Raw genomic sequence first — 121,896 nt, 5'->3', positions numbered from 1 at the left:
GTTTCTGTACAATACTTCCTGTTTCTGTATAATACTTCCTGTTTCCGTATAATATTTCCTGTTCCTGTATGGAACTTCCTGTTTCTGTAAAAAAATTCCTGTTTCTGTATGGAACTTCCTGTTTCTGTAAAAAAAAATCCTGTTTCTCTACAATACTTCCTGTTCCTGTACAATACTTCCTGTTTCTGTATAATACTTCCTGTTTCCATATAATACTTCCTGTTTCTGTACAGTACTTCCTGTTTCTGTATAATCCTTCTTGCTGTGTCTACTGTGACATTACTGACACCCAGAGACCAGTGTAGAAGACTAGATTCATCTTCTGGATGCCGTAGGACATTTTTATGCTTCATTCAGGCAAGAAAGACTTAGATGAACGCATGTAGGCTGCATGGAAGCACAGAGCAGCATGATGCATGAATGGAGGTCTTCAAGAAGGACCATGGCGGCGTGAGGATGTGAGATCTGGAGCATGGAGTGGCGAGGGAGGACTTCACATGAGCCAGGTAAACCTTCTGACGCTTTTGACATGTCGTCCCACACTTGAACATTCACATCTTTGTTGGCCACCCGAACCCCACCACCCCCCCTTCGCGATACACCCCTCCCTCTCCTTGACCTTCTCTTTTCATTAGTCAGAGCGTGTCCCGCCTCTGAGCATGCTGATAGTGCACGGCTCCAAGGCTGCATTTATCAAGATGATAGAGCACAGCCCGCCATCTCAAGGCTAGCGGAGGCCGTGCCTGACAAGTGACAACCACTCACACAAACAGACCGGCCCCCTCCCCACTGGGTACCCTGCTCGGTCATGTGACCCTTTATGAGGAGCTGGAGGAAGGTGGGCAGGGGAACATATGGTCTACACATGAAGACCCAGAGATAGCGTCCATCCAAGGGTCTGCTGTTACACATCCTGTCCATCAATGAATACCTTTCATGACATGAACGTTCCTCCTCTCTTTGTACCAACAACAAACCTTGCAAAAATGGCAATTGGGTAGTAGCAATGTAAAGGTGAACATAGGGGTGTTATGTCATGCTCAGAGGGCTCTAAGAATGTTAAAAAGTGTATTAAGAAGGCGGTAAAAAGGCTTTCTGTGTGCTATATGTCTTATCATGTGTGCTATATTGGGTAATAGCGGTGTAAAGGTGACCATAGGGGTGTTATGTCATGTCTAGAGGGCTCTAGCAATGTGAAAAAGTGTATTAAGAAGGCGGTAAACAGGCTGTCTGTGTGCTATATGTCTTATTATGTGTACTATATTGGGTAATAGCGGTGTAAAGGTGACCATAGGGGTGTTATGTCATGTCTAGAGGGCTCTAACAATGTTAAAAAGTGTATTAAGAAGGCGGTAAACAGGCTTTTTGTGTGCTACATGTCTTATTATGTGTACTATCTTGGATAATAGCGGTGTAAAGGTGACCATAGGGGTGTTATGTCATGTCTAGAGGGCTCTAACAATGTTAAAAAGTGTATTAAGAAGGCAGTAAACTGGCTTTCTGTGAGCTATATGTCTTATTATGTGTACTATATTGGGTAATAGCGGTGTAAAGGTGAACATAGGGGTGTTATATCAAGAATGTTAAAAAGTGTATTTAGAAGGAAGTAAACGGGTTTTCTATGCTCTGCTATGAACATATTCCATTTTTAAATTGGAATCTTCCGTTGTTGACATCCACATATCCTGGTGAGTGAATTAAAATGTCGTCCTCCGTGACCAAATAGTTTTGCTCCCAATTTTGTGTGCCACCACAGTCCTAATTACATTTGACAAGAGGGGTAACATGAACGTTCCTGTGCCCACATTACAGTTGACATATTCCTTCTATCTTGAAGGTTATTACAGCAGGTGTTGAGAACTTCCAGCTCAGTGTTAATTTGGGAATCATCAAAGTGACAGCGTGGAGCACCGGGATCCTTTTGGGCTCATTAGCATAGTCTGCTCAATCTATTGGCAAGGCTCCGCATGAGCGGGAACGCTGCTGCTTCTGCCTCGCCGTCAGATAGGAGTAATGATCAGGATGGGCGGGGAGGGGAAGGGGGGTTACAAAATGTTTCTCAGTCATTTGGGTCGGAGCACAGAACAACAAATATGTAGAAAAATGAGGAATGTGCACCCTGGAGAGTTGTTTCTCTCTCCAGCACGTATCCCGCGTGTCAGGAGATCCAACAAGCACTAAGCCGACGTGAAACGTTGGAGGTGAAAGGTCACACGCGGTCTCATTAACAATTCCCTTTCCCGCCCCTCAGAGGATGGATGAGGAGGAGAAGCGTCCAACTTGCTCTGCTGTTTTTCAAATCAGGCAGTGCAATTAAGCTAGCTCCACCAGCAGCTAAAGCAAGCCAACGCAAGAGGATGCTTAATTTACGTCTAAATCTGACACCTTGACGCCTCATTGCATTCATGACGCAGGTAAGATGGGAGCAAGAGGAGCAGAGCGGAACCTCGCTTGGCCGACGCCACACTTTGGCTCCGTTTCACGTCTACTTGAAAGCTGTGTTAGCGTAGCATAGCTTGGTGCAATGAAACGTGTTGCTTTCCAATGCATGGATGGAATGGTCCCCATTGGCACCGAGACATTTCTATCCTACTTTCTTATGTACTTCTTGGGGGGCACAAAAATGATCCATAAAGCTAATAATGTTACAAATACACCACAGTCTCTAAATGTCAACAAATAACATCTTTTTAGAGTTTTACATCTGCTGTGCTCTTATTTTGCTAAACTCATTTCCTGTTCTACACAGTCTTCATCTTCTTCTGAGGCCAACTGGCCTCAGCTGCTCCTTGTCAGGAGCTGTCAGTGGGGGCCAGTGGGGTCAGTGGGGGCCTGATTTGCAGTGCATGCCCATAATAATAATAATAATAGTATTTTTCACCTTATTATTTCTCTTTGTTGTTTTTGCAGGCGTGATGAAAAGAAGTCAGGAAATAACCACGGAATACAGCTAACCATGTAAGTAGAACCCTGAAGGGATTCCTGATGCTACCCGAGGTTCTCCAGGTTCTACCGTACCTCATAGAAAAGTTGTGTGACTCTCATCAGTAAACATGGAATAGATTGTTTGTTTTTTCCCCACTAGAAGAATATTAGCAGTTAGCACGAGCAGAGTTTATGAGGCGTTTGCGTGCATGAGCGATGTGGGGATGCCCCCCCCATTACTCCATCCATTTATGGATGCATCAGCCATGTTTCACATTTAGTGCTTTTGGAATGCTTTGTTAATTGTGCACCGTGATGATCTATTCCCTTTCTTTGTTTTCTTCCACGCAGATTAGTGCTCAGTCACCGGCATCAAATGGAAATGAGAAGAGCCGTAAGTAAAAGTTTGATTGCCTTTCCCCTTCTTCTACTGTACCGAGCTGCCATATTCTTTATTATACATGAAAGCCCCGAGGATTGTTTTTTCCTGCTCCGCTTCAGAAGCAGGGAGGAATCAGCAGAGCTTTGCAGAATGACTCAACTCTGCTCTGGTCTTATTTTATTGATATTATTTTATAAGCCGGCCTCTCCTCAACACAAATATGGATTATATAAATAAAACACTTGCACTGTATCGGAGCACTGCATCCTGGGCGATATCGCTGCTGTGGTATACAAGAGTTTAATGTACAAGATCAAAGAGGCTTTTCTCTTATCTATTTTCAGCACAAAACATTTCACGTTGCTTTGTAGTGGCAAATGACGCCTTGTTCTCGTGGTTAAATGAAACGCAGCTAAAGATACGTCTATGCTGACATTTCCGTCTACGTTTGCCAGCAGTCATGACTGACGACAATAAACACAAAACTTCTTCATTCCCACTCGCACTTCCTTTGGAGGAAACATCACGTTGATTCCAGAGCACGCAGTGTTGCGGTAAAGTCCAATCTGCTGTTTTAGCGCTCTCTCTATCTGTGTTTTTTAGCTTTGTACAAGCTATCCTCATCGAGGGGAGGGCAGGAAAGGACAGGAGCAACCACCTGGTGATTGACCTTTGACTTCCGCATGAAGGCAGCAACTTTGGTTAGCATCAGGAAATTTAGGCTGTTCACAGGCTCACTCTGTTCATACCTTTGCTCTGTGGAACAAACATGCCAAGGGACTGAAACCAAGAGTTTCCTCCTGGTGGTCTTCCCTGAGGCCCCCAGGAGGACCTTTGGCACCGCTGGACACCAAAACTCAAAAAATTATTTTATGTTTTATTTTTATGTTTATGTTTTACTGAATAGTTTTGATAATTAGATGATTAGAATAAGGCTGCACGGCGGTCTAGTGGTTAGTGTGCAGACCTCACATCTAGGAGGCCCGAGTCAATTCCACCCTCGGCCATCTCTGTGTGGAGTTTGCATGTTCTCCCCGTGCATGCGTGGGTTTTCTCCGGGTACTCCGGTTTCCTCCCACATTCCAAAAACATGCTAGGTTAATTGGCGACTCCAAATTGTCCATAGGTATGAATGTGAGTGTGAATGGTTGTTTGTCTATATGTGCCCTGTAATTGGCTGGCCACTAGTCCAGGGTGTACCCCGCCTCTCGCCCCAAGACAGCTGGGATAGGCTCCAGCACCCCCCACGACCCTCGTTAAGGTGGTAGAAAATGAATGAATGAATGATTGATTAAAATAATAAAACATACTTAAGAGTGTGTAAGAGAGAACAAAAATAGGCGTCTTTTTGCCGTGCATGATTTCCAAACCCTCAGTGAAGGAGAAAGCGGTGAAGTTCGGGAATGTGCAATGGGAATCTCCATCGCTGGAGGCCGATGCAGGATGCATGCAGGTTTTGGGCCAATCATTGTGATTGCATGGCGAGCCTTTGCAGGCCCTGCGACTGTGATATGGTCGCCGGGTGCAACGCTACTACAGGCTGTAATTTGCAGCTCGTGTGGGAAGAGACCATTGATAGCATTTGGCACGCCAGCGCCTGGAGTCCATCTGAATCTCGCAGTTGCCGCTGTGAGTCAGTAGTGGGTGTGTTTGTTAGCTGAGCGTGTGATAATCAGTGGGTCCTTGGCTCCTCCATCAGCATCATTAGATGTTTTTACATCATCCTGCCATATGAAATCACCTTAATGCTTGTAAAGGTTTGCTGCCGCAGCGTGCCTCATTAGCTCGGGACATTGGTCATTTCATTTCAAGGCTCTGATTTTCATGAACTCCTCTCCGCCGCCCCCCCCGAGCCATTAGCAGAATGGAAGCTGGCCCGCCGCCGTCCCTCTACGTGTTTGTCGGATGTTGGGTCAGCCAGGCCGCAGGGAGCCACGCATCCCGGCTCCGTCGTACGGGAGCGGGAGGAGAGAGAGAGGTGAGGCGGTCAACGTGAAAGGGAACAAAGTCCTTCAACGACGGGGGGTAAATGACATTTGACTTCATCTAAAGCTTGGGGGGCAAAGGGGTGAACAAGTTGGAGTTCCAGTCACCTTGGCTTACGGTAGAATATCTTCTGATATCTTGTGGAGTGGTCTACTTTTAAAATAGCATCTGCTTGCACGTACTATTTCAGTAGCTTCAATGACTTCTCTCTGGTGCCTTTATTCCTATTCTTATCCTCACTCTGCTCTAATTTGCTTTTATTTTGCTACGATTCTGCTCTGCATGTCACTGTGACAAAAGACACAAGAGAACATGGAATGATGCTGGACCACGGCAGGCCTGCTGTACATCCACCAATGCTTCCATCCTGTTTGGAGATGAGACACAACAGGAATTCATTAATGAGGGATCAGTTACCCTATTGATCCTATCGATCAACACTGATCCTATTGCTCCACATTGGTCCTATTGATCCACATTGATCCAAATTGATCCACAGCCATTTGGCTCTTCGGCTCCTCCCATTTCTTCATGTCCTTAGTCATGCATGGAAGCAGCCACTATCTTTGGTCAAAGATGACAAAGAAATGTATATATTCTCATATATAAGATATTATATATGGTGGTATATAAGACATCATATAGGGTCATATATAAGATATCATATAGGGTCATATATAAGATCTTATATATGGTCAAACCCGGAGCGAAGGAGAAAGCTGTGTAGTTCGGGACTGTGCAATGGGAATGTCCATCGCTGGGGGCCAATGCGGGAAATAGGGTCATATATAAGATAAGGTCATATCTAAGATATCATATTGGGTCATATATAGGGTCATATATAAGATCTCACATATGGTCATATATAAGATATCATATAGGGTCACATATAAGATCTTATATATGGTCATATATAAGAGCTTATATATGGTCACATATAAGATCATATAGGGTCATATATAAGATATCATATAGGGTCACATATAAGATCTTATATACGGTCATATATAAGATATCATATAGGGTCACATATAAGATCTTATATATGGTCATATATAAAATCGTATATACAGAGGGTGTGTTCCAACTATGGTGGAATCATACTCCTCAGCCCCCCTGGTAAGGTCTATTCAGGGGTTCTGAAGAGGAGGATCAGTCGGATAGTTGGATCTCGGATTCAGGAGGAGCAGTGGGGTTTTCGTCCTGGTCGTGGAACTGTGGATCAGCTCTACACTCTCGCTGCACGGGAGTTTGCCCAACCAGTCTACATGTGTTTTGTGTACTTGGCGAAGGCATTCGATTGTGTTCCTTTGGGAATTCTGTGGGGAGAACTTCAGGACTAAGGGGTATCAGACCAGCTAATTTGTGCTGGTCATTCCCTGTTTGACTGGTGTTAGAGTTTGGTACGCATTGGCAGCAATAAATCGTACCCGTTCCCAATGAGGGTCGGACTCCGCCAGGGCCGCCCTTTGTCATCCATTCTGTTCATGAATTTTATGGACAGAATATCTCGGCCCAGCCAGGGTGTTGAGGGGTTCCCGTTTAGTGGCTGTCGGATTGGGTCTGCTTTTTGCAGATGATCCTGATGGTCCTGCTGGCTTCATCAAGCCGATACCTTCAACTCTCACTGGATCGGTACGTAGCAGAGTGTGAAGCACCCCGAATGAGAATTAGCACCTCCAAGTCAGAATCCATGCTTCCTGTCCAGAAGAGGGTCGAGTGCCATCTTTGGGTCGGGGCCAAGATCCTGCCCCAAGTGGGACGCGAGATCCACAGGCGAATTGGTGTGGCGTCTGCAGTGATGAAGTCCGTTGTGGTGAAGACAGACCTAAGCCAAAAGGCAAAGCTTTCAATTTACCGGAGGATCTACATTCCTACCCTTACCTATGGTCATGAGCTTTGGGCGCTGACAGAAAGGTCAAGATGGCGGGTACAAGCAGCCGAAAAGAGCTTTCTCCGTAGGGCGGCTGGGCTCTCCCTTAGAGATAAGGTGAGAAGTGCTGTCATCCGGGAGGGACTTGGACTAGAAACGCTACTCCTCTGCATTGAGAGAAGCCAGATGAGGTGGCTTGGACATCTCCCTGGGGGCGGGGTTTCAGGGCAGGTCCAACCGGTAGCAGACCTCGGGGGTGACCCAGGACACGTTGGCGAGACTATGTCTCCCAACTGGCCTGGGAATGCCTCGGATGAAGTGGCCGGGGAAAGGGAAGGCGGGGTTCAGGTTCTTCAGGTTCTCCTCTCATTGGTGTGGAAGTTTTTGGCTTTGCCTTCCCAGCCACCCAATGACATCAGCTACATACAACGCATATGTGTGTATGTATGTGGAATATTTAAGTTAGAGCATCCAACCTGTTTACCACCTAAATATGCTTCTTAAACACACTAGAGCCCTCTGGTAATGAAATAACACCCCTATAGTCATCTTTACACACCTACTAATTAGCCAATATAGTAGCAGACTCATGTGTTAGCATTTGGAGAGTTCCTTGTTGTTCCTGTTTTACTTGAAGTTTCTGTGTAGTACTTCCTGTGGTGGCTGTTGTCTCATTCCAGAGACCATCATAGAATAGCGCATATCATCACAATACCTGTACATGTGTTTGAGTATTGTAGTAGTTTTATGCTTGGAAATACTTCGGAATGATGCCGGCAGGGATACAGTTTGGACCGCCACGTGAAGTCACGAGTGAATGAGTGGGTGGAAGTGGTCTTATTTGCATGATGGGAAGTACGGTCTGTCTACCCAGACCCTGTAAATAACCAGAAGGTGGTGCAACCACGCCAAAGCAAAAAGAGCAGCGGTCCTCAAGTCACACCGACACCGCCCAGCCAGTGATGCCTTCACGGCCACACCGCCAATGTATCTTCCAGATGGAGCTGATGTCACCTGACCGCTGATATGACTTGATGTGACGAGGATGCAATGTGCTCAGCAGGAGCGTTGCTTCTGGGGGGGCAGTGAAGCTGATGATGGCTGAAGCTAATTGCTCTCACGGGATGGATGATGCCATCCTGGAGGTAATATTGATCTCCCCAGAGGAGCCTTTGTCGTTTAACCAGGCTCAGCAAGGAGGTCAGAGGTCAAGAACCCTCAGTGTTTTTTTTTCTACCTTTATGAGGCACAGTCATGGAAAACACGATAGAGGAAACATGACAGCTCTCATGAAGGCACGACATGCTTCGTGGAAAAGGTGAAAGATCATCTGATCATGTCCGGACTCATCATTAAGCCCAGGAATGTCTTCTTAGCGTTTACGTTGTGCAGTCAGATGAGTTCCACCTGCAGCAGCAATCACCACATGTGTTCATTGTTGGCTGCTGCATCATTTGACAAAATATATATAAAATATATATAACTTCAACCATCCTACTCCTCTAACAACACAGCATGGCCAGCAGACATGGTTGACTGGCAACCCGTCCTCATGTTCCCACCCCCATGCCCTTTCATGAGTCTTTTCCATGCCAGGAAAAGTATTGGAACATGTGACTGACAAGCGACCAGAGGTGAGTCTGGGAACGAAACTATGTATGCTTCTCTCCCTCCGGATGACTAGAAAAGTAGCTACATTTGTAGTATCGCCCATGTTCGCCACTAGTATGAAAAGAATACTTTTGACTGCCTGCGATTCCATTTTGGAAGTTGGAGTGGCGGCTGTTCCGCCTTCTGACGCTAGGAGCTGTCCGCGGTGCTGAAGGCTGGGCTGCCTCTCCTTCCAATGTGCTGCCAGCTCGCGCACACACAATCCGCTTACCGAGCGTCCAAATTCAGCGAGCACCTCCGCGTTTCACTTGATCGTTGTCGACTGTCATCACACGGCCAATTCAACACGGAAGTCACGCAGCAACGCGTCCGGGATTCAACTTGGCTGTTTTTGTTTTTCTTCTTCCAGCCAATCGTGTCGACTTGCTTTTATTCCCCTCGTTCCGCCGCCGCTCTCCTCCGACACAAGGACGTTATTGTGCAGCTCGGCGACCTCCACTTTGGAAGAGATGAAGTGCGGGAGACGAGATCGCGCGTTGAAGAACATGCTGTCGCTTTGGCTTCTCGCAGCGGCCGCGGCCACGATCCACGGCCGAGGTAAGAACTTGCGTGCACTTTGTGCTACGGTTGTTTGTCCGTGTGTCAAACTAAACAAAGCCCGGCCATTGGCGGAAGGTGACCGAGGTCTACAAGTGTGACAGTGCTCATTAACTGACCAGAGTACGCATGATGGGCAGGGATGGATTCTTTTAAAGGTTGCAATCAGCCAGTAATTGAAGAAAGACATGAGGGACTCGCCATGGATTCAACACAGACGTTAGTAAGCAGACTAATGAAGCCGAACCCTCTTGTAACTTCTGTTCTTGTCCAATCCTGTCATCACATCATCACAATGACTCTTAGGGTGTCAGCAAGTTTCATCTTGCAGGGCAATGACAGATTGGTCTTTACTTTTGTACCGGTGGCTGAAATGTCTCCGATACTCTGTTCCACCCCGTCCGTCCAAACCCACCAAGAAAGCCAGCCTTCTTAGCTGGCCAGCAATCAATCCCACGTTGCTATGTGATCAGTTCGGAGGTTGCCCACCCCACCCCCAACTTATTTGGCTGCTGAGGTCTGTGTGACAGACGGTGTTGGGTAATAAGACTCTAATCCTCAGGAATTGCTGAAGATTATTGACCAAGCTGTTTGACACAGTTGAGTGCTTGTGGGAAGTGGCGGTGGATTCGTGCACAGTAGCCTTGTCCTAATTATTTGGGTATCTGCATCCGGCCTCTCTTCATGCCTACAAGCACCTCTCCCTCACAGCCAACCTCAACTTGGGTTTTGCTGTTTAGATTTGCTGTCGGACTGATGCTTCACCTGGCAATCGACTTGAACACACGTTGGAAAAACATAGCGAATGTTAAATACATGTTGGAGAAATATACCGAATGTTAAATACACGTTGGAAAAATATACTGAATGTTAAATATACATTAGAGAAATATACCGAATGTTAAATATACGTTAGAAAAATATACCGAATGTTAAATATACATTAGAGAAATACATATACCGAATGTTAAATACACGTTTGAAAAATATACTGAATGTTAAATACACGATAGAAAAACATACCAAATGTTAAAAAAACGTTAGAAAAACATAGCAAATGTTAAATACACGTTAGAAAACTATACCAAATGTTAAATACATGTTAGAATAAAATACCAAATGTTACATACACGTTAGAAAAACATAGCAAATGTTAAATACACGTTAGAAAAATATACCAAATGTTAAATACATGTTAGAATAACATACCAAATATTAAACGCACGTTAGAAAAACATAGCAAATGTTAAATTTACGTTAGAAAAATATACCAAATGTTAAATACATGTTAGAATAACATACCAAATATTAAACGCACGTTAGAAAAACATAGCAAATGTTAAATACACGTTAGAAAAACATAGCAAATGTTAAATACACGTTAGAAAAATATACCAAATGTTAAATTCACGTTAGAAAAACATAGCAAATGTTAAATTCACGTTAGAAAAATATACCAAATGTTAAATACACGTTAGAAAAACATAGCAAATGTTAAATACACGTTAGAGAAACATAGCAAATGTTAAATTCACGTTAGAAAAATATACCAAATGTTAAATACACGTTAGAGAAACATAGCAAATGTTAAATTCACGTTAGAAAAATATACCAAATGTTAACTACACGTTAGAGAAACATAGCAAATGTTAAATACACGTTAGAAAAATATACCAAATGTTAAATTCATGTTAGAAAAACATAGCAAATGTTAAATACACGCTAGAAAAATATACCAAATGTTAAATACATGTTATGTATTTATGTATATATGGTTATAGAAATGTAGAAAATATAGGAAAAAGATAGGAAGGCTAACTCCAACTGGTAGAAGTCGGCTGTGAAATGATGACCATGTCTAAATGAAGTGATCCTGATGAATGACCAATTGGAACTATTGGAACTACTAATTTGGAGTAAGCCAATATTTAATGAAGAGAAAGATAACAACAGGATGAAGCGGCCATTGAAACCAAGGTCAAAGATGCCACACAGGTCTGGAAAAAACATTTAAGAGCAGCAGCAACACCTGAATGGTGGCTGCCACCATCGTTGGCTTCAAAGATCACATGGTTTGGCTGGAGTCTATTTTCTGCACAGGTAAATACTGATAAGAACACGTGCTTCCTCTTCTTCTTTGTTTTGCTGCTTATTGAGAACACACACACACGATAATGATGCCGTGATGATTTTCGGAGCGTCCATGAATGCACCTGGACAATGAGGAAGTGTTGAGAGAGCTTTTACGAGTTGGACACATCATGCTTTGGATTTGGCTTCACTCACCGGGTTTGTGCTCGGAGCCGATGAGGTCAACAAAGGAGGCCGACCGTACACGTGCCGTATGCGTGCATACACTGGATGTTGTTGGAGGCTGGCCATGCTAGCCTTTAGCGGAGAGGCGTGTGGCTGCGTTAGCGATGCTAAATGATTGAAGTCAATAGTTAGCACTCATGTTATGACCACAATGAAGATTCATGTGTTGTGCTGCTGTACCTAATATTGTGGGCAGTCTACCGAGGCTTTCATGTCCTTGTTTTGATTGTATAGCGACTGTCAGTCGGTGTTGAAAATGGCTGTTAGAAAATAAGTGATTACCAAAAAAATGTAAGGAGCAGGAAATGAATTCATATTGTGTTTCATTGGGCCTATCTCAGCCCATCTGAAATGAGGTGCAATTCTCGTGCAGCGCCTGCCACAATGTGTTACAGTATCAACAAAACATCCGCTGATTGAATATCAGGTGGGGGGAGTGTGCCGCGTTGCTGCAGCACGCTTTCTACTAAGCAGTGGTTTGTGTTATTGCCCTCAGCGGCCATTTGATGGGATTGAACGCTTTGATTGAGTGACATGAAGATGCAGGAAGAATGGGGTGTTTTCAGCCCAAGAACACACCTGCACCATGCCTTCGCTGCTCAAAACTCCAGGGAGAAGGAAGAAAAGCAGCCACAAACTATTTTTAGAGCAAAAATACGATTTTACAGCTTCCATTAGTGAATTTGCTGCTTAGCCAGCAAACGCACACGTCTTAGCCCATCCTTCAAGGTCGGCCCTTTTTTAATTTTTAATCCTGCAGGTTGTGGTGCTTTCTCAAGGTAAAGCTGCACAGGAAGGAATCTTGCCAGCTCCTGCTAGCTTGCAAACAGGCCGAGCGGGCAGCCATGGATGGGAATGTGCTCGCCATGTTTGGGGCTCATTTAGTCGCTCATCCATCTTTGGCATCCCATCTCCGAGTTGGTGAGCTTGGTGATTCCTTGGCTTGCACCGGTCGTCCCTGGGATTCACTGCTGGAAAATGGCGTGACCAATCCAGGGCGTACCCCCCCTCTAGCCCCAAGTCAGCTGGGATAGGCTCCAGGACCCCACCACCCTGGTAAAGATGGATGGATGGATAATGGATGATGGATGGATTTATGGATGGACAGGTGGATGGATGGATGGTAAAAGGATGGTTGGATGGTTGGATGGATGGCAGATGGTGAATGGATGGATGAATGGATTTATGGATGGATGGTAAATGGAAGGTTGGATGATGGCAGATGGTGGATGGATGATGGATGGATGGATGGATGGATGGATGGATGGATGGATGGATGGATGATGGATGGATGGATGGATGGTAAATGGATGGTTGGATGGATGGCAGATGGTGGATGGATGGATGATGGATGGATTTATGGATGGATGGATGATGGATGGATGGATGGATGGTAAATGGATGGTTGGATGGATGGCAGATGGTGGATGGATGGATGATGGATGGATTTATGGATGGATTTCTGAATGGATGGATGGATGATGGGTGGATGATGGATGGATTTATGGATGGATTTAGGATGGATGGATTATGGATGGATGGATGGATGATGGATGGATGTTGGGATGTTTTTTAGAGCACCATAAACATGACATAACAGCCCTATAGTCAGCTTTACACTCCCCTTCGCCAACATACTGGAGTAGACATCCATCGTTTCCTGTGTCGTTTTATTGTCCCCAGGGAGGCAGGACTTCCTCCAAACTTGTCACTTTTCTCTGCGTTTGCTAATCTGATTTAAAAACTGACCTCATCTTTACATACCCCCCCCCCCCCCCCCAGTGATTGTTGTGCTTGAGATTTGCCCAGATGACTTAATGAGTTTCCTAAGCGAGGCGTGATTACATGCGATGCAGAGCTCATTAATAATTGCTTTGAAAGTTCTTTTGCACAGCGTGACATCTGCCTGCCAGCCGATGGATGGATGGATGCTGAATGCTGTTTGGATTCCAAGCAGGATTCCAAGTGGAGCGTTGGTGCTGGTCTGATGACATGTTGGATGCGCGTGGAAGTCAAGCACATCACTCATGTGATTACCTTTTATGACTCATTCTCCGCCTGGAAAAACAAAACATTAGAGCCATTAAAGCCATTGCGTCTCGTTAAATCTTGATGGACGTTTAATACAGCTTCCATCCGCCGCGTGGCTTGAGTTTCCGTCGGCCTCCGCGAATTGTACGCAGTTTAACGACATTCAGCCGAGCCTATTATCTTTATGCCGACGCATTATCTCTTGCAGTGAACAATGATCATCAGTGCGCTGGGACTCGGAGAGAAAGCCATGCTTTATGTATCCTAAAGCTCATTAAATGACTTATGAGCCCCCCGCAGTTGACGGAGCTGCCATCGCATCCCACTCCAGGTCTGAAAAATGTGTCCAGGACGGGCGGCTTGTAATTCACCCACTAATGGTAGGTTCTGTCTTTGTTGTCCAAGGCCAGAAGCCATTTCCTCGCAGTGGATGAAGCATTAGTAGATTGCACAGCTTATTCATGGCTTGGCCGTGCTCCAATTAAAGCCCAGGTAGAAAACCACGGCAGAAGAATTCTCACTTAGGTTGCTGACGGTGGGAAAGGCATGGACGGCGACGGCGTTGTACGCTTGCACTGACGTCCATTTGAACACTCAATTCTCTCGTCGTCACATTTGATTCATTCACACTCAATGTTTGGGTTTCAATTCAACAGATGTTTTATTTTTTTACATCACAAAATGTCATTGGCTGAATTCAGCTGATGATGTCAGAACAAAAACACAAAACATGAACTAGGGTTCACTGACTCCAGACCCGACCGTGATAAGCAGGGCTCCTCATTTATGTAGCTCACAATTGCCTTAGTTGGAGCACAGAAAACCGTCTTAGTTAGAGAACAGAAAACCTTCTAGATTGCACCTATGATTAGAGCCCTCTACACGTGAAATAACACCCCTATGTCACCTTTACACTCTTCTTCCCAGACATAAGACATGAATAGGACTCCTGCTGGTGGGCGTTGCGGTGCTGGTGGCAGCGGTAGCCCACATTGGGATTACCGGGCCTGTCGTGAGATCATTGGAAGTTGCCATAAAAGCCCGTTGTTCCGCCCATCCATTCTGGCGCTCAGTGGCAGAGGTACGTCACTAGCCATCTCGACATTTCAGCTGTCAATGTATTGGCACCCCTCCGCGAGTCACAGTCTCACCGAGGCCACCCTAGTGAAACACTGCTGGTGCTTGTGTGTCTCAGCATCAATGTGACACTACTGACACCTAGTGAGCGTTGTGCAATGCTACATATCGTATCATCACAGGATCTTCAACGTGTCTTTTTATTTCTTTTATTTCATGCTTAATTGCTCCTTGAGTCCATCCGTTGTCAAGCTGCTGCTTCTCATGTGGGCCCAAAATATGGCAAATAAGGCACATTTGCCTCAATGTGTTTTGTAAAACTAACATAAACAGCAATGATTTATTCCGTAGTATATTGTTGAACATCCGTCATAGACTGGACACCAAAAGGGGCGGGATTACCATATGAGATTCTTGAAATGCCTGAATTGATTTTTCAACACCGTATTTTAATTAGCTGCATTTTGCTTACAAATATGAAATATTCCTTCAAAGGCTGAATGTTAAATGGGTTCACAGAATTCAAATGTTCCATAAATGGTGTAAAACAGTTAGCTAAAAAAACCAAACAACTGGCAACTTTCATAGCAGATGGATGGAGCACAGATGCTCGCACCAAGACCACATGAGGTGTCCTGGCTGGTCCAGCATTGCAAAACACTGAATAAGGTCATTTGGGGTTACCATGGCAACGACGGAGGCGCCATTCTCCTTAAAGGGAAAGCTCCAATATGTAGTGTTACCTTTGACCAGTGGCCTGAGACTTTGGAGGCCCGTATGTGCTCAAGCTAGCTGCTAGCCGGATAGTAGCTAGCCGCTGTGCTAACGTAGTTACGCTGTTCCTAAGAATAATAATAATAACAATGTGCTTCATATGCAGGGGGAGCTAGTACAGCAGGGGTGGGCAAACTGCGGCCCGGGGGCCACATGCGGCCCACCAAGCGTTTGAATCCGGCCCGCCAGTTGCTTTCTAAGTATTTCAACTTTTAACATACAAACTGGCAACATGACTTGCAAGTCTTATTTAGTAAAAAAAAACAACAAAACTGTCAAATTAAATGACGTAGTTAGATGTGGTGTGATGTTTAAAGTGCTCCTGAAAAAAAGGGACATGAAAACATACAGCTGATAGTATATAACACTTACAGATAAAATTAGACAAAAAAAAATTCAAGGAAAATTATAAGTATAAATAGTGTGTGTGTTAAATATATATATATATATATATATGTTCTGGCCCCCCCGGACAATTTTGTTTCCTCAATGCGGCCCACAAGTGAAAGTATTTGCCCACCCCTGTAGTACAGGATATTCCACCCTCTACCTCCCTGAGTGGAACTGGGAATATTGTCCTTGTAGTCCTGGTAGTCCTGGTAGTCCTGGTAGTCCTGGTAGTCCTGTTTGTCCTGGTAGTTCTGGTAGTCTTGGTAGTCCTGGTAGTCCTGGTAGTCCTGTTTGTCCTGGTAGTTCTGGTAGTCCTGGTAGTCCTGGTAGTGCTGGTAGTCCTGTCTGTTCTCTATTGCTGAGATGTGTTTGGCTGCAGCCAAGGACCGACAGAACCTTTTAATACAAGACAGGAAACCTTTGCAAAAAAATAATTTTTTTTCAAAAGGTGCAGTTCTTACTTGTGGGGAGCATGATTTTTCGGCAGACGGTGACGATCTGGCAAAGTCATACAATGAGATGAACCCACCCACTGCATTGAGGAGCTTCTCCTGTTGAAGCGTCTTCATGTTCATCTGGTGCGGGAGGTAGGACAATGAGACGGCACGGTTCCTGCTGGGGGCAGCATGGGGAGGCGTGGGGATGCGGGGGGAGGCGGGGGGAACCAGGCAACACCTGTTGTGGGATGGCTGCTGATTAACTTCATCAAGGGCTATTCAGCATCTGTGTGCTGTCATAATTAGTTCAACTTTCTCGAGGCCTGTCACTGGTAAATGAGAGTCATTACGCCAGGATGCCCCCCCCCCCACCCTCCTTCCCTCAACCCCACTCTGTGCCCGTCTCTTTCACCGCCTCCGAGGTGGCGCTCCCAGCCTGGCTGAATGCGACTCATTTTCAACTCTTCATGTGCAAATGCCTCGCTCTCGCTCTCGCTCCCCCACAATCTTCCATGCATCCTAATTTCAGTCCTCCACACACGCCTCTCTCCACAAAAGCTTTATTTCTCCTCTCCCCATCCTCTTCCATCTTGGGGACCAGAGGAGCCTTCCACAGCATCGCCCATACATCAGCTGCATCCTCCAGAATAGCCCACAGATCCCCATAGACCACTCTGTGCTGATTTGGGGGAGAGGGGTTTGGGGGGGGGCATTCCTATGAAACCAGGAGGTTCAATCCTCCTTCATGCCACCCAGTCACTGTGTCCTTGGGCAAGTCACTGCACCCAGCTTCCCTCCAGTTCTGCCCACACTGGGTGTGGAATTTTGGCAGCCATGATGGTACCAATCCATCATCAATACCATGGATTGGTAAAGATAGAAAGGAAAGGAAAGCCTGGTGCTGTGAATGACTGACGGTCCCATGATCAGCTGGGCTTCTTGTACCTCCTTTTGGGGCATTTTGAGCCGTGCATGAATGCCATAGCAGGAACAAATGTGGATTTGAACAATGGAAGGCAGGGTAGAGAAAAGAAACTGGCCTTTCCCCAAAGTATTTGCCTTCCTGTTTGGATAATCAGTCTGACAGATTGGATGGACTTGAATCGGGATGCAGATAATTATATGAGAGGTTTGACTCGCCACAATCATCTCCCAAGCTATTGCACCAAATACAAAGTGTTGGGATTGGAAGCAGGCCATGGGAGCTGCTTCCTTGATGAAATCTGTGGCCCACAACAAAGGAGGCGTGGTGGTGCAGCTCCTCCTGCAGGGAAGTTAATGGACCCCGGAGCTGGGCTTCCACCGGGTGCACACCTTCCTCATGGTCCCAACTTGTACATGAAGATATCTTTGTCAGGGTGGCACGTGGCCGGCTGTCTTCCCACCTGCTTCGCCTTTCGCCTGGCACCCGATCAATGGTGGCGATAGGTGCCCCCCCCCCCCGGGCCAGGCTGCTATCCGCACCTTTCACGCTCAGCCCGCCTCTGAACACACCTCTGTAATCGGGACCGGCGTGCTTTTGTGGCCGCGATGGGCCGGCACTCTGAAAGGATTAGGCTTGGGGACGGCTCCTGCACTCGTCCCCTCTCGTCCATGCCAGATTCCATCTAGAAAGCATTTCATCTGTGCTGCATGTAGGGTGGCTCAGCGCGGTGTGAAAGCAGCAGGTAATAGGCTGTGTAATGTGTTTGGAGGAGTAGTTTTAGTATTCACAGTTAGTCCTGACCTCTGGCGGGTGGCGCCACCCCCGCAGTAATTTCCTCTGAAAAGATGTAATTGAATTCATGGGGATGAGTAAACATATTAGAAGTAGTAAAGAAAGATAACAATGTTGTGGATGGGTCAAGGAAGGCGATGGTGGTGCAGAGCGTAATTGAAAATAGTTAAGACAAACAGGAGGAAAAGCTGAAGGAACTTTTACTTTTTTCCCTTTTGCTCATTCTGTCAGCTGACATCTGCTAGATTCCATTTACTCTCATCTTTGACTTTGGCCCAAGTCGCCTTGCTGCAGGAACCCTGTGAGCCCCCAAAGCAAAAGGAGAACAGCATCCCTCCTTTCATTGGCGTGTGAATCACCAAGTAGGATTCATTAGTAATAGGAATACTTGTGTAGTTATGACTTGGAAAACCTGTTTATGAGTTTAACATGTTTTTTAACATCATTAGAGCCCGGCAGACATGAAATAACACCCCTATAGTCACCTTTACACTCCTATCAGCCAATGTAGTAGACATAATAAGAGAAAATGATACATATAAAACCTGTTTTTCATCTTCTGAATATGTTTTCTGAATATGTTTTTTAACATCATTAGAGCCCTCTAGACATGAAATAACACCCCTATGGTCACTTTTACACTCCCATTAGTCAATGTAGTAGACATAATAAGAGAAAATAAGACATAAAACCTGTTTAGAATCTTCGGAATATTTTTTAACATCATTAGAGCCCTCCAGACATAACATAACACCCCTATAGTCACCTTTACACTCCTATTAGCCAATGTAGTAGACATAATAAGACAAAATAAGACATATATCACCTGATTATAATCTTCTGAATGTTTGTTAACATCATTAGAGTCCTCCAGACATGGAATAACACCCCTATAGTCACCTTTGCACTTCTATCAGCCAATGTAGTAGACATAATAAGAGAAAATAAGACATGTAAAACCTGTTTATAATCTTCTGAATATTTTTTAACATCATTAGAGCCCTCCAGGCATGAACTAACACCCCTATAGTCACCTTTACACTCCTATCAGCCAATGTAGTAGAATAACAAGAGAAAATAAGACATATTAAACCTGTTTATAATCTTCTGAATATGTTTTTTAACATCATTAGAGTCATCCAGACATGAAATAACACCCCTATAGTCACTTTTACACTCCTATTAGCCAATGTAGGACACATAATAAGAGACAATAAGATATATAAAACCTGTTTTTAATCTTCTGAATATGTTTTTTAACATTATTAGAGTCATCCAGACATGAAATAACACCCCTATAGTCACCTTTACACTCCTATTAGCCAATGTAGGACACATAATAAGAGGCAATAAGATATATATAAAACCTGTTTCTAATCTTCTGAATATGTTTTTTAACATCATTAGAGTCCTCCAGACATGAAATAACACCCCTATAGTCACCTATACACTCCTATCAGCCAATATAGGGGGTGTAATAAGAGACAATAAGACCTGTTTATCTTCTAAAAAACTTTAAACGATGATTGTTCGCTATGCCACCAAATGTAAAATGTTACATTTCCTTTGTCTGATGTCACCCTGCAGGAAGTGTCTACCTATGCTAGCACGAAGAGGGGGACATGATCATTTGTCACTGTGTGCTGTCCATCTGTAAGGCAGCAACCACTGTGGGTTTGCCATACATCCATTTCAGTCCACACGAAACCCAGTCGCCATGTCTGCGAGTCTCTCTTTGGTGAGATGCATTGAAGCCGAGTCCCGGGGGAGCCGTCTGTATAATTTAGAGGTTCTAACATCGACCCCCATCTTGAGAAATATCGAACATTGTCATTTGGAGCGACGGCCGCGTGGTCAGGCAATTGTCTGCCAGTTGCGAGCGAGTCCTGTGCCTCTGCTGGCGACGGAGAGCTGGCTCATTGTCACGGCTTCCATCTGTCAGAGCGGCGAGATGCCTTTTGAAAAGAAAACTGCTGCTTAAAGAATGGATTACTGAGCAGAGAACAGCTGCAGCTTGGCTGGACTGCAGCATTGATTGCTGGGCTGCAGCTTTTTGTGTTGAAGGCGGCCCACGGACATCTTTCAGAATTGGTGTGCCGTGTAATAATCAGGGGTGTACCGTCATCAGCAGCCTGATATCATGGAATTATGGATGAATTATGGCATCTTAGGAGAAATCGGATAACATGAAAAGTAGCTCAGATTCCCGCTAATTTGCACCGAGCACCTGTACATATATTTTCTATATCCATAATACAAACATTACGGGTACCCCATGGTCGGGAAAAGCATGGGTGGAGCCGCTGCTATGGCTGGTGAGTGCAGATGGCAAAGTCCTATTCGGCATCCGTGAACTAAACATTCACTTTGGCAAACAGCCTGACATTTATTGTGGAATGCGTGTTACTACCCCCACCCCCCTACCCCCCACCCCGTGCAATGAAATACAGAAAGCTGACATTTAAGGGCAAACATGGCAAATAACATTCAACAGCGGCTGCATCATTGTGCTGCAACCGCAGTCGGCATGTCAACTATCCGTGCCATCATTTGGTGCTTTCGCTAAAGAAGGAGTCAATCACAGCTGTGGCCACGCCCCTCTAGGAAGTGTGAGAGACCGGCTCATAGCGCTTCCTCCGTCCTTTGCCATCGCCTCCCTGGGAGTGTTGTACAACTCTAGCTGTGCTGTGTGAGTGGGGGCCATGACAGCGTTCCTATGGGAAGCTGGTAGACTGAAGCCATAGTGTCACCATATTATCTAAGATTGCCAGTACTGATACCGACATACCGATATACCGGTATACCGATATACCGATATACCGATATACCGATATACCGGTATACCGGTATACCGGTGTATACCGATACTTTCACATTTTTCAAGATCATCAAATGATTGCTGCTGCTGATTTTAATGTGCACAGTCATTTACAGCATTTAAGTTGTTGTCCAACTTAGGATGGGCGGTTAATTCTTGATTCTCATGGTTAATTAGTTCATTAGTTAATTAGTTCATGAGTTCATTTCCCCAAAGTAGGATTCATCAGTGAATGGAATATTTTGGTAGTTTATGGTAGTTGGGGCATAGAAAACCTCTTTATGACTTTACTGGAGCCCTGTAGACACGTAATAACACCCCTATAGTCACCTTTACACTCCCATTGCAACTCTTAGCTGCATAGATAGCTAGCAAGCGTGCGAGTTAGCAAGCTAACCAGTTAGCCCTAACTGTATTTATTCTAAACTTAAGAAGCTAAAAACTTCCATACGGAAGTTCCATACACTTCCATACGGAATGGGAGGAGAACATGTCTCCACTCATGCAGAGTTAAGTTAATGTCATGTAAGCTAACGTCTCTTTAGTACATATGACTTATACTTATACTTATACTTATACAAACTTCTATACGTACATACTTTGACTAATAGTCAACCACCAAGCGGCCATCATGGATTCTTTCTTTCCTTCGTGAAACAGGCTGATGATGCAAAGGATGACTGGAGATGCATTTTCTCTGATTGTCAAAGTAATTACGGGAATTATTAGATAACGTTTACATCCTTCTTTGCCTTCTTATTGGACCCCGACATCACTTCCCAAACACGCTCATCGGCTTGTCAGGAAGAGATGAGCTTGAGTCCACAAAGCGTGTCAGTGTGTGTGTGTGTGTGTGTCACTGTGCGTGTGTGTCAGTGTGTGTGTCACTGTGCGTGTGTCAGTGTGCGTATGTGTGTCAGAATGTGCATGTCGGTGTGTGTGTGTCAGTGTGTGTGCGTCAGTGAGTGTGTGTGTGTCAGTGTGCATGTGTGTGTTGGGATGAAATGTGAATTATGAAGGCAAACAGAGGCGGTAAGAGCGATTCTTGCCAAGGACACGGCCTTTAGCGCAGCACGACCACGGCGGAGGGAGAGCAGGACAAATGTTTGATATCAATTTAATGCTCCCTCGTGTGATTGTCTTCACGGCAAACTTTAAAGGTCACGCTTTAAATGGAGACAAAGCGCTTGAACTAAGAAAGGGGGGGGGTATTCTCCACAACATCGTGCACTAATCATGTTATGAAATCAAATCTATGATGCAAATGATGAGGACGCTAAATCCATAACTAGATTGGCCTGCTATTAGCCATGCACACGCTCATGGCGTGCAGGTGTCAGCATTTGCATAATACCATAAATATTTGCTGACTAACTCTTCCCATCAATGATAAGTTGTGAACATGCGGCCATGAAGATTGAATCACAAACGGCTAACGACGTTAGCTCATGACCTAACGCCATGGCGGGGTACGATCCCATGATACCATCTGATATCGTTTCATTCGTGTCTTAGCGTCTGGTTTGTCTGCTAACTCCTCCCACATGTCTCCACTAATCCCCGCCCCCCCATCCTTTAATCAGCACATTTACTGTCATTTCAAATGGGCAGCCTATTGGGCACCCCCTGCTGAGTTCATGTAAACATACTCCGAGACACGTCAACGTGGCAATCATTTGTTGATGTGTTGCGTACTGCCATGCGACGTATTCCGATCTGAGGTTCGCTACTTGGGAAGAGGACCCAGTGGGGGCTGGCTCGATCCCCTCCCCCAGTGTAATCATTCACCTTATTTACTTTTTACTCCCCAACGTTCTCTGCACTTTTTAGTCAGTTGATTCAGGACATGCCGGCTTTCAATCAGGCCTTTCCTAAAACTCCCTCATCATCTGGAAGTCCATCTTCTCTTGCTTCTTCTTGGCATTGAAAATGAATGGAACAATTCTCCAAATAAGAAGACACAACAATAATAATCCATGGTGTATGGATTATTATTATTTTCACTTTGTATGCCCCAATGTGATGAATGAATTCCTGCAAAGTAGGATTCCGTATCCTTAAATCCAATATTCCCGTACTTGGAGCATAGAAAACCTGTTTACAGCCTTCCAAGTACGATCGATTTTTTTTAAAGGTGTTAGAGCCCTCCAGACATGAAATAACACCCCTATAGTCACCTTTTCACTCCTATTAGCCAATATAGCAGACATAAGAAGTCGAAATAAGACTCTCACATATCAGTATTGGGAGACTTCCTCCACTTCCTGTTTTACATTATGGGTGCAGGACGTCCTGCTGGGGGGCTATTGTCTCATCAGTGGAATTACTGCCACCTGCTGGTCACCACCAATCATGACTATCACCTGTTTGAATGCCTGATGTGTATTTTTAGCTAATTTAGGCATTGTGATGCTTGAAAGTGGCGAGGCATGATTGGATGCGGAAAAACACTCTACCTTTTTAGCATCTTCTGCCATCTCCATTCAATGGAGAAGTGACATTTCCAAACAATAATCTGACATGTTGGCTATTTTTCCACACAAAGGCTGTGCTGTCCGATGCAGATGGAAATCTTATTCCATGAAATCCCTTCAGTACGCTGGCAGAAGCTTTCCTTGCGTGGCGCTCAGGTGAACGATGCCCTAATTGTGGTGCACTGTTTTTAAAAGGCAATTCAAACACAGCCACCAATTTAGCTGATAAAGATGAGCAGCACAAACACGGGACTTGATTTAGTCAAGAGGAAAAAAGCTGAATTTTAATAGCCGGCAACCTTGGGGAAGGCGAAGATAAGGAATACATTTCTCTTCTAATCAAACAGCAGTACTTGTGTGTGTTTTCATCAAGACGCTGGGAGTCAAAGGGAAAGGCTGAGGAGCGCTGCTGAAATAACGATGCTATTGTTACACTCCACAAAGTACAAAGAGAGCCCTTTGCTTTCCAAACCCATTATTTCGTCAAATCAGGAACGTGCACGCGTTGCTGAATAGAAGTTTCCAAATCCACGTGGAGGAAGTAGAACAAGTTTGACAAGAAAGGCAGAGAAAGACAAGAGATGGAAAAGACGTAGCAAGCGACGCGCCAGGGATGGTTTCTTTCTGCTTTTTCCTGATTAAGGAGTCGAAATTCAGATTAATCACAGTTAATTTGGGGATTAAGACGAGATTTGAACTTTTAAAAAACGTCATGTTTATGCTAGCCGCCCCGCCTCCACCCGCCCACACCAACGGACTGTATGGGGGCTCGCTCCATTCATGCCGTTGTTCTATGGAACACAACAAGACGTGCGCCATATGGTACGCTAACCAGAGGTTACACACCAACCGAGGCGTAACTGTGGCATACATTTTGGATTTTGAAAAAAACATGCTAACCGAGGCGTATGCAAACCAAGGTGGACACTAACCCAGGTCCCTCTGTCGTTTGTTATGCCAAGTGCTTGACAATAACTTGAGTAAGTATGAAAAGCAGGATGAGGAGGGGCGGTACAAACGGCCAGATGATTCCTTTTTTAAATGAGGATGTTTGAGTCCGTCCAAAGTCGTCAATGTCAGGCGTGTCCAAGTGACTTCCCCGGTGAGGGGGGGGGGCGTCTCGTCAAGGATGCAGCCAGAGAAGGAAAGCAATGAATGTGGCTGTGCAGCGCCAGGCTCCTGTGCAATTACCTTCTGTAAATGAAGCGGTGAGTCCTGTGAGCGCCTCACCTGAGGTGTGGGTGGTTCGCACATGCATCGTGTCAACAAAGCAGCACAGGCCCTATTTGGGAGGTGTGAGGCTGTTTACCTTTGTTGCCGTGTGGATTGATGAGGCGGCAGAGGCAGAGGCAGGGGCATGATGTGAATAGTAGGGAGAATTACTGTGGAAGGAGGTGTTTCTCCTCGGAGGCGGCTAACTGAGTTTGACAAAGCTGCTTCGGCTGAGAGGCTGCAGGGAGGACGGCTGGCCGGGCTCCAGGAGCGCCGGCTGTTCGTGCGGATGCACAGTTAAAGGTAGTGACGAAACATAATGAACCGGCAGCAGGGGAGAGACAGCTCGCCATAACATTGTTTAAATCAAGCTGTACAGTGTGTGTGTGTGTGTGTGTGCGTGTGTGTGTGTCCTGCCAGTCAACACACATCCCCTCTTCCAATATTCCTCATCCTCTAAGGGGAAATATGATGACAAATTGTGTGAATTCGGTTGGACCAACAGTTCGATTGGGATTCATGTAGTGAATAACATTTGATGAAGATTGTCCCATTCAGCCGGCGTGGGGGTGTCCAGGTTTTTGCCAGACGTGGACCCTTACTGACGAAGGTCAGGGTGAGCGGCCATATGGAGAATCCATAAGATATTCCAGGGTGGCGGACCACAACATAAGTTAGACATTCCTGAAGCGTGGAGCAGCTTTATCGGTCCCAGGCCTGCCGTATTTCCCTTCTTGATCCCCCCACCCCCCCACCCCCCTGGCCGCTTGCCACGGTCAACTGGGACATAGCTCATGATGAGACATGAAGTAAAAGCAGCGGACGACCTCATATTGCGGGATCAGGATCATGTGCCAAGCCCCCCTTTTAAATAAACAGACACACGGCAGGTACTTTATGATCCGTATTAGCATGCAGCAGCGTCGCCATGTCCTCTGAGCGTCGTCCAATCCTGCCAGAAGAACTGTAAAACAAGACAACCTTCCCAAGAGGAGGTCTCAGCAAAAGGTTACTTGTTCCAGTCGCATGTGTGACGTAAATGCATCCGTTTAGTTGGCGATGGTAGCCCACGCTTAAAGAAGCCAGCATACGGCTGGAAGTTCGCCGGAAACTGGAGGTTGTGAAAATGAATAAGAAGCAGACTTTTCTGTGGTTGGAGCACGAAGCCCCCCAGCTATTTCATGGATTGCATGTAACCCCCTCCCCATGATTGCCCCCGGGATGAATGTGATGAATGTGCGCTACAAGCCAGGCGTACGCGTCCACACTAGGTTTTGTTATGAGTAGAAGGCGAGTCCGGGCCAGTCCTAACGAGCTGGAGGTTTGGAACAGCATCTCGCTGGGTGGATTCGGTGCCACTGTGCCAAACATCCGTTGGCCTTAAACTGCCTGAAGCGGAGCTTTTGGGTTGGCAGCATTGTGGCCAATGGCTGACGTAAGGAAACAAGCGAAGGAAGAAGGCAGGCTAGGACAGCGGCCGTGTTCATCCTGTGGGATCGTCTCGCTGATTTCCCTTCAGCGCTTGCGGCCGGCCTTGCGAGCCACTGGGCAGGTTTCAAGGGCTCTCATTACTGTTGTGTCCGTGTAAAGCTGTTCACTGCCGCCTAAAGCTGTCTGCACAAGAGCCCCAAACTGAGAGCTGCAGCAGGGATGATGAATAACCTCGTCTCGGATGCAGATGGCTCCTGCAGGGGGTCTCCCCCCGGGAAGGCTCAGCTGGGTTAGGGCCGCATGTTGACGGGCGGATCTTTGCAGAATAACATACGGCAAGGTGGAGCCGTCTGGAACGGGCTGCAGAGCGAGCACGTCTCCACACGTGAAGGACGGGATCGATAAAAGCAGCCGAGGGTAGCTGTTTCAACACGCATCTTATCCGTTGTGGTGATGTACCACTCCAAAGAAAACCTCCCTGTGCATCTCGCAATACTCAAAGGTACAATTATTTTTTATCACTCATTAAAAAATAACACATCCTGGCTCAATAAAAGAGCTCATGGCGCCGTTGTGTGCGCTGGACATGCATCACTGAGCAAACAAGCACCGCGTCCTTGCTACACACAGAAAACACGGCGTGAATTGAACACACTGCGTCTCTTCTACGCTTCCTTTTCTCAACAGGAAGTGCCAGGATGTCATCGCTGCTTCTCAATGTGCTGCCTTCATCATTCTCGTGTGCGACACGTCTGTTAGCATAGGCTAGCTGGACGAAGGACATGAAGGACATGAGGAGTGTGTGTGTGTGTGTGTGTGTGTGAACATGGACACTACGTAGCTCTTCACTGGTCTATTGAATCATGTGGAATTATCTTTATGGCCACTTATATTATTTATGGCCAACTGTGAATTATGGTATGATACCAAGTACTTTCATGGCCTGTAACTAATGCTAATCATTAGTATTTAGTATGGTACATTCAAAGTTGACCTTTTATCAAAGGGGGAGATTATTTAAGGTGTATGTGTACCGCAGTACACACAAATACTCCAATTTACTCCAATCTAAATCTACAGTACACATTCATTTGACGAGACGAGATTGGGAATGACGACCTGAGATTGGGACATGAAGTAAAATAAAAACCATACTAGTATACAAAATGCTAGTATATGTTGTGATCTTATTATATCGTGTCTGCCATGTGGTACTCCGTGTGTATGTGGGCGGCCCCGCCTCTACCTATCATCACCAATTCAGACTTTTTGTTCTGGTTTGATCGTTTAGTTTTTTTTACCAAATAAATGTGAGGTTAAAGTGAAAGCGTCCAGGAAGTGTTTCCGTGTCTTTAGGGAAGTGTGATCTCCGTATCATGTTTGTTAAAAAGAAGTCAATATTCTCCACATGATTCCAGGTTGGAGACGACACTGAAAGAGGGAAAGACTTCCGCCTTCTGAGTTCCTCTCTTTTTTACTTTGAGAAGTGATGAAGCTTTTAAATCCATAAAGTTGGACCAGCTTGAGGTCCAAAACCTTGCAGCAAAAGCAAGGTCAGGTGGGGCAGAGGATGCCCATGAGCAGCGTTCCTTAACAAAACACCGTCGTGGTTTCTCCACGGCTGAGGTCTTCCCACGAGGTCCACAATCCCGGCTCAGGTCACAGCAGAAGACTTTGTGGAGGAGGCGGGAAACTCCAACACGTCTTTCACAGTCTACGATCCTAGAAGCAGCAGCCACATTTACATCCCAAAGGAATCTTTCCGAATGACCTTTCCACGGTATCCATGGAAAGGAATATTCCAATCTCCGGTCTAAATGCGCCGCTAGAATCAAACGGAATAGTCCATGGGGCATGCCCAGTAAAATGTGAACATCAACATCACGTGATACCGGCTTCCCCGACTTTTTCTTTCTCTTCTTGGAATAACCGTCCGGCCTTGAAATTTAGTTTGCATCAAAACAAACTTTCCACAGCCGTCCAGTGCCGATTGCTGGCCTCCATTTTTAAAACTGAAGAATGTCAGGAGCTGCGGTTTACGCCATATCTGATCATGCGCTAGAAGAACACACCCGGGATAAAATTAAACAGGAAAAGATTCAAATTCTTGCTAATATTTTATAATTGTTTTATGTAGATTGTTTTATATTTTTTGCTTTTTTGTGGCTTTTCTCCGAGTACTCCGCTCCCCCCATTCCAAAAACATGTTAGCTTCATTGGCCACTCCAAATTGTCCATAGGTATGAATGTGGGTGGGAATAGTTGTTTGTCTATATGTGCCCTGTGATTGGCTGGCCACCAGTCCAGGGTAGACCCCGTCTAAAGACAGCTGAGCTGGGATAGGCTCCAGCATACCACCACCCTAATGAGGATAAGTGGTATAGAAAATGGATGGATGGACATCATTAGCTAGGGTACCTATCTTCTGACCAATGCATTGCATGGTAAATAAGGGGGGGGGGCTTAAATAGCAATCTGTCCTTGATTGTGGCGAAGTGACTCCAGACTACACTGTGATAAGTGAATTTTCCTGAATGAGGATTCCTTATTTCTAAATGAAATATTTCCGTAGTTGGAGCATAAAAGCTGGCTATAACCTTCTAAAATATTATTAAACATGAAATAACACCCCTTTAGTCATATAGTTAGTTATAGTTAGTTAATATAGTTAGCCAACATAGTAGACGTAATACCAAGCACTAAAACCAAAACTCGTTTGCTGCTGTCCAGTCGTTCCTCGTTTATCACGGTTAATTGGCACCCATGATGAAGAAATTTGCGTGTTGTAAGATTCAACGTTAATGAATGGAATATTTGAGCATAGAAACTTGTTGTCAAACTTAATGACTAAGTTATAAATCCTTATTGGCGCTCTAACGAGGTGTTGTGACAGCCCTACAGACGCAGCATCCCGGTTTATGGTGGGGGGGGCGGGTCGTTCTGAAGCTGCGGAAGTGAGGAAAAAGCCCCGCCCATCATCACCTGCTGCGCATGAATTGAAATATCCCGAGCAGCAGCAACCCTGAGACGAGGGTGATAATTCAGGCCAGCCATAAATAAATCTTCATCGCGAGCAGCGGGATGGACTCAGGAGGACGTACGCTGGATGTCACTTTGATTGAGGGGGCTTGGGGGTGGCTGGTAATAGAGTGTGCACGTTTGACGAGGGCCTCCAGGGTCACGTGTCTTTGAGTCCTGCCCTTTAAATAATCCTCGCCCCACCGGTCCTGACCGCCCTGGCTTGGTCGTCGTTCCAGGTACGGCTAATCAGAGACACCGGCATCGGGTCCAAGCACTGGGCCCTGAATAAAACATGAAGTGGAAAAAATGTAATCAAGGGAGGGCATCGGCGGCTGTGTCGGGCTGCCGGTACCCCCCACCACCCGTGATTCACCACACGTGTCCTCATACTAATGACAAGCCTAAAAGGAGGCAGAGGGCAACCTCTTCTCATAATCAAAGTGTTTTTATTCATGACATGTCTATTAATTAGTTTGGAATAGTCAGCACTATACGCTCAGGAGAATTCAAATTGGCTGAAGAGGATTTGCCCTTTCTCAGGCGAGCCAATGAGTTCTTGGCAGGCAGTGAGGGGACGGGGGGGTGTCCATGAGGAGACAAGGAGAGGGAAAGGGGAGGCGTCCTTCTGTCTGTCTCTCCGTGTGCGTTGTGGTCGTGTGTCTGTCAGAGTGACTCATCCAGCCAACCAATCACGTCGCTGCCGTGATGCTGCTGACTGTACATCGTCTCTCAGGCTGCACAACACGGCCGCGCTTCCAGGAAACACCCCCACCTCGCCAGACAGCTCCAACAATATGCGGTGCAAATAAAAAGCGAATGTTCTACACTCAGTAGCAACATAGTTAGCGACAGAAACACGCTTGTTGGCTCAATTACAGACGCTAAAATGCCCTAGGAGGTGGAAAATAACAAAATTCCTGATTCCATTGGTCTCTCCTGGCTGATTAGTACTGGGAATGTTATTGCTTCTCTGGAGCCTCTCATCCTGCTTTTTTGCTATCGGAGAACCCATCAACCGTCACACAATTCCAAAGCGTTTCAATGTGGGTGAAAAAAACAAGCATTTGTTTGCTCTTATCTTCAACGAGGAAGACGGAGGAACCAGCAGTCTACATATGTAGCAGTAGCCCCGCCACTCCAGGAAGTGAAAGTTAAGCTTGTGTGAGTGAGAACACATCTGTTGTGTGCCATCAGTCGGATGTACGGATGGGTTCCTTTCACATTGGAGCCGCTACTGGGCGGTCCGTGTTGGGTCCACCAGCTTCATGTTGATGGTTCTTCTGATTCTCCTGAGTCCCCCCCGTCATGCCCCGTATTCAAAGTGTTCTTGCAGAGCATTTATTGGCCAGCAGCTTTCTTTGAGTCCTTGGACTTCTTCAAGCTGTGTAGCATGGCTTGGTCGTCTTCTCTTGGCAATTCCATCTTGTTGGGAGCGGCGCCGTCAGGTACCCAGACGTGGTACCGTTTGGATTTTATGTGAATTGGTGCTCAGTGGTACCCACAAGATTCAGGTGGTGTCTATTAAAATGCAGAATTTGGTACCTACCCGTAGTCGTATGTAAGTGTTGTGCAACTCTTGATTGTGCTGTGAGGGCCTTCTGAGAAGCTCCTAGATGAAACGTGTAGGCACGGTGACAATGATAATAATGTACTGTAACTGTTTGATATAGTTTTTATGCTAGTTGCCCTTCCATTTGTAAAGTAGAAATCTAATCTTAGGTGGGGGGGTGGGGGGTGTTGGCCTGGAACCAAACACGCATTAGAAGGAGCAACGTGTTCCACGACTCCATCACGGCTCCATGACTTCATTATTTGTTAGTACATTTTGCAAAGTGCATCCCCTCGCTAACGCAACGTTTACATTTTCTATTTGTGCTTGTGTAGGTTCATACTATTAGTGTCCCGATGTGAGTGGGACCGCTTGTTCACAATACTTAGGATTCCTTCAGGAGATCATGGTTAAGGAAAGCTCAGTGACTTCACCCATAGATCTTAGCATTCATCCAACCAGTCTCAACTGGGATGTTGGGATGTTTACACTTTTTGCAAATTTAAGGAATATTTCAATGTATCCAAGTTGGTCTTCCAGTCGAGTCAAATCAAGTTTATTTATGTAGCCTTTTGTCACAGAAGGGCTTCGAAGGGCTACACAAGGACAACAATGAACAATAATAATAATGATAATAATAATAATAATAATCCGGGCATGCACTGCGGTCTCACCAAGAAACGTAGCTTTCTGATGGGATGTTTTCATTGTTCCCAATACTCATATTTTTTAAGTATTTGTTCCAATACCATACCACCCCTAATACGTATATATAAAGTAAATAGAGATAACATTAGTCCAGTTGGTAGATGAAGTCAGTCTTAAGTCATATCTTACTTTTAATTTTTCTACACAAAATAAAATGAAAAATAAATAAACAAATCAAGAATAAAGAAAATCAATCAATCAGTAATAAATAAATAAATATAATAATAATAATAAAACAGTAAATAATAAAAACTTAAGAAACCACATATAGTTGGTGGGTAGACAAATTATTTGTACGGAGCCCTGTACACATGACAAAACACGACTATAGTCACATTTATACTCTTTTTATTTACAACATATTGCGCAACTGCAGGGTCTTGAGACACATTCTAACTCACAAACTAGAGAGCTAGTGACCTAAATGGTAGCCTTCAAGTTATTTCTTTTAAACTTAAATAGCCAAAAACTTACCACTTCCACATGGATAGGGAGGATAACTATTAACAGTTATTTAACCTTTAACGTGAACATTAATCAAAAGTAATATTTTTTTCTGGGTACATGATACCATACAGCATCCATATCAAACTTGCGCGGGCCGCACTAAAATTAAACTTTCATATCAAGGCGGGGGCCTCAAACTTGTGTCCTGCGGGCCACATTTGGCCTGCGGGCCGCGCGTTTGAGACCCCTGCTCTAGAGCCTCCATATTTCTTTCTGGTTCTCGGGATTGTCAAAAGAGCGGCGTGTTGTGAGCGTAGGTTTCTAGACGGAGCGTAGGGTACACCTAGGTTGGGGTTTGGCAACCCGTGGCTCTGGAGCCCCAAGTGGCTCTTTATCGCCGCCCTAGTGGCTCCCTGAAGCTTTTTGAAAAATGTTTGAAAATACAAAAAGGGGAAGGGAAATATATTTTTAGTTTTAATATGGTTTCTGTATGAGGACAAACATTCTTAACGTTTTCCAATGCTGTAAAAACGTGTAGAGTAAATATAAGTTCAACAGTTCTGTCAAGGAAGATTTGCGTCATAGCCTGCGACACACGTTTCTATCAAGCAGGGCGGGATGCCAGGCAGGTGCCTGTTGTAAACAAACCAGTACCGGCGGCTGTGTGATGGGCCATGGATTCCAAAGGGAAAAAGAGAAAAATAACTGAGGAGAACAGAGGATTAAACGTTTCTTGGACCCAATCATTTGCATTCATCTTACATGCCCGATGTTGAGAAGCTGACCAGTCATGTCCGAAAACAGAAATCACATTAAACGGGTAAGAACATAATCCTGTCATAGGCACATATTTAGTTTATAAGTGGCTGTTTTTCCAAAGTGATTTCTGATTTTACTCAGTATATATTTGGAATGACACTTGGGGATATTATTGTGTTTTGTTGCTTGTGTCCGAGTGTTACAGGCATTTGCCTTGGACAGCTATGTAGGGTGGACTTTAATGAACTTTGAACCAGGAAGTTCGTCCGGTGTGAAATGCCTCGGGGCTGGAATGTTTAAATAAAAATGGTTGGAAGCAACAAGTAACATTTTCCTTCTCTGCTCAAGTCAGGTCGCCCTTACTACAGTTCAGAGCTGAATAACACTGACAAGTTAACACGTTGGTTAGCTAGATACTTTATTAATCTATCTACCTGACAAGTTAACACCAGGATAGCTACGTTGGTTAGGTAGATACTTTATTCATCTATCTACCTACTTTCCTACCTGACAGGTTAACGCCACGATAGCTACGTTGGTTGCGTGTCAAAAGAGGACAGCTGCTCCGTTTTACCCTTGCACCGACTTGCTGGGCATTTGCACATAAATCCAACTTAAACTGTAGTAATTAGATTTTATATACTTTAGGCTGCTGTTTTATTTTTATAAATGCGGGCTGTGTTTTATTGCACTGTGTTCGTTGCCCAGATAAGGGGCACGTTATGCATGTTCCATTTTGTTGTTTTTTTCGAATCCTCAAAATAAAAAATGACATCAGAAATCGGATTTCTTTATTGCATTTCTTTAATTTAATCAAAGCAATGAATTTATTAATATTGTAATGAAGTTAAACTTGAGGCGGCATCGTACAACAGAGTAGTCACGTGGCGAGTCATTCCCTAATCATGAAGGCTCATTATGTATTTGGAGCCAATTTAGTCATTTTCATAATAGGCTAATGTAGCTAATATAGATACATACAGCATGTGTTGCTGTAATTAGAAGGCTTATATAAGGCTTTGAATTTTTTGCGGCTCCAGAAATATTTGTTTTTTGGTCCAATATGGCTCTTTCAACATTTTGGGTTGCCGACCCCTGACCTAGGTGAACCAGATAGGAAGGTGCCAACCATGTGATATTTTGTAGACCAGTAACAAAACCTTAAAGTCCCATTTTTAAATGAACCGGGAGCCAGGACAGGTTGGCTAGTGCTGGAGAAATATGGCCAAACGTGCATGTCCTCGTAAGAAGTCATGCTGCAGCATTTTGTAGTAAGTTCCAGGACATCCAATGTTTGATATCGAAGAGACACGGCAGTCCCGTGGGTCAGTTAGCTTTAGTGGCACATATAGCTGAGTGTCGTCGGCATAACATTAGTTTTCTACCGCTTATCTTCACAAGGGTCGCACAGGGTGCTGGAGCCTATCCCAGCTGTCCTCGGGTGAGAGGCGGGTTACATGGTGTTGGTTGTTTTGTTTCTCACTTTTTCTTTTTTTTTTTTCTTGAATATTTCAACTTTTTGCTACTACTTGAAAATGACTTTATTCTTCATATTTGGTCTTTACTCTTGTAAAATTCCTGCTGTTTTGGGGATTTCTGTTTTTGTGTGAAAAAGAGGGCGGGGCCTTGCTGGTCTAAATCTTTGTACGTAGCCCAAAGCCAAGACGAAATGGACGCCTGTGAGTTAAGTGTAGTTGGATGAGTAATGAGGCTACGGGAATATTTGAAAGACAGATAGCACTTCCTGATATGTCACCTGGGTGGATTAATGTCTGACCCGACGACGCCCCCCTCGAGACAAAAGAGGATGAATGCGTGGTGGCATTTGAGGACTACCGATACAACCCGGGCCTCTGTCGTATTTCTCACCCCGACGGGGATCATGAGACGTACAAAGCAGACCTGCCGTATCGACATTTGTCAAGACATCATCAACAGTGATATTTTAGTCACGCTGGATGACGAAACAAGAGACTAATTGTTGGCTAATTTCCATTTCATACTCCCAATGTGAAATCAGCCAGGCACGCCGAGCACGGCTTCCTCAACATGCAACAACGGTCTGGCTGGCTGCGTACAGCAAATTATCTTTCCCCGGGCTTAATTATTCATTAGGCAAACATAATTAATTTAAGAAGCTACTCTCGCAGGAAAGGTTTGAAATAAAGGCCGAGACGGACAGCTTTACGCTTCCTGATTAAGCAAGAAGCTGCAACGGTTTTAGACGATATTGCCAACAGGTTATTAAAAACGGTGTGGGAATATATGAGGAGCTGTTCCGCTGCGTACTTTACATCACTTCACATCGTTCCGATAATTAGGCATCTGCTTTCTTTGTCCGGCCTCCACTTGAGCTCATCATTTAGCCACGCTCTCGCCGGGAGAAGAAAACCTTCTCCTCTCAGCCGTGGCATCTTCGGGTCCCTCACATTCCTCCCCAAAAGCGGGCTAATTAGCCACAGACAGCAACTTTGCCCTCTGTTGTCCTCCCTCATCATACGCCCCCCCCCCCCCCCCCTTTCAGGACTCCGAGCTAAGCATCTGAGCGAGACGGCGCAGCGCTTTGATCTGTTTTCTCTTCTGCCGGCTCTCAGATGTATGGCGGCTTTGTCTTGGCTAACAATTCCGCAGGGAGGCCAGACAAAGAGCAAACATTGTAAAAGTGCCTTTTGAGATCTGGCTTTGGGCTCCATTCACGGGCTGACCCTCCTTGCTGTCACCACGCCTCCAAGATCACCAGGCTGTTTCTCCTGTCATCGTCGGGATTAGATCATCATCGCCATCACGCCACGGCGTCCTTCAGGCACCCCGACCATCCCATCACCATGGGAACAACTTGTGTGAGGCGGATTTCACGTCAAGAATTGTTAACAGGAAGTCAAAAGTCAGAAAACAAAAAGAGAACAAATATTAGCGAGGGATGGAAAAAAGACAAATGAGCAGGAAGGAGAAGCTTGACAAACCATTAGGATGCCTCGGGGGTTTGCCTTCATCTTCTCTAAATCACCTTGACTTGATGGAGCAGCACACCTTGGCTGGAGCCTTCTTCATTCACTGTAGGACTGGCTGGGACAGTAGGACCTCCTCCATCTCACTCCATCCAGCTTCTTCTAAATGATGCAACCGGTACCATGGTTAGTTACCAGGAGGGCTGGTTAGCTAGTACCACGGTTAGTTACCAAGAGGGCTGGTTAGCTAGTACCACAGGTGGTTACTAACAGGGCTGGTTAGCTAGTACCACAGTTGGTTACCAGGAGGGCTGGTTAGCTAGTACCACGGGTGGTTACAAACAGGGCTGGTAAGCTGTGGGGTCATTTAGGTGATTGATTTCCCTTGTGAGGAGAAAGGTAGCAGCAGCGTCACCCCGTTGGAAGGCGGCCTTTTGGTGGCTTTTATATCAAGAGAAGGACCAAATAATAATATCTTGGTTGTGGGAAATGTTCATGTAATTCCACAGCCGTGAGGAGCAGTGGGATGGTTAAGCTTTCAAAGTGCTTCTATTGGTTTTCTCTCACTGTTTAACTCACAAGATTTGCAAGCTGATGTTTTTTTTAGTTTCTATTCTTAGGCAGACATGCCACCGGGGGGGCTCTTAAGATGGAAAAAGCCATAGTCCACTCATTAAAGCATTGCTAACCTCTAAGTCAGGTCATCCATCCTGCCATTTTATCCTCACTAGGGTGGGGGGGAGGATGCTGGAGCCTATCCCAGCTGTGAGGCGGGGTAAACCCTGGACCGGTGGCCGACCAATGGCAGGGCACCTATAGACAAACCTATAAGGATCCATACCGATCAACCCGGGAGGCCACCAGAGTACCAGGAGAAAACCCCCACATGAACCCAAGTCTTCCTCATCACCTGACTGTGTGGCCTACATGCAAACCACTCAACCACCGTGCGGCCAGTCTGGAAAAATAGTTGGTGATTTTTCACTCCTATTGAAATCTATTGAGTGTATTTTCATTCTTACAGCGAGTGAGGTGAGGTTCATGGCTGGTGAGGCACCAACTAGAAGTCAGTGGAAACCATCTTCTACATTTGAGAATCAGCTTGAAACCAGACTATTTCCATTTTGACATCCAAAAACCAAAATAGTGAATTGGATCATTGATCAACAGTTAATTGATTTGTTGCTGCAGCTCTAGTTGAATCTTAAAAGGATCAGGTTCTGGTTCATGGGTATGACGTCATCATAAAATGGATGGCTCCCCTAAACATCTATAAATACGGATTTCTTCTTGTTGCTGGTTCCGTCCTGACCGCATGACACCCGTGACCCCCGCGTCGTGGTGTGAAGGTGCCACTCATAAGGAGATGATCCATTTTGCATGTAAACATATGCGGAGTGCAGGCTGTGAAATTGACTTTGGAGTGTGAAATGAGAGGCAGCGCTCACTGGCGACAACTCTGATGTGTTTGGGGGCAGGGAAAGCCAACTGCAATTCAATTAATTCCCTTGATCATCTAAAGCAAGTGTGATAGGGTGTGACTGGGGGGGGCGGTGTGACAGCCACTTACATACGTCTTTGATTTATTTGTTCATTAGGAAGTTTCTTTGCACATCTCTTATCAATGTCTGCTCTCGCTCAATGAGCAAGGCGAGTATGAGGTCATCCATTTTAGCGTCAAATAAAACCAAAGTGCCGCGTATGCTAACTGCTGATGAGAGCCGCGTTCCCGGCCAGCACAGTGTGGCAAGGCGGTCCAAAGTGGATTAGAAAGGAAATAGTTTCTGGTGTGTGCGAGGATGGAGGGAGGCTGGTGAAATGCCACGAGGATTAAGTCAGAGCGGATATTGTGTGGCTGCAGAGGCAGACCGTCTTACAGTTGCTGCTTCTCAATAATAGAAATGTCAAGAAGTGAAAACAGGGCTGAGGTGGATGTTCCGACTACAAGCTTTGGAAATCACACAGCAGCGGAGAATTCATCATCTCTGCTTCCCACACGTATCATTTTGTCAAAATGGCATTAACTTTCACTCTGGAGGAAATTCACTTTTTGACAGAGAGATCTTTGTCTGGGAAGCATAAAATAGCACTGATACATTCTCAGTACGCGCCGCTCATGTTGAATTCACCAGGAGCCACCAAAACACTACATTAAATTGGTGAATTTGGGACGTTCCATCCGGTAGCCATATCGGCTTCCAAACTGTCCCGATACCACCTGTGGCCATATCAGATTCTCAGATGACCTGTGTCTGCACTTGAAAGGGAAAGTCCTGGGAACACAGGACATGTGGTCACCATACTTGAAGCACTCTTGGTAACACTAGCCATTGGGTGTCGTCGTTTCTTGTTTACAACATGTCATTTTCAGCTGGTGGCATACAGCAGCTTTAAGTTGGGAAGAAGCAGATGGGAGAACCGTCACACATGGAAACGTTTTCAGGTCCAAAGGTTGAAAGAGTTCATGCTTTCATCCACACACGGAAACGTTTTCAGATCCAAATGTTGAAGTAGTTCATGCTTCCGTCCCCATGGAAACGTTTTCAGATCTAAAGGTTGAAGTAGTTCATGCTTTTGTCCACATGGAAGCGTTTTCAGATCCAAAGGTTGAAGTAGTTCATGCTTTCGTCCACATGGAAATGTTTTCAGGTCCAAAGGTTGAAGTAGTTCATGCTTTCGTCCACATGGAAACATATTCAGGTCCAAATGTTGAAGTAGTTCATGCTTTCGTCCACACAGGAGTGTTTTCTGGTCCAAAGGCTGTAGTAGTTTATGCTTTCGTCCACATGGAATTGTTTTCAGGTCTAAAGTTTGAAGTAGTCTATGCTTTCGTCCACACGGAAACGTTTTCAGGTCCCAATGTTGAAATAGTTCATGCTTTTATCCACACAGAAGTGTTTTCTGGTCCAAAAGTTGAAGTAGTTGTGCGGTTGACCGAGTGTGTGATGAGCAGTGGATGGATGCCCTTCATGTCAGTCATGTGACACATGTCGTGGTGATGATGGATGATGTCTCGGACGTACGGGCCACCACTGCTCTAAACATTCAGACACGTTGATTGTGTTTTCATAGAAATGTACAACATAGAAGCATAGGCTTACATTCTGTTGCTCAGACTGATGATTTTTCACAGATGAATTAAGAAACAAAATATTGTAACGATAATGATGATGTACATGATAAATAAAATCTGAAATTGATATCTCAAGGAGATTTTGGAAAGCAACATGTTCAGATATGCTAAGGAGATCTAGAGCTAGAATATGTTTATTTTATTTTATTTATTGTCCCATTTAGCATCACGTATCATGTATCTACAAACTATAGATCTATAAATGTCAGCCTTGTCATACAGCCGAGAAAACACATGATTCATATCAGCGGAACACTTTTCTTCCCCATCGTTTTTATTTTCCAAATATTTCAACTTGCTTCACAAACAACCTCTGTAAATTACCTTTTGAGATTATTGTGACTTTATTCCCTCTATTCCATTTAATCCCTTTATTAATATTTTTACTTTTTCTCCCAACCTAATTCCTCAAAAATTGCTTCATTTTTTGTTTCTTCCTAAGACAGCTTTATAAAGAAAAGATGCTTTTCTTTAATACTTTGCCTTTATGATACACGATTGTTCCTCATAATAATTTAAAAAACTTGACTTTTTTCTCCTAATATTTGGCCCATTCCCCTCCCATCTGCAATGGTTCCTCTCAACCTTTCCTCCAGAAGTAACCAACCAACAAGCAAGCAAACAAAGGTTGTGTGTCAGATTTCCTTTTTCCCAGTCGTTCCTCTGCTTCTTCTTCCTACTAGAGGGGAAGATGAACTCCTTTTTACTCCCAGAAAGACACACAAGCCAAGCCTGTTTTCCTCAGGACAAAGGAGGCGTCAGAAGTTCCAATCATTCCAGCCTTTTGGGGCAAGACGTGTGTCTGCTAGGCCGTCCGCTCAGCAACCAACAGTGCCATGGCCGCCTGTTTTCAGTCTAAACGGTGTGAAGTCGGTCATTACCCACGTCCATGCTGTGCCGGTCACTCCCACAACATCTGGGAATGTTGCCTGCCACATCTTCCCTGTGAAGTTTCTTCAGCCTCCACCTTCCATCTCCCCCTGTGGGAACGTTCTTTCAAACGTGCCATTTGTAACCTAGTGTACTCTCCAGGCATCGGCGCTCCTTTTCCTGCTCACAACGCGTGTTGTTTCACTCATGCCGCATCATCCTTAACAGCCATGTGCGGATAAACAATTGGGTTTGCTGTCATAAACATTAAAAACAACCTTGCCAGAGGAGAAAGCCTTCCTCATATCCAGTTTCATGCTTTATTTTGTAATGTTTTATCTCTCCCCAAGCGATCACTTTGTCAGCATCGGTAATGCCCATAAATCCTACTGTGGAGGAGATTAGTGTGTGAGAAGTGCTGCCGCGTGCAGTAATTAAAATTCTGCCGGATGGCCGGGGTTTCTCCTGCCGTCATCTCCTCTAAACATCACTGTCTGTCCGTCCGTCTCCATCTCTCATCGTCCCGCCGTCCCTCCTGGTGATCTTCATCAAGGACTGCGCCTCAGTGGATGAGGGCCTCCTCGGGTCATGCTGCTTTGGCCAATTTAAAGCACCGTAGCTGGATTACGCTTCTGGTTGCCATTTTGTTAGCTAACTAATTGGATGGCTAATTGCTTCCAGACCCGATTTAGTCTTAATTCAGTCTTAATATTTCAACAGGACTTAGGACATTCTGAATATGCTTTTGTAACACAATTAGAGGCCTGTAGACATGAAATAACACCCCTATAGTGCATGGCAAGGAGATCCAACCTTAGATGTTTTCCACAATCATGATCCTTCAATGGAAGAATGGAGCTTCAGGCTGTGTAGGGGCGTCAAACAGCAGCCGGCGATGTGGAGGTGTTGTTGGGGGGGGGGGGGGGGGGGCTTTGTCCAGTTGAGGACATTCGGGGAAGACGGACTAGGAAATAATTTCATCATCATCATCATCATTGATCCACACGGGTTTCTCCTGATGGCTTGGCTAATAAAAATGTTCAAAGTGATGCGTTCAGGCGGCTCACGCTGTATTTGTGTGGCTCTGGTGGCAGTCCTAATGAAGCGATTCGATGTGGACAGATCCAGCCACAACAGTCCGACGTAAGACCATCCGTCTAAAACGTGTTTGTGGAAAAAGAAGACAAATGACTTTTGCCTGAGATTGCCTTCCCGGCACACGTGCATTTTATGACACCGCAGCTCATATCTTGACAATTGCATTCAATCACAAGGAGAATGAAAAACATGGCGCATCTCGCTGCAGCATCAGCACTATGCAAAGTCTGCTCTCTTCGTCTTCGTCATGCCGCTCCATCCTACTCTTCCTCTGTAGGAGACACCCGGCCTTCACACGCTTGTCATTGTCAGAAATATACTTTGCTACGTTGTTTTCATTCCTCCTTTATGTAAGCAGATAAATCTCATTGAGATTAAAAACCTCTTTCTCAGGCGTGACCTGGCCAAGACAGCAGCAGGCGCTAAAGTTCCCGACACTGACAGTGAACAATTACATCGATTTAAAAAAAAAAGAGTACATTGGCAAGTGCATTATAAATTTAATCCATTAGTATTATTATTATTATTGTTGTTGTTGTTATTATTATTTTTTATTAAGCCCAATTATTTCAAATAACTTGAAAATTCTCCAAACGTAATAAGTTCAGGTAAGTTTAATTAATTTGGCATTTTGCAAAGGGAGCATTGCGCATCGGTGACTAATTTGGGAAATATCAGGTGCTCTAGTGGCTCGTTTTGCTTTTTCTTTGGCTTGTTGCAGCCTGGCAGTGATGAGGTCACAAGCAGCAGAGTGCTCTGATGCTGTTTTCACTTTCACTTTCTCAAAAAGAAAAACCAGGATGTGAAAACGGGACCCGTCCTGGGAAAACAGGACACTTTGGTCACCCTGGTCTGCATGATGATAATGTACAGTCATTACTTTGACATGTCTTGTAAAGATGGGAGTTTGTGGAAAGATTTTATTGACTACTCCCCATTTTTGTCACGCCTCGCCCCAAATGTCATCCTTCCATCGGCTTTATTTCCTCGTTTTGTTTACGGCCCGGGTGACCTTTTGCAGGCCATAAAACAAAGTCTTTACAGCCTGGTAGGGTAATCGGCCCACCACTTATTTCCCCCTTGGAGAGAAACATGACCTAAACTTCCTGTCCTACGCTATCAGCCGTCTTTTATCAGTAAAAGACGCCGCATGCTGACATCAAGTCCCTGCTGATAAGCGCTCGCGTGTCACAGACCCGTTGACGCGTTTCCACGTCCGCCAACTTGTACCGCATGTCAGGGAGCAGAAATGAGTGCTGGGATAGTGGGCACCTCCGGGACGGATTCGGGGGACGTGATGGCCGATGATGGCGCCATTGCAGAGAGAGTATCATCGCGATGCACATGCAGACACGGATCCATCAAGCCGCCATCAGCGCTGTCACTGCGGGCCGGCAGAGAGTTGACCTCTACTCCACGACCACTTGGCTCCCGGCTTTGGGAAATGCCACAGGAGAATCCCGAATCCCGGGAGAGTCTAATTAGTTCCAAAAGTCAAGGAGGGGAAATTGTAAATACGGTTCAGCTTTGAAAGGCAAAAAAAACGCCCCCGAGGCTGCACGCGTCTAAAACTCAACAAGTCCCAGCCGACGTTGTTCAGGACATTAGCGTACGGCATCCGCCCCCAGCCTCAAGTCCGCCTGCTTCTACGTTCAACAGGAGCAGCAGCGTCTGTCTGAAATGGTCATCAGCTTAAAGGAACGTTTGCATTCCATCCATCCAGCGTAATCCTGTCACACGTGAACACACTTTTCCCTATTCTGTGTTGTAAAGGTATACAAACGGGTAAAAGGAGGCAGGCAACAAGGCTGAGAAACAGTCAAAAACACTGGATTCATAGAATGTTCCTGACCTTCTCTGGTTTCTCTGAATTTCTTCTGGATTTCTTATTACAGGCTTAGGCTGAATGAGATGCTTTTTTGCAACAAAAATCATACTTTGGGGGGGTGAAACACGCACATGGGTGACTTTTGCCGAGAATAAAAACAAAAATGATGAAAAATCCAAATATTGGCCAGACTTTGAGCAAGATTCTTCCAAACCATGTGACTTTAAAGCAGATCTGGATTGGACTTGACCAGTCCCAATTGCCCTCAGTGGGGTGGGGGGCAGCAGCTTCATCTGTGCTTTGGAATTATATTATATTTATTTTGAATTCTCTGGCCCATACGAGGGAATTATGACATCACACGATACATTAACGTCACAACAAAAATAGCTTTTTGATAGACCAGATCAGCCGTACTGTGTGGGCGAGCAAATCAAGCGCTCCTTTTTTCGTAACTTCCCCTGAACTTGAACTCAAACGCTCGGAGCGTGTGCATGAATACAGCACACCTTGTTGGACCACAGCAACCCCCCAATACCCCCCCCCCCCCATACTTTGGTTTAAAAAACATATGGTTCATCTATAGCGTTTGCTAATATTGGTCCCTCATCTGACCAGTTGGAATTCCATTTTGTAGTCATTTAGCTGCCCCCCCATCCCCCCCTCCACCTCCATGGGATTTTGCATAACCTCTTTGAGCAGCCACGCGTTAAGGTCGCTGTCCTTTAAACCTGACGCTTGGCAGTGCTCGCAGCTAGGATGCGTCGGGCTGCTTTGCTTACTCACCCCCCCCCCCCCGTCACACCCACTCCCCCAGGCTCCCCACGGAGAGGAGCTGACAGGTAGTGGGTGTCGGGAGGATGCGGCTCGTCGGCAGCTGACGTTTTAACAAGGTTTAAAGAGGCAGTTTCAAGTATTTAAAGGCGCACCATGGGAGTCTCCTCGGGCGTTTTTAGCTGCAAAATCTTTCGCCATGAAATATAAACCCCGGGTGCTCCCGTGCATGCATGCCGGTGTGGATTTAATTGTCAATACAAGGTGATTGAAAATTAAATGTTCAACTTTAAATGTTGCTGGCACATTTAATAAGTAAAGCCAACCTTCTAAACTTCTCCTGCCACCAACCTTCTAAACTTCTCCTGGTGACCACACGGGACAGCTCTTTCTCACAGGAGACACCCCCTCCACCAATCTTCTAACCTTCTCCTGGTGACCACACTGGATAGCTCTTTCTCACAGGAGACCCATCTTCTCCAACAGCAATGTGGACCACACAAACACCCCCTCCGCCAACCTTCTCCTGTCCCCTGGGCTGCTACGCTCCAAGATTTAAGGGATTAGAGCAGGCTCGTATTTTCCATGGTGCTACAGACCGCTTAACCCTGAGCTACTGTGCCCCCCCCCCCACCCCCCCATCAGATTAACCAGACATCGTACACATTTCTCACTTTTACTTTGCCGGCGTAAGCAGACGCTCCCATGGTGTACCCTGAAGTGTGATTGGAGAGCGTTGAAACGCTGGGACCCCCACTACCCACCGACATGCGCTGGGGTCCATCGTGAGCCCCCGGTAATCCCTCACCGCCTCGTGGTTCCAATTTCACGGTTTGGCTGTACCAAAGGTGTTGAAACTTGTATTAATTAAAGCTGCCGTGGAAGCAAAGTGTACCACTTCCACATGCTTGATGGAGAATTTAGCAGCAATCAATGAAGTCACATACAAATGTAAGATTTAGGAGATGTGATGCTATGTAGTGCTCTCCACCGGCCACTAGGTGTCAGTCACTTTACTGTGTTGGAGGTCCCTTGAGCAAAGGAAAGATGCATCGTCAATGAAAGACGTTATGAGATGATCATCATCCAAGCCCTCCAGGTGACTCCTCACTTAATTAGCGGCGGCTTTGGCATTACAGGAGGCGGCGGCTGCTCTGATGGACAGGTCCGTCCGTCTGTGTGATTGTGGAGGACATGATGGAGTAGAGACCCTCATGCAATCCGTCTTGAAGGCACGTGGCGGCTTTTATGACATAAGTCTGTCCGACTTCATCTGTTTTGCAGTAATAGCTAAATCCTTTCAGTCCCAGTGTCAGAGGGCAAACATATTCCATATGGGCAAATATGCCTTTATTAACTACAGATGAAAAGGCCAGAAGAAAACAAATCAGCGTAGGCGTGATTGAAGAGATTGAGTCTCTTTTCTTCAGCTCTGTGACAACAAAGGAATCCTGGTGGATTTGTTTCCCTTTCTTAACGTCCTTGGAACTCCAAAGGCAATTCCACGTGCTTTAAGTGGACCAGCGCGGCAGCCTGGCAAGTGGAAAATGAAAAATGGCAGATAAGACTTTGGATGGGCTTCGAAGAAGCAGAGAAATGAGAAAACTGCATGGAACGTGGGAGGTGTCTCTCGGTGATGATGACAGGATGCTTAGTCGGATGCTTAGTCGGATGCTTAGTCGGATGCTTAGTCGGATGCTTAGTCGGATGCTTAGTCGGATGCTTTGTCGGATGCTTTGTCGGATGCTTTGTCGGATGCTTTGTCGGATGCTTCGTCGGATGCTTCGTAGGTTGCTTAGTCGGATGTCGAGGATGTTGACATCCGACGTTGATGTCCTTGTGCTAATCTTAGCACCGTATTCACAACACCCTAATCCCCCCAGGTGACGTTTCTTTCTTTGGCCTCATATTCCAATATTAGGAAAAATTATTTTCATTTCAGTTTTTGTTTGAGATTTTTATATTTAATTAAGACTTTATTCCCACCCTATTTTGGCTTTTTTTCCCTTTATTTTGTTTTTTCCTCACAATAATGAGTCTATTCTGATAAAACTGCTTTGTTTAGAATATACCTGTCTTCATATTTGGACTTCACTCTTCACAAATATCCATTCATTCATTTTCTACCGCTTATCCTCACGAGGGTCGCGTGCGTGCTGGAGCCTATCCCAGCTGTTACAAATGTAGCCCTGATTTGTCAACTCTGCAGTATTTGCATTTTGCATCAAACCAGACGTATTAAATTGCCAGTAAGACCATAGACGGAGCGTTTTGCGTTGAGACGTCCTGCTGGTGCTCCAAGAAGCGAAGCCAAAGGGCCTGACGTCTCCATCCGTGCCGGCGCCACGAAGCCCACATATGCGGAGCCGCATGTAACACAGGCGAGAAGTGATAAAGGCTGACATTTGTGATAAATGCACTGACCATAAACTGTCAAATCAGAGCAGAGCCTGGCCGCCGGTTGCTCCTGGTTACGCTTTGCACTCTCTCGCTGGCCCGTGTAACTCCCCTTCAGCGTGGCCGCCATGTTGGATGCGCGCGGCCAGAGTCGGCCTTGACAGGAGCCGCAGTGAGTCACACGGGGGCCCGAGGCATCGGCAGCCATGTTAGTCATCTTTTCCACCACACCTATTTGACTGACCCGTTTGCGTCCTCACGTCCTCCGTCGCGGTCGCTGCGCTTTTAAAGAGAGAAAGGGCGTGGATGACGCGGGTCGGCCGCAATCTGCCGGCAGAGCGTCTTCATGTCTTATTCATGCGGCCAGTTTATCACCCGCTGACAACTTGTCACTCTCCCTTAGTCTTTTGTCCTTTTAAAAACACCCTGAATTATTCAAGCCTGCTTCATGCATGATACCGCCGCTGTCAGCCCGCATCAGCTGGAAAACAGATAAGAGGGAAGTTTTTGGGTCATGTTTGGGGAAGCAGCCGCAGGCTCCCTGATAAATGCTGATAAATGCTGATAAATGCTGATGAGCTTTTTTGGTTGTAATCATCGTAATGCCGTATGGATCACCTTCTATCAACTTGATCGGGATTTTACTTGACTTGACAGTTTACCTTATAATCATTGGCTGCCAACCTCAAGGTCAAACCATAATCCCTTGTTTAGTCCCGTGTGGTAAAAATCACATCTGGAATACAGGAAGTGAACAAATGTAATACAACAGATGGGGGCGGGTGTAGGATCTAATGAGCTTTGCTTTTGGAATTGTGGATCCAGTTATGTCAAGTAGTTCATTGTAACGTCAAGAAAATAAACCATTAGAATTAGCATTAGCATAGCACTTCATTGGTTCCAGACCCAGCCGTGATATTGGCCTTCCCTGACAGAGGGTTCAGTATTAATCAATGGAATATTTTGGTAGTCAGAGCTTAAACCGTTTCGGGCTTTCTAAATGCAGGTTTAAATTATAAGAGCCCAGTAGACCTGAAATAACACCCCTATAGGCACTTTTACACTCCTGTTATTCTTTGTTTACACATTGCTCAGGCTACAGGATCACTGCAGAGACATTACTGACAGCTAGCATAGCGTGGCATTGAGCTACCAGTTAGCCTCTCCGATTAACTTATTCTAAGCTAAATGTGTGATATCAGTATATGGAATAATGACTGAGTTATGTCAGCAGTAAACATATCGGGATACGGAGTAATGACTGAGTTATGTCAGCAGTAAATGTGATATCAGGATACGGAATAATGACTGAGTTATGTCAGCAGTAAACGTGTGATATCAGGATACGGAATAATGACTGACTCATGTCAGCAGTAAATGTGTGATATCAGGATAAGGATTAATGACTGAGTTATATCAGCAGTAAATGTCTGATATCAGGATGCGGAATAATGACTGAGTTATGTCAGCAGTAAATGTGTGATATCAGGATGCGGAATAATGACTGAGTTATGTCAGCAGTAAACGTGTGATATCAGGATACGGAATAATGACTGACTCATGTCAGCAGTAAATGTGTGATATCAGGATAAGGATTAATGACTGAGTTATATCAGCAGTAAATGTGTGATATCAGGATGTGGAATAATGACTGAGTTATGTCAGCAGTAAATGTGATATTGGGGTGTGGAATAATGATTGAGTATGAGTTATGTCATCAGACAGTAGAAATGGTGTTGTGTACATTTGTAGAAGACGCTGATGACCAACAGGAAGTGTACGCCACTGATGTAGATGACACAGCCATGTACGGACTGCAGTCAATCACCACATGCTGAATGCGTATGGGGTAGGCTCCAGCATACCCTGCCGCCCTAATGATGGCAAGCAGGATGGAACGGGCTGGATGCTAGATACTGCAGTAGTGTACTGCAGTACTCGCGTGTGTTGAGTATTTTCATCAGCAGGTTCCAACACGGATGTTTGTCCTCCAGAGCTGCAGCTGCAGTTTTAGGCGTGAGCTTGATGTACACAAGCCGCTCCGGAGGGACAAATATGTCAAATGACTTGTTTACACAAAAGGGCCAAGCTTACTAAAAAAAAATCGCTATCCTCGGCTTTGCTAGCGTGAGACTTTTAGTGTGGAGCTTAGTGATGCAGTTGAGGTGTTTGGGATTTAGCCCCCCTCTTTACAGTTTTTCAAAGATCATTTGTAATTCTGAGTGTTGTAAAATCTGTGCTGGATGTGTCCCCCCCCCCTCGCTCTCAGGGAGTGAGAATGCATCAATGAAAAGATGCAAATGAGTGCACGTTTGGCTGACTAGACATGGGGGGGGCACGCTGTCTTCAACACCAAACAATGCATGTACGCATCAGGGTACTGGGGGGGTCATCTATCACTGTCAATGGCCATGCCCCCAATAGGCAGCTTGTGTTTTGCTTTAAGCCGTTTATGTATCTCACCTATGTTTGCCCTCTGGCCCCCCACCCTGCCCCCCCCCCCCCCCCATTGTCTATGGATGCTATGGTCAATGGTCAGGTTTGATGTAACATACAGTACATAGTGTACACATCATACATAATACAGTCAGCGTCACGCTAGGGCGGGGGTGTCCAAAGTGCAGCGTGGGGGCCACGTGTGTCCTGCAACCTGTCTTTGTTTAGTTTGCTTTTGACCCACAAATAAAATTGAAGCCAGAAGCCAGAAATGTACTTTGTACTTCTCCAGACCGATCCGATGCCAGTAACTTCTTCTTTGGATGCAAAGAAGGAGCTCAGAAGGACCTCGGAGGTCTTTGGCCAAGCTTTGGCACTTGCTGGCTGATGATTTTTTTGGAGTGTTTTTCTGTTTCCCCTCATCTCGGAACGTTTGGTACAACTGGCACACAAAAAGTCTTCCTTGGGAAGGGAATGCTTGTTTCCATGTGAGCTCAAAGGAAGTTGGAGCGGGCGTTAACCTCACAGGAAGGAGATGGAAGGATGGCTTGATTTGCTCACCTCATGCTGCCTCATGGGGGCTTTTCCTGACCGGTTATGAGGCTATTTCTAATGATATGGAATTTGACCCTAAGATGTGGTCCATCCCTCGTGTCCACCCAGGAATAACCAATCAAAAACCCTGCAGAAAAGAATTTCTATGTTTGCTTTTTTGTTCCATGTTGAGCATTTAGATGTAAGCAACATAAACCAGAAACATTTCATCAAATTAGATTTCTACATTCATACTTTATTTCACACGGAGTTCGAAATGGTAAGATGCGGATCTATTCGGATGCCGAAAGAGTCGGGTCTTTTTAGGGAGTCGTCTGCCTAAAAAGGACAGCACAGAGCTGAAGAGGCCAATCCTCAGGAGGGAAGCATCCCTCTCTCTGATAAGACGGAAGCGGCATGTTTGATCCTTCACACGAACCAAGGAGCCGTGTGTCGTTTCCCAGTTTGTTGTCAAACGCTGCTGGCAGGAAGTTGAAGAACGCCATCGTGTGGCATTCAATTCCATCCTTGGAGCAACCCCTGATGTGCGGTGGTTGATTAGTGGCGGGGCGGACCAAGACTCTGTGGAACGGGTTGTTCTTTAGCTGTGAGTTTGTAGTGGGAACACACACGTGGCGGAGAGCTAGCGCAGCTGTGCAATAACCGTGCAATAACCGTGCAATAAAGCGGTGGCTGGATCAACACGTAGTAGTAATACCATAACGACTTCTTCATTTGTATTAGCTTCTTTCGGATGTTGTTATTGTCATAATGACAATGTTAATAATTATTGTTGTTTCTGGAATCATTTTGGCCTTTTTGGAACGAAACGGGTTGGCCAGGACAGAGAGGGGGTGATGGGTGTAGCCGCCACATTGGAAGCTCCAAGTGGGGGGGTGTCACTGTGTTTGAAAAGCCAAGATTGCAGCTAATTGCTGTTTGGAAGTCCAATGCGTGTGGATTTGAACATATGACAAAGCAGTAATCCATCTGAAACGGGAGGTCCTGGTTCACCCCGAGCTCTGGTCTTAATTGACGCCAGCATGGAGTCAATGAGGAGACAATGAAAAGATAAATGACAGTAATGGAAGGAAATGAAGCGTGAAAAGAGACATTTTCACACACGGCATTGGTAAATTGAATTAGAAGAAGGATCCTGCCGTGGCTTGCTTGGCTTTTGTTCAACAACTGTACTCTCATTGCTTCACTTGTGCCCGAAAGAAGTGAAAAGAAGAGAAGCTGTTTTTATGCAGGCTGAGCTTCACGTACCAGCCGCCCATTTTACACCTTGCAGCCGCTCTCATGCAAATAAGGCCGCCCCCCGCCCCAGTCTGTTTTTCTTCTGCTCCAGCTAAAGGTCAGGTCTTATGAGCTTCCATTAAGACCTAGTTTGTTTGGAGCGCGCCTGAAGGACAAAGCTCGCTCAAGCGGAACATCATAAATGACAACGGCAAGTTACGCTTCTGCTCAATGAAGTCAAAGGGCAAAAAGAGACAGACAGTCCGTCTTATGCTCTTCCTGTCACGGTCACCAGCCGAACCGACGTCATGGAACCGGATCGGCTTTTCCAGAACCAGATGGCATTTTAACAAAAGTTTGGCACAAAGTAGGATGAAAACATATCAAACATAGATATTGCTACCTACTCCTTTCAATTCTACAGGTCACGCACTTATGCACCCTGTGTGTATGCTAGCAGCCCCGCCTCCACCCACCGAGTCAACTTGGTTTATGCCGTTGTTCTATGGAAGGTGCTGAAAGCCATGCACAGAGTGAACTCTCTTCCTGCCAGATATCCATGCACATGGCAACATAAGGAGGCCGGCAAATCGATTTAGTTCACCTTCTCGTAGACGTTCTCATTCTCCCAACGCAAAGTTTGTCTGACTTGACAAGTTCCAGCATGTTGTTTCCTCCATGCATCTTCAGGCTTCCTAACCTCGACACTGGAAAACACAGATTGGAAGACAGGAATTTGAGCTAACTGGTTAGCTTGCCAGCTACCAGCCGCATAAGAATTGTGTTGTAAAGAAAGAATAATAGTGTAAAGGTGACTATAGGGGTGCTATTTCATGTCGACAGGGCTCTGCTGTAGAAAGCCATGAACAGGTTTTTATTTCATTCACTAACATTGAATCCTACATTGCAGAAATGCTTCATTGTGGTCGGGTCTGGAACCAACCAACAGTTATAAACGAGAGACGACTGCACTTCCTTTCTCTTGTTATGTCTGACAATTGGTAAAAGGAGTGTAAAGGTGACTATAGGGGTGCTATTTCATGTCTGGAGGGTTCTGATCATGTTCAAAATATAGTCATGAACGGGTTTACCTGGGAAAATATTTCATTTGTAAATAAGGAATCCTACTTCCTGGAAGTAATGAAAAGCGGATGGCGGCCATGCTAGAATGCACGAAGACCAGCGCGTCGTGCCACACGGAGCTTGGCGTTGCATCATAAATTGTGAAAGTTCTCCACATTCTGCAAATGACTTGTTTATTTTCTCAAAGAGTTTGTGCTCCCAGCCGCAGCTTACCTAATTGACTTTTCAACATTTTCCTCCCGACACTTTATTTATTTCCACTTCCGTGCACCTGTGACACTCACGAGCCAATTAAATGATCAATTCATTAAGTTGACTAATGGAATCATTTATCAGATTCAGCTCATTATGTCCCGCCGTCTTTCTTTATCGCTGCGCTCCCAAGCACCGCGGCAGGTTTTCATTTCCTGGTCTGCACCTCCACGCGATCCAGGAAGGCATGCATGCCGCCATCTCTGGAGGAAGCACGCGTCACCCCCGCGGAAGCTGTCCATTGATTTGCTTGTCTAGAGGCTGTGGGTAAAAATAAGGAAAAAAGCCCCTGGATATCAAGAAGATTGATGTCAATCAGCAGCCCGCCTCAAGTGTGGCTTGTCCCATCTTATTAACGCGCTCTCCACGCACCGAGTGTTCTCTGATGACTCCATTGATATGCAACTGAAGAGAGAAGCGTGTCTGTTGCCATCTTGAGGAGGAGTCCCCTGTGATTGCTCACTCGGCTGGCAAAGACGGCTGCAGCGATTGTCGTGGATACCGGGAATATCAGCACAAAGTCAAATCTTCTTCAGAGTGGATTTAGGGAAGCCATTCATGCACGTCGCTGCGGACATTGAATGCATCACAACTGGACTGGTCGGGTGGTCTTGGACGACGTTTGGCCTCCCATCACGACAAGGTGGGACGCAGCGGTCCGACCAGAGAGGACTGCTCTAGACTGAGTGCTTGGTGCAAAATCCAATCTATTTGTCCTCTAGAGGACAACTCCTAAGGACACAATGTAGCATGCTAATAGGCTGCTAACAAGGACGCCTGGGCTAAATGCGTCAGGAACACAGTAGGACTCAGTCCGTGTATTAATAACATGCATCATCTTGCATCGGGAATGGAAAAGGAGGCAACATTTTGGCCTAAATTAGGACGTATGCTAACCGGGGCCTACACTAACTGAGGTTCCACTGAACATTCTTCCCTCGTTTATGGCCGTTCGTTAGTTCCAGACCTGACCAGCATAATTGAATTTCTGCCAAGTAGGATTATATTAATACACAGAATATTTTGGTAGTAAGAGCATAGAAAACCTGATTAGGAAAACCTTTCTCAACACATTATTAGAGTCCTGTAGACATGAAATAACAACCCTACGGTCACATTGACACCACTATTATTCTTTCTTGACATCACATTGTGCAGGCTACAGGATCACTGATTGGACGTAACAGATGGCCAACACTAGCATAGCAAGCTACTGAGCTAATGACAGAGCTGAGTTTGCTTAGTGTTTCAAAAGGGTGGGGAAGGAGGACAAAACCTTACCACTTCCACACGGAATTGGAAGAAAACCTGTTTTGCACTCAATCTCAGCCACGGCCCCACAGTATGTCCGTCTCAGCCACGGATTGAGGGTCTCAGCTATGGCTTGAGGATCTCAACCACGTTTTGAGGGTCTCAGCCACATTCTTCAGGGTCTGAGCTATGGCTTGAGGATCTCAACCACGTTCTTGAGGGTCTCAGCCACGTTCTTGAGGGTCTGAGCCACGTTCTTGAGGGTCTGAGCTATGGCTTGAGGATCTCAACCACGTTCTTGAGGGTCTCAACCACGTTCTTCAGGGTCCCAGCCACGGATTGAGGGTCTCAGCCATGGATTGAGGGTCTCAGCCACTTTCTTGAGGGTCTCAGCCACGTTGTTGAGGGTCTCAGCCACGTTGTTGAGGGTCTCAGCCACATTCTTGAGGGTCTGAGCTATGGCTTGAGGATCTCAACCATGTTTTGAGGGTCTCAGCCACGTTCTTGAGGGTCTGAGCCACGTTCTTGAGGGTTTCAACCACATTCTTGAGGGTCTCAACCACGTTCTTGAGGATCTCAGCGACGGATTGAGGGTCTCAGCCATGGATTGAGGGTCTCAGCCACGTTCTTGAGGGTCTCAGCCACGTTCTTGAGGGTTTCAGCCACATTCTTGAGGGTCTGAGCTATGGCTTGAGGGTACTGTACTGTACGGTCATGCCTCGTTCCATCATTGATGTCCAGTGACCACAGTGCTACATAGAACCTGTGCATATTTTGGAGTAATAATGGGCCACCAAACAGCCATCATTTACCCATGAAGTATTTTTGCCAGCGCGAGGGAAGACTGTCGCTAAACCAGAGCGGCCTTTTCGGCGTGTGCGTGTGTTTCAGCACGTTAACCTCCACCAAGCGTGATTCCCATTGTGTCATGTGTTGCTGACATTCCACTTCTCCTCCATTAGTTCCTGATTTGTACGTCTCCAAGCCGAGCCAAGGTATTTTTCCAAAAGCTCTGGCTAGGATTTGAACACCGCTGGGCCACAACTGTGCCATCAATGTCTTATGAAACCTGAATACTTCCTGCTCTTAAAGTCTTTTCTTCCCTGTGAGAGCCTTTAAGAGACCAAATGAATTCTAAATGCAAAGCTCTGTTTCAGGAGCTAAATTTCCCCGAGGACGGTAAATTGCATCTTATTGTATTTGTGCCAGCACTCTGAATAGGAAGAGTAACCGGTAAGATAAGAGTAATCTCATTCTGTCACGGCAGTGGCCACCTTTAATTTATGAATAGGCTCTAATTAACCAGGCCGGCTGTCATGTGACTTGATGCAGTTACACACATAACCTCTTAAGTGTTTCAGCCCGGGGATCTACTTTTAGCCCGAGAAGCGCTACTGCAGTAAATGAGTGCACAAGCGGGAGTTCACATCATCCTCAATATTGTCTGCGCCGGCGCTTTAACGCGTCACATTCTGGACCAAGAGCGCTTCAAAACATAAAAACATGTATTCTGCATCCAACATCTCTCTGGGCTTTTTAGTCATTGATCAGTTGGTTAAAGATGATGGCGCCATGCCCACCGTGTGAAGCCGACAGAGCCCATGAAGATCACCTTGTTCTGACACTTGACGGCGAGAGCGGTGCATTACAGAACATCTCCACTTGATTGGAGTCCTTCAAGCGCAATGAATTGCAATTGGCAGGCAGTAGAGTGAGATGTTCCAACCGTGGATTGAACCGGGTGACTGAGGGCCCCTTCTGTGCTTTTGGCTCCGGAATCAGACTCAGTAATCTTTGCCAAAATCACAGTTAAGAAAATTGCTGCTGCATTTAAACAAAGCCAAATTTGTTGTGTTAGATGAACTCCCTGTGACGAGCTACCAGACTCGCACGCAAGATTCCAAAAATCCAAAGCCTTTATCCCGATCCAAGGACCAGTACAGAGGTCTCTTTGCTAGCGAGAGGACGCTAACTTTCCACCGTTATGTGGCTACATGTCGTACCGTCTCATACAGGTCTGTCCAAACCCTGCTGGGGCCACATCGGGAAAGACCAAAGATGCAATTTTACCTTTTTGATCTTTTGCAAAGCGATGCTAAGACATGAAATGTATTTCCAGAAAAACATCTTAGCCGACAATAAACCTTGCCTCCTATTCTTATACTGCCTAAGTCTTTCCAAGAGTACATTTGGAATACAGGAAGTAAACAAATGAACCCATAGGCTGAAAGTCAAGTAATCAGTGACATCAGTGGCTTCTGTTTTTCGGTTAAAAACCCCATCCTAGGATTGATCCAAAGCTGCCTGACACAGAAAGACAGGGACACGCCCATCCTGGTGGCCCTCGGGTTATGGACTGTTATTTCAGGATCTGTCCGTTAGGAAAGAAGCTTGGGAGGCTCGGGAGAACATTGCGGTTGAACAGTAATCACCACAGTGAGGTCTCCAACCTGTAGACATTGATTCCGTATTGATCTTTGCATGAGAAACTCCAGTTTAGCCCGGTTCCTCTCTCCCACTCGATACTCTGACTGCCGGGCGCCAGTTGGATGGTCCAAAGCCGACTGATAGCAGCGTGGGATACTTGCGGTACTAGATGTTATATACTTTTGCAGTTCCATGAGGTGATTTGGTACTTCAATCATTCAAGCAGGCTTCACTGTTTGATGTGCCTCCTTAGAATCAGTCCATCAAATGATGTTTCATGCCAAACAGCAAGGGCGCTGGCACGTGTCCATTTGGTCATTTGGAGGCCATCTTTTGCTCTTTTGTTGTTTTGTTCTTATAACTTGGTTTGTGTGACTCCATCCGGTGTGTTGTGTCCTGTGTGCGTAACTTCTAGCAATAAGAATCTAGAAATCTACTCAGCAACTCAGGATCCAAGCACCAATCATCAGGTTGGGAGGAGACCACGCCATGACCTGAGGAATGCTACCTTGCACAGCCGACAGCAACAACACAATGTTAAATGTCTAGTGTTAAATGTCAGTTTCAACCAGTAGGTGGCGATGTTGAAATTGACCATTCATTTTCACTGTCACAGAATATGCTGAATTATGGAAACCATGGGGGGGGTTGTAAAAGTCCGGAGAGATAGACGACATGTCCTGAATGATCTGAACATTGTAATGTCGGGATGGTTGAAATGGCTTGAGAAATGTAGGAGTAGTTAGTGGACAAAAGACAACAGAATCTGAAATGTTGGAATGTAAAAATGGACAATAATTGTCCGCCCATCCAACCATCCATCCGTCCATCCCTCTTTCCATCCATCCATCCGTCCATCCGTCTATCTTTTTCCATCCATCCGTCCGTCCGTCCCTCCATCCATCCCTACGTCCATCCATCCATCCCTCTGTCCGTCCATCCCTCCCTTCGTCCATCCATCCATCCCTCCGTCCATCCATCTGCCCAGCCCTCCATCCGTCCATCCATCCATCCATCCATCCATCCCTCCGTCCGTCCGTCCGTCCCTCTGTCCATCTATCCATCCATCCCTCTGTCCATCCATCTGCCCATCCTTCCATCCGCCCATCCGCCCATCCCTCCATCCACCCATCCATCCGTCCCTCCATCCATCCCTTCGTCCGTCCCTCCATCCATCCCTCTGTCCATCCTTTCGTCCATCCCTTCGTCCATCCCTCTGTCCATCTATCCATCCATCCCTCTGTCCATCCCTTCGTCCATCTATCTGTCCATCCCTTCGTCCATCTATCTGTCCATCCCTTCGTCCATCTATCTGTCCATCCCTTCGTCCATCTATCCATCCATCCCTTCGTCCATCTATCCATCCATCCCTCCGTCCCTTCATCCATCTATGCATCTATCCCTCCGTCCCTTCATCCATCCATCCCGCCATCCATTCATCCGTCCCTCCATCCATCCGTCCATAAATCCCTCCATCCATCCATCCATCCGTCCAACCATCCATTTTCTATATTGCTTATCTCAGCCTATCCCAGGTGTGTTTGGGCGAGGGGTCGGACACACCGTGGACCGGGAGAATGATTGTTGAAATGTAAAAACATTTTGACCCATGAAGGATTCGAAACAGCAACCATCGGGAAACGAGCCATGCCAACCTGTCACTGTTTTGTTTTTTTTATTAGGCACGGTCAAAAATTTCCTTAAACTATTAAAAAATAATAATATTGTTTCAGGTTTAAATTAGCAGTAATTTTTCAAGAATAAAGTCAAAATAGTATGGGAAAAAAGTTGCAATCTAACAACAAAGCTGTAAATGTACTTTAGTGGCATAAAGTTGAACTAATAAAGGAAAAGGACATCATTTGTCATCTTATGCAAAACATACAAAACATTGAATACAGTAGAAATAAAGTTAGAACACACAAAGTTCAAGTTCAAGTCTTCATGATCGATAAAGGCACCGAGGGAAAGCTAATCTGGAGGATTATATGCTCGACCCCGTCTGAGCGTCTGAGGCATCTTTGCTGGGGTTGGTCCATCACCATTCATCAGACAATTCCCGACAAATTGGATAAAAAAACTAAAGAGCCTTGTGCACCCGGCAGTTAATTATGTGGCGTGAGCTGCCACTTAACTGGGAGCGATTCCACTGTACGCAGATTTCTGCTGTCAATTTAACACATGTAGGTCAAATGTGCAACAATAATCCTGTCAGGCCTGCGTTGTTTACTTTCCCGCCTGTGAAATGACTGCCTTTATTTACTTTAATGAAGCAATAATTGCTTGCATCGCTCAGCTGTTGTTGACGGTTTTGTGACTTAAGTATAACCGTCTTTGATGAAACGGAAACATCGTCATCATTGCCATCGCTTCTGCTCACCTCGGTGTTCCATCCATTATCACATCGCCACCGTGATGCTACTCCATCAGAACAACCGCCTACCGTCCATACATGGAAGACTCCCAATGTCCATGTTAGCTAGCATCATGTCATAGCTCGCGCTCGGACAGCCGGGGTCACTAACTAACAATGTCGGTAACTCCGGCACACGCTATACTCCCGACCCACCCCCACATGAACCCACATCTGGGGGGATAATGGTCTCTTATAAAGTGGGAGGGAATTTGGGGGTGGGTTTACACAAATGGGTTTGAGGTCCAGACATCTTCAGCACCTGGAGCAACATTGGTTGGATGACTGGCATCAAGCAGCCCAAAGGCATTTTTCACCCCACGAAGAAGAATGGCGCAACCCCTCGTTCCTCGGGTGCCTACAATGAATGGGCGTGGATGGGGAGCGCACCCGCAGCGCAAAAAGAGGCTATATGTCTTCTTAGGGACTTTTTCTGTGCTCAAACTTGCGATTGTTTGTCTCACTCTTCTGTTTGCATTTTGAAAAGAACCTACTTAGAGCCTCCCCCAGGACCAACAGTGCAAAGTATACATTCTTGAGTTTTTTTTTTATGTCTGTGGAGGGTGTCTGCTGAGAGGCTGTGGCACCGTGAAGCTAGGAGAAGAAGTTTTGGAGCAAACATACCCACACAGGTCTGAACTCAGGTCACAGGAAGTGAGTAGTCTCAAGCTCAGTAGGAACAGTCCACCCGGATTGTGGCCGGGGGGTGCAGACTTGGGTTGGAGGAACTTTGCTGTATTTGAACTTGAGTGGAATATGCTCGCTGTAGCTGTACCGATTATTGTTCCTCATTCTTCTTCTTTGCTGTGAGACCACTAGGCGGCGTCGCCGAGCCTCTGCAGCCCGCTGACCATGTCAGGTTTGGCTTTGGGGTCCAGATGGATGGGTGGGGGATGGAAGGGGCGTTTGTGGGGCAGGTGGGCCACTGAAGTCCTCCACCTCTTCCCCAGTCTGTCAGTGTCGTGACAGCAGCTCCACTATTTGATATCAACACAAAAACATCACAACCCGGCAGAGTTTGCATCTGTGGAACGGGTGGATTAAGGGTTTCCCAGCATGCTTTGCTATAATAGTGTATAGTTATCTTACCGCTGCTGTTGTTTGTCGAATCTGAATGGTTCCTTTTTTCATTTCAGGTCCAAAGGAGACCGATGGGATTAGGAGGACTTTGGGTGTAAACAAGGGTCACATGACACAGCCCTGGACAGAAGACACAGAAGGTGAAGTCCCCCGGGTCACCACCGCGTCCCCCATCAACAGCCCGGACCACCGTCCTGTGCGTCAGGGCTTGGGGCTTCACGAGCACCTTCTCCTGAGGGACTTTCAGGGAGACCAGCGCTTTTTCAGGAGCGATGGCTCTGTGGCGGCGCATCCCACCATGCCAGGCTCTGCCCCCAATGCGGTGCGCCCGGTGACTCACGGCGTCCCCCACGAGGACGCTCCGGCCTTCTCAGACGTCGCCTCCACGGCCACCGCGGCCGCCACATCACCGCTTACCACCTTCTCCTCAACAACACCCCGGCCTCTCATGCCTCTTCTGCAGGCGTCCTCTGGGGACGAGACCAGAGGAGGAGATCAGCCAATGCCAACCACTCACTCCCTGACCACGCAAGTGACCCCAAATAATGACCCCAAATTAACCTTACAGACAGATCAACCCCCACCTTGGAGTGCTGTTTCTGGTCCTGCAGCCTCCACAGTGAGGAAGGAGAAAAGCCAGGCAAGGGAAGCACCTCCAAGGGACACAGCCAAGACCCATCAGCCCCTCCCAAACCTCCCGTCATCATCATCCCGCACAGAGGGGGGCGCCACCATGTCAACTTCTGTCATCACGACCACGACGATAACCACCATGCAAGCATCTGGTGAGCATGTTTCTAATTCTTAGACTACGAATTCCTTCCGTAGGTTTGGGCGTTCAAACGCCAGCAGACAGTTTTAATGAACTGCCATTCCAGAGGAAGGGGGCAGGTTTCAGCGCCCCCTTGTGTTCATTGACCATGCCCACAGCTATTGGTCTCCCCAGCAGAAATAACAGAGTTGCTCATGTGTCCAAGACAGCCGTAGCTGTCAGGTGGGCTGTCAGGAAGATCAGCGGACTGACGGAAAAGGGAATCACACCTCTTTTCGCTGTCTCCCACAGAGCCCTGCAGCCTAAATTTCACTGACCCCGAGGGCAACGTCCACATCCTGCAGCAGCCTGACACCGCAACGGACTGCAGCTACTTGATCACCGTCTACCTGGGCTACGGCATCGAGGTTCAGGTCAGCACTCTGGACTCTCTTGTTGTTTTGGGGGGCATCTGGAAGGGCGCCGCACCTTCAATTACGTCCACATTGGCATTGTGAAAACGTAATTTGTGGCTGTTTAGTACGAAGCGGCACCTTGGTGCTTCTCTGAAAGATCAGAATCAAACCTTCTGCACTTTTCAAACGCCACAGCGCTGGCGGTCCGGGTGGCGCTGAGGTGGTTTGTGCTCTCGATGGGGCTTTGGTGCCTTTGGTACGACGTGCCTCCTTTTAAAGTCAATGTTTGTTTACGAGTTAGCGCAGGGGAAGTTACAACAGGCAGCAGGAAGAGAGGAGCGTTTGATTTGCTCACCCGCACAGTACGGACAATCTGAGCTATTTCTAATGTTATGGGATATATGACATCAAATGTTGCTACAGTTTCTCCAACTAATGATTTCTACAGCAATTTTTGCCATGTCTGGCTTTGAATTTCACTCCATGGTTTTTAGAAAGGAGATTTTTATAAATCTGTTTTGTGGTTGAATATTTCAGCAAATTGCATGAAGCATTAAAAGTAGCGGAATGATGCAATCACAAGCCATTCACACCATCATTGAAAGAAGATATGTCGCTTTGTACACCGGTCACTAGGTGTCAGTAATGTTGCTGTAATGTTGGCCGAGACACACAAGCACATTCCTGCACGTTTACGTGATCTCACAACAGGCATAGGAATCGTAAGCTAAAACTCTCAACCCCCGACCTCTTCTTGACCCCCCCCCGCCCCCCCACTCAGCCCACCTACCATCAGAACATGATATTTCCTCTTATTATGTCTACAATGTTGGGTACTAGGAGTGTAAAGGGAAATATAGGGGTGTTACTTCATGTGTAGAGGGCTCTAGCCATGTTAAGAGCTTGTATTCATAAGGTCTAGAAGATGTTTATATACTTTAACTACAAACAGATTCCATTCATAAATTAGGACTCCGACTTCACGTAATTGACGAGGAACCAATGAAGCACCTTCAATGAGGGATGAGTGTATTTATGTTGCTTACAAAGGGCTCGTTAAAACAACCAATTACAGGCCACCTTTGTATTGGCAAATACTGACACTGCACCGACAGCAGTGTTTTGTGTAGCACAACACAATGTGAGCGCCACGCCTCCATCGGACTCCAGGTAGCAGAGACAAGCAGAGAGAAATCAATGTAATTATGATCTAGACGTCACATTGTGGCTGCAAGCGACCCCTTTTATTTAGGCTAATGTGATTTTTCCAATAGCGTCCATATCGTGTAAACTACACTCGCTCTGAGTGTGCTTAATAGCCGATGATGTTTGTTATAGCAAAGACTGGGAATGAAATAATGGCACACGGGTTAATCCAGTAAAGAGCTGTGACATATCAGCTTTTAGAAGGCTGTGTGGGTTGATTGGTGACGGACAGGCAGCAAATTGCTTGGGTGTGGGGGCGGATGGGGACAGTCTCAGGTTGAATGTTTGCACGGCAAGTCTTTTTATGAAAGGTTATAAAAATTAACTGTGTGTGTTGCCTGGCATTTGCCGATCCTCAAACAGCTAATTTCCCACTGGAGACTCGAAACTATGGGAGCTTTGTCTGCCTGCCTCTGGAGGACTAAGATAAGTCTTGACTGAGTAGACTCTTTCTGAAGAGTCTATTTTTCCAAGAACCACAGGCACTCTTACCTGCACGTATCCGCACGCACGCACGCACGCACACACACACACACACAAAGACTTGACAACATTTGATCTTTTTGCTGTGAACCACCACCGATTCTTCAGTGCATTTGACAAAATATTCATTGGCGACTTTGAAGTCAGCAAAGCAAGGAGGGGAGCTTCCATCCACCATACCGATGAGCTGATTACGATGGCTGAGCTTTACGGACCAAGTGAAGCCACGCTGTCTTTTATTCTTTTCTTCAGACTTCCTGAAGTCAAGCGTGTGTCACACCTTCTTGTCAGGAGTCGTCACTTTCTGCCCGGAGGCCGTGTGAGTCTCATGGTAGACTTCTGGAGTGCTCAGATTCCAAATGTCGTCATTTTATCTCTGGAGCTTTCACCCAAACTGGTGACTATATTTTTTGACTATATATGCGTTGAATTCAATCGACTGTGATGCTAGCTGTTCTCAGAGCCTTGTTTTACATTGGCTGTGCGTCGAGGGCCGAGCTCATTGAGGAGACGTGAGGAGAGGCAAAGGTTGAGACAACATCTCTGAACAGTAGGATAGAACCAAATCCCATCAGTACCACCAAGCACTTGAAAGATGTATTGTCTTTCAGGTCAAGCACTGGAAGGAAGGGCTGCACAAAAACTATAGGGCCAATATGAGGGAATTATGACATCATACCCATAACATGAAATTTTTTTTTAAAAATGCTCCAATGAGGCTAGATTACCTGTGCTGTGCGGGTCAGCGAATCACAAGCGCCTTTTTTCTCCTGCCGTAACATGGAATCAAACACTCACATCAAGAGGAAGGATGTTGTGCCAAAAGCTCAGAGATGAGCATAAAATCCATAATTAAAAATGTCATCCACGTGAAATGCTAGAAAAGTATAAAAGGTTTGCCAGAGACTTCTGTGGCGTCACAATGGATGCTCGGAGCGTGTGCCCGAATACAGTGCATCTTGCTGGGCCCCAGCAGGTGGCGCCTCCCCCTCTATACTCAGCTTCTTTTGCTAGTAGTCATTTGGATTAATCCTAATTTCCTCCAGTCCTTGTTACCTCCAGGTGAGAAGGACAACACATGATAAGGTAGATCTAAGAGTTATCGGTACCATATCGGTCCTGAAAAAGATCTAATGTAGATCTACACAGAAGACTACAGTTCAGTGTAACCGCCCTAAAAAAACTATAAAACACAAGACATTGACATCACTTCCTGAAACAACCACCAACGCGACCCCAATGTCCTGGCAAAACTGGACATTTGGTCACCCTGGTGTAGGCCTGTGTGGCGTGATGCACGATGCCTGGTGAAACTCCCAAGTTGTGTTTGACTTTGGAAGCATGCCTTTGCCCTGAAATTTGGCCAAACTCTGAATTTCTGTTTGACTTTGAAGGTTTCATTCCATAATTCATAAGGCGGACATCTTGCTACTGTCCAATCTTATTTCTTAAAGGATCTGACACACACACACACACACACACACTCCAAACGGATCTATTAGGCACCTCAATTTAAATGCTCTTTCCTCCCATTTGGAGAGTTCCATTTTTCATCATGTTGTGCAAAGTCATTTTGGTGATACTAATCTGGCTTTAATCACGGTATCCAATAAGGAGACAGCCGTGCCATGAACTATCGCTGCAGTGAGTAAATTGATTGCTTCCACTTTCCTGATGAGTTTATTTGCCATTTCGCTCAACCGTCTCTGGAGGACTCAGACTTCACTCTGCTCATTTCTTGTGGCCGGATTATGTCGCAGACATACCGACATGCTCATCTAACGGGAAGCTGCCACCAGAAACCAAACATCATTCCGACGTTTATTCCTACTGTGGGGAACTTTGCTACGCTTGAGTGTATGGAAAACAGAGACCAAGGCCAGACAGAAGATCATCCGCCACGTCGCACGTGTGTTGCGTAACTCCACATGTGCGAATATGTGAGACTCCGAACCAGCAACCTGGACTGTTGGACTGTAGAGGATCCTGTAGGATCTCGGAGAGGCCCCCGCTCCTCCCAAAGTCTGAAAGATGCTCGGCTGATTGGCATCACGTGACTGTCCCTGATCAACGGGTCTTGACCGACCCCGAGGTTGCATGTGCTTTGTCCCACTGCTGGCCAAACTGTCGCTGGAAGTGCTTCCCATCCGACTCCGTTCTCGCAGGGCGGCCGAGCTGTTATGATGGTCGTCTCCGCTCAACTGCTTGTTCATCACCACACCATCATCTCCTAGCGTGGGAAGACGGAACGCTGAACGCACATCAGATGAAGAACCAGGATGCCTGTTGGCAGCGGCCTGCTGTCATGAAGGACAGTCGTCATTCGCAAGACGGAAGGAGGGAATTTGGCAAACAAGGAAATGTGAAGGGCATATGTCCTGCATTAGTCTTGCAGAGTTTTATAAAAAGGTAGCCACTGCCAATAACCCAGTTACAGGCTCTCCAATAGGATGTTGATTTTTCCCCGCCTGTGCTGTGGGAAGCACTCGCTGGGGATCGTGAGCACACCATGTATCAAGACAATTTTCTGTCGGCGGCCGGATTTCTCTTCCCACAGCTCACAGTACTTAATGCATTTCCCCATCTGCTGTTGCCACCGCGTCACCATTCACTGGCAGGAAATAGACAACATGCATTGCTCATTAGTCAAGTCGGCCATATCACATCGGGCGGGGGTACCGATCCAAGTCAACCAGTCCATTTTTGGTAGTGATGTGCAATACCAATGATTTTTTTTCCGACACAATACCGAGTCAAATTCAGGCTCATATCGATATTTTGTGCAGATGGATTATCGTCTCTTGCTGCATCGCAGGTTTCCTCCAGAAATGAATGCATGAATAAAAGATGGTTTCTTAAGTTTACAAGAGATCAATTTCAGGCCAACTGGTTAGCTTGCTAGCTTGCGGCTATCTCCAGTCCCTGCAGCGTAAGAGTTGCAATGTGTTGTAAGCTGAGAATAATAGGATCCAATATATAAAAAAATACTTTATTGATCTCCAAATAAAATTCACATTTCCAGCAGCCCTGCAAAATGTCATAAGGAATCTTTAGCACAAAATCCAATGAAACAACCCGTGAGAGAAATTAGCATGAGAATAAATAAACAAATAAATAAACATTTGTAAAAATACTATGTCATAATAGTCTTCTCGTGTTTGTATGCCCCCCACCCCCATGTTGAAAAGCCGCATTCCGTGGGGAAGAACGATTTGCTCAGTCTTTCAGTGGAGCAGGGCAGTGATAGTCATCGGCCACTGAAACTGCTCTTATGTGGCGAGATGATGCTGCTGGTCCATGACGGACCTCCCCCGTGTCTGATGCTCTGCCGCAGACGTCAGGCTGTCCAGCGTTACTTACGCTAACCCAATCAGTAAAATAATGAGTTACCACCGTTTAACGCTTTCTTTTTGCCAGCCTGAGTCAATACATTACACATACCTCATTTTAATTTTAATTCCTTATATTTCCTCCTCATGTGCTAAGAAATAGTGACTTGTATTGCTATACTTGTATCGCTAATGTGCATTGAGCATATTCAGGTATTTGGAAAAGTCATTCAGTAGGATGTTAGCATTATTGCACTCATCCTACTAGAATTTTTGCACTCATATACTACCATTTACTAATTTACTAATAATAATTAACTAATAATTAATTAACAATTAACTAATACTCATTTACTAATCCTGACTGACAGAATGTAGAAATATGACTATGGAATAAGTGGTTATGACTGCAAATGTGGAAGATGTGTGGGCCTGTGGCACATCTTGGGGGTACACCCTTATTAATTAGCATACGAATGTCGCTGAAGAGGAACACTGGAATAAAATAGTGGTTCAGGCTTAACGTTTAACTGCTTAGCGAACCTGCACATGACAGTCTGGGTCTCCGTCTCAAGGACTCAGTGAACATATTGTCCTCCGATGTGTCTTTCACTGAATCCTGCTCTCTTACTGGAGGAGGGCCTGGGAGAGTTTCATACGTCTAAGGGGTTAGGAGCCCAGACAGGGGCAATTTCTCCCACCGCCACAAAGCGTGATTGGAGGAGCGTTTCCATTTTGTGACAGGCTTAAGGCGGCAACATTGGAGCGAGGATAGATTTTGGCTCAATATTGTGGATCTCATTTCTTCTGCTCTATCCTTTCCTACGCTTTGCCTGGCTTCCATTTCCATACTAATGTCAGGGTTTTTATTTGTCCGGTGGTTTCAATGCCTCAGTCAGCATCCCTTAGTGGAAGGCCATCAAGTCTTTTTCAGCGTTTCAATTAAATTGAATTCCTGATCACCAACACCACTTTGCAAACTGCAGGAATATACATCTTGCACCGTTGTATCTTAAGGAGGGCTGCACGGCGGTCGAGTGGTTAGCGCGCAGACCTCACAGCTAGGAGACCCGAGTTCAATCCCACCCTCGGCCATCTCTGTGTGGAGTTTGCATGTTCTCCCCGTGCATGCGTGGTTTTCTCCGGGTACTCCAGTTTCCTCCCACATTTCAAAAACATGATGCTAGTTTAATTGGCGACTAATTGGTGTCCATGGGTATGAATGTGAGTGTGAATGGTTGTTTGTCTATATGTGCCCTGGGATTGGCTGGCGACCAGTCCAGGGTGTACCCCGCCTCTCACCCGAAGACAGCTGAAGACAGCTGAAGACCCGAAGACTAGCACCCCCCGCGACCCTTGTGAGGACAAGCGGTAGAAAATGAATGAATGAATAAATAAACAAAATGCAAAAAGAATCGTGGGTGGGGGCGGGCAGCTAACGATGACCAGAGCAGAGGTTGCAGCTGTTTGGGTTTGGAACTCGCCCTGATGGACTGGGACAAGATCTGAGGTGGTCCACCTCTGGGCGGCAGAGTCAAGACTGTCCGGATGTGGTGACATCTATGATCTCTATATCTACAATGTGGCATATGCTGCCACTTCACATCCATGGCAGCCTGCTCATCCCGGAAGACTCTTCCCAAGGTTTCTTTTTACCCCAAATTGGTTTTGAGTTTTTAGTGAATTTAGTGAATTCCAATTGTACATTTTCAGGGTAAAATTGTGTATAATTGCTTATATAACTATATATTGCTTCTATATATATGTATATATATGTATATATGTATATATGTATATATATGTATATATGTGTATATATGTATATATGTATATATATGTATATATGTATATATGTGTATATATGTATATATGTATATATATGTATATATGTATATATATGTGTATATATGTATATATATGTATATATATGTATATATGTATATATATGTGTATATATGTATATATATGTATATATGTATATATATGTATATGTATATATATATATGTATATATGTATATATATATATATATATATATATGGGTATATATATACATATATATATGTGTGTATATATATATATATATGTGTATATATATATATATATATATATATATACACATATATATATATATATATGTGTGTATATATATATATATATATATATATATATATATATATATGATATGAGATATCATTCCATTCCAACGCCAACCTCAACATTTGCTGAATGGTACGAAGACGACTGAAATGTTCAAATGCTGAAATATTGATATTGACATCACGTAAGCAAGAGCGATGTGTCCGTTGCAAACAAAAAGGCTCTTAGGGCCGACTCTTTGAGGTGAACGCCGGGAGCCGGCTCTTTGAAGTGAAGGACCATCTATTTTTTTCTTGCCTTCTTTTCCCTGTGAAAGCCGCACGTGACTGGTCAAAGTGTTTGTGGGTGGTGGGGGGGCACTCAACACTCGTGGGGGGGGCAAGATGAGGAAAAGGATCCATCCATCCATCTAGCAGACATGATGCCTCTACAAATAAAAGCACAATAAAAATATCCTGCACAATTCCAGTGAGTGAGTGAGTGTGTCGTTCGGGTTTAATGATCCGTTCATGACTCACGTCCACAGCTCAGCCAACCAGCGCTGGCGAGGCATTGAAGCTGGTGGTCTGAGCGAGTCAATCATCTGTTTTGCGGTGCCTATAATGCAGACGGGGCGGGAATGAAGGGGGGTTGATTTGAGGCCAGGACCAGAGCTGTGGGGCTAAAACTAGGGATGCTGCGATTGATCGGCCAACCATCAATATCAACCCATCTGCGTGGGAAAGCGTGTCATCATGACCATGAATGCCTTTCAACGCAAACACGCAATGTATTGTGGGCCGCGGCCACCATTGTTGGCTGCAAGAGCTTTATTTACATCAGACAACGTGTAGACCAAACTACATCACTCTCAACAGCTATCATCAGGTGGTTCCCCATGTGATGAACGATTCCCCACCATGGAGAGGTTTTGATGAAGCTTTCTTTCTCTTTTCAGCGTCATTGTTGGCACCGTGCGCTGCGTCCAGTGCGTGCACTGCAAAAATGCAGTATTTTGTGGCTATTCTGTGAGCAGCGCCGGCTTAAATGACATAGCACCCTGGCCATTTATCCCTGAGAGGCTGAGCCTCAGCAATCCAGGCCAAGATTGCTTCTGTTAATGAACTTTGGAAGGAGATAGGAGGTAGGAGCCAACCTTTGTCATGTTGTGCCTTTCGGGAGTGAGGCAGGACATAAAGAATGCTGGTTTGATCTTGATGAGCTTTTTAGGGTGTCAGGGTTTTGCCGAGATGGGTTTTCATGGGAAGGAGTCATCTTGAGAGGAACGCTTTTCAGGTGACACTAATTGCTGCTGCACCCATCAAGCTGTCATAAAGGGAGAAGGCTGTGCATGGCGGAGAGCTTGTGTTCTCGCAAACACACAGTGTCACCGAAGAGGGGAGCAAAGCAAGGATGCATGCTAGAAAATACAGAATCCAATCCCCAAGGCAAGCATTCAAACCCTTGGAAAAATGCACAGTGCTGGAAATAACTGAAATGTTCCTTCATTGGGAAATTAAGCCTTGTGTCCACAGTGGTGCGCCCTTTTGTGTGCCAGTGGTGTGCCCATCAAGTGGAAGTGAACGGGTGGGAAGGATTGCCTGCCACGGCGCAAAGAAAATGTCCAAATGTTCCAAATTTGTAGCACGCATTGTCGTGAATGCACTGTGAATGCAGCGCACCATGAATGAATGCAGCGCACCATGAATGAATGCAGTGCAACCTCAATGAATGCAGTGCACCATGAATGCGGCGCACCATGAATGAATGCGGCGTACCATGAATGAATGCGGTGCACCATGAATGAATGCGGCGCACCATGAATGAATGCAGTGCACCATGAATGAATGCATCGCACCATGAATGCAGTGCACCATGAATGAATGCAGTGCACCATGAATGAATGCGGCGCACCATGAATGAATGCGGCGCACCATGAATGAATGCGGCACACCATGAATGAATGCGGCGCACCATCAATGAATGCGGTGCACCATCAATGAATGCAGCGCACCATGAATGCAGCGCACCATGAATGCAGTGCACCATCAATGAATGTGGCGCACCATGAATGAATGCAGTGCACTGTGAATGCAGCGAACCGTGAATGAATGCAGTGTACCGTGAATGAATGCAGTGTACCGTGAATGCAGCGCACCGTGAATGCAGCGCACCGTGAATGCAGCGCACCGTGAATGCAGCGCACCGTGAATGCAGCGCACCGTGAATGCAGCGCACCGTGCGTGCAGTGCATTTGAAAGCATGCCTCTGCGTGTCTCATTCATATGATCTTTCCCACCACCTCTTGGAGTCATTTCTGTAGCCTCTTGGACCTTCCTTGTGATTTTCTGTTCATATTGCATCATAATGCCCTAAGAGATATCTTCTAGTATTTTAAATTTTTTAAATTCCCACCCCCATACTGCCATATCTCGAAGCGGTGTTGCCAACCACTGCAGCCACTGTGTCGGGGTTTGGGTTTCTGAGGTCCGGGCCACATGGTGCATGTAACGTGCTGTAACATGCTGCATGTCACTGGTTCAGTCATCGCACGGAGGTCAGCGCCCAGTGGTAAACACGTTTGGGTCAATAGAGAATTGGGCAGGGAGTGCGGTCTGCTGCCAGCTGGTTCTCCATGCTTGGAGCATGCTGATTGACAAGAGAACGTGCATGTGTTGGAGACCAAGGTCTTAGGAGGCCCATATAAGTTTGTATCGGAGGTGGTTCGGGTTTTGGGAGGCCTTGCAAGCAAACAAATCTGAAGATCCGGTTCCCTGCATGAAGCAGTTGGTGCCAGACAGCACCGGGAGGAAATTCATTGGGGCAGCAATCCTCAGGGTCCCTGTCAGGGTGGTGCTTATTTCCCTCTCACCCCAGACCTGTTCAACTTCTTTGGGCCTACCTGGGGCATAAGGCTCCCCATATGTTCTCCATGGGATACCGTGAAGAGCATATGGATGGGAATCAGGGGAGGAAGTGCTGTCTGGAAGACATACTGTGAGGCCATCGGAGGTTGGCGGGGGCTGTTTGGGGAACGTCGCCCAGTGAAGCCACAGGCCACCTCTGGGCTGATCTCATAGGTTCAAGATCTGCACAAACCTGACCGGGTCACCACCCGGTACACAGTGTGTGATGTTGGGACTGGGATAAGGACTGAACATTCACAGGATGGAAGTTCTATGCATGCTTCAACCTGATGGTGACTGCAGAACATAGAGTCGCTCATACTAGACAGGAGGAAAAAGCATGAAATGAATCCAAGTTAGGTTCACTGGCAAGCCTATATTGGCCATGGATGTGAGTGTGACTGGTTTGCCTGTATGAGCTCTGCCGTTGACTGGCCACCATTGAGGGCTGTGCTCTGGTTCTCCTCCATTGTTAGCATCATTAGCATACTGATGCTATCCTTATGCAATGTTTCTGTGACAAAGGTTAAAATACAAGCATGAGGCATTCAGAAGATGGTTGGGATGACCTGCAGTATTGTGCACTGGACACTAGGTGTCAGTCATGTTACTGTAATGTTGGCTGAGACACACAAGCACCAGACTTGATGGGCGAAACAACAGGCTTTTATTGCAGCTTTGAACAATCTCAGCCACAGTAATCTAATATAACATGGGTGACTAACTTGCACCAAGCTAAAACGCAACTCTGAAGCAACCCTGACATCACTTCCTGTCTGCTGGCCACTCCCCTCCCCAAAAGAGCACATTCATAGTACCACACACGGGGCAAAACCGGAATACGGTATTCCGAATGGCACAAATAATGACTTTTTAGGAATAATGAATTGGAACAATTACTTTAAAAATTAGTTAGTATCGGGGAACAATGACAACATCCAATCAGAAAGCGTGTGGGGGGGGTTCATGGTCACAATGATATTTTGTAGTTTTCGGTCCAGTCATCCATGAGGTTATGGATATTTTTATTTTTTCCTTACAGGTACAGATTTATGAAAAAAACATTGGTCAATTTATTCCTAATGAATAAATATATATATATTTCTTTTTATTTAAATTAATATTTTTCCCCGGGGGGGGGGGTAATTTTAATTTACTTGAATACAAATACACCCCTACAATGCAGGAGTGTAAAAGTGACTATAGGGGTGTTATCATGTCCAGACTGCTCTCATCATGTTACAAAGAGTCTTTAGAAGCTTGTAAATAAGTTTTCTATGCTCTAACTACAAAATACGTATATTCCATTTGTAAATTAGGAATTCTACCGAGTGGAAATTGGCTTATCTCGGTCTGATCTGGAACCAATGAGCCGCCATAAACGAGGCATTAGAATACATTCCATGACGGTATGTGCCGTGTGTCTTTTATGTCTCTTTGCAACCGTCACTTCTACTGCCAACGTTAATAGCATACATTGTTTTGTGTCGGGTGCGTAAACAGGTCGGTCAAAGTGAAAGAAGTGAAAATAAGCAATTTTGTTTGTTGACTGCAGCCTCAGCTAGCGGCACATTTTCATTAGCATGCAGCCTTGGCTGATTGCTGCGGCGCTATTGTTTTATACGGTCAGCAAAGGAGGAAATGGTCTTGGCTCGTGTATACCGAGGTGAGTGTTGGATTAAGATAATGTTTTGGCATAATGAGCACCAGATTGAGTCTGTTTTGAATGAATTTATCAAGAGATGCACAAAACAGCACCTGTGGGTCACAAGCGTATTTGCCCCATGATGGAGAAATGAGCGTCTGAAACAGAAGGGGACGATGCAGGTTCTTTCCAGTGGCAGGGTTTTATCATCATAATGAGGACATTGCAGCTGGCAAGTCCAAAGGCTGTTGATGTATTGCCCCCACCCCCCAGCTGCGGGGTCAGTTAATTTCCATGTATAGTGGGACGATTTTGATTGCATATTGCTCATTTCAGCACGCCGATGGCTCCTGTGAGTCTCCGCAAATGTTCATTGCCGAGCCCCAGCAGATGTTTTCAACCATAAGTTCTTGGCGCCAGTCAGCCTCGGTGGAACGCTCATTCACGGTGTTTGTTTACAGTTACACGATACACGCCAGCGTGTCATTTGTCAGATGTACGCTTGTGATATACTTTTTAAGTCAGCGTTGGCCTTCCATTGAATTTAGCTGACGTGCCATCAGTACAAAAAAACCCAAAAATACCATCCTAAGTACAGTGCCTTTTATGCACTCACATTTCTGTGGATGAGAATTTACGGCAATCATATGACGACCCCACGGTAGATGTCCGTGGCTGCGGGGCCGCCAGATGGCTCTGACCTCTACGGGATGCCCGGCACAACATTTCAATCACGCCTCTTTTCGCCGACACGCTGTCACTGTGTTGTGCACCTTTCTCACATTTCGCTCCTTTTGGTCCCATTTTGCGTCCAAATGAAATGGTAACAATCAATCCAAATTGAAATAGAAATAGTCAATGTCAGACATAAATGTTCAATCATAAATATAGACATAAATATTGACTATTGAATATTGACCTTCCTTTCTCTAAAGCCGTCCCTCCCAATCATTTTGACCAGTTGGACTCGTTTGTTAAGGCACACAGAAGTATTATTAATATTGTGTTCTAGGGTTATAAACATTTTTCAGCAGTAGAATAGATAGCTACAAATAGGTTTCAGGAAAATATCAGTTCCCAACTAAAAGAAAAGCAGCTTTTTGTGAAAAAGATGCATTTCAAGCAGATTTGGAACACATTTGGAACTGAATGATGCACACACACGTGCACACACACCGGTGCACAGCAGGACTTTGGACACATTTGGAACTGAATGGTGCACACACACGTGCACACACATGGATTAAAATGTCCCCTCCATTCCAATGCCAGTGCTGGAGAGAGCCACCGGCAGCCAGATGAACTCTGACCAGCTTTCTTTCATGGCGTCTGCTCTTGTCCGGGTTGGATACCAGCCCGTCTCGGGTGACGTATCTACGTATCTGTGGTGTGTGTGTGTGTGTGTGTGTGTGTGTGTGTGTGTGGACAGCTATGTATGTTCGTATCGACCTTGTTATTGTGCGTCATGTTTTCCGCCATCAACAAGCTTTCAACACGTCTTGTTGAAAATATCCCATTCCTAACACTTCTAATGGGAAAAACAGATTCATGTATGCTTGAGTTCGGAAGTGTTAATGATGCCAACCAAAGTTCCAGTGAACTCGGAACAGTTTGAGCATAATATTGGCCCACGCTAGGAAAACAAGAGCGAGAAAGGTGGTGTATGATGTTGTCGAGGGGATGTTTGGGAAAGAGAAGCAAAGAGCAGATATTCACACCCGACCACGCGGCAGCCAGCCGGGAGGAGAACGAGCAGGTAAAGGGGGGGGGGGGGGGGCGCTATCCCTCGGGGCGTTTGGCTGCAGCAGTGCTGAATTTAAGGTAGTGTGATGTCTTCCGACATGGCCGATGATTTATAATTGAGGCGGGACAGCTGTTGCCGGCTGCGGTGACAGGTCCCGGGGAAGGTGACAGATGACAGGGCCCGCGGGGGCCAAACCATCTCTCAGTCCAAATGTTCTATGCTGACTACACCCCCCTGTGTCCTTCATAAGCCTCCCTTGTCTTGTTAAAGCAACGGCCACACATCCATGCCATCTTTCACCTGTAGGATCCTCCACATCGATTGGTAACGATACATGTTCATCATGCTCAGAGGCAACGGAATGGTAATGATATTGTAGAGTGAGAAAAAGAACAGAACTTGATCAGCCCCCCTTCCCCAGTAAAGATGTACGTGTATTAAACAATGGAGTTTGGCCCAAATGACCTTTTGCAGTGAAGAATTTGCAGGATGAACATTCATCATGATGTATCCCTGCTAGTTGCCACATGTTCCTTGTCAACAACGGGCTGCGGCAGCAGCGTGGGGAAGTAACAGCTCGCCAGCCATCATTAATGTTGTTATTTCAAAGGTCGCCAGCTGAGAAATGACTTCACCACTTGAGTCTCGTTCATCGATCAGAGACATCCAAAGGTCCTCAAATCCATGATATTTGGCAACAAAGCCAGTTCATGTTGTAAAAGGTGGCAGTAAGATATGTGGAGCAAACAAGAAGCTACATATTATGGTGGAGAGCCACACGGGGGCCTGATGGTTAGCACGTCCGCCCCCTCCCACATCTCAAAAACATGCATCAGCCTGTTAGATGCACTGTCCATCTCATTGCATGTCAAAGACACAACATGTAAATACGACCACAGACACGCCGTGGCTAACATTTCTAATGAGATGCCAGTCTCTGCCACCCCGTCCTACACACTTTTCAAACAAAAGAGAATAATAATAATATTGCCGGCCTCATTATAATGCCATGTGGATGCGTGCATGACTGTTTTCTTTGTCTTGCCTCCAGACAGGCAGGAGGGGTGTTACAGAATATCATCTCTTCAGTCATCTAATAATGTTGAGAGGCTTTCTATGTCTTATTTTCTCTTCTTATGTCTACGGAAATGGGTAATGGGAGTGTAAAGGTGACTGTAGGGGTGTTATTTCATGTCTAGAGGGCTCTAAGGGTTAAAATGCATATTTAAAATGTTGTAAACAGGTTTTTTATATCTTATTTTCTCTTCTTTTGTCCACTGTATTGATAATAGGAGTGTAAAGGTGACTCTAGGGGTGTTACTTTATGTCTCGAGGACTCTAAGTGCTAAAACGCATATTTAAAATGTTGTAAACAGGTTTTTTTGTATCTTATTTTCTCTTCTTATGTCTACTGTATTGATAATAGGAGTGTAAAGGTGACTCTGGGGGTGTTATTTCATGTCTAGAGGGCTCTAATCATGTTAAAAAACATATTTAAAATGTTGTAAACAGGGTTTTTTATATCTTATTTTCTCTTTTTATGTCTACTGTATTCGATAATAGGAGTGTAAAGGCGACTATAGGGCTGTTATTTCATGTCTAGAGGGCTCTAATCATGTTAAAAAGCATATTTAAAATGTTGTCAACCGGTTTTTATATCTCAGGTTTTTTCATGTCTACTGTATTGGGTAATAGGTGACTATAGAGGTGTTATTTTGTGTCTTGAAGATGCTACGTGGAAGGTGGTGAAGCTCTAACTATGATCACATTCCTTTTGTAAATAAGGACTCCAACCTATCACGGTTGGGTCGTGTTAAAAAACATATTTAAAATGTTGTAAACAGGTTTTTTTATATCTTATTTTCTCTTCTTATGTCTACTGTAATGGGTAATAGGAGTGTGAGGGTGACTATGGGGGTGTTATTTCATGTGTAGAGGGCTCTAATCATGTTATAAAGCTTATTTATAAGGTAGTAAAATGTTTTCTATGTCTTATTTTCTCTTATTATGTCTACTATATTGGCTAAGAAGAGCGTGATGGTGACTATAGGGGTGTTATTTCATGTCGAGAGGGCTCTAAGATGCTATGTGGAAGGTGGTGACGCTCTAACTATGATCACATTCCTTTTGTAAATAAGGACTCCAACCTATCACGGTTGGGTCTGCAACCAATGAGCCGCTATAAAGTAGGGGTGTGACTTGACCGAGACGGAGCCTGCGATGCGTTCCGTGCATTGAGTCCTGTTTCTGACTGGGACTTTGAAGCTAAGCAGGGAGGCATCATGGTGCCTTGAGATAAAAATCAAAATCAATCAAAGTGTCTGACCTCAGGGATAATTCCACAGGATGTCACCTCCAAACTCTGGGAGAGTCCATTAGCCTCCCTGCGCTTATTGTCAGCTCCCCCTTCAAGCCGAGTGATAGTTTGCCACCACGAACGCGTTCATTGTGTTGCTGCCCGCCGTCTTGTCTCTTCACAGACACTCCAGCACAGCCCAGCACTCAGGGACGTTGGGGGGCAGCCTTGCTTTAGTGGGAGGGGACAGCATGTCGTATGTGGATTTGCTCAATGAACAGAGGGATGCTTGGGGCGTATGGTTATTGTTATACAGCGAGCATGACATATGGTTACACTGAAATCAGATATCCAGATCTAATTGAACCTTTTCCTTCGCTGGCCTTCCTGCTTCCTGGGACCATGTTTCTAGTGGAGAACTAGCCACTGATCCCACAATTTCAACCTTTTTCAAATTCCATTCCAAATAAGAGCAAGATATGTACTTACAGCGCTTCATTACATGTTTCTTGGATGTTTCCTTTTAGGTCCTGAATGCCAGCATGGTGGAGGGGGAGCAAGTCACAGTGGAGGACACGGGCGGCCGAGAAGCTTTCCTTCTCGCCAACGAGTCGGTCCTCATACGCGGCCTTGTGCTGCGTAGTCGGAGCAACCAGATCTCCATCCGTTTTCGTAGCGAGCAGCGGCACGACTCTGGAGTCCTGCAGCTCCATTACCAAGGTGAGCCAACCACACGCCAGCCCGACTCTGACACGCATGGCAGCATCACCGCCGGGTCCGCCACATGCGGCACGGCTCAGGTGGGAGACAGCTTGTCTTTCAACCTGCAGCTTGCTGGTTCGATCCTCTTCTGTGACCCCAGCCATCATATCTTTGGCCAAGATACCTATAACCCCCCCTTGCAGAGGATCCTGCTAAGGGTGGCTCATGGGGGCCCGTGGCACATTTTCCAACTCAAGTAGAAAAAGTCATTTTGAGAGAATAACATTGTAATATTATGAGGAAAATAAATATTCCAGAACAAAAACTAAGTTGTAATTTTCGTGAAATTATGTTGGAGGGTAAATTATATTTATTATCAAGTGCAGAAGTCTATTTTTAATAGTAATGGCTGATATGCAGCAGCAGGACAGCAGCTAAGACGGTAGCACTAGTGTGAGGGGGGGCTACAACAAACAACGGCAAACTAGCATCCAACACAAATAGCAACAGGTGTGAGTGAAAAGGAAGAGCAAAACAGGCGGACACAACCCAGGGCAAACAGGAAACGCTACCAAAATAAGAGCATAACACAGGAACTAAGGCATAAAAGCTAACTCGAGGATCGTGACACTTTTAACCGTATCTTTTTGCTAATAGGAGTGTGAAGGTACACGTGTAACAGAGTTAAAAATGCACTTTATTATTTATTTTCTAAATGTGTGAATTTATTATTATTTAGTAATTGTGTGAATTTTATCTCAATGAGTTATTTTTTTTATCTTGTTTACTCTATTTTCATCGCTTTCCTTGTATATGCTTTATTTTATCCTTTCACTTCTGCTCCTCCCGGGCTTCCGTAGTTGCCCCAGCTCTGGTAGCACTCCCTCTCTTTGCCACACAACGTGTGTGGCATTGATGAGGGTAAGTCCAGTGAAAGAGCTGCAGACAAAATGTGTTGTTTAGTTTAAGATTTGGTCATCTGTGTTGTGTATATTGCTTTTATGTCGATATATTTGTCATTTAAAGTGGTTTTATGTTATTTTGACCGTTGGTTTTAGTTAAAAGGGCCTCTTTTCATTTACACGTCTGGCGGGATTTGCGTTACTCGAGGCCCGTCGTGGTTTTTGTTACATTGTGTAATTTATGTTCCGTCTGTGTGGGGTGCAGAAGTGGAGAGGAAAGAAACTTTATTTTCATTCTTTTGTCTTTCAGGTATGTGTTTTTCATTTTTGTATTCATAATACTTTTTGTGTGTCACGTGTCAATCACTCCTTCCCCTTCTGTTCCCCACTCCGTTACTTATATTGGCCACTAGTCGGCAGCGTTGTGAAAAACTTGTGAAACATTGTAAATATAAAATCTGTGTTTTGTTTATCGCCATTAAAACAAGTACTCCCTCTCTTTGCCACACAACGTGGTTGGCATTGATGAGGGGTGCAGAAGTGGAGAGGAAAGAAACTTTATTTTCATTCTTTTGTCCTTCAGAGACCAAAAAAGGCCGTTACACGGTGGTTGAGTGGTGAGGATGTAGGCAACACAGTCAGGAGATGGGAAAACCTGGGTTGGAATCTCCGCTTGGCATCTCGTGTGGAGTTTGCATGTTCTCCCCGTGTGTGGCTTCAACTAGTAGAAATGGCAGGAAGAAGAAATGGTTAGCATGCTCTGGCAGCCTGTATGACAGGACATCAGTGAGCGAGGGAGAGAGATTGATCTTGTGTGTCCACCACAATGTCCGTTTATCCTAGCGATCGCACAAAGTGGCTGCCAATTACACGCCCCATCGATTTGGTTTGTTGGTGGTCAACAAAACATTCATTCCACTGCATCACGGCCGCGCTTTCATCAGCTCCAAAATGGCAAACGTCGCTACTGATGGCAAATTTATCCTCGGCCCGTAGCTGCCGGCTGCTCTGTGCAAAATGCTCTTGAGTCAAATATCGGCTTTGAACATTGAGTGGAAGGTTTAAGACGAATTTGATGTTTGGAAGGCAGGTCGTGTGTGAAAGTACGACTTGACGTCCGAGAGCCGACCCACCCAGAAGGAAAAGCGACACGCCCGTGTGTGCGTTTTGAAAGATGGAAATGAATCGCACTTTATGGGCATGTTTTTTCTGAATATTGACTTTGGTGACATTGTCAGCATGATTTGCTGTCAAACGTAAATAATACAGTCATGAAACCCTGCAAGATGAAATCATTTCTCCATCATTACTGCCACATCCAAGGGTGTTTATGTCCTGAAGGAACGCTGCATTTAATCCTGTTTCATTCCAATCTCATTTCATGACCAACGCGCAGAACTTCGAGATGCAGGTATTTACTGCCTTGTGTGCCAGATGACCCCCCGTGCCCCCTAAAGAGCAAACAGTCGGAAAAGCAAAGGATGGGGAGGAAATGGAGCAGCCAGGCAACCCAGGAGGATCTGGAGAAAACTAACAAACGAAAACAGAGGTGAAGAAAGAGGTGAAGAGTCGGAAGGGATACTAGGAGCTAGGAGCAAGCACAAAGGAAGCAAGGCAGCGGCAAAGAAAGTCGTGGAAGGAGAGGTATGTCTAAAGCAAGGCAGGTTTATGAATCAAGACTAATCGCAAAGCATCAGATGTCGATACGGTATCCCAGCCAGCATGCTGGGTGTGCGGGGTCATGTGACCTGCATGGCACGGAGAAGCAGCTCATAGTCCATGTAGATCTGGATTTGATCTAATTTTATAGGCCGTCCATCAGCAGGAGGCTTCGTACCGACAGCTCCAATCTGCTGTTGGAGTGAACTGGAATTGCTGAACCTTAGCGCCAACCAAAAGCAACAGGAGCCACACAAAGGAAAGCACACTGAGCAGACTCCAAGGGTGGGGGTGGGGGTGGGGGGGTCGCGGACCGGAGACACAGCAGATATTTCAATTTGTGTTCGTCTCGGCTCCGAGCCCGGGCGACACCTTGTCCTTTATAATGGGCTGTGAGAAATGTGATTGGACAAGCATGGAAGAAGCGGCGTGGCCGCGGCTCTCGGATGAGAGTAATTAATATCTGCTGCAGCATCAGCAGCGCCTGCCACTGATGGATGCCTCTCTGGCGTCGGCACTTCTGGAACGCCACTGTGCCGAGGGTTTACACTTCAGCTGGAAAGACTCCTCGTGCTGACGTATGGGCCTTTTCTCAAATCAACACGTCCCATAAATCCACCTGCCTCTTTGGCTAAGATCTACCCTGGAAAGAGAGTCACGACACGATAAGAGGAAATTACGCAAGACGACACTATGGTACACAAGGCGGAGGTAGGATGTTGTGGTGAACCACAATATTGTTGTCACGTTATGTCATCCACCGGACTTTCGGCCCCTGGTCACACGAAGGCTGTAACTGCTGGCCATCAGAAAAGTGTTGTTGATTGGAGAGTGTCTCGCCACAAAACACATCCCCACATCCCTTATTTGAGGGTGACCATAGGGGTGCTTTGTCATCTCTAGAGGTCTCTAATGTTAAAAAAAAAAACATTTGGTGTCTTGTATATCTTATTTTTTCTTGCTATGTCTACTCTTATTAGATAAAAAGGAGTGTAAAGGTAACTATATGGCTTTTATTTCATCTCTAGAGGTCTCTAATAATGTTAAAAAACACATTTGGTGTCTATATATTGTGTCTATATTGGGTAATAGGAGTATAAAGGTGACTATAGGGCTGTTATTTCATATAAAGTATTCATGTATTGGTTCATGTACATGCCGTATAAGTATAGGTAGATACAGTATCCATGTATCAGTTCATTTACATGCAGTATAAGTAGTATAGGTATATGCAGTATAAGTATAGATGCAGTATAAATATGAGATTATATGTCCATGCAGTATAAGTATATGTAGATGCAGTATAAATATTAGATTATATGTCCATGCAGTATAAGTATATGTAGATGCAGTATAAATATGAGATTATATGTCCATGCAGTATACATATATGTAGATGCAGTATAAATATGAGATTATATGTCCATGCAGTATATGTAGATGCAGTATAAATATGAGATTATATGTCCATGCAGTATATGTAGATGAAGTATAAATATGAGATTATATGTCCATGCAGTATACGTATATGTAGATGCAGTATAAATATGAGATTTGTCCATGCAGTATACGTATATGTAGATGCAGTATAAATAAGAGATTATATGTCCATGCAGTAGATGTAGATGAAGTATAAATATGAGATTATATGTCCATGCAGTATACGTATATGTAGATGCAGTATAAATATGAGATTATATGTCCATGCAGTATAAGTATGTATATGTAGATGCAGTATAAATATGAGATTATATGTCCATGCAGTATAAGTATATGTAGATGCAGTATATGTAGATGAAGTATAAATATGAGATTATATGTCCATGCAGTATAAGTATATGTAGATGCAGTATAAATATTAGATCTAAATGTCCATGCAGTATAAGTATATGTAGATGAGTTGAGGGTCCACGTGCTGAGATGCCTTCAGATTTCCCGTGGAAGGAATTTGTAGCTAACATGCGAGCCATCTGACACTTTGACCCCCCAGGAAAGGAGCGAGTTCATAATGGAAGCCTCCAGCGGCTAATCTCCTGGGCAGCCCGTGGCGTGAAGCTATTATTTGTAATAGCTAAATAATCAGACTTTATGGGCCGGCATCTCGCGGAACGGAAGCAGCACCAAACGTAATACGTGTGGAATCGGTAGTACAAGATTTGCCGGCGGCTCTTCCTCCTCAACGGGAATGTAAATGCTGTAAGATAACAGCAATAAGCAGCTTCATTGGAGCCGCTGATAAACGGCCGATGGAATGGATGACCCAGGGGCGGTCTGCTTGGTCCCTGTGGCTGGGCTGTCTGATGGGGGGCGGGGGGGTGCCTTTCATTAGCGGGGGAACCAATGGCTTGTGTAAAAGAAAAACATAAGTCAGTAAATGAAAACAAGCGATAAGGCCGCTTATACGAGCTTTTTATGGCCATTAGCCACTTAAGGCTACTTTCCCTTGAGGTTCATTTCCGAGACGGGCATTTTTAAAGCCGCGCTATACGTCTCATAAAGTCAACTTTTCATCTTCTAAATGAGTGTGGTTCAACAAAAGCAGCAGCGGGGCCTCCATGCAAGCAACCCTGCAACGTAAAAGTCTCCATGCCAGCTTCCCGAATCCAAGGTGACACATATCGATACGTTACACTTGTTGTCCGCCATCAGTGTGGAAACGTCATCAAAATGTTGATAAACATGCACAGGAAACACTTCCTGTCGTGACCAAAAGCACGCCGCCCGCCGCTTTGTTTCTTATTGTCCAAAGAATGAAAAGTAGCCGGTAGCATGTCAATTCACAATTCAGGACGGCTCATGCTATGCTAGCGTGCGGACGTCATCACTCACCTTTCAGTCTCATTCAACGTTTACGCATTTTGCCTGGCTCTCTCTGCTTCTGTGGGTGTAGCTCTCCCGCTGGCCTTGGTCCCACAGGCGAGCGGCGGGGGCCATCACGTTCATACATGCTGACTCGCTTGCAGCCCCCCACCACAGCTTCAACAAATCCGAGGGGAAACCCTGGGCTAGCTTTGCTTTCCAGTCGTAGGGCATACAACATAGATGCGCTGTGATGGCCACGTCCTGAAACAGACGTGTTTGACTTTGGAACGTCCAGCATCATCATGCAGACGCTGTCATCCGTTCTGCCGTGTTAGCCGTGTGGCTATCATCTGCCAGAGGAGCTTCGGGACAATTCATGAAGTGGAAGTTTGCCTCGTAAAAATATGTGCAAAGTTGTGTACTTGTGAGTGTTTATTGTAGCCAGCCTTTGCAGGTCCAATTATGTTTACTTGCTCTGGTTTGCCGCATTTCCAGAAGCTTAAAAGTGGTAGTGCAGTCATTAAAAGGCCTGCCCTAATGAGGTAGAACAGTGTGGCTGTTAGACAGGAAGAGAGCTTCTTTAATAGCTTCCATTAGACTTGCTTTCCATCTGATGCACGCTGTTCATTTGTTTTACTGGCCAGGACGTACTGGCCAGGGACATTGATCTTAACCCGCTGGAAGCACGTTGGACGTTCGTATTGCCAGTCTTGCGTTGAGGCCTGCTGTGCTGCAGTGACTTCACCAATGGGCTGGACTTTCACATCCTGTAGCATCAATTTGAGTCCTGTAGACTCAAATATAAGACGTTCCCCTGGAAGGGCTGTTTTATTTTCCCGGTCGTGTCGCAACATACTCAGTTCACCAGACCAGCTGATTGGGTCTGCAAGATTTGAAGAAAAGCACAATGAAGAAATATAGAACAACACATTGCTATCTACTCCATTCATTCCTGCACTGTGCGTATGCTAGCGGCCCCGCCTCTACCCACCCAGACAAAGAGACTGTATCGCAGAGTTAACCCTCTTCTTGCCTGTCAGGCACAACATGCCAAGATATTCATCAGCAACTTGATTTCATTGATTGTGATGGATTCATTCATTTGGGATTTGGGATTTGGGATTTGGGCCCTGGCCTCTTTTTCCTCAACAACAAATCTTGTCATGTTTTAGTCCCTTGATCTTGATCTTTAACTACTAAAATATTTCATTTGTAAATAAGGAACCCTATCTGTGGAACGTCACTCCTCACTTAGGATCAGGTCTGGAAACCAATTAAGTGCCATGAACTTGGGATTACTCTATTCACAGTGGATACTGTTGAACCTCGGTTAGCATACGCCCTGGTTAGCATGTTTTTGTGTACATTTTGCGTAGTGTACAGCGTGCCATGCATCTTGTTGTGTTATTCACTGCGTGAGTCCAAGTGTGTTCCTCGTGTCCTTGTCCACAGCTTATTAGCTAGCTAAAACATGATAACAGTTAGCACGCAACAAATTGTTCTATTTTTACAATGGTGGTTTGACAGGCTGAAGACAAAAGTAAAAGCATAGAAATGATGAATGAAAGGATAAGTGAAGATGTAAGGTTGCTTTTAGCTCAAGCGAAGACGTGATGGTTGACATCCTCTCGGACGCCACCGTGGTGTTTGCTGTAAGATCTTCTTGAACGGAATAGCGTTTCTCACCGTCTTTTGTCCAATTCCGCCGCTTGCGACTTTCTTTGGCTCCTTTGTGGCTTATTTTGCAGCCATGATCAAAAGAAAAGCAGAGTCTTGAGGTCTCCACTGTCTTTCCAGACTTTTTTCAAGGGACCCACGTTGTAGTAAATATCTTACTAAAGTGTTTAGTGTTGATATCTCAGCTGATGAAATGCGACTCACCGGCTCCATGGCTCTATGGGAACATAGACACACTGAAGCGACACGCCACATAAGAGCTGTATTGCAGAAATGCTCCGTAATGAACTCAAGCGGCGTCTTTGTGTTCTCCTTTTCTCTTTAGCCTTTGTGCTGAGCTGTTCATTCCCCAAAGAGCCTGCCGGTGGAGAAGTTTCTGTGACTCACCTCTACGCTGGCGGAGAAGCCTACTTCAACTGTTTCACTGGCTACAGGTTGAAGGGTCCCAAAACGCTCACCTGCCGCAACGCCACCACGCCGTACTGGAGTGGGAAGGAGCCCCAGTGTGTGGGTGAGATGGGGCGCTGATGAAAAGCCCAGTGCACATAAATGACATAATAAATGTGTTGGCGTCTTGCATTGTGCAGTTCGAAGTTCGGATTGTGCAATCCTAGACAACAACTGCTTGACTGCACTTAGAGGGGCGGGAAAGTCCGGTTTTGGCTTGTCTCAAGTCTCGAACCTCGAGTCTTGTGTCAAGGCTCCAGTAAAGCTGTGTAAGTGCAAGTCAGGTCTCAAGTCGTCATGAGACATTTCAGCCAAGTCCAAATGGGTATGCCATTGTCCCTGCTATGGTACGCTGAGGCGCAGAGGCGTGCCAATGAGGACATTGACGGTAACAGGCGTGAAGTATGTGTAAACTGTGCGCTAAGAATATTTACGAGTGTTAAAATTTGTGCCATGAATGCAACGTGAACGTGCCACAAACGCACAGCACCCTGTGTGCACACAATGTGGGCGACGCGTCTCGTTCACATGAAGGGCTGAACTTTTCCAGCTCTAGTAATTATCCAATAACGTTCATTTGTTCCTACGTGAATAACATCCCATCAGTTCCTTTTTTAGAGCAGTTGGACGGCCCATTAACTGGCACAACTCGGCGGGCGCCATTACATTCCAGTGGATTCCAATAGGCGCATTGTTTGCGACATTTGGTTCCACTTGGTGGACACTTTGCGCCAACTGCTTGATGCAAGTGCAGCGCCGAAAATTTTCAACATTTTGAAATTTTCTTGCCCCCAAACTCACCACCACGAGCCAGTTGGGAGGCAGTTTGAGCCACTGCACGCCACTAGGCACCTTATTGGCGGCACTAGGCACCACCAACTGGCACCAACTGGCGCCAGCCCAGTGGACTCCTAGCTTAAAGGAAATGTGTGCTGTTTTGAGAATTTGGCCCATCATTCCCAATCCTTATGTGAACCATGAACACATATTACTTTCTCTTTTGGTACATTGTAAGGACACAAAACGAATTAGTATGAGCTAGCTAACAATGCACATCATGGGACCTACCTATTTTGAGGCTAAAGCCCAAACGAAAAAAGCTCCAAAAAAACACCAAGCTACTGCCATATTGTTATTGTACCAGGTAACTATAAAAACTATATCCGTCAGGGCAGTACAGCCTTGCTAGCCGCTCGTCTCCGCGTCACAGACGGAAGAGTAGATACCTAGCTCTCCATTTTGCTACAGAGACTCAACAAAATGTTGGGTTGCTGTCAGCAGTTTTGACCTGAGGACTGGAGCACACGTCTTGTGCTGGAAGACACGGCCATTCCAAGAATGCATGTGATCCCATGGAAAGTCCTGTCCATGTTTCGATACTGCTGCTGTTGACAGAAGTAGCGTGAGCTCCCGGTCTAGTATGTGAAATCAGTGCGCCTAGGAAAGTTTTGCTAATGTTTTAAATCATCAAAATATCGCAAGCTACTGTTAGTATTACGTGTTATCATCGTGTATGTGTTAATATATGATCACAGCATGTAAAGCAAACCAGAAAACTTTATTAGAGGTTGCATCAGAGGGCTTCGTAGTCAACATAGGTATCTCTAATGACGCATTGTTAGCTAGCTCATGTTAACTTTTTTTTCTCTTGTGATAATGCACAGAAAAGGGAAAGAAGTATGTGTTCTGTTTTATGTAAGGATTCTGGATGATGGGCAGAATTCCGACAAAAGTGCAGTTCTCCTTTAAGTTCTCACTCAATGCACAAGCTTGGCAAACCCGGCCAGAAACACGACACCACCACCATTCACCAACATGTGACCATGTGGCCATTCACCGACTGCATATGGTTGAGAATCGCTGCTTTAGGACCGTCAAATTGATTCTGGGGAATCAGGGCTAACAAATGAGCATCAGTGTGTATTCTCTTACAAAAACAAACGATGGTGATGAGCAAAGGTGTTGGCTTGGTCCTTTTCTGCTGTGTGGATTACTGTACAGTCCCGGGCCAAAGGAGTGTGTATGCATGCGATTAGCTGCACAGACAGTTATTGTCTGGAGGCAGTTCGACCTGGCTGCCTTAATTAGAAGCGGCTGCATGAATATCCCCGTCCTGCTGCTAAAAGCTCATTTACCACATCCAGTCTTACTCCGTGCATGCGTACAGCTGCTCTCCGCTGATAGCGTCACCGCTGCTATCACCTTTTGCAAGTCTATCACACACAGTCCTGCACCCGTTAGACACAGGTGAAGCTCATAATGCCCACCAGTCCCACAGTCTGCTGATGGTCCATGCGTATGGGCTAAAAAATGGACTTGCAGTCGCTGTCATTACTGGAGCTCATTTGGTCTTTTCCCCACACTCTCATACAGCGTCCTGTGGGGGAATGATAAAAAATGCCACCTATGGCCGCATTGTCTCGCCTGGATTTCCTGGCAACTACAGCAACAACTTGACATGCCACTGGGTCCTGGAGGCCCCTGAAGACCACCGGCTACATATTCACTTCGAGAAGGTGGCTCTGGCAGAGGATGACGACAGGTGGTTAACATGCACACACACACACACACACACACACGATTGGAAAGCAGAGCCAGTTGGCTTGTGGTTTAGCATGCCTTTAGCTACATCCCAGCAAGACTTCCTGAGTACACCTGCTATCCACAATTACACCCCATTACCTTCACCGTTACCTTGGCTGTGTCACCCACTTCTATGCTTTGCTTTGGTGGGTTGTTATTCTTATTATTCTATATACCGTATATATATTCTATATACAGTATACATATGGTATATAAGGTGTACATATGGTATATACGGTATTTATATGGTATATACAGTATACATATGGTATGTGTAGCACCATCACATACCAAATATGTATCACCACCACCAAATATGGAATAAGTATCATATGGAATAATTATCACTTCTACCTCATATGGAATAAGCACCATATGGAATAAGTATCACCTTTACCACATATGGAAAAAGCATCATGTGGAATAAGCACCACGTCTACCACAAATGGAATAAGTATCATATGGAATAAGTATCACCTCTACCACATATGGAATAAGTATCACCACCACATATTGAATAAGCATCATATGGAATAAGTATCACCACCACATATGGAATAAGCATCATATGGAATAAGTATCACCACCACATGTGGAATAAGTATCACCACCACATGTGGAATAAGTATCGCCACCACATATGGAATAAACATCACATGGAATAAGTATCACCTCTACCACATATGGAATAGGTATCATATGTAATAAGTATCACTTCTACCACATATGGAAGTAGTACCACCACCACACATGGAATAAGTATCACTTCTACCACATATGGAATAAGTACCACCACCACCACACATGGAATAAGCATCATATGGAATAAGTATCACCTCTACCACATATGGAATAAGCATCATATGGAATAAGTACCACCACCACCACCAACTAGACGATCGGTGACGTCATGTAGCACAATGAAGAATCGAGAGCGATGAGAATGTAAAAGTGAGAGCAAGCAGAAAAGATGACGAGAGCTCCGGAAACAGAAGCGAGTGAATCAGAAAGTGAGAGGTGACGTTTTAATTTTGTGCGCCCTCTCACTTTTTTATGCATCCATAACAGAATGATTTTACTCCCCCAATATTAATTTCACCTCTTCAGTTTCAGTTTATACGCTCGTCGTTTGCTCCCTCCTACTTTTGATTAAACTGACGCTATAGTTGTTTAGCCTTTTGGGGAAAATGGCGTCAGGGGTTATAGCGCCACCTGTTGCTTTCATGTGTGCGTTTGCTGGGCTACACAATTGTTGAAGACAGAGCTTTTCATTTTTATGGCCATTTTGATGCGGACGCAGGCTTTTTTTTCCCGCTCCCGAGTCGGGGCTCTTCCATGCGGGTGAAATGAAGGCGCTCCAGAGAGCAGCCAGAGGTTGGAGCTGAAATTGCTATCATCACACACATGACCCTTCACCTCATTACCAATCGGCAGAGCTCCACATCTTCTATGCATCTTTTAGCACTCAAGGGTAACCTCTCCTCTTTTTAGGCTGTTGATTAAAAATGGAAACAATATCGACTCCCCCCCTGTGTACGACTCCTACGAGGTGGAGTATCTGCCCATCGAAGGGGTGCTGAGCACAGGCCGCCATCTCTTTGTGGAGTTTACCACGGACGGGGCGCTCACCTCCACCGGCGCCGCCGTCAGATACGAAGGCAGGTTGATTGTTGCCAGCAGAACGGCGGCCCCCCTACGAAGGTGGTCCTCAGGTCTTCTTCTGTGTTGCAGCTTTTGCAAAAGGAACGTGCTACGAGCCTTTTGTCAAGTACGGCAATTTCAGCAGCAGTGACTCAACCTACGGTGTGGGTGCCGTGGTGGAGTTCTCGTGTGACCCCGGCTACACGATGGAGCAAGGCTCGGTTGTCATCGAATGCGTGGACGCCGAAAACGCTCAGTGGAATGAGACGGAGCCGGCCTGCAGGGGTGAGTTATTTTGTTTGACTCATTCTTTGGCAATTCAATTAGATGGGAGCCATGATGGTGACCCCGGGCTTTCATTCTGTGCTGCATCAAATAAAAGTAAATCCACGCTTGCAACCACGTTTGAATAAAAACACCCTCCCACTGGTCACCTGAGCTAACTTAGCGCTGAGCTACTTGATACCGTGATGCTACCAAACACTATTATTTGCTGTTACGCACCCCCCAAGGGACAGAAATGTTTTTGTGCCCCCCCACACACAACGTCCTCTTGGCATCATTAGCTTGCCAACAACATGCAAGTCAGTCCAGTTTCATAATTCTACTTTGACATGAATATGCTAATTCTCCATTCCTCTAAATGAGGAGTAGGCGGGACCAATGAGTATTTAAGGTTACTGTTACAGCATAGGACTTCCCACATACGCCACACAGCAAGGAGAGCAAGGTTTGATTTCCCCCCCAGGTATGAATGTGGGTGGGAATGGTTGTTTGTCTATATGTGCCCTGGGATTGGCTGGCCACCAGGCCAGGGTGGACCCCACCTCTTGCCCGGAGACAGCTGGCATAGGCTCCAGCACGCCCCCAAACCTCGTGAGGATAAGCAGTAGAAAATGGATGAATGGAGTTCCCAAAGACTCCATGTGGCTGCAAGATCCACCACCTTCCTCTTCCTGATTCTCACCGTTCTTCATCAATATGCTGCCACTTGCAACTTCCTGTGGCTCCATTTTGGGAGCAGCAACAGATCATTAGAGAAACTATTGAATTCAACAAATAACTGATAACAAAACATCACGACTTTGTCCATAGTCACGTCACGTCGTAAATGTTCATTTCCCTTTCATCCCTCCTGTGGATGTACGTCTACATTTGGGATTGGGATTCGGGGTGTAAAAAATGGATTTGGTTAGCGTCATAGTCAGGCATTCTGGAACAAATCAGTGACGCTAACCAAGGTTCACGTTTACGTTGTACTGTATCCTTCCACGAAACCCCGTTATCGACCGCTACCGCTTAATAAGCCGCCATCCGGCCAAAGAAAGTTGCAAGCGGCAGCGTTTTGATAAAGAAGGTGAGAAACACTATTGAATTCAAGAAATACTGTAACTCATCAAGAAGTATGAGGATGCCGCCCCCCCCCCTTTCTGCTCCTCGCTGTTTTGCTAAGTCACACAGTTAGGCCACAAGTCTCTGTTTTCTTATCCATCACGGATGCAAAAGGAGCTAAAATGGAGCCAAAGGAAGTTGCAAGTGGCAGCATTTTGGTAAAGAAGGTGAGAAACACGACGGAATTCAAGAAGTGACTCCCGGCCGTGTTGCTCCTGCTGTGACACGGTGTCTTTGTCGGTGACATTAATGTTGGCTTCATCCCTCTTATTCCGCATTCTGCATGGAAAGCTGCCTGGTAGAACGACTAAAGCATGTCTGGTGTCAACATGTTTGTCTTTCGGGAAGGAATGGGTTGGATTTACGGGATTTCTTGTGGTTTTGGTGCATCTGGGTTTCTGCCCGACCTCGCCAAGGTAGCGCTGTACTTCCTGTGCTTCCCACACGTGACACGCTGACCTGACAGGCTGCCTGTGGAGCTCGCATGTTCATTTTGCAACACAGCAAAATTGAAATGCACTCTAGCAAAGATCGGCCTGAGAAAATGAGAAAAGAAAAAATGTCATTTTCGCCCCGCTGGGTCACGGTCACGTGAAGTTCAGGAGTCGTATGCATTTTTATTTCCACGCGAGGAAGCCTGCAAGTTGGATTCCTGAAGCTGAAGCTCTTATCATGACCAATTCATGCATGGCTGCCTTGATTCCCAGCCAGTGGGCCGGCACTCGGCCGTTGGAGCGCCGCAGTGCCGGCCGGACCCGGGCTGGGCCAAACGGGGGGGGGGGGGGGGCATCTGGTACGAACAACACCGCCAAATAAATCATGCGCCCAACATGTTGTGGTGGACACTTGATTAGGTACGCCTGCATCATCTAAACGCTGCATTCATGCTCCGCGTTACAAAACAATGTTTTCATGACTGATGTGAATTGTGAATAAAGTTTTTAGTTTCACATTCTAATGCTTTTATTTGACTGGTTGCATTTTTAATACCATGTTCACATATTTGATGATGTTTTCATGATATTTTCTCTCGTTATCGTATACTGTCGCCCACCAAACGTTCAAATCCCACGTAATGCCATCTACATGCGACACATGACAAACGGATGTCGATGTTTACCATGGCTTGTTTGTCGCCTCATATCAAATCGTGTTAGCACATTTTTGACATGATTTTCCCGTTCCCCCTCCCCAACATCAACATTGGTCGTAATGTCCGTAGTCACTCAGCTCCCCAACTCTTCCTCCACCCATTCTCACCTCACCTTCATTCAGCGTTGACGCCATTCTGCCTTTCTGCAGCATTTCCCTTCAGCTTCTGCCGTCAGGTGCTCGTTTCTACTGAAGTCGTTTCATCTCGGTCTGCCCCGTGATGACTGTTCGGTCCAGTACGACATGGCAGCAGTAAAAGTCAGGCCGGTCCCGGCTGGCAGCGACTCATCAATGCCCCCGATGAGTTTGTTACAGATTAAAAAGTTGTGTATTTCTCATCGCGAGACAGTTCATGAATGTGTTATGAAATGATTACTTGATGAAAGCCTGAAAAGCCTTGAAAAAATGATGACTTATTAAGGTGATTCGTTATGAACGCTCATTTCAACAGGCAAACGTTTCACAAACGCCTGAAGTATGGAAAGTATGAATACTTGGATTAGAGCATGAAGAGCAGGTTTGTGAGCTGTCCTTGGTGCTGGATGCTATCGAGATGAATGTCCATACCTTTACTTCCATGGCATGCTGAGGCACCTTGGCGTCGACCGGGGGGACCTCGGTCAGCATCCCCTCGCCGGGGGTCATCGGTGTGTTTTTGGTGGTGCACCCATGGTGTCGTCTTTGTGTTGCAGCCGTTTGCAGCGGGGAGACGACAGACTCCGCCGGCGTGGTGTTGTCTCCCAACTGGCCCGAGGCCTACGACAAGGGCCAGGACTGCATCTGGGGAGTCCACGTGGAGGAGGACAAGAGGATCATGCTGGACATCCAAGTGTAAGCGGCGGGACTCGGGGGGTCGCGGGGGCCGTGTTAGACACAAATGATGTCCGTGTTCTTCCATTGGCCCTCGCTCACACGGGCGCACGATGGCGGGCACACGGGAAGTGTTTCCGGAGTGGCGGTGGCTAATTCGATTTTTTCCAGCCTCTGCATTACGCATTCCGCCGTGCTTGCAGCTCGCTCTCTGACCAGATTAGCCAGTAAGCCTCCCCACTCTCCCTTCCCTGGTGTGTCTCACAGTTGGCTTTGAAATGAATACGCTCTGGCAGTCAACCACCCCCAGCCACTTATCCAGCCCTCCCAACTGGAACCCAACGCATGTGCACGCAGATGTCAACATTTGACACGCGCACACTGTTTCCTCTTTGCCTACTACTCTTGCACTAATGCCCCCCCCCCTCCTCTGGCCGTTTCTTCATCTCTTCCTGGAGATGAACAAGGTGCTTTGTGGGATTCATGGTCCTGTCACACCTCCATGCATGGCAAACGTAAAAGTGAAGCTGTTGCCGCCTCCGGCACTCGACCACAAGAGGGCACAGAGAGGTCAAATGTGAACCGGCAGGAATGGAAGAATGGCAGAGGCTATTTAGTGGACACGCTGTTACACTCTGGAGACGTCATCCACAGGCGTCTATGTTTGTTTGCTCATTGATGACAAAAGGCTCTCCTGGATGAGTGCGGTCTCATTAAGGGGGGAGGGGGCATTCATGAGAAGATTTTCCGTATTATCATTCATCAGCGTGCCTGTGCTGGAAATGACAGAGGAGCGGCGTGCATAATGAGGACTGATTAATTTAGGCCAAACAGGAGGGCTGGCTCCCGGCTAATTAGCATGGCGACAGAGAGAGGATGCAGCTGATATCTCCACCTGCACCAGCCGTGGATGAGGTTGGAGGAAATGTCTGGCAATGTGACACAGCGGGCCATTCTGTAGCAGTGCAGCCTTGAGCTAAGAGAGCCCCCTGCTGGTTGATGTCACCATCACACCCCCGCTGCCGGGGCCTCGAGTGGAACAGGAGCCGGCCATTTAGTTGTCAAATGGGAGAGCAAGGCCAGCATTGAGGATGTTATGATGAAGTGTTCTGCATAATGAGGGCTTTAGACGGGTCACGTGGAAAAGGCTTGTCAAGTACAGACCCAATGTCAAACACTACCACACTGACCGTTTGGCACCACGTCTCAGGAAATTGCTGCTTTGGTGAGTGGAAGGGAGAACATGACCCTAGAGGTGGGACCCCCCAGTCAGTGGCAGTTCGCTACAAGAGGCGGGTGGCGTTTATGGCGTTTAACCCTTCATGGCTGATAGCAGCAATAACAGCGCTCTAGCCTGTGTGCGTTCCAGTGTACAGTAATCCCTCGTTTAAAACGCTTCATTGGTTCCAGGATGCGTGGATTTCTACCATGCAGGGTTTTTGGCGTGGTTTTGGTCTGCGGGGTTCGGGGTTCGGACACGACGTGTGCCTGCTGGGAGATTGCAGCCACTGACTAACTAAAGACACGTATGGTTTCTGTCCATGTCCCTCACTTGTCCCCCCCCCCCTCACTTGGGGGGGTGCATCCAGGTGTCATGTCACCTATTAAAGTGAAAACATGCGTTAAATGTTTGACTTTATCCATGTGGACCCATGGTGTACATGTACTGTGTACTGTGTACTGTGTACTGCAGTCAGGGATGCTACTGATACCAACAAAGCTCTGCAGCTAACTGGTGGCAAGGTTCCATTGTGGGAAATATGTTTTTCTCCCATTTGTACCGCCAGCATATTTCACAAATCACATATTAACGTGTGTGTGTGTGTGCGTGTGTGTGTATTGGCCTCCAGCATTGGGAAGGAGAGCCATGAATATCCAGGATGTAAATAAATGCTTGCTGATGGAGTAGGTTTTAGCTGCATGAGGATGCCAGAGACGAAAGGAGCGACTTTGGCGTGAAGACAACTCAAGTGTTGATTTTAGGTGAGAATTGTTTTGGGGCGAGATGAGGAAATACTGTGATGAGGTTGTGGAAAGACTGTTGGTTCCTATACGTATCGAGGCAGGAGCCTATGTTCAGCACCGCTATCGTCTTCATCACCAATCACACCTTCTACGCCGAAGAAAGCTGCACGTAAACGCCTCTTCTGTGTCAACAAAGCAACACAAAGAAGATTTTCTATGCTCTAACTACAAAAATATTCCATTTCTGAATTTGGGATCCTGAATCAGTCTGAAACCGACCTTAGTTCCTTTTAGCCTTAATCCAAAATGATGGAACAAGGAACGTCCTGCTTTGGCCTCCTCCCAAACCATCCCCACCCACAGATCAGGACTGGTCTGTGGGTGGGGATGGTTTGGGATGATGATCTTCATCTCTCACTGTTGAGTGTGAAGTGGCAGGGATGGGAATCGGCACCTTCAAGTCCGAGTCTATGGCTCCCATTCGGAATAGCGTGGTGTCTCTGGGTCGAGGATGAGATCCTGAAGGAGTTGAAGTACCTCAAGGTCTTGATGGGTGAGGGAAGGATGGCAGTGATAAGGACTCTGCATCGGAGCTGAGCCCAATTTACCAGTGGGTCTACATTCCTACCTCCACCTAAGGTGGGACAAGATTGCAGGTGGCGAGGCTCGGGGGCGTGTTCAGGGCACGTTCAAGCAGTAGGAGGCCTCTGGGAAGAACCAGAACACATTGGAGACAATGTCTCTAAAATGGCCTGGGAAGGCCTTGGGGAGGTTTGGGCTTCTGCCCCCATGACCCCATGATACTTTCCACTTCATAAGGCCTGGCGTAGAAAAGATTCAAATATTTTATGTCCAACAACATAAGCAAAGAAAATGGGGCTATTTGTTGTTATGTTAGCTAGGAGGCTAGCAGGCTATTTGTTTACATTCTGTGGCGGGGCAACGCTTCCATCATGACTAAAACCCCCAAAAGAGACAACTTAGGTCTTGGAATTCTCCGAGTTGATCTCCTTGGGAGTTGATGAGCAGGCCGCACGTCCATGCACACAAGGCTACTTCCTGGTGGATGTAAATGGTGGAAACTATGGATAAGCAGACGAGGGTTCAACTATTTGGATTCCACCACAGAGACAAGAGACAATATTTGTTTTCTTTGTGGGTCACTATGCCAGCTCGTAGTTTTGTGGAGAAGGACCTAAGAAGATTCATAGCACAAGATGACGTGAAGAACTAAAGCCAAACATTAGGTGACCCCCCCGGGAGGCATGGCTGCATGAATGAAGGATGATGCGTTGGGTACATGACCACGAGGCGGCGTGGCTAAAGTAGTTTTTCCTGCACGGCAAGGGAGCCCATTTATCTAAATGGGCCGGTCTTCACAGGTGATTATCCCCGGCATCGCTGGAGCGGGGGGGCAGCTGTGATGGTTAGGAGTCATGATATTTCATAGCATTCATATTTGTAGCCCTGCTGGCGGCTTTAAAGACACACTGCTGCTGCTTTACTCGCCTGAGAAAGTGGCCGTCATCTACGATTCTTACGGGAGACATCAACATGAATGTCCACGCCATGAGCCGTGTACCAACAGGTGTACTACTACATGTAGTATTGGAGTATAACTTATAGAAAGGAATAGCAACATAGAAAGGAAGCATTACCTTTAGCTAGAGGCTTTGGGAGCCAGTGTGTGCTCAAGCTAGCTGCTAGCCTTGTAGCTAGCCACTGTGCTAACGTAGTGTTGATAAGAATGAGAATAACAATGTGCTTCATGGAGCCTTGGTGGCTTTTTGGAGGTTTTTTCAGAAGGCTTTCTAGGCAGGATAGATACGCCCCAAGACGTAGCTGCCTCTTTTTACCGCTTTGTATATCTTTAGAAGGCCACTGAAGATGAGAAAGGCGTGTATTTATGTCTCAATAAGGACTGTGGGTGATAAAACGTTTGATAAAAAGGTGCTTTTCCTTTCACATTAAGTTTATGATGCTTTTTAAAGACCAAAACAAATCATATTATTGTTTATAGTCCGGAAGGAAATCATTGATTATTATTTTGAAAACCGCGTGGATGCCTTTTTGAAGTGAAAGCCAGTTGATGCAATAGTAAATATGATATTTGGTTGTCATTTAATCAGCTTTGACATGCTTTGGTTTGAGTGAATCTCCGGTTCTTGACTATTTTCCTCATTGTCCCACAGACTAAACCTGGGGAAAAATGACCTCCTGACCTTCTACGACGGTGACGACCTGTCTGCCAACATATTGGGCCAATACAGCGGCAAGCGACCTCACTTCAAGCTCTACACGTCCATGGCCGATGTCACGGTCCAGTTCCAGTCAGACCCCGCCACAAACATCTACGGCTACAACAACGGCTTCGTGGTGCACTTCTTTGGTAAGACGGAATGAACGGGTGTCCTTCCAAGGATCCTTCCTTCCCAGTGCTGCATTGGAGAACAATGGCAGGAGGACAATCATTGGGTAGACTTCAACAGCGCCTGCTTTGCCTGATGCTTTGTGTCGGTGGTGCGAGGGAGGCGCATGTCGACGGGTGCCAAGCCGCCTGCTGCGTTCCTCCCGACAAACATCTCCAGCCGCTATTTACATTTGCCGTCCAAAACGCTCGCGCTTCGCACACACGGAAGGTATTGCATTCCTATTCCCTGCTGCTACATGAAAGTGTCATCCTTAAAGAGCCCCACACCTCGCCTCATACAAAGCCTGATTATGTGAGCTGTGTGAGATGATATCACTACGTATCATAGTAGTGTAGTAGTAGAAGTACATAGTCCTAGTTGGATGGTCCTGCCGCTTCTACTTGGAAAGATATCCAGTCAATCATGAAACATGAGCTGCCTATAACTTCAAGAGGGGTGGTGCCCGGCTTAGTGGCGACATCTAGTGGCCACAATCATTCACAGCGTTGAGCTCAGGACGCATTTGGGCATGCTCAGAGCACACCGGACGTGCCAATGTGCCAATCCTTGCCGACATATCCACACTTCCGGTAACAGCTCTTCCTGCGGTAAAGTCGATTCTGCGACCAAAGTATCAATACTTGAATCAGTCATTTGAGGTAATGTGTCAGATTAGAGCGTAAACCACCTTCTAAATCCGGTTCATATGACATAATAGACATGAAATCAAAGAAAATAAGCCTAGATATAGCATTTCCTAGCATGACGACGATCTCTACCATTTTCCACCAACAGAAGTCCCAAGGAATGACACCTGCTCCGAGCTGCCAGAGATCACCAACGGCTGGAAGAGCACGTCCCACCCGGACCTGATCCACGGCACCGTGGTCACCTACCAGTGCTACCCTGGATATGAGTTGGTGGGCTCCGAGATCCTCATGTGCCAGTGGGATCTCAGCTGGAGCGGGGACGTGCCCAAATGTCAGCAAGGTGAGAAACCCTATTTGCACGCAACCACCAGCGAAAGCTGGATAAAGCTCAAAACGATGGGCTTGTGTAATTCTGCAGACGTTTCCTTCATTAGATGTTCATCTTGCTGTTCTACCTACCGTTCGTGCTGCCCTCTGACTCCGCCTAACGTCAATATTTCCAGTAGGCGGAGTTTGAGCGGAGGGGAAATGTGTCCCAATCTGTCTAACATGGGGTTTGCATCTTTGCACCAGTGATGACATGCCAGGATCCAGGAACCGTAGAACACAGTCGGCGAGTGGTGACGGGCACCCGCTTCGCCGTGGGATCGTCGGTGCAGTTTGTCTGTAACAAAGGCTACATTCTGTCAGGCAGCAACAATCTGCTAACCTGCTACAACAGAGACTCGGCCAAACCCAAGTGGAGCGATCGGCTGCCCAAGTGTGTTCGTAAGTCACAAACTGGTTGCTTTTCATACACCAAGCTTCCTCATTCAAAGAAGCATACTGATCGAGCAGACCCCAGAATTCAAAAGAACGTGAAGGTAAAACATGAACCAGCCCCAAGCAGAAAACCTCCAGCTGATGTTAGCTGGCTCTGAAGCGCCTGCGAAAAGCTCCTCTCCAGAAAGGAACACGTGCCACCAAACCAGCGGTGAGGTTCATGGCTGGTGAGGCGCTGACCTTTGGAGGTTTTTGGCGGGTGCGGCTCTGCCTGCCCTGAGAGCACTTTACTGCCCAACCGTTGTCTGATGTTTTTTGGCCACCAAACTCTTACAGGGTCGCTGACATGATTCATCAACTTTACTTAAATATCTTCTACGTTATTCCATTTTTGAAATCAGTTTTAATCATGTTTTAATGATTAAAACTGACATTTATAGTCGATGACGTTAGCTAGCTAGCTCACAGCTCAGCCTCATTTCTGGAAGCGACGTCATGGGAGTGAAACCTTTCAGATGAAGAACAGTGAACAAAGGCTTAGGGATACTTTCCATCCAAATAGTAGTCATGCCAAAAGGTTGTGTTGCTGCTGGATGTTCACTGTATCCCAGTTATACACCCACCATCATTTCCCTGATGGCTGCTATGAAGGACCACCTTTACAAGAGGCATGTGGCTTCAAAGTATGCTATAAAATACATTTTTAGAAAGGATGCTATTCCACAAAACAAGGAAGAAAGACAACTGCGTCAAAAGTTGCGGCAGAACAATGTAGGCCATGTCTTGTTTACATAATGTCTTCTAAGCGCTATTCCATGATAGCGACAAGGCTGGAAAGCATGATACTTTTTATTAAACATCTTTTCACAGCCAAATGTTTACGGAGGCGGCAGTCAGCGTTTATCCACAAGGACAGGCTATTAAAGCTCAGGAAGATGCCGATTTAGGAGAATCATTGAAGGATAAGTCATTTCCACTTGCTATTCTGTGTTTTCGAGGCCACCAATCTTCATCTCCACGTCCCAAGGCCTGAGTTCAGGTTCTAAAAGTTCTCTGTTTCATCTCCAACTGTCTCCTCCTCCTGAAAGCTGGAGGAATTAGGACGTAATTAGTAACAATATAGAACATATGTAAGCAAGGTTGATCAATCACGTCAGGGACCCTTTAAACTTTAAACCCCACAAACCGCCATTTTTGTTCATAACTGCAACCAGTATTGTCTTTTGCTGAATTGGCCCCCAAAGCAGCATTCTCCCCCAAATGGTGTTTAGTGGCCCCCAGCGGTCAAGGTACTGTTCTCTGTTTCAGCTGAAAAGTACGAGCCATGCAGGAATCCCGGCGCTCCCCCCACCAGTGCACAGAGTTCTGAAAAGGCTTTCTACCAAGCGGGCGAGACCCTGACCTTCTCCTGCCAGCCAGGCTATGAGCTCCAGGGCGGGGCCACCATCTACTGCGTCCCCGGACATCCGTCACAGTGGAACAACACGCCGCCTGCCTGTCGAGGTACAGCAGCCGCCGTCCACGCTTTCAAGAATGCAATTTCATGAGCCATCGATTTCCCTGCTGCAAAAACAAGCTTTTGTTAGCGCTCAGGTTTGACGTGCGCTTTGTGCAACACAACAATGGCTAACGATCGACTGCCTAATTGTCTCTTTGTAGCCCCCTCCACTCAATACGTCGACGAACGCAGGTTGGACGGTGAGTTACGCTGTGAAAGGCTGCAACAACAAAACACAGCTATTTATTTTGTAGAATATTTTCTCTGAATAATTGCTGTTGCTCTGACTCTCCAGTTGTCAATACAGATTACGGCATCCAGGGAACCAACATCGCGCTCGCCGTCTTCATTCCGGCCGCAGTCATCTTGGCGCTTGTGATGGGGATTTATGTCTGTGCCACAAAGTAAGGCATCCGTCAGCACCGTTGCAAAAAAAACGCACATTGACATGACTTTCCTTGGCTCACGTAGATTCCAAGGGAAGGCTATCAGAATGCCGACATCCTCGCCCCCCTACGACAACATGGCGGAGGAGTCGGCCTTCGATAACTCGGTTTATGACAGAGGAGTAAGTACAGATGTGATGAGCATGCAAGATGTGGACTCACAAAACACCAGCGTGCTGTCCTGACCCCCCCATCGTCCCGGGTGGGCCGTCTTGTCTCCATCCCATGTCTCACCAGAAGGGGGCACCCCCACCCCATCTTCCCGTCACCTCCATCAGCAGCAAAACAATACAAGTCAACTTGCATCACTCCCACTGCTGCAAACCTCCAGCAGGTTCAGTCATCCTACCCGGAATCAGCTATGGCGGGGGTGTCCAAAGTGCCGCCCGGGGGACATCTCAGGCCCCAGAATAATCTTGTAAAATATGAAAAAAATTTGGAAATTAGCTTGGGGAAATGTTCTATCAGAAATTCAAATATGATGTGAATAGCATCATAATATTACCAAACATTTACAAATATTATTTGATGGGAACATTTTAAATGTAAAATGTAAAAAACAGCAAGAATGTGGAAACAAGAGCAAAGTTGATATGAATAAAAGGTACATATTTATAATCTAAGATAGGTAGATATTAATATAAAAAAATCACAAAGCTGAGATGCACTTTTGTCTTGAAATATAAAACTGAAATATATCAACTCCTCTCCTGTTTCACCATGTGGCCCCCGCTGGATAAAGTTGGACACCCCCGGTGTATTCCATTGCACGCATCATCTTGACTCTTCCATTGACCTTTTATGTATCAATTCCTATTTCTAGGTATATCATTCCGTGTGTTCTTAATATGACCATGTTGTTTCAATGAATGAATGTATGTATTGATATTTCATGAATGCCTACTTTTTGCTATTGAACGGGTGTTACTCAGCCTTTTTGCTACTTTATGTTTCACGTGTCATTTTTAGTAGAGATGCAACTTTCTGCTTCTCAAGACCAATACCGATAACTTTTTTGTTAGACGTAGTGTAGTGTAGTCAGTGCCCACCTGGAGGGAAGAAGGACTGGAAGAAATGAGGATGTGTTGATGAGTCCTAATGAAATATCCTGACATGACGACTATCAGGAGGACCAGAGTATAGAGGGGGGGGCACCTGCAGTGGCCCAGCAAGGTGTACTGTATTTGGGCACACGCTCCGAGCAGCCGGCATGACGCCATGGAGGTCTCTGGCAAAGCTTTTCAAACGTTTGAGGTGGCTGGGAAGGTTTTTAGTGCTTCATGTGTTTTTTTTTCCCCTCATCATGGAGCATTTGGTACAAGGAGCACTAGGCATGTCTTCCTTGGAAACTGAACGTTTGCTGCTAAGTGAGCTCAGGAAAGTTATGATAGGCCATTAACGTCATAGTCCCATTGGTACATTTTTTCAAATTGTTTATTTTGAATATTATCGTATTTATCAATATGAGGATCATTCTCGTCCAGCCCTACTTTTTACCATGATAACAGAAACTGTTGTTGGCGTAAATGGACAGTTGCATTGATGTCGGTGAAATGTCATATGGCAAGCATGTGGTGTGCTGTATATGTACTAAGCGTGTGCTTTGGTGTTAATATGTCCCTCCTTGTCTCCCTCCAGCAGTGGCAGACACATTGTAGATACTAGGCCCCGACACTAAGTTCATTTTGGCTCCGCTTCGTAACAACAATGAGGTGAGATCTTCGCCTGTTGCCGAGAGCACATCTCACACACTGTCACCTGAGCCTGCAGACCGTCCTAAGACTTCCTCTTCCTGTCTGTGTTTCTGTGGCGTCATGTCTCCCTTTACAATGTTTACACAAACATGAGCAATCCTGCCCACAGCATACTGGGAAGTAGCCCACGTTCTAAACAACTCTGAATACATGCAGTATTTTACTGTACTGCGTATAGAATACCTGCTCTGTACCACAATCAAACACAGTCATGTACAATCTCTACATGAACCAACTCAATACACTGGAACTTTGGTTAGTGTATGCCCTGGTTAGCATATGTTCGCAAATGTACGCCAAAACTGTGATTTTTTGTATTTTTGATAGCAGCCCCTGGTTAGCATGTTTTTTTCAGTTTGCGTTGAAAATTCACACCAAAATGTTGTCCTTTTCTTGTGTTACACGCCCACTTGCTTCATGAAACGTGTATTTGTATGCTGCACGTACGTATATGACACCTTCTCCCAACCTGCAGAGATCTTCACAAGGTTCTTGGGCTTCACATGCTTTCATCTTGTCAGCGTCGATGAAATGGAAAAGTCAAGCTTGTAATTGTGAATCAAAATGGACCTGGGATACCATTTGGTGGACTACTGGCAGTAGGACCATGTTCACATCACCGCTAATAGTATATCAAGTACAGGAATTTAGCAAATGCAGTTACAATAATGACCTTTGGTGTCCGCTGCCATCACGATGGTTATTTTGCTTCATTATTTAGATGCGGTGTCCAATCATCACAACTGTTATCACTGACTGTATGTTTGTGTGAGTGCAAGGTGCTTCTGGCCCTAACGTGTGCCGACTCTTTCAGTGTGGACTCACTTGTGGGCTTCTTGGTCAGCAGCTTGGGAGACGGTGTCGTGTCCGCCGATTGTCTGATTTTATGGCTGCCCTTTGACCGCCTGTTGTGTCTGGTCTTTGCAGGACAAATGACAAAAGATTAAGAGGTGTGAATTTAGAGCCCTTGAATTGCTCGAGCTTTGCCTTTGGGGACCTTCTTCTGCACTGCTCATCTTTCCCTCCAAGTATTCTGTAAATACTTCACGGCTTTCCCAGGTCAACTCTGTCAATTTGTGGATCACCGTGGTGATATTTTTATAAACTCAATTGCTGACGACCCAGGGTGATTACATGAAGTTTCTGTATTTTTGATGCCCTATCTCAATCACTGCGAGACCTTGAGCGACGGGGCTTTGGTGAAACCCACCAGGTCCAAGTTCCCCGCCCCGTTTTTCCACTTTAATCATTCATTTGCCACCACAACTGCATTTTCTTTGTGTGTATGGATCTGCTTTTTGTAAATAAACTGCCTGTCCAATACATGTGTCTCCTGACTGATACTAACCTGACAAATGATACAGTACTCAACTGATACTCTACCTGCATATCACATCATGCCACAGGAAGCACTGTAGCCCCCACTGTGCCGGAAACATGCCATCCTTACATATCTGCCACAAGATGAGGAACACCCGTACAAGCCCATGAAATATGTCACTTCACCTCCGTACCAAAGGGAGTCCATGATGTTCCTCAATCCATCCACCATCATTCAATTGTATTTAAAGAAAACGGAATTGTGTTCATTCACTGGCTTCAACTTTCAGATTTGTAAGCGTCCAATTCCATCAAAAGTGGAATTACCTTCATGCCCAATATTACACCAAGGATGTGTTTTTCTGACGCTCCTTAATGTGAAAGCGTTTTAGGAGACCACCCTACTGGATTTACTAGACCACGTTAGACCTGCTCCAGCTTGGAAACCATTGAACCTTTGAACGGATTTCTGCGTTTTTCCAGCCTCTAGAACACATCCCACCAGACCTTGTCCAGTTGGAACCACGGTCTTACTAAAATCCTTCCACAATAGGAAGCGTCAGAAAATCAAACAGCCAATCAAACGGCAGCACTGCACAACAAGTGGATTCCACCTTCAATTTCCCTTCAAGTGGCGAACGAGACGCCAACTTTGTGCCTTGTGTTACACAAAGGTAGCTTCATCATTCATCCATGCAGTACATCCCAATGTTGCTATTCTTCTGGCTGTCCGTGTGTCTGATAATTGTGCAAGACACATGGAAACAACTCCTATCCTATTTGCATATCATTTGTGTACTCTCCTGTTTTCAATATAAACGCAGATGCTTCCACATCCAGCCGTGTGATTTTCATCCAAACATCGACATGAGATATCATATTATACTCTCTGTTTCTCTGTACTTGAAGACACCTCTATGAAAGGTTCTGTCACTTTAAACAAATAAAGATTTCAGCATTGTCTGATATATACAGGTATTTCCTGTGTGGACTTCTTATTGAAATCTGTGTCTTCGGCCGATAGTGATGACGTCACCACTGCAGCTCCCCGGCGGAGGTTCAATTCACCTTTACATCGCTAGGGGCAGTGTTTACCAGAAACCAGAGAGCAGCCTCAAGTGTCTTTGCTCTGGAGCTAGCTAACTTCCGGTTTGGCAGGAAACAATGACGACATAGCGCAGGAGCAAAAGTCAGCCGTAAGTTTGTCTCTAATACCTCACATGCTAGACCGAAGACACGGCAGGGGTCACCGAAGGCTGCTTGTAATTTAAAATATTTGTAATAAGGTGAAAATACCATCGGAATAAAATCTTAATTACGAGTAGAACATTTACAAAAATAAAGTTGAAATAGTTGGAAATAATTTGAAACGGAACCGATGAACCGCCCATAAATGAGGGTTTTAATCCCTGGCTGGCGGATAAGCGAGTCAAATTGAGTGTTGAGGGGAACAAACCAGGAGGAAAACAAGAAAGCATTCGAGTAAAGCATTTCAAAACATGCATTTCAATCACGGCACACCTGCTTAGGGCCCCCTGGACCAGTAGGGGGCCCCCAAGAGCAATTAACCTCACAAAGAAAAAAGTCATTCATTATTTCTTCCGTGTGTGAGGGCCCCTTTTGGGCCCCCATGGAGGCTTGGGCCGGCCCTGACGACACACGATGCTAACAATGTAATACAACAATATATACTCTATATGCAGTATGACTAAACTATGTATTCTTTTAATATATTATATATTATTATCTATTAATATTAATATCTAAGTATATTTTTGACATTTTGAAATGAATGAATGTTATTGAATTATTGATCAAATTAAATATTAGACCTGAGGGACTCCCTCATCTTTTTACCACACACTCTAGAGTAGCATTAGTATTACTATACACTATGTACTACATACTAGACTATATTCCTGTCTGTGCTGTACTGTACTGTACTGTATATTCTCTCAGACCCAAGGCCGCATCCCCAAATGGGACCAGCAGGTGGCAGTGTCGTCCCAACATGAGGACGTGGGTGGCTCTTCCACCCCAAATGAAAGGGAGACCACATGACAATCCAGCAGCGACCAGGACATGCCAATGAATGCAGCTAAGCATTAGACCCCCCTCCAACTGTGTGCAGCCCGGGGGGGTGGGGGGGGGGGGGGGGGGGTTACAGTACACTTAGCGTGGTCTGTGGGATACGTTTTAGGAGACATCCTTTAATGAGGGCTAATGACTCCTTCGATTGGGTTAGTCTGTGCCCAAATTCACGACAGGCTTTTTCAAATAACCCCAAAACAAAAAAAAACTATGTAATGATAGTGTAATATGATGAGGAAAAGCAACAGCATTTTAATAGCACAAACGAAAACAAAGGTTTTTTTTAAGTTGTAATATGAGAAACAAAACAAAAAGTGCTTGTTTGTGGAAAAATAATCTTATAGGAATGAGGTCAAAATGTTGTGGGAATAAAGTCTTGATTGTTGGACGAACAACACAAGTTGAAATAGTCGGAACATTAAAAAAACACCAGAAATGGAAAAGACTGTGATTTTGCAAAACAAAGTCCAAACATTAAGAGCAAAAAGTTGAAAACATTTTGTCGAATTAACCCATGATATTATGAGGAAGAATAATGTCATTTTTGTCGCAAAGAGGGGAAATGTTGATTTTAAAAAATACATTTTTAAAGCCCAAATATGGGAATTAAGTCATAATTTTGAGGGAAAAGAAAGCTGAAATAGTTAAAAAAAAAAAAAAAAACAAGACAAATGTAAAATAATGCGTCATTTTATGGGAATAACGAGTGGCAAAATCCTCAGTTTAAGTCATGTATCTCCATGTGTTGCTATATGAAGCACCACGGTGTGGCCCTCACTGGGGGGCAGTTTGGACCCCCATGTTGTGTCCCCCATGCCTTGGCCAAGGAGATGTTGGGGGGGTCTGCATGCGGGTCCGTGAGAACACACAGGCACATCAACTGAGATGTTTCCCTTCCAGGATGCTGAGCGGGTCGGAGATGGAGGGCTGTGAACAAAGCCAGTCAGCCAGAGGGCGGAGGGGAGCGGATGAGCTGGTGAGATGATAATGCAGCATGACACCTCTGAAATGAATCCCTGGTTACCATGGCGAAGGAGCGGGATGAGCCGCTCTCTTAGGAGCCTCAATAAAAGCATGTTGTAAATGATGTTTGATTAGTATTTTCCACATGTTCCTGCTGGAAAGGGACGCTTTGTCAGCCGCCTCCTCTATTGTTCTCCTCCAGCTTGTATGAAACTGACTGATGATGAACTGCAACTGCTCCTGTCTGTTCTATTTCTATGATTCCTACGCTTGGTGCCGCTTTATTCTCCCACGTTCAAACATTTCATTGTAAACCCAAACAAGAACGTCATCTAAATTGCATCCTGATTTATTCATCCTAAACAGATGATGTTTGCTGGAGGCTTAACACTAAAGGATGTGTTCCACTTTGCAAACAGAAGATGGGGTCTTATTCATTGCACAATTATTTACTGACGCACCTCAGCATAGTGAGCAGCTTCCGTCTTATTTGGCCATCAAAGCATCTCTTTTCATCCATAAATGCATGGCTCATTGTGGGGAACATCACAGAATTGGGGGAAAAAATGCACCAGAAGAAAGTTGAAATAGTTGGAAAGTGAAAAACAGCTGTCAAAACTTACAAGAACAAAGTCCAAATATTCTGAGAAAAATGTTCATGAGTCAATGTTCATAATGTTTTGTAGAATAAATGTGTAATACTAGTAATTACTAGCGTAGACTTCAAATATTTCTGAGTCGTAAGATGTGAAGAAAATAGAAGAAGAAAGTCAACATAATCAATGAAAGAAAGAAAAACAAAGACATTCGTCTCATTTGCATATCCACTTTTTTGGCTGGCTTTGAGCAACGCTGTGTGAAATACCCTGTTGACCTTCCCCAGGTCCAGTCAGGGTACGTTTTGGAGGCCTTTGGTGCCAACCAGGTCTCATACTTGGGGAATCACCGCAGTTCCTGACTTTTATTCCATTGTTTTTACTTCCTCATACTTAGAAAGTATGTCACGCCATAACACGGATGCAGGCTATTGTAATCCATTTTAACACCAGTGATGCAACCCTGAGAACTTGGTTACAATGATGATGAAGGTTGTCCTCTGGTGAAGAAGATGTTCCTGTAATTTTGGGAGCTCACTGGACTTTGTCAAGTGTCAACAAGAACTGGTTCCATCTGAATGCCTCCAAATGTCTGTTTCTGTACATGGCCTCCTGTCCCAGGAAATGCAGCAGTTATGGTTATCAGCATTTTCCCAGAGTTCTTTGCAGTCGGCCGTTCTTGGCCCCACTGTGGTGTGTGTGTGTACGCTTATGTAAATGAGCATCAATCACTGTGCTTATACGCAAAGACAATCGCTCACTATCGCTTCCTCTTCTCTTACTGACATACCTGACAGGCCTCGGCCCCGCCCAGACAAGAAGCTGCTCCCACCCACTGTACTCAACCATAAGGATGTCCAGCATAGAAAGTCCTTTCCAGTGGATCACCCCCACTGATGATGTGTGGTGACGCCACGCTCACTTGAACGCAGCAGTGCGATAATTCCATAAAGGATGCCGCTGTCATTGACGCTACATTCAATAGCAATTAAAGGAAGATCATTATCAAGCTGCAAATGGCCGTGCTCACTGTCACTGTTCCACTGACATGAAAGCACTTTCCATGCAGACTAACACGATTATTAGCCTCCACAAAGTCTCCAACAAAAGTTCATTTGGTGGCGGTTTCACATTTCCTCCATTAATAAATGAAGTCTTTTCTTAGTTAGAGCATAGACAACCTTTTACCTCTGTCTAAAAATGCTTTGTAACATGAGTAGAGCCCTCTCCACAAGAAGTAACACCCCCACAGTCACCCTAGCACTCCTATTAGCCAATCTAATAAGACAGAATACAACATCAAATAGACCCACGTGCATCCTATTAGCCAATCATAAGACAGAATAAGACATCAAATAGATCCACGTGCCAGCTTGGGTTGCCAGCTTGACTTATGATAAGACGTTATGATACGGCTTGGTTTCTTGTAAAGCCGATTGCGGATTCCCAAGTTCCTTGTTGTTTTTGCTTTGTTTTCCAGAGGAAAATACAAAAATCACATTTTCTATGTAACAAAGGTGAAGTTTCTACAGATGTACTTTTGCAGAATGATTCATATACAGTCGTCACTTATTTATTGGCGTTAGTCAGCTCCACACCAAGTAGTTAGAGCACAGAAAACCTCTTTACCACCTTCTAAAAATACTTTTTAACATGATTAGAGCCCTCTAGACATGAAATAACACCCCTATAGTCAGCTTTACACTCCTTCCCTCCATTTTCTATCCTTATCCTCACGAGGGTCGTGGGCATGCTGGAACCTATCCCAGCTGTCTGCAGGTGAAAGACGGGGTACACCCCTCCTATTAGCCCATACAGTAGACTTTAATAAAGAGAATAAGACGTCAATAAAATGTCATATACTGGAGACACACATGCAGGTCAGCGTGTTGCCAGGTCTGCTTATTGTAAACGTTGAAGTTGCCTGCAGATTGCCTCCTTTGTTTCATTTCTTACACTTCATACACACTTACTGTAGACCGAGTACTAATCGTGATAGTACATTAGTACATTATACCAGCGGTAAGCTGTGAAAATACTGCAACCTGTTGCTCCGGTGCTGTATGGTACACATACCCAGGCCTAAGAGTACAGTACAGTATGAAAGCAGAGCCATTATGTTTGTGTTTGAGGTCAAAGCAGACCTTTCCGATACGTAGGATAGGTGTTTGTGTTAGACTCATATTGATCTGGTGTGGCCAGGCCTTAGTCCAGTCCCCCATTCCTCCGTGAATGGACTACGAAAGTCCTGGTGACCTCCAGGCCTATGTGACTGTACTGTACTCTAGACTGTACTGCCGCGAGTTCCTTTCTTCAGCTGGGGGGATTGAAGAGGGAATTTATCATTATTGGCCTGGACCTCCATCCCTCCCACCAGTGACATAAATCATGACTTCTCCTTTTAAGATCCTCTCTGCGCCACACGGAGAACGATGGAGCGCTCACATCGATTTCACTCCCTCCTCTTTTGTCTCGGCCATATTTCTGTGTGTGCGCAGTAATGCATAGTCATTATCCAACATTACTGATTGGGGGGGTCGTCTTGTCGCTTCATTTGGATGCATGAGATGCGGGCTGGAGGAACCCGTTTGCAGAGCTTTGCATCTTTTATTTGCTGCTTGTTTGGGACCACCGGAGAGAATCATAAGCAGCAGGAAATTGAAAGAAAACAATGATTAACATCAACAAGCACTTCCATATGTTGGGATTCCAAACCAACGCCTGTTTGCTGCACACGGCTATTTTCTAGTCCGCTATAGACGCTCACGTACACCAGCTTGCCGGGCAGCCCTTCTTCTTGGAAGCCGCCTTGGATTTCTTTGGTTGGAACTTCCCTTTTGGTTTGTCTTCTTGTTTTCCACAGGGAAAGAGAACCTTCCAGAGATGCTTTTCAACAGGATTAGAGCCCCCTAGACATTAAATAACACCCCTATAGTCACCTTTACAGGCCGATATAGTCGACATAATAAGAGGAAATCCACTCACACACACCAGTGTTGCCAGGTCTGCTTCTTATAAGCCACTTTGGGCTTGTTTTGTTGTAAAGATGATGCTAGTTCCTAGGCAGGTTCCCTTTTGTTTTGGGCTTGTTTTCCACAGGAAAATAGGAGACACATTTTTCTGCACACTAAGCATTCAGCACATACGTATTTGTGTGAATTCTTCCGCTAAAATAAATCCAGGAGGAGCCACAAAAAGGAAGGAACCTGCAAGTGATAAATATTTCATTTTAATTAAACATCAAATATTAACAAGCTCCTTAATATGTTAATCATGGGGGGTGATTGATCCCTCTTCATGGAATGTATTTCCAAATGACGACCATTAGTGCTTTTCTGGAGCGTTTGAAGCAGAGAATAAATTGCAAATGTACTTTGCCGAGGATGAATCTCATCTATCTATCATGTGAAATAGACATGCAGCAGTTAGCCATGTAACGCATGCACATGAATGCATCACTAGGATGCCTTTGGCCATTGGGAAAAACATGCTTTGTGTATTTTTTCAATGTTTGATGATATTTGGATCAATTGTGATTGCTGCTCCAATCATCTGACCCTTGTATGCTCATCAAAGGGATATTGCAAAACATAATTCCTAAATGTGTACTGCAATAGTCAGTGTCAGACCAAATACTAGCTTTCATTTCACATTTCGCAGTATTCTCTACGGTACACCATCAAAAACCCTCAACAAACTGCAATACATTCAGAACTCCGCTGCCCACCTCCTCACCTCCACCCGCTCCCGTGAACACATTACCCCGGTCCTTAAAAACCTCCACTGACTTCCTGCCCCCCAACATATTCAATTCAACGTCCTTCTCATCACTTACAGAGCTCTCCACATTCTGACCCCTCTATACCTCACAGTCCGCCTTCATCCACTCAATCGCGTCCCCTTCACTCCTCAGACTCCAACCTCCTGGCACTCCCCTGTAAGACCAAGCTCCGAACCTGGGGAGACAGAGGCTTCTCTATCGCCGCCCCCACCCTTTGGAACTCTTTGCCCCATTCACTCTGTTCTTGCCCCGACCTTCCCACCTTTAAAAAACAACTCAAAACCCACCTGTTTAAATCCGTTTTTAACATCTAACTTTTTATACCCTCACTGCTGTGCCCCGCCCCGCTTTTAGCCTTGTTTTTAGCTCTGAATGAATGTATGAATCTTTTACTCTGTTTTTACTCAACTCTATTTTTCTTCACTGTAAAACGTCTTTCAGTATTTAGAAAAGCGCTATACAAATAAAATGTATTATTATATTATTGTTATTATTTCCCATGGGCTGCAGGTGGCCCCCGAGCTGCACTTTGGACACCCCCGCATCCTTGTCGCATGGTTACCAAGGAAATATTAACCTTAGAAACATGGTCCCTCATTGAATGTATTTTTTTTTTACTTTTCAGTTGCTATTTTGTAGACAATTTATTCCAGGATATTACAGACCGAAGGCCGCTGCCACAAATTGCACCGCAGGCCCGTAGCACATCGTTGGCCAAAGAATCAATAGCCAATTGATGAAAGCTCATCTCATCCAAATCAGACGTTGCATGTGTGGCGTTGGATGCACGCAACAAATAAGACACGGCGCTCACCGAATGCAGCAAAGAAAATCAGAGCGGTTGCCTGTGGTATCGGCAGACTTGAGGGATCTCCACCCCCTTAGATGGCATTAAGGGAGACAAATCCAAATGTACCAGGAGTCAATCTCCAGTTGCTGACAATAAGCAGCTGCTGCTGTAATGAAGGAGGCATTGACGGGGTTGGGATGTGGATGAGGCCTTTCAGTCCAAAGGTGAGATAGAGATTTGTGATATCTAAAAGCTGACATCGTGAGGCACGCCAGGGTTGAAGATGATTCCTTTTTGATAGACCAAAAACATCCAGCACAGGGACAAAATGACTTGTCAAAATAGAGCCTCGAAGTCGCCAATCTGTTTAAATATTTGGTGAAAGCTGGGCGCTGTTAGAGCTATTATGTATAATTGGAGGTGGCGACAGGGCGCTTTCTGTGCAGCGTCTCCGAAGCCCTAATGACAGTTTAGAGAGCATTTACCCATCCAGCCCCGGCAATCATGCTATTTATGTAGAGGTACAGTTCCACCTGTTTCATGGCAACAATATAGGCCTGCTTTTTGTTGTTGTTGTTGTTTTCTGTTTTGTCAGAGGGAGAAAGGGTACAGATGAATTGTCGCTTAAATTGGTGCTAGATTCCATCCCTAACAGGACCAATTTTGACAGTTTAAACAGCAGCGAGGGGAGTGCTGTGTCACCTCCAACAAAGGCCTGACACAGACAGGTGAACAAAAGCCAGCAACAGGAAATAGATTGGCTTGAAAGAGGTCATTTATCAGGCGGCCCGCGGGACAAAGTCTCAAAGACGACACGGTCTGTGTGTCCTGTCCCAGAGGTCACGCTTCCAGGGGTCATTGCCCTATCGTGCCAAAAACAAACTCTTTTATTTCAAACAGCATACTCTCCTGATCTAAATGGCAAGAGTGGTCGGAAAATGTCACCGATATACATTTTGGACCGTTGGATCTAAAGGAGGTTTTAAGTTTAGCTGGAAAATGTAAAAAGGCAAAATACCAGTGAGTTATTGCAAAGAAGCATTCAAGTAAAATAGGCTGATCTAAAGTTTAAGGCATTTTGGTCTTTTACTCGCTTTTCCACTTCCAAGGCACTCAGAGCTTTGACACATTTATCTACTGATGATGCAGCATCAGGAGCAACTTGGGGTTCAGTATCTCACCTAAGGATACTTCAGCATCAGGAGCAACTGGGGTTTTGGTATCTTGCCCAAGGATTCTTCAGCAACTGGGGGTTTGGTATCTCGCCCAACGATACTTCAGCATCAGGAGCAACTGGGGGTTCGGTACCTTGCCCAAGGATACTTCAGCATCAGGTGCAACTAGGGGTTTGGTATCTCATCCAAGGATACTTCAGCAACTGGGGGTTCAGTATCTCACCCAAGGATGCTTCAGCATCAAGAGCAACTGGGGGTTCGGTATCTCGCCCAAGGATACTTCAGCAACTGGGGGTTTGGTATCTCACCCAAGGATACTTGGGAAACTGGGGGTTTGGTATCTCACCCAAGGATACTTCAGCAACTGGGGATTTGGTATCTCACCCAAGGATACTTCAGCAACTGGGGGTTCGGTATCTCGCCCAATAATACTTCAGCATCAGGAGCAACTGGGGGTTTGGTATCTCACCCAAGGATACTTCAGAATCAGGAGCAACTGGGGTTTTGGTATCTTGCCCAAGGATACTTCAGCAACTGGGGGTTCGGTATCTCACCCAAGGATGCTTCAGCATCAGGAGCAACTGGGGGTTTGGTATCTGACCCAAGGATACTTCAGCAACTTTACAGTTGTCACCCATGGTAACTAAGGCCAAGGTAGAACAAGGGAATCCATGTTATGAAAACATATCTTTAGAAGTGAGTTGTGAGAAGACAAAAAGGCGCTATGAGTTTTTCTGTAGATGCAGTGTCAGGCCGGGGTAGTTGGTGTGGGGGTGGGCTGTGTTTGTGTTGACAATTGCCGGCTCTCTGCCTCTAATGATGGCAAAACAAACAAGCGTGAGTCGCGTGACAAGCTCAGTGTGTGTCACTTCATAATTTAATAGCTTTTTGATTGCTAGCTCTGCAGGCGTTGGGATTTTCAATTGGTTAGCGTCGCTCATGTTGGTTTGCTGCCTGTCTTAGTGGAGCAGCATAGAAAATGCATTATAGACTCCATTTGGCCAACTATCCAGTGTTTTGTGTTTTATGGCAATTTTAGACCTACATGAAGTGTGTCTTATCGTTCAACATTACTCATGCTTTGCTCTTATTGCAGAGAAAACACAAAAGAAAGCAGAAAAGTAGGTTTTAGCATTGGTCTTGTCCTGACCCGTATTGATGATGACCTTCTGCCAGCCGGCCACGGCTGCTCTTTGTAAGCACACGATGCAGAGGTGAAGCGCTGATGTTCCAAAGCCCCTCCAAGACTTCATCTACATGATAGTGTTGCCACCTTAGTCACAGGGTCAGACTGGTGAACTGTGGTGTCACACGGCAGTGCAGTGTCGAGGTGTGGGGCCACGGAGGGGTTATCAGACGGAGCAAACCTTGTGGAATACACTTTCATTGGATCCATCCTAGAATGTCAGTCAGAATGTGTAAGATAAAGACAAATACGTTTCTCTACTAACCTTGCTTACTGTCAGAAGGCTCAACTCTAACCAAAACGGACTTTAACCAAATTCATTTTCCCACATTCCAAAAACATGTTAGCTTTATTTAAATTGTCCATAGGTATGAATGTGGGTGGGAATGGTTGTTTGTCTATATGTGCCCTGGGATTGGCTGGCCTCCAGTACCCAGCCTCTCACCCAAGAGAGCTTGGATAGACTCCAGCATATCCCCACCCTAGTGAAGATAAGCGGTATAGAAAATGGATGGATGGATGGTGGAAGAGGGTCGGTTACATTTTCATCCATTTTGTCAAGCAACAATGTTCAGACATGTTGCCGACAAATGAGGAGAAATCGGGATGACTTCTTACGTCACAAGGAATAAGAATGTTTAGATTGCAGTCAGAATACCTTTCGAAATTGTTCCAATTGTTCCACTTCAAATCCACCCCAAACATTGTTAGCATGCTCACAACGTTCCGTTATAAAAATGCACTTCCTTGACTATGTTTCCAATGTACTTGGACTGGGCAATGAAAAGAGACGTAAGGTAATGAGAATTTAACTTTATTGGACTCTGAGCATAACAAATTGTTAATTAAGCTAGGCCCTGTTACGCCCATCAAGCCTACGTTATTTCCAATAGTGAGGTTAAGATCTCATTCACTGCTGTGCTAGTATTATTGACGTCACTCACTTTTATATTTGTCCTAAATCTGAATAATAAACGTGAATATAAATCGCGCAGGCAACGCTGCAAATGACGTCGTATAGCGGCCTGTCACGATTCGGCGAATCGGAGCGCCACGATGCGGCCATCCGATATATGCGAGGGAAATTTAATGGAAATGCATTGGAACGGGACTGGAGATTTTGTCCGAAATAGGCGAAATCCGTTATAAAAAATCCGATATATGCAATGAATTTTTATTGGAAATGCATTACAGAAAAATCTGTTCTTTTTTATCTGTCCGTTGTGAGCGAATTTCCGATATATCCGAGTCCGATATATCCGAGGTTTACTGTATTGTACGATTCCACAGTATTGTGTGAAGGATTATTCCGTAAGGCATTGAGGGTAGTTATTGCGGTCGGATAAAAACCTTTTTAAGTCTGTTTGTTCTTGATTTAATTGTCCTGTAAAAGTTCAAACATGGAATGACCAGGATGGAAAGAATCTTTGACAAAGATCCGAGCTTTTTTAGCCCAGCACTGTGAAGGTCGTCCAGTGAGGGAAGGTCATTTTGATGTTGGAAAATAAATGAAATAGGGTACGATACTGCGACTATGACATGTTATCATCAGTGACATGTTCATGCATGATCACAGCATGGGTATCAAACCATGCCACGTTGGTAGAGGGCGAGGGGTCCATAGTGGAAATAGCTGTATCCAATGACAGCATTGTACGCTAGCTCATTTTAACTTGTTTTCTTGTGTTATAATGCACAGAAAAGGGAAAGAAATATGTGTTCATGTTTCACACAAGGATTGGCAATATAAAAAAGTGCACTTCCCCTTTAAATACGCATATTTTGGACTAATAATAGGCTGGCGCTAGATGAATATATGTTTAAAAAGCCGACTAATACGTCCATTTTCTCGTGTGGAGATCCTGTCATGGGCGGACTCGACATGGCGCAGCTTTCACGGCACATTTTGCCCGAGAAGGCCAAATGAAGAAGTGGACTGGTACGTTGGGGAGGGGTTCATTCCACCTGCACCCACAGTTCATCTGTGGTCTAAGCGGTAGGACGCGGGACACCAAGGTCCTCATGCAACCATGCTGAGCGTGGGCTGGATGAGGATCAGCACCGGGCCAGACTCGGTAACACCCATTAAGGGCAGGGGGCCTTTCTACACTTTCTTGATCCTTCATTCTCTTTCATTGGCTTTCCCCTCCTCCTGCCATGACAGCATGATTAACCATCAGCAGCACAATGAGGGCACATGTCCCCCTGGCCGCGGACACTTCCCTCAGACCCGCACGTCCTAATAAGGATTAGGCAAGAAGTTAACAATGAGTCCTTCAGGGGCCGCTAATGCTATTCCGCTCCGTGTCACTTGTCATCCGAGGCTATTCACTATTCCATGTTTGAACATTAGCTCTAATCCGCTTATATATCAAAGGTGAACAAATCATATTCATTTAGTCATTGCCACCTCGTGGCACATTATGCGCTCCCCGCAGACCCCCGAATCTCACCATCTGTTCTACTTTCTCAACTTCCTCCTCCTCATCACCCGCTGCACCCCCGCTTATCCGTCTTTTTTCAAGTTTGGCTTTGGCCGCTACATTTTCATATCGATTGAGAAAAATAGCTTTCATTCGGCTTTTTGTCACGGCTTTGTATTTTTAGGCAGACGTGAACTCTCATTTCTCTTTTTCATTGTTTTTCTTGCCCCGCACTGACCAGACTAGTGCTAGTGTAGTGGTTCCTTTGGTTTGGGTTTGGGTTAGGGTATAGGTTTGGGTTAGGGTTAGCATTAGGGTTAGGTGGGTTTGGTGCAGCTTGTGGGATGATCCATTCCCACCCGCTATGGCGATTTGATGTTCACAGTCTCCTGTCATAAGCAGGGTTGCTTTGGCGCTACATTAGGCCTAAACAGCTTACACTTGACAATATACGATTTCAAACTGTCTGATGTTGAATTTTGAAAAACATATCAACATCTTCTATGATAATATTCAATGTACTACTTGAACATATGTACTTGTACTACTTTGCAAACATTTGTTTATTGGGGTCGGGTCTGGAACCAGTTAGCTGCCATGAACAATGGACCACTGTATAAGACATTCAGAAGATGCATTCAAACACATTGGGATATTCATATGTAGTATTCTGCGCTGGTCACTAGGTGTCACTAATGTGGCATTAATAAGACAGTAAGCACCACAGGAAGTACTGTGCAGAACAGGAAGTAAGGAAAGAACAACAACAACAAGCTTTTTCAATTAATGTGTGAGTCTATTATGTCTTATCTATGTCTTTTTTGTCTTCTTATATTATCTTATCTTATATTGACTATATTTGCTAATAAGAGTGTAAAGGGGGTGTTAGTTCATGTCTACGTGGCTCTAATAATGTTAATATCATGTCTTGTGTTTTCTTATGTCTACTTTATTGGGTAACAGAGGTGGAGGTGTGACTTTAGGGGTGTTATATTATGCTTAGAGAGCTCTAATAATGTTAATATCATGTCTTGTGTTTTCTTATGTCTACTATATTGGGTAACAGGGGTGGAGATTTGACTATAGGGGTGTTATCTTATGTCTAGAGGGCTCTAATAATGATAATGTCAAGTCTTGTGTTTTCTTATGTCTACTATATTGGGTATTAGAGGTGGAGGTGTGACTATAGGGGTGTTATGTTATGTCTAGAGGGCTCTACACTGTAAGCCTTGAGATGGGGTATTTTACAGTATACTACTGGCAACACAATGACCAGTAAGATACTGTAGTTCTACATTTACAGTACTGATACTGTGCTTCCCTTTTACTGTCTTTTTACTGTGACTGTAATTGTGTATGTACAGTTGTTCACTGTATTGTAAAAAAAAAATCAACAGTGAACTACTGGAATCCACATTTTTTTAAATTCTTTTAAAAATATGCTGGGAAATAAAAAGAAAACAGAATATTATTTATGCAAATAAACAAATTCCCTCACCAGGGTCGGGTCTAGAAGCAGTTTTGGACATTTATTCTTGTGTGTATAATTCAACATGTGGAGAGAAAAGGAGACGGAAGAAGCTGAGTTGATTTAATTGTCCTCTCCTTCCAAGGTTTTGGTTGATGACTTAGCAGTGGCATCCTGCCTCTTTGCCACTCGTATATAACATGAAAAACCTGAGATCGACTGATGCTGAACTCCACGTTCCCTCCATGCCCCACTTTTCCTTTTTTCATCCCATTTCCTCTCCCACTACTGCGCCTCCTCCTCGCCCTGGTCAATCAGCTGTCGAGGAGACATCAGCTGTTCCATTTGTCTGACAGACAGGTGCAAGCAAAGTCATTTGCCAGAAATGTATGGAAAATGAGTGATGATAGAAATGTCATCCAAGGTGGGGGGGGAATACTGCTGTGCCGTGAGATGGAGACAGAGGTCCATTTGCATTCATCACAAGTCCTGGCTGTGATTGTCTCACTTCAAGCCTTTTCTTTGTCGCTGCTGCTTTCTCTCCCTGCTCAGCAACGCTTGATGTTCGCCACCGCTGCGGCCATGCTGCCGCTTGAGGAACGACTGTGTCCGTCATCAAGTGTAAAAGGCCAAAAGGCCCTGACTTTTTTACTTCATTTCAAGGAGGAAATGTGTACAGTCGGCCATCTTTAATTGTGGGCAATTGGTTCCAGATCAAACCGTGAATTTATGCCATGTAGGATTCAGTATTAATAAACAGAATATTTTCATAGAGCATGGAAAACCTGTTTCTGACTTTCTAAATTTGGATTTTAACATTATTAGAGCCCTCTAGACATCAAATAACACCCCTATAGTTACCTTTGCACTCCTATTATTTGTTGTCACACTGCCTGGTCTATGGGATCACTGCAGAATACTAGCAAAGCATGCTAGTGATTTACTTATTCTTAACTTAAGAAAGTGTTTTAAACAGACTAGGGAAGCCAAAAACATACCACTTCCACACGAAATGAGAGGAGAACCTTTTTTTGACATGTGCGTCTCGGACATGGCGTGTGCGTCTTGGCCATGCCGTGTGCGTCTCGGCCATGGCGTGTGCGTCTCTGCCATGGAGTGTGCGTCTCAGTCATGCCGTGTGTGTCTCGGCCATGGCGTGTACGTCTCTGCCATGGCGGTTGCGTCGTGGCCATAACATGTGCGTCTCAGCCATGAGTTCAGAACAGAGATTGTCCCTTGTGTTAAAAAATAAGTCAAGCTTTAATTTATCAGTCATGTGAACATAATTGAATTGAAAGAAATGTTGGCTTATTCATCTGTGGCACACACCCTCCATTTATCATTCTGCTCCATTATTTACACATCCCACAGTAGCCGGCCATCGGAGTCGTGATGGTAGCGGGGCTGAAACCTGTCTCGAGCAAAGCCTGGTGTGATTTGACAGCCTGCCTCACATTGTATTTGCTTTAGCAGGCTGTAGCGTGCAGGCGTTTAATACCATCATTATCAAACGCTTTGAAACAAAGACCTGATTTACATGAAGAACGCGTCAACTGAGAACTGAGACAGTCTTTCTGTTCCGCATGACGCGTCAGAGGATCATACCGTACTGATCCATGGATTAACGCCGGAGGCAGAGCCTTTTCAATGATGGCAACAAAGGACTATTAAGATTTGTTAGCGCCATTTGTCAACAAAGACGGCGGATGTTGTCTGCGTGAAGCTGGAGCCAGTGAACGCACGTCTTGAAATCAACATTTTCTGGTTGTTTTAGTGTGGAACATGAATCAATGTTATGGCTACGGTGGTGATGCCAGTGTCCAATCAGACGGCTCTGGTATTCTAGTACTGCTCGCATACTGGATTAGTCGTACCAATGACGGAGTTGATACTCAGCTTTGTTGGACACGGTTTTCCTGCAAAGAATATGACGCGCTATGAAGGAGTCATTGTCGACGGGGGGCAGCAGGAAGGTTTGGATCCTCCTGATGCTGACTTGGAGTGGTAACTCGCTTTGTCTCCAAAAGAAAATAATCAATACACAATGACAATATTCATCCCCGCTAGGAGGATGAGGCCCACATGGCGTCATTGTGCCAACACAAAGTGAAGTGATTTCCCCTTATTCCTTGCCCTAGCGGCCATGAGGGCGTGCATCATGGAAGGAGAAAGGCGATGCTTGATCATCTGCTTCATGCTTGAACAGAGCAGGCCGCCAGTGGCGAGCCAATCCAAGCTGACACGGCAATTATGGAGACTCCTCCCTCCGGGGAGGGAGCCGGGCTGATCCCTGACCACTCCTGATGGGGGAGCAAGCCGCACCTTCACCAACCACGCCGAGCAACGAGGTCCCACCGCGTTATCCGAGGTCAGGAGTGAAGAATCAATGATGGCGGCTGATTCTGCCGTCCCAGCTGTGTGATTGGTGCTCAGCTCTTGTGGGACGGAGCAAGTGGAATGTGACAGCCTGCAAATAGCTTTATTGACCATGCAAATGTAGCATCTGGCTTGATGAAGCACTTTCAACATCTTTCACATTCTACTGGAAGCTTTTTGATGCCCGGATTTCTGGATGCTTCCCAAAGTACACAAAGTACACAGAGCATCTGATACAACAAGCATATGACATGTTTGTTGCCAAGTGAGCTCAGGGGAAGTTACGACAGGTCGCTGACGTCACAGGCAGGAAAAGGAGCGCTAGATTTGCTCACCTGCGCAGCAGGATAATCTCACCTCATTGGAGCGTTTTTCTAAATTATTGCCTATTACACTTTATTACAGTTTATTACACTTTATTACAGTTTATTACACTTTATTACAGTTTATTACAGCCTTGTGTAAAGGTTTGGATACCCCTGATCATTTCCACCATTTTCCCGAATGTTTGGAACTGCTATTTAACTTTGAGATATGACGTAACTGATGGACAAGATGTGCAACATGCATCAAAAGACAATTAGACAGGTTCAGAAACAGGACACCCCCATCATGTCGTGGATTTGAATGCCTTCATCTACCTGGAAGGAAATGGAATCTGGAAATGGCTTTAGTGAGCTCATGAAGTCTTGTGTGTCTCCTTGCATCTCCTGTCAAAACGGGCAATATGGGGGGGCTGAAAACTGCTGCCAAATGACCTGACAATGAGGACTGGTCCACATCGTTGTCGGGAAATGGAGGATATCGTCGAGGCCGGGGAGACCATCAGACACGTCCAAAGAAGCTGTAGAGAAATAGAAGCTTTTTCTACTAAATATTCATATTCATTTGTCTGTACATTTGATATGATGCATATTTCACATCTTTTGTCCCTCCAATAAATACTACTTTTATACTCTTAATACTACAGTTATTCCATATATTCAGATGAGATTGTAGTATCAAGCTGCCAATGACCGATCAATGAGTGATCAATGGTCAAAGATTTTGGAAGCAGCAGCCAGGGTTGCATATGTGGGCGGAGCCTGGCTTGAACAAAGAGCAGCGGGGGTGTCGGAGCGGCAGCCACGGACGTGTTTTGTCACCAGCATATGTCTTAGTCAAGAGTCACGGAGCGTTGGGCCCGGCAGACGTTTGGGGTGTGATCAGCTGCTCCATTAGCACTTCCCTCCACTCCCCCCCCCCCCCCACCCCCGCCCCCCCCAAGGACACAACACCCTGGCAGCCCAGCAGATCACACTCACATCAGAAACGGATTTTATTCCACATTGTCTCATCGTCTTTGCTGCTGAAGACCAGTTTTCCTTCAACGTGTCCACCATATTGCCTTGCTTCTCCGACACTCAGTTGGGAATAATATTGTGCAGAAAAACTTCAACCTTGTAGTATTCATAAAGATGCTGATTGTTTGTTAAATACTAGAGTATCCTGACAGTACATCGTAGTAAGAATGTCAGTCAAACTGTAATTATTCTCTATAAACTCTTCTTTGGCTTCATAAATTGGGAAAAAATTATTTTGGAAAGATGATAATAATAACCAAAGTAGCACTGTATCAATGAAATACTTTTGCATACTACAAAGTAGTAAAATTATGTCAAAAGTACATACCACTAATTCTGACCAGTCGGCCCTTGTTTATTAAAGTGAATCCATTTTACAGGATTCCAAAAAACGACCTTCTAAAGATACGATAACATCATTAGAGCCCTCTCGACATGAAATAACACCCCTATAGTCACTTTTACACTCCTATTAGCAAATATATAAGACATAATAATGGTAGATAAGACATTATTTTAACATTATTAGAGTCCCCTGGACATGAACTAACACCCCTATAGTCACTTTTACACTCCTATTAGCAAATATATAAGACATAATAATGGAAGGTAAGACATTATGTTAACATTATTAGAATCCCCTAGACATGAACTAACATCCCTATAGTCACCTTTACACTCCTATTAGCCGGTATAGACATAAGACATAATAAGACATAATGAGGGAAGATAAGACATTATGTAGATCAAGGCATGTAAGGATTGGATGAGTTCCTTGTTCCTTCTTTTTTGATTTCTGGTTTCCGTCCTGTACTTCCTGCCACTGTCTCATCAATGTAATCACTGACAGCTAGTGCCCAGTTTAGAATACGACACGCCATCACAACGTCTTTGAATGCATCTTCTGGATGCCTTATATTTCTATTTGCCTTCATTTCCATTTCTGACTAATGACAGCCGTATAAACCATGGCAACAACCAGGATGTGTTCATGGACATACTTAGAAACAGTGGAGTGGTCGGAGCGAGCGTACATCCTTGCGTCTGTCGTATGTTTTAGCTGAAAGCAATCATTTCAACACAATGAGAGTCTATTTGTTTCCGTCCAAAGTGGACTGAATGAGTGGAGAGCAATCTCTGCTGGGACTGATTGAGACGTCTGGCCTCAGGCACCGTTGGGGGACATTTTAATATCACACAAAACAGGAGTGTGCATTTAATATAGCCAAGCCATGAAGCATAAATGTTGGCACATTAACAAACGTCTGGCCTTCCCTGTCCGCCCTCTGGGCCTTTAGACAGCCACGTATGAGGAGCCTCAAACCCTTGAAAAGCCCTCCTCTCCCATGCCGCCTTTGTTGATTCCGCCTGTAAAGTTGCAGCACATTGCAGAAATGTTGAACTGTCGCTAGGAATGTAGCGCCCAGGTCGGGTACCCAGGTGTGCCTCGGCGCGACGCTAAATGGGGCCATCAGTCTTGCAGTGGCTCGTTCGCAAGGTCGGTTTGGATGGAAAAAGAGCCTGCTAAGTCTTGGCCAAACGGAACCATAAGCGTCAGGAACGTCCTTTATGGGAACGTTTGGAATGTGAAGATGTTAGCTGGCGTATGGGGTCTGTCTACACGCTGTAAAACATATGCATGTCCATATGATGCGCCCGTGAGCCTGGAGGCGGGGCCAGGGGAGGACGGAGCGCTTCTAACGGCTTTTGGATGTAGATAAACGGCTTACAGATGGCCCCTTCAATATATTTAAATGAGATATGAAAGTAGGAGTGGCTAACAGCTTCCTGTTGCCGTGTGATATGGATCCCACGCCAAATGACCGCACATCTGCGGCCTTTCCAACTCTCACTAGGATTTATTTTCAACACTGATAAAGAAAGCAAAATGACCATTCTTTTGTTCAATATAATTAGAGCCCTCTAAAATGAAATAACACCCCTATAGTCACCTTCACACGTCTATTAACCGATATAGT

At 45.4% G+C, this 121,896-nt stretch overlaps 1 protein-coding gene across 4 annotated transcripts; it reads left to right on the top strand.

The window, feature by feature from the left end:
- Positions 1-211: 211 nt before the first annotated feature.
- Positions 212-102,697, top strand: LOC131131914 (seizure protein 6 homolog). Of its 4 annotated transcripts, XM_058076953.2 has the most exons (19): positions 212-506; positions 2,911-2,958; positions 3,277-3,319; positions 58,355-59,083; positions 59,362-59,483; positions 75,680-75,872; positions 83,220-83,405; positions 85,715-85,883; positions 87,416-87,582; positions 87,656-87,850; positions 90,802-90,940; positions 95,077-95,273; positions 96,091-96,285; positions 96,519-96,713; positions 98,016-98,210; positions 98,367-98,405; positions 98,501-98,609; positions 98,677-98,773; positions 98,889-99,081. In XM_058076953.2, exons 4-19 carry the CDS (start codon positions 58,408-58,410, stop codon positions 99,063-99,065), a joined length of 3,051 nt encoding a protein of 1,016 aa, XP_057932936.2. In that variant the 5' UTR covers positions 212-506; positions 2,911-2,958; positions 3,277-3,319; positions 58,355-58,407; the 3' UTR covers positions 99,066-99,081. The 4 variants fall into 4 exon arrangements, with proteins under 4 accessions (XP_057932936.2, XP_057932934.2, XP_057932938.2 ...); XM_058076955.2 differs by lacking the exons at positions 212-506; positions 2,911-2,958; positions 3,277-3,319; positions 98,889-99,081 and adding exons at positions 9,007-9,374; positions 100,290-100,363; positions 101,333-102,697; XM_058076951.2 differs by lacking the exons at positions 212-506; positions 2,911-2,958; positions 3,277-3,319 and adding an exon at positions 9,006-9,374.
- The last annotated feature ends 19,199 nt before the right edge of the window (positions 102,698-121,896 follow it).

The sequence above is a fragment of the Doryrhamphus excisus genome, linkage group LG1, assembly GCF_037039965.1.
Source record: "Doryrhamphus excisus strain RoL-2023G ecotype Guam linkage group LG1, RoL_Dexc_Guam_v1.1, whole genome shotgun sequence".
Lineage (NCBI taxonomy): Eukaryota > Metazoa > Chordata > Actinopteri > Syngnathiformes > Syngnathidae > Doryrhamphus > Doryrhamphus excisus.
This window is presented reverse-complemented; position numbering and strand designations above follow the sequence as displayed.

Coding starts and splice junctions, on each gene's coding strand:
- LOC131131914 (XM_058076951.2), top strand. CDS start 9,287: ATGAAGTGCGGGAGACGAGATCGCGCGTTGAAGAACATGCTGTCGCTT. Junction 95,274..96,090: donor CTTCGTGGTGCACTTCTTTG/GTAAGACGGAAT, acceptor TTCCACCAACAG/AAGTCCCAAGGAATGACACC. Junction 98,610..98,676: donor ATTTATGTCTGTGCCACAAA/GTAAGGCATCCG, acceptor TGGCTCACGTAG/ATTCCAAGGGAAGGCTATCA.